The following is a 144,179-nucleotide window of genomic DNA, read 5'->3' as shown; positions in this document are numbered from 1 at the left end:
TGAGCAGAAAGCCAAGCCTTAGGATATAAAACAAGACCAGCAAGCAAGAAAGAAATACTTTTTTCTGGGAGAGAAAGGATCAATAACCAATTGGTCTGGAACTGGAAAGAAAGGGATAATGTGAAATTTTATTTCCCTCTCTTCCCTGGGCTCCAGGAGTAATCCGCTTATAGAAATTTTCAGAATCCTCTCCTGGGTTTAAGAAATTCTTTGTGGCCCTTAGTTCTGCCTTTGAGTAAGATGTGAAAGTTAGGAGAAGAGAATGGCCCATAGCATCAGGTGGTCTTATTTTATAAGCTAACTGTTTAATAGTCTCTTTAGAGTAGAAAGGCAATTCAGACAGAGGGTTAGTAGAATGGATACTCAAATTAAGGATAAAGGGGAGCAGTAGAAATTATGTCAGTCTTATGCCTCTGTCTGTTACAGTTTTTGTTTTAAATACCCTTTATCTTTAATTTTTCATTAGTCTTTTGCATTGAATCTTCAATGAAACTATTTTGGAATTTTGAAGCTTCTAGAGGCTGCTTCATACTATAAGTGCATATCCCATTCTGTTTATTTAATTTGGAAATGCTTGATTTCAAGTGCATTTCTTACGTGTTTTATCTAATTGGAAATTTCCACATAATGGCCATTATATTTCCAAGTTTTCTTCAGTAAGATTTTGCCATTTTACTAGCTATCTGAAATTTCTAGGACTGTAGTGTGTTGTCACTCCCGATCAAATGGAGGCCCCCAAACGTGGGGTAATGGTAGCCTAGAAGCTGATAGTATGGGAGGTAAGAGGATTCACCCAAGGCAGAACAAAGGAGATAGACGTTTATTGAATACACTGCAAGGGAGCAGTGAAGAGGACAGCAAAAAAACCCACAAAAAACAGTCTGCAATGAGGCAATGGGTGAGGGCTGTTTTTAAAGGGGGAAGGTGAGGAAGTATGGGGACTTATGGAATTATCCCCTTTTTGGTAACTGTGCCTGGTTTTGAATAGCCCATTGGTCATTCAGGACTTAGGGATATTTTGAAGTGGGTCACCTGTCTGTATTCAGCCAGGTACCCACTGTGGGCCCCTTTGCCTTGTTCTACATTTCATTGCTCAAGGCTGTTATCTAAAAGTGACCTCTACATGTAATTCTTAGACATAAAATAAGCAGTTGTGCTGGAAGGTGGTGTGCTCAACTCTTTAGGTTCCTATTTGTTTTAGCTAGACCTTTGGGTTTCTTGGAGCCAAACTAATACCTAAGAGGGGCGTGTGGTGAGGTTGGGAATTGTGGGGTGTGTTACAATATACCTTGTTGCACAGAAGTTTTCTTGCTGTTGGCAGGTAACCTAGTGTCATTCTAACACATTCCATGACCAACTTACCCTATTACTTGAAGTGGCAGATGCTCTAACAGCCTTGACTGCTTGCCCCGTTTTTTGTAGCTTTTGGACTTCTCAGTTCCCTCAGAGGAAGTAGCCTTTATCTATATAAAACAAGACAGAAAAACATATTCTCCTTAATAGATCATCAGTGACCAAGAAATGTTACTTTGTCCTGGCCAAGAGAAGGCCCTGTATGCACCACCAGTTCCCATCAAACCTTGGACTGGGGAAGGGATAAATGAGCAAATGCCAAGGAATATGGAGTATGGACTAATTCCAAATAAAATGGAGAACCACAGCTGCCTCTAGCATTTCCCTACATGGAATCTGGGGAAGGATTCCAAACAAATAGAGAATTGCAGACTAAACTGTCAGCAGTTTCCAATGTGGAATCCAATGACAGAACTAAGATTGGGGTTTTCCACCTGGGAAATTGTATTCTGAAAGGCTAGGGGCTTAGCTCTGGCCAGCCCCGTCTGCCAGCTCAGTTGGGCTTCAGGGTGAACCGCCAGCTAAGCTGAGCTCTGGGCAGAGCTATCTGCCAGCTCCATCTGACCTGCCCTATAAAGGAAAGCCAGTTAGATCAGGAACTTGATACAAAGAGAGCAGAGCTCAGAGCTGAGAGGAAAATGGTGAGAAAGATAGTAAATTCAAAATGGTTCACAGTACTACACCCGCGTTTCTCATCCCTGAATGCCATGGGAAGTTTGCTTCAGATCTTGAAGTTGTCACAAAAAATTCAACTGAGTATATTTTAATTATTAGCTTTATTAATTGATTTGTGAATACAGCAGTATCTCACCTAGCATGTAGAGGGATCTTCCCCAAACTTTTTAACAAAGCCTATAAGGCCCAACTTGATGAGGTCCTGCTTCGTTGACTTCACTCATGATCAAACCGCACCATACATTTCTTTGGTTCTCTAGGAACCACAGCTTGACTTCTATAACATCAAACATATGATATATGTATGATCACATTATTTTTACTCCTAACTGATGAGTAGCAAGGGGAATACTCTACACTTTACATTGGCGGTTCTTGTTATCACTGTAAACCTGTGGAAGGACAGGGTGTCAAAACACTTAAAAGTATTTGACTTATAGCCACGTGGGTATTTAGGACACTATTCCAGGAAATGGATATCAACACAATTAGTGATGGGGCCTTAAAATTCCCAACTGTACAAACATAGAAGAAATTCAAATTTGAAATACTTCAAAAAGTTCCTGTTTGCACAGTCTGTTTTTCAACTGGTTCCCTTTTCACCAGTGTTTGTACAGCTCCTGAAACTGTTGAGAAATGGAGTGTCTGTGGCTAACTTGGCAAGCTTCAGCCCTCTCGATTTTCATCAAGCTACATAGAACCTTCCAGTTTCCTGTGAGCAAGCCTGTCTGTAAAAACTGCATGACTGAATTCATCTCCCTACAGAGTCTTAGTGGTTTCTTCTCATAGAAGCAAAGTTTGAAAATGAAAACAATCTATAAAATAAATCTCCTGTTAATGGAAATTCAGGCCAAGGTGTTCATAATGTTTGTTGTGAACATGTTTTATATGCTTGTTATAGTCGATTTATGTGTTAATATAAATGCATTTATATTAACAAGCTGTTTCAGCTTTAATAACATAATAATAAAATAAAATGTCTTTTTTATGGCTTATGGTTGGCCAAAGCTGTTTCTAATGGATTTTTGTGTAACAGGACATGGAAAGATCTTAGTTATTAAACAGTGAAGTTGACTTTTAAACACAATGGTTTTCATTGAGTTGGCCGCTGTTGATTGACCTTGTACTAACTGCATAAGTTTTTTTTTAATTTGCCTAAGTTTTTATAGCTAGAGTTACTTCATAAAAATAAGTAATGTGGACTTGGACAACAAATACTGTTCTCTATATTCATATTTGTTTTATTACACAATAATTCATTTAACTGTACTACTCATGGAAAGAGAATATAAGAATATATTGAGAACATGTTACACCAGAGTGATGACAAGAACTAGATGTTAAGGTTGAATGGCAGGAACCCCAGGATTACTTGTATACAGATTTTCCTTTTATACTATGAAGCTGGCCAAATGGAGTGGTTCAGATTGTGTTTCAAATTCTACTATTCGTTGAGCTGCAGAGTGCTGAGTTCTTTGTCATACTTATCTTCTTAACCACAATGTGTGTCCCTTTACTTTTCCCTGATTTTTAAGATTTCGTTTAAGAAAAGGATTAAAGAACACTTGAAAAATTGTGCTTTAAGTAACGTGATAAAAATGAGATTTTTACTCCATTGTTTCTAGTATGTTTGTCATAAACCAAGCACTGATTTTACTTTGGTTGGTTGTCAAATGTTTGTGTTGGGGAGAGGAAGGGAGTGTTTATGAAATAATATGATCACATGAAACTATGGTACTTTATATTATTTTTAACCATAAATAAATTTTGTTGGCGGGGACACTTATTTTTCAGGTTGAAGCACTCAATAAGTTAAAAACTTTAAATAGCTTAATCAAACTGAATGCAATGAAGCTAAACAGAGCCAAAGGGAAGGAGGCCATGCATACTTGTTTAAAACAGAATGCTTACCGGGAAGCCCTTTCTGACCTGCAGTCGCCTCTGAATCCATGTGTTATCCTCTCAGAACTCTAGTAAGTGACCATCTTTGCTGTGCTCAGTGAATTTTCCATGAAAATAGCAGTGCAGAAAGGATTTCTGAGTGACTGCCTTGCAGGAGCGGTAGGGCTAGCTGTTAGCCTCCATAAGTACAATATATTTAAAGAAGGAAAATCTTAAATTTCTCAAAGGTTATTCTTTTTTTTTTTTTTTTTTTTTTTTTTTTTTTTTTTTTATCTATTTGACAGAGAGAGATCACAAGCAGGCAGAGAGGCAGGCAGAGAGAGAGGAAGGGAAACAGGCTCCCTGCTGAGCAGAGAGCCCGATGCGGGGCTCAATCCCCGGACCCCGGGATCATGACCCGAGCGGAAGGCAGAGGCTTAAACCACTGAGCCACCCAGGTGCCCCTCAAAGGTTATTCTTGTATGCGTTAGGATGTATACCTATTAGCTAAATTTACCTGTGGGGTTCATAAAACTTACGCATGTTACTTTCCTTTCAATTGTATGTGACTAAATTTGTTTTCTATATTACTGGTTTCTAAGAGTTAAAAATCCTGTGTATGCAAAATGTTGGCAACCATCATAGATTATTTACTAATTTGTTTTCCTATTTCAAAATGAGATCTTAAATTAATTTGGAAGATTTTCTTGCTTTTTTATTCCCTTCAAAAGTACTAATAGAAAGGTAATGATAAATACTCTCATATGTCAGTATTCAAAATTGATCTCTTTAAGAAATCAAGAATGAACTCCTAATATTCCTAATTTTAATCCAATGATATGATCTGGTTTTTATTGACTACATATAATAACATAAGGAAGAATAAAGAAAGAAAAGGAGGAATTTTAAATGTAGGTAGTGAGAAGGATGAATCTGGGTTTTCAGTCTAGCCCATCTGGCATCACTACATGCCAGTGAAAACTGTCATCCTAGTTACTTTTTTACCAGGAGGATATGTTCTAGTTCTGACTTCTGCAGAGCTCAATGAAACAGGTGAGGGTTCTCCCCACATCTAATATACAATCTTGCCATTTCTTTAAGTTGAGGTGGGCTAATTTTCCCCTTGTTTGATTTCAGTGTTGAAAAGTGTAAATACATGGATTCCAAAATGAAGCCTTTGTGGCTCGTTTACAACAACAAAGTGTTTGGTGAAGATTCAGTTGGAGTGATTTTTAAAAATGGTGATGGTATGTACTGAGGTTTTTACGGTACCAAATTCCTTAGTATTTTTCATTTGTTGTCAGTTTGCTTTATCTGAAAGGTGATGTGTAAATGTGTAACAGATGCTATCAGTGGTCATAAGGTTGAATTTTACATGTCTTAAATCCCTTTTTTTTCCTCTTAGAAAATAATGTTTACAGCTTACTTATATACATTGTTCTAATAAATCTTTTTTTACCCCCTACAAAATATGGTAAAAAGCTTGTGAAGTACAAGAGAGTATTTTCAGTGGTATATTCATATATTCTGTTTCAGTGGTAACAATTTTGATATTGCTGCCATAATTCTGTATTTTAATTAAAATATTTTACTGACAAGTATTTTCAAAAGGAATGCCTCTGAGGTGATTACACCAATCAGAAGGCAGTTATGACAACCACCACTTGTTATTGTGTGATTATAGACAAGTCACATAAAATTCACTGAGCTTCAGGTTCTTCACGTCCAAAAGGATTATAGTATTGTATGTTGGGTTTATTAAAAGGAATTAAAGGAACATAAGTAAATGTGCTTATGTCTATTTTAAAATGAACTTGTAGTGTTTTGCTAGACATCTAACCCCACTTGACCATGTGAATGTCATTGTGTAGAAGTCAGTACTTTCACAGCCCTCTGTTAGCTAAAAATTATCCTTAGATACAATAAATAAAATTGACTATTAGAGTTCTGTAACCCATTATATAATCACTTAAGTGATTTTTAAGAACTTTCTGTGTATTTTTAAACACAACCAGGAAAGAAAAAAATTAGCAGTGTGAATTGTATGGATGCTGTACACAGCGTGACTGTGTTATATGGTATTACAGTATCCATACAATTAGTATAATAGCTTACAATGAAAATTGTACAATTTTCATGAAAGTGAAACAGTGAGAATTTCCTTAAGTAATCTCTACACCCAACATGGGACTTGAACTCATGACCCTGAGATCAAGAGTCACATGTTCTACTGACTGAGGCAGCCAGCTGCCCCAATTAAAAATACTGTTCAGGGGCACCTGGGTGGCTCAGTGGGTTAAGCCTCTGCCTTTGGCTCAGGTCATGATCCCAGGGTCCTGGGATCGAGCCCCACATCAGGCTCTCTGCCCGGCAGGGAGTCTGCTTCCTCCTCTCTCTCTGCCTGCCTCTCTGCCTACTTGTGATCTCTGTCTGTCAAATAAATAAATAAAATCTTTTAAAAAAATAATAAATAAAATAAAAATATTGTTCAATTTAATTTAGTTACTAGTGTTATGGGCACATGCTAACCAATAAACCTAATATATATTTTTAGATTTTATTTATTTATTAGAGAGAGAGAGTGCATGAGAGCAGAGTGAGGGGCAGAAGAAGCAGCCGACTCCCTGCTGAGTAGGGAGCCCAGTGTGGGGCTGGATCCCAGGACCCTGGGATCATGACCTGAGCTGAAGGCAGCCACTTAACTGAGCGCACAGGTGCCCCAGACTTAACATTTAACAAAATAAATATGGTCAGCATTAAAATTTTGGGAAAGTATTAGCACAATATTTGTCAAGGTTTTAGTTAAGTCTGGCTGAATTAGCTAATCTTGAATTAATGTTATGAGACAAAAATTGAGAAGTATTTATAATAAAGCAGGATTTTTACCCCCCCCCCCCTTAGATTTACGACAAGATATGTTGACACTCCAAATGCTGCGCTTGATGGATTTACTTTGGAAAGAAGCTGGTTTGGATCTTCGGTGAGATTTCTAGTGACTTTATTTTTGTCTCATGTTGTATTCCTCCCACAGCAGAATTTTTAAAACTTCCTTTTTATTCCTTCTCTCCTGCTATTATTAATTGTTGTTCATGGTAATATTTATATAGCATTTTACAGTTTATAGTGTACTGTCAAATACATTGTCTTATTGAAGCCTCATCAGATGTAAAACTATATATGTACAGAGATTCCAGAAAGAAAGAGGCTTGAACTTCCAGTAAACCCTGGACAGACAGCAAGAGTCACGCTCTATCTAACCTATGGTTTTAAAGGTGCTCTCATGAAGGATGCACTGGCTGGTGGTCCTGGGAATGACAAAGCCAAAGAAGGGCCTGCCTGTCTTCTTAGCCTGGTAACATTGATTCCACTACCTTTAGGAAAGGGAAGTGTTTAGGGGTTCTTTTAGGGTTTTCAGCTTGTCACCATTATTAGGGGTAGACAGCAGAACAGCTTTATGGCAACAGAAAAAAGAAAACATAATGGATTTTATTTATTTATTTGACAGAGAGAGAAATCACAAGTAGGCAGAGAGGCAGGCAGAGGGAGGGGGAAGCAGGCTCCCTGTTGAGCAGAGAGCCCCATGTGAGGCTCGATCCCAGGACCCTGAGATCATGACCTGAGCCGAAGGCAGAGGCTTAACCCACTGAGCCATGCAGGTGTCCAACATAATGGATTTTAAAACTTTAATCATTGTAATTAAGATAATTACAAAAAAAATGTTGATTGCATTTGTATAACAATATAGGTTTGAATCTTATAAATCTAAAAAATTAAATCTCAAGCCTTACACTGGGCATAATATTAATAATGAACAGGGTAGAAGTCTGTAATAATCCTAAATATTTTAAAAGCTTATAGAAAGAGATATGGAGAAAAAATGTGAAAAGGCTGTTCATACAAGATATAAAATAAATACACTAAAAATTATGTGAGCACAGTCAATTCCAGCATAGACGTACAAATTACAAGAAGAGTTGGATACCACTGATTTCCTAGCAAAGATTTTGTTAAATGATAAACTTGTCTAAGAGACCAGTGAAGCAACAGAAACACAAATATTTTCATATACCTTTGTAAATTAATATAAACCTGCCTGTATCAAGTTTTTTTTTATATCCTCTATCCAGTATTTCCAGAATTTACTTTAAAATTAGAAATGTGGGGGCGCCTGTGTGGCTCAGTGGGTTGAGTCTCTGCCTTTGGCTCAGGTCATGATCTCAGGGTCCTGGGATTGAGCCCCACATTGGGCTCTCTGCTCGGCAGGGAGCCTGCTCCCCCCCCCCCTCTCTGCCTGCCTCTCTACCTACTTGTGATCTCTCTCTCTGTCAAATAAATAAATAAAATCTTAAAAAAAAAAAAATTAGAAATGCGGAGGGGTGCCTAGGTGGTTCACTTGATTAAGCCTTTGCGTCTTGATTTCAGCTCAGGTCTTAGAATGGTGAGTTCAAACCCTGCATTGGGCTCCATGTTGGGTGCGGAGCCTATTAAAAAAAATTAAAAATGTGGACAGAAATTTATGCACAAGGATATTCATCCTTGCTTTATTTACAAAAAAAAAAAGAAAATTAGACCACTGTGGTTAAGTGTCTGACTTTTGGTTTCGGCGCAGGTCATGATCTCAGGGACCTGGGATCGAGCCCTACATCAGACTCCCCACTCTGCAGGGAGTCTGCTTGTCTCCTCCTTCCTCTGCCCCTCCCCCTGCCCTTCCACCACATCTCTCTCTCCCTTTTTCTCTCTCTCTCTCAAATAAAGAAAGCTTAAAAAAAATAACTAACGTACTCATATGACCAAGTATTTCAGGTATTTTACATTATTGTTCATAGAGAATTGCTTTACAATTTGGAGAAAATGCTTATCTTCAAATGTCAAGTAAAAAAAGTGAAGTGCAGAAGTGTTTTCATAGAATTATTTCAGTTGTATTAAGAGCTCACTGAAAAGTGACATGCTAAAATATTGACAAACTGGGGAGCCTGGGTGGCTCAGTGGTTTAAGCCTCTGCCTTCCGCTCAGGTCATGATCCCAGAATCTTGGGATCGAGTCCCTCATCGGACTCTCTACTCAGCGGTGAGCCTGCTTCCTTCCCCCCCTCTCTCTGCCTGCCTCTCTGCCTACTTGTGATCTTTGTCTGTCAGATAAATAAATAAATAAATAAATAAATAAATTCTTTAAAAAAAAAAAAAAAGTGATGTCATAGGTCATGGGATCAAGACCCATGTCAGGGTCCACACTCAGCAGGGGGTCTGCTGGAGATTCTGTCCCTCTGTTGCTCCCTCTACTCTGCATGTATGCCCTTTCTATCTAAAATAAATAAAGTCTTAAAAAAAATAGGTGTTTTTGGGGCACCTGGGGGGCTCAATGGGTTAAGCCTCTGCATTCGGCTCAGGTCATGGTCTCAGGGTCCTGGAATTGAACCCCGCATTGGACTCTCTGCTCAGCGGGGAGCCTGCTTCCCCCTCTCTCTCTGCCTACTTGTGATCTCTCTTTCTCTGTCAAATAAGTAAATAAAATCTTTAAAAAATAATAAAAAGATAGGAGTTTTAACATTTGTGTCTGAAATGTTCAACATTTGGGCTTCCTTGGGGACATTTTTTATATGGTGCTTTTTTCTTATGTATGGGTAATATTTTCTTGTTTCTTTGTATGTCTCATACATTTTTTTGTTGAAACCGAACACTTTAATTTGGCAGCTCTGAAAATCAGATTCTAATCATTCTTTAGGGTTTTGTGTTGTTGCGGTCTGTTTATTTAATGTTTTATCTAAAGTAATTATATGTAAAGTTTGTATGCTCATACGTGGTTACTGATTTCTCTCCTTGATTAGTTTATTGGTCAACTAGTAATTGACCAAGGCTTCCTTGAGTCCCTGAAATCTGTAAGTTTTCCGTTCTTTACTGAGAGACTCTATGTGTTAGGGTAGTTCCTTCAGCAGCCAGCCAGGTAGTTCAGAATTGTGTCTTAGGCCTAACTTGTGTAATGTCTGAATGTTAGCAAGAGGTGATAACTATGACCATCTAAATTCTTCGCTGCGCTGTACACTCCCCTGTGTATGCATAAAACCCTATTCATGCACACGGCTTTGTAGATTTCTATGATTATGTTGGAGTTTTTTACTGTCCTCTATGGACACCTTACTCCCCAGCTTTTTCCTCTAAGCTTTTTGGTTAGCCTGTTATTTGCCCAGCTGTTACTTACTTCCGCTGTTACTTACCCCTTAGATAGCTGCAGTGTTAGTTGATAGTGATTTTTTTTTTCCCCAAAATATCCCAGTAAACGGCACTTCACAGTAGGTGAGGTCTGATTCAGATCAGAGAAACAAGAGAATTGTGAGTGAGCTCTTCCTGGGAACCACTAGAGAGTTTGAAGAATGTTAGCTCCAGAAATGGGGCCAAAGGACCTCCAACCCCATTTTGCCCCCTCTAATGGCTAGTAGATTACTGTATGCACTGTGATTGTGGACTATTCATTGTCAAGTCTACTCTGGAACTGGGAAGGTGGGAAATTGAACTATGTGATGATATAAAACAGCTGAGATTCAGCTATTTTCTTAATTGAAGAAATTAAGTGTTTCATAAACACTTGCTGATTGCTGCAACTCTTTCTTACATTTCTATATTACTTAAATAGTCAATTCTGACACTTTTTGGCTAGTGTTCTTGTTGCTTTTAATGGAAGACCAGATTTTTAGATGTCCTTAACTTCCTGTTTTTGCAGACATCACCTAGTTATAGAATTTTAAAATCCAAATTTATAGCTGCTTTCCCTAGAAACCTTGAAGATGTTATTCCATGGTATTCTGACCTCTGTTACTTTGTAAAAGACTGCTGTCAGTCTAAATAGTATTTTTTTTTTGCCCATTGTGGAAAACAAATTTCTCTTTGCCTTTGGTTTTTGCAGTTTTTACTGCAATTTGTTGGCATATGGGTTTCTTTTAGTTCCTACAAAATGTATCCATATTTTTCAATATTGCATTGCTTCCACCCTCACAGTCTTCTGCAACTTTGGTAGAGGTGTGTTGGACTTTTCTGTCCTGCATCTCTCTTAACCTGTCTTCCTATTTCCCATCTTTAGGTGACATTCTTTGTAGTTTCTTATATTTGGTCTTCTAGTTCACTAAATTTCTCTTCTACATTGTCCAATTTCATTTTGTTGTGTAGTTGACAACATTTGGTTTTGAATTCCTTTTAGTGTGGATTGTGTTTTCTCTGAGTGTCCTTTGCTCTGTAGGGCGTGAAAGTATCCTCTCAAAATATTTTGAGTTTGAGTTTAATTTGTGCTGTTTCTCAAGGTCTTTACACATGATCAGTCAGTTTTTATTTTAACTTTTTGCCTTCATGCTCTCAGATTTCACAGGTAGTTTATACTTGGATCTCACGAGAATGTAGGAAGTCTTGAGTTTTTGCATTTTCATGAACCCCCCCCCCCCCATCCAGTGCTCAGGGTAGATGGCAGACTTTCATGCTACATCTTCTGATCAGTGATGTTCCTTTTTTTTCTAGTTCCTTTTTCAGACACTTGAAAGCCTTTTCAGATCCTCAGCCTTGTATTAGGATCTCAGGTCCAGATTCTGTCCTTCTGGGCACAACAGTGTATCTCTTTTCTCATGGACATTAAAATGTCAACCAAGTCAGTGACTTCCTCAGCCAGTGCTATGAATAATCTATATTTCTGGGACCCAGAGCTCCTTTTCTTTCATTAACTGTAACTGTTTATGAAACATTTTTGACTTTATCTTTTTTTTTTCTCTAAGATTTTGTCTATTTATCTGACAGAGACATAGCCTGAGAGGGAACACAAGCACGGGGAGTGGGAGAGGGAGAATCAAGCTTCCCGCTGAGCAGGGAGCCCGTTGTGGGGCTCGATCCCAAGACCCTGGGATCACGACCCCAGCCGAAGGCAGATGCTTAACAACTGAGCCACTCAGGCATGCATTTTAGTATCTATAGCAGCTTAGTCTACTAGTTTGCTGTAAACAATTTTACTTGTCATTGACTTTATCCCTTTAAGATTATAAGAGTGTTTTCTGATTAATTTTTGAAACTTGAATTGTTTTCTTCATTACTAAATATATTTTAGGATTTTTTAAACTTAAAATACTTGCTATTCATTGACTGAGCCAGTGTTCTATTAGGTTCTTCACATATGTAATGTCGTGTAACTTAAAAAACTGTGTAAGATTGTGTTACTTCTTTTTAACAGATGAGAAAATTAAGGCTCAAGGGCTTTTAAACAATTTGTCAAAGGTTAAAAAATGTTAAGTGAAGGAGCCTGATTCAAATCTAGGCCTGTCAGCTTGGCTAGCTCAGTCGATAGAGCATGAGACTTTTTTTTTTTTTTTTTAAAGATTTTATTTATTTGATAGGGAGAGAGAGACAAAGCGGAAGAGAGAGACAAAGCGAGTGAGGGAACACAAGCAGGGGGAGTGGGAGAGGGAGAAGCAGGCTTCCTGCTGAGCAGGGAGCCTGATGTGGGGCTCGATCCCAGGACCCCAGATCATGACCTGAGTGGAAGGCAGACACTTAACAACTGAGCCACCCAGGCTCCCTGAGCACGAGACTCTTAATCTAGGTCCATCAGGCTGTATACTTCATGGCACTTTTTCATTTTACTAGTAGAAGCAAGAAAGCAATCATGATGAGATAGCTCTATAACCCTTTGTTTATCAAAGTGTTGTGGTGCCTCAAATACATAACTTTTCATTGATTTGTTTTTTTGTTTCTGTTTTTTTCTTCAAAGGAGTTTTAGTCTTAGATCTTTCCATGCTGTTGAGGTAGAAAGAGCAATTTGCTGTTGGTATTGTTACTTTTGTGGGACTTGTGATTGAAATAAGGAAGTAAGATTATGGTTTATCTGAAGAGGACCCTTTGAGTACCACAAGTGACAGAGTTTTGCTTTTAATTTGGGAGGAATTTCTAATATAGCTATGTAAAAAGTAGAATTATTTTGGAATAGGCAGCAAGTTTTTTTTAGTCAAGCACATACACATAGGAAATACAGTATAGATAAGAGGAATGAGTGATTGTGAACTCTGCCTGAAGGACATAAACCCAGAGGGATCTGGTTTACAGCACCCCCCCCAACCCCCACTGTTTGTATATAAAGTTTTATTGGCACGCAACCACAGCTCATTTGTTTACATACTGTCTGTGACTGCTTTTATGCTGTAACTGCAGAATTGAATAGTCTGCAGTGCCTAAAATATTTACTATCTGGCTTAATCTCCAAAAGTTTGTTGACCCTTCCTATAAAGTAAACTCCTGCAAAAATTATTTTACTTGATTTTTTTAAAAAGATGTTATTTATTTATTTGACAGAGAGTAGGAGAGCACAGGCAGGGGGAGCAGCAGAGGCAGAGGGCAAAACAGGCCCCCCACTGAGCAGGGAGCCCAAGGTGCGGCTGGATTCCAAGACCCTGGGATCATGACCTGAGCTGAAGGCAGTCGCTTAACTGACTGAGCTACATAGATGCCCTGATTTTACTTGATTTATCCCATAAAAATGGGAGACTTTTCAAGCTTAGTCTAGTAATTCATTGGTTCTTCCCAGTTATCATGTAAGCTACAAAGTAGTCTCCTTTGCTAAAAGCAGATTCAGAGCATACGGGGAGTCAATGTTCAGTTATGAAAGGTTGAGGTAAAAATTTTGTTTTTAAGTTTCAGTGTGTACAGGGAGCCTGGGTGGCTCAGTTGGTTAAGCGTCTGACTCTTGAGCTCAGATTACGAGATCAAGCCTCGTGTCAGGCCCCGTGCTAGACATGGAGCCTCAAGATTCTCTCCCCCTCTGCCTGCTGCAAACCCCCCTCCCTCACCCACCCTCTGTCTCTCTCTCAAAAAATTAAATAAAAAAATGTATAAAAAGTAAAGTTCTGATGCCTACAAGCCAGGTCCAAGGGACCCAGGGGGGATCCCACAAGATCCCACAAGACCAAGAGGGTCTTTGGCTTCACGCAGGACAGAAATTTACCAGGAGCCAGCAGGAGGCGAAAGCAGAGTTTATTGAGGATAATAGGGAGAGCAGTTACAGATGGACTGTCCCGGACACTTGGAAAGGAAAGGAGACTGAGTCTTATCTTTGTTTGGGAGCTGGGGGGTTTTATTGAGGATGGTGGTCTGACCTAAGTGTCCTCTCAGGTATCCAGGAACCAGTTAGAATAAGGACAAGGTCCAGGTGTCCATCATAAGTCACTTATTACTTGAGGCCAGGGTCTTGGCTTTAAGATGCCTAGCACAGTGGTTTAGATATTACCTACAGTGTTAGAAGACTCTAAAGATACCATTAACTTTGTCCCTTACAGGGGAGACATGCATTAAGGCATATGTAGGGCAGACGTGCAGGTCCTAGCAAGAATAGAAGCAGGAAAAAAAAGCAAAAGGAACAAAACAGCTTTTGCTTTCATGGGGTCCCTTTGGTTTGCCTGTGTCAGTTCCATCAGCCTAATTAAAAACCCCAATCCTTTTCTTTTCTCTTAGCTTTTTTATTTTACCCATTCTACTCAAATGTAAAGCTCATTTAGCTTCAAATGAAGTTCATTGTGACCTCAGGCAAAGGGAGGAAACCACATGTGGGAGTGCTAGAAACAAACCTAATGTTTCTCTTATGGGAAGCAACAAGTGTCTAAGAAAAAGGAACTCGTCTGTTCAGTGAGATCTTTGCTGACTTCTTGTACTCTGACCCCATGTTTTTAAAATATGTAGAACTATAATTCTTTAGGGTTCATTTCTAAATGAATACCTTTTTCTCACCAAACTTTTTTTTACTGTTTCTATAAATACGTGTTCCAGTATTCCTGTTGTTTGTTTTCTTTTGGCCAGCTGTTGAGGTTAAACTCGGTCACGTAGCACAAACTCTTCTAACTTCAATCTTAAATCTTCAGGTACCTTCTATACTTATTTCTTTGACCAGAATATTTTAGTACTCGTAACAGTACCATGTTAGCATGAATGAAAGTGTGTATTTCTCATTTTCATTTTTCTCTGATGTCTCAAAAATACTCTTGGTATCTGTCATGTCAAATTTTAGAACATTTGTAAGCCATCAGTATGTTAGAACACTCTGACCTCTTTCAGTCAATAAATAATAGATATTCAGCCTTTTCTGTCAAGTTTCACCGGTGGTCTATATATAAATCTATCTGACCTTTGGTAGATTTGACAGCCTTCTTCCACCCCCTGAATTTTGGATGGCTGTCTTCATTGTGACTTTACATCTGAGTTACATTAATGGGATTTAGTTCCCTTTTAAGAGTGCTAATAAACAGTTCTGTAATGACACTGGTATTGGTAATCTTAGAAGGAAGGATTAAGGAAGAAGATGGAAGCAATGCAAACATTAGGTAAAGGAATTATAATTTCCTCCTTTGGAAGCAAGGGACTCCCGGTACCATTCTGATTTGGGTTGATGTGTCAGAGTCAAGGCCGGAGAAAATTTTCTACATACCCACTGAGAGTAGGGTTATGGGGCTGCCATCCTCTCTGCTGTAGAATTTTTATTTTATTTTATTTTATTTATTACTTACTTACTATTTATTTATTTATTTATTTGACACACACACACACACACACACACACACACACACACACACACACAATGAGAGAGAGAGAGAGTGTGCAAGGGAAGGAACACAAGCAGGGGGAGTGGGGAAGGGGAGTAGTAGGCTTCCTGCTGAGCCGGGAGCCTGATGCAGGGCTCAATCCCAGGACCCTGGGATCATGACCTGAGCAGATGCTTAACGACTGAGCCACCCAAGTGCCCCTAGAATTTATATTTTAATTCTTGTTTAGTGGAAAGGCAACAAATTGCTCCTTGGGTCAGAGATAGTGACAAAGAAAAAGAAACATTACCAGTTGTTGTTACAGCCTTTAAAAGAAGTGTGGAAGTTGAGTGCAAATCGGGCCCATGTAAGATGGTCAGGACTCCAGGAATTTGTCCCCAGCTTGACTTCTGTCAAACTGTCTGTCTAACAAGGATGTTTTTTCCTTCCCATTGTGAGAGTTTCATCCTCAAGACACTGAATGCTTTTATTATTGCATGCTTTTGAAGAGGAAGTTGTTGGATTTTTGCCCAGTTTGGCTGCAAGTGAGGTGGGAGGAGAAGCAGGAAAGTGAGCCAAAGTTTAACCATGCACTGTTTACCTCACATGTGTTGTGTCATGAGAAGGACAGGGATGCTGGGAAAGCTTCCATGCTCCAAGCTACTTTTCTTATTGAAGGTAACTTTTTAAAAGGAGAAGAAAAAATTAATAATGCAAATGTAAAGCAGTGTATTGGTATATGAGGCTGCCAACATGTAGTTTGACAATTCTTCTGCCAGACTTCTTTTGTTAAGACTAGGAAAGTGCCTAAAAGAGGCATAAAATAATTGAATTCTTGGTTGTATGGAAACTTAGGGATTATTTAATGAAATATGGCTCTTTTAATTGGGTTGTTACAGTAATACATTTATACATTTTCCCAACACACACACACACACACACACCCCTCTTTCATAAAGTCCTTCAAAGCTTTCTCAGTGCTTTTAGAGAATGACAGAGAAGCCCTTACATGACCTATAGGGCCCTGCATAGTCTTTCTAACACTGTTTCTTGTTCTCACCTTGCTTTTCTATTCCCCTTATATTTTCCTCCAGCCCTGCTGTCCTTCCTCCTCATAGAGATCTTTTTTAACTCTTGACATGTTCTCATGGCAGTTCTCATTCATACAAAGATAATATACGCATTGTGTATGAGTAAGGACTGCCTTTTTTTTTTTTCTTGCTCCTTTCTGTATCACCAACAGCAAACACAATGCTTGGCACATAGCTGTACCCATATATTTATTGAGTTCTAGAATCCCATCCATTGCATTTTCTGTAGTCCCCTTTCATTTGAACTTCCCAAAGTATCACATTCTAATTTGGAGTTGCTGTAAAGATAACGTAGTTTTTACAAAACTGAATAAAGGGGTGAGCGCCTGGGTGACTCAGTTGTTAAACATCTGCATTCAGCTTGGGTCATGATCCCAGGGTCCTGGGATTAAGCCCCGCATCAGGGCTTGCTCAGTGGGAAGCCTGCTTCTCCCTCCCCTACTCCCACTGCTTATATTCCCTCTCTGGCTGTCTCTCTCTCTCTCTCTCTCTCTCTCTCTCTCTCCCTCTCTCTCTCAAATAGATAAATAAATACTCTTTAAATAAAAACAAAAACAAAAAAACTGAAGAAAATATTTATAACCAAAAGAAGAAAAGGATAATGTTAATATATAAAGAAGTCATGTAAGTCACTAAGGAAAATATTTAAAACCCTAATAAATAGGGGAAGAATGTGAATACCTAAGTTGTAAAAGAAAATCTCCTTAAAATGATTAAAAGAGATATGAGAAAATTCTTATTTTCTATAATTGTATAAATGAAATTCAGAGCAGAATGCTCCTTATCAATTAGTAAAAATATTTTACACAAGAGCAGTCTGAGAGGCCTGTTATATAGTCAGTGACTCTAGAGACTCTTGGGTTTAAAAGATAATTTTAGGGACGCCTGGGTGGCTCAGTTGGTTGGATGACTGCCTTCGGCTCAGGTCATGATCCTGGAGTCCCGGGATCGAGTCCCACATCGGGCTCCCGGCTACGCGGGGAGTCTGCTTCTCTCTCTGACCTTCTCCTCGCTCATGCTCTCTCTCACTGTCTCTCTCTCAAATAAATAAATAAAATCTTTAAAAAAAAAAAAAAGATAATTTTAGAGCCACGCAGGCCTAGTTTTAAGTCTTAGATCAATTGCTTAGTTAAATGTATGGCCTTTTGCAAATTGCTTTTGTTTCTCATTTGTAAACTGGGAACTTACCTTACAGGGATTTTGTTACTAAATTTGTCTGTTCATTCAGAAATATTCACTGAGAGTCTGCTTTGTGCCTGGCACATTCTCAGGCACTGAGGATACAGCCGGGAACAAACATCCCTACCGGGTAGAACTTCCATCCAATAATGGAGAGAGGAACAATAAAGAAACAAAGTGTACAAGATGTCTGGATAGTGTTGAGGGCTATAGAGGAAAATTGAAACAGGGAAGAGATAGTAAGTGTTATGTCACAGATAGTTTCATGGTTTTAAATAGGATCAGTAATTTCTCACTGAGACAGAAACATTTCAGCAAAAACTTCAAAGAAATAAGGGAGTAAGTCATATAGAGGTCTTGGGGAAAGATGTTCTAGGCAGAGAAAATGGAATGAGAGAAGGTTGTTCCTGCTGTGGTTAAAGAAAGCAAGGAAGCCAGTGTAGTAGGAATAAAGTGAACAAGGGGAGGAGACAAGAAGAAGTGAAGGGCCTTATGAGCTATGGCAAGCCTGTTAGCTTTCACCCTAGGGTGGGAAGCCAATGCAGAGCTTTTGATGGGGAGGAGTGACATAATATGTGTATTTTTTTATATGGATTATATTGCTGTTGCATTTAAAACAAACCATGGTGTGGGAGAAGGGAGACTAATAAGGAAACTTGAGTAATTAAGGGTTGATGGTGATTTGGTCTAGTAGGAGCTGGAGGAAGAGTGGAGGCAAAGAAGTCTTAAGTACACGTTTTCAAGATAGGTAAATGCTGGTCATAAGAGAATGAGTCAAAGGTGACGTTAAGATTGTCGCCTTGAACAACTGGAAAGATGGAGTTGACATTCATTAACAAAAGTAATGTGTAAAGTGCTTAGCCTGCTTTGTGGCACCTATTGGTGCTCCATAAAGGATGGTTTAGAATAAAAATAAAAGACTTTTCTTTTATCTAATACGCTTCTGTCCATCTACACAAACAAATAGAATATTTCACTAGAATAACTGGATAACAAATTATACATCTAGCTGGTACATTGGAGTTCTAGTAAACTACTTCATCTGTTGGCCAAGAGATTCCCCCCACCAACCGAAAATAGGACTTTTATTTTTCCATATGACAATAATACAGAAACAGCAAGTATTCCAATACTAATAAAGCTTTTTAAAAATCAAAGAAGAAACTTTAAAACTGTTAAAGTTTCATTTTATGAGTAACATATACATGTGACTATGCCCATTTTTTTCCCTTTCAGGATGCTGCCTTATGGCTGCTTAGCGACAGGAGATCGCTCTGGCCTCATTGAAGTTGTGAGCACCTCTGAAACAATTGCTGACATTCAGCTGAACAGTAGCAATGTGGCTGCTGCAGCAGCCTTCAACAAAGATGCCCTTCTGAACTGGCTTAAAGAATACAATTCTGGGTTAGTTTGTTTATCATTTTTCTGAACAAATAGCCAAACAAATAACTGTTCTTTCAAGTAGAATCATCAGTGTCCTAGAGGAAATGTTAGTGTAATTATTGCTTTATTTCAGGTTAGATCAGAATGACAAATAGGCCTTCCTAAAGGCTCACAGATGGTTAGCATTAAATTCTACTTTATCTAGATCAAATTTCAGAGCCTTGTAGTAGTTACAATCTAAATTTATGAATTTTTAAAATTTTTTGAATTTGTCAGCTTCTGTAATTACATGAGTGTATGAACTTAGTAAGTTTTCAGTAGATTTTTACAGTAAAAGTAAGTGAGTTTGTAGACTGTGATTGCTCCAAATTAAAAAAAAAAAAAAAAAACAGGGGTGGGAATTGTGTTATTATTGGTTACTATGTTGGACATAGTATCATAGACAGTTAAGGAATTTCACCTTGAGGGGAAAACACTGCAGGTATTTTTGGCTAAAGACTTAAAAGTCAGATTTATATTTTATTCATTGGCAAAACCAAAGGACTTGAATGTGAGGATTAGTTTTCAAATTTTGATCTTAAGACCTTGTCTGTAAAGGATCTATATTACTAACTTCTAATTTAAGTTAGTGATTTAAAGTGTTGTAACTATAATACTTAACTCTTAAATATGGAGTTCCAGGGTTAGGTCAAAACTGACCAAAAAATGTCCTATAGTCCAGCATTAGCCAAACAAAGCTGATGGTCTCCTCTTGTTATGTATTTGAGCTTACTCCCAACCCCAGTGAAGCTCAGTCCCCAGGACATAGCAGTTTGAATGGCTGAGGTCCAGTTATCTGATGTCTCGGAGACTTCCTGATGACTCCTTTCTGCTCCGGTCCTGCAGTGTTCACCCTCCCTCTCTTGGCTGATCCAGAATGTTCTGCTCGTAGCAGCTCCGTATTGCCTTTCTACTCACTGCAGCTCATGGCAGCTCCGTGTTGCCTTTCTACTCACAATTAAAAAGGAAGCAGAAGTGTGAATTGGATCTCATCCTGTACTTTTGGAGACTGAAAACCTTTGTTGATTCTTTTATTTATTTTTTTCTCTTTTTTCAGGGATGACCTAGACCGAGCCATTGAGGAGTTTACCCTGTCCTGTGCCGGCTACTGTGTAGCTTCTTATGTCCTTGGGATTGGTGATAGACATAGTGACAACATTATGGTCAAAAAAACTGGCCAGGTGAGCTGCTCCCTAGATCTGCTAAGGGCCTCGGTGATGCTATTACTTATATACAGCACAATCTCTTGTGCAATCCAGGCAGATTCTTTAGTGATTCTTGGAGTCATGTCTTCATGCTTTCCTTTTATTTCCCAAACATTGTTTCACATACCATCTGCTTCATATATTTGTTGGTTGTTTGCTTAAAGTAAGGTGATAAACACTTATCTAGTGTTTGAAAAGTTATTGCAGTTATTTAAAATGACATATTCTTTCAGTATAAGATTTGGGGAGAGGGGCACCTGGGTGGTGCAGTTAGTTGAGTGTCTGACTCTTGGTTTCACCTCAAGCCATAGTCTCAGGGTCATGGGATTGAGCCCCACTTCAGGCCCTGTACTCAGTGGGAAGTATGCCTGGGACTCTGTCTCCCTCTCCCTCTTTCCCTCCACCCCAGACTCTCTCTGTCTGTCTCTCAAATGAATAAATAAATCTAAAAAAGTTTTAAAAAATGATTTGGGGAAGAATTATTGAGACGGTCCTAGGACACTAAGCCAAAAAAAGCTTTGTCAAGGAAAAAGATGGGCAAAAAAGGAAATACAGTTGTAGTATACTGTTGCCACACGACTTAGCTTTGAAATGGATTTACATAGCCTGAACAGTATAAACACTGAGTATTGATTTAACCAGAAATTACGAGGCACAGTAGTGCCTCATTGTATAGCATTACATCAGCACAAAGTACTAAGTCTTTACCATCCATAATTTACTTCATTTTTAAAAAATGGAAGAAAAACCCATGAAAGAGTGGGGAGAAGTTACCTCTAAATAGTAGCACGCAGGGTGTTGAGGGGGCTATTAAGGCAAAGCTGTACTTTTTTATTTCCATATGTAGAAATATTGACCAAAATAGTTTGATATGTAGAACTATTTGACTTTTTAAAATCAGACATATTTATTATTTGGATGCATTTTTCTTCTTCTTCTTTCTTTCTTTCTTTCTTTCTTTTTTTTTTTTTACTTTCACTTTTTAAACATTTGTCTTTCCCACAGGGTAAATGCAGTTCAATATCTGGTCAGGGTTATTACTGAGTATAAAAATAGATCTTTGAATGATAGAAACACTCTTCTCAAGTGACCCAATAGCCTTTGAAAAGAGAAGAGGGCTCATGAACATTTTGTAATGTATATAGTTATCAAATCAGTATGTTGTACACCTGAAACTAATGTAATACTGTGTATCAACTATATGTCAATAAAAGGAGTGAAAAAAGGCTCAGTTGAGGATCAGTGTGGTGTTGAGAGTCTAAGACTGCTAAAATACTGCCTTTCTCTTTGGAACTAAAGAAACAATAGAAATTAAGTGCCATTTGTTTTCCAGCTCTTCCACATTGACTTTGGACATATTCTTGGAAATTTCAAGTCTAAATTTGGCATTAAAAGGGAACGGGTGCCTTTTATTCTTACCTATGATTTCATTCATGTGATTCAACAAGGAAAAACAGGAAACACAGAGAAGTTTGGCCGGTGAGTATTGTCCTCAGGTCAAGGATAAACATATCTGACATTTTCTCATCTGACTAGCCGGACTAGCATTTTTTAGCTGAGATATATTTAGATCAGGGAAACAGTCTGCTAACTGGGGGCTTTTGAGGAATTTGCCTGTCAGATCTATGTTCTAGTTCAGAGAGGAGAAACAATCTAGAAATTTGAAATAAGTTATTGTGTCTTATTCCAGTAGTATTTATACCACTTTTTATCTGTCTTAGAAAATTCTCTGAAACTGTTAAGACATTTCATAATGAGATGTTGGGAGGGACAGGCACTTTGCGCTCATTCTAAGGGAGCCAGGGTTCAGAACTTTATAATCTCTAATCTAGTCCTCACTCCTTGTAAGTTTCTAAACACATTACTTGTCTTTTTGTCTTGTTTCTTTGTCTTAAAATAGGGACAAAAATAATTAAATTTTAGAGCTATTTTGGAGCACCTGGTGGCTCAGTCAAGCATCCAACTCTTGATTTTGGCTCAGATCATGATCTCAGTTTCGTGGGATTGAGCCCCATTGTCCGGGCTCTGTGCTTAATGGGGAGTCTGCTCCTTTCCCTCTGCCCCTTTCCAAGCTTGCTTTCTATCTCTCTCTCTCTCAAATAAATAAATATTTTTTAAAAGAATTTAGAGCAATTACGATAATTAGAGTTAAGTAATGTGATGTGACCAACTCATACTATATGCTTGCCACGTGATTGCTATTATCATTTCTAGTTCTGCCTCGAGTTTCTGCAGAATATACCTCTTGGGTGTTCATTTGTTTGGGTTTGTTTGTATTGGGGTTTTTTGGGGGGGCAAAATTAGGGAGATAGTATTGGATGGTCCTCTTTTTTTTTTTTTTAAAGATTTATTTATTTATTTGACAGAGAGAGAGACAGCTAGAGAGGGAACACAAGCGGGGGGTCGGAGAGGGAGAAGCAGGTTTCCCTTTGAGCAGGGTGCCCAATGCGGGGCTTGATCCCAGGACTCTGGGATCATGACCTGAGCCAAAGGCAGATGCTTAATTGACTGAGCCACCTGGGCGCCCCTTGAATAACTGTCTTTAAGAGGAGAGAGAGGGAAAGCAAGATGATGTGGAGGTGCAGTGCAAAAGTATTGATACTAATTGGGGGAAATCAAATAAATTAGTCTCTGTTAGACTACAGATTAGTTAAGACTACAGTGGAATTTGGCTACGAATGTAGAATCTGCAAATATGTTCAGAAATCCTCATGGATTATAAATTACCACTTGTTTTAGAACTAGTTTTGGGGTCTCAATTAAAAAGCACATAGTAGGGACGCCTGGGTGGCTCAGTTGGTTAAGCAGCTGCCTTCGGCTCAGGTCATGATCCCGGCGTCCTGGGATCGAGTCCCACATCGGACTCCTTGCTCGTCAGGGAGCCTGCTTCTCCCTCTGCCTCTGCCTGCCATTCTGTCTGCCTGTGCTCGCTCTCTCTCCCTCTCTCTCTCTGACAAATAATTAAATAAAATCTTTAAAAAAAAAATAAAAAATAAAAAAAATAAAAAGCACACAGTAAGTGTTACGTAGCCTTTTATAAAATTTCAATTTAGTGTGTGTGATTTTAGACAGATTTATTAGTCTCTGTAGATTTTATTCTTGAGACAATTTTCAGAGTTTTAAAAATCAGAAATGAACTGTTAGTTCAGTAGAAATTAAAGTCTAGATATGTCTCTCTTGCTTTCCTTTGTGAAATTTGCTTCCTTCTCTAATATCATGTTGTTGTGATTTGTTGCGTCAACTGAAGCTTCCGCCAGTGTTGTGAGGATGCATATCTGATTTTACGACGGCACGGGAATCTCTTCATCACTCTTTTTGCACTGATGTTGACTGCAGGGCTTCCTGAGCTCACATCAGTCAAGGATATACAGTATCTTAAGGTATGAACCCCTTTTCTTTGTATATGGGAGTTCATAGGCATGAAGCTCAGCTATACCTACCTGTTTCGTTCAGATGTTCAAAGGGAATAGAACAAAGCCATTTCTTGTTAGACTGCTTTTACCCAGCAGCTGAGTAATTGTCGCGCAGTAATCATAAAACGTCATCTTCAAAAACCCTTTGGCAGAGATTATATTATCACCCTACCTTGTGTCATTCTCTATCCTGCAAAAGGGATTTAAATAAGAACATGAGACACACAACTTAATGATGCTAGGGAGATATGACTGAGATTTTGACATTTGCGCGTCGCTATGGAAGATATATGAAATCAGATTTTTTCCCTTTCATTTTTAGGACTCTCTTGCCTTAGGGAAGAGTGAAGAAGAAGCACTCAAGCAATTTAAGCAAAAATTTGATGAGGCACTCAGGGAAAGCTGGACTACTAAAGTGAACTGGATGGCCCACACAGTTCGGAAAGACTACAGATCTTAATGATCAGCCTTTGCTCCTAATATATTTGTTGGTTTTGTTTAGTTTTCAGTTTGCACTTGCACTAAATTGAACATGACCCTGCCAGAGATGTTATAAAGGGAATGAAATCCTGGAACTCAGTTAAATTAAGAACAAGGCATCCCACAGAACCTAATCTGAACAATCCCCGATGACCACCCTCTGCTTCATTGAATGCTTCCAAGATTCATCATAAAAACTCCCAACATAATGGATAATCATTTCCTGCTGACTTTGCACGCCGAAGAATGCTACTAGAGATTGTTTTCTGTCTTCTTCTTCTTCCTCTTCTTCTTCTTCTTCTTCTTCTTCTTTTTTTAAAGTATTTGGTACTTTTCCAGAAAGGTGTAAATACTTCTTTTTGTATTGTGACCAAGTGTTACCACTCAGCCAACTTATCCACACCTGGGGACTGGTAGTTGTTCTTACTTTCCAAATGAGGCTTAAAAGAAAGGTATCTTTCTTCCCTTTTTAAATTATATCAACTATAAATTATAACATAATTTGAAGTTATTGTTATTTTTCAAAAGAAACCTTTAAATCTGTAGAAAGAGTAACTCTTTTGCTGATATTTATCTACCATGACAGCATCATTCCTACCAGACTTGGTGAAAATCTGCTCATGAGGCAAATATAATATATATGCTGCATATATATTTATAAATTTCTAGTGGGAGATCTATATAAAAAGACATTTCTTTTTTTTTTCTGTCTTTTAAAGTTTTACAAAAAGCAGAGCTTTTTCTTGTTACTTTCTTAGTTAACTGTATGAGATCCAGTTCTTCCAGTTGCTTCTGTAATGAGGCACATAGTAATTTCAGTTTTACATGGTATCTATGAAAGAGTTCACTTCATAGAGCATAATACTTGAGCAAATGCATCCAAGACAAAAAGCAAATGAAAAGAAACTATTTATGGAATCATCTCCGGACCTAAAATTCAGTATTTTAGTAAAATGCCAGCTGTTCTTACTGTATTTATTAAAACTTGTAATAATGTGATTTTTCAAGGATATTAGTTCAAATTGAAATGGTTTCATGCCACATGGAATTCTTTAATTTATTTGTTGAGGTACCGTCATTTAGGGTGCTAGATGGCAAATAATGTTAATATGTGCAATAAGAACTACTGGTTTGAATGTGTAAATGGATGCTCTTTCGGAGTACTGGCAATATCCAGCAAAACTACTGCTTTTTCTCCAAAGACTTTTGGGAGCTCTCAATCCTCAGTGACATGAGAAAGAAAACCGAGTATTTACCCTGTGACTGAGTTTTCTATAGGAATTTTATTAAAGATTGTTTAATTTTGTTGTTCTCCTTCATGTTCTCAGTCAAATAAATGGGTGAGCTGGTTTCAGCTGCTCTTGGGACGTGTGGGCTTTTTCTTTATGGATAGCACAGGCCTTTGGGTCTCGGCACTGGGACCCTAAGAGTTTGTCAAGTCAATAAACAAATCAGTCTGAGAAGCATACTGAGGCTCATGGTCTCTTTGACTTCTCTCTCTACTTCTCAGCCCAGTAGGCAGTGTGGGAGGCCTCTTGGACTTTGGTGGGAGGCTGAGGCTTACCAAGTTTTCATATCTTTGCAAGGCACCCCGAGGTTGGGGAGAATGCCCCTTCAGTGACTCAGTGCCCAAGCCAAGGGCAGACTATAGCCACTTTGTAGCTCTCTTCCATGAGGCAGATGTGAGCAAGTCAGTTTCTTAGAAATGTCAGCTAAGGATAGAGATTGACCTCTGAACTGACTATTCCCAGGGCTGGCCCAGACTCAGAACTCCAGGAATAGGACTGTGGAAGGATAGCTTTGTTCAAGGATCTTTGTCCGGTAGCAGTCTACCTTTACATGCACTACGTCTTGCAGGTCAGGGGTTTGGAGACTGGTGAACATTGCCAGCTACAAGTGGGCACCACTGTTCGGGGAATCTCCTCAGCCCACAGGGAGCCTTGGTAAATGTATGCCAAATCAATGAATGTGAATGTCAAGAGTAAGAAAGGGAAATGAAGGGCGCCTGGGTGGCTCAGTGGGTTAAAGCCTCTGCTTTTGGCTCAGGTCATGATCCCAGGGTTCTGGGATTGAGCCCCGCATAGGGCTCTCTGCTCAGCGGGGAGCCTGCTTCCCCCTCTCTCTCTCTGCCTGCCTCTCTGCCTACTTGTGATCTCTGTCTTTCAAATAAATAAATAAAATCTTAAAAAAAAAAAAAAAGAAAACAACAGGGCATCATTAAAAAGAAAGAAAGAAAGAAACAAAGGAAAATGAACCTCCCTGGACAGTGCTGGGCCTGAGCCCAGGATGGCTCTGGAGTCCTCTCTACCCTCTCTGCCATAAGCCCCTCAAAGATAACCAGTACACTGTGACACAGTAGCCTTCTGTAGCTGCTGACCACTCCTAACAGGTGCTCCCCACATACTTACTGAGTTGCATATTTCTGTTTCTCAGGGGCTCTGGCAGAGCCAGAGAAGAAGAGGTAGAAGGCAGAGGGTACCAGCCTAGAGGTCTGGACTGCAGGAGGAGCTTGTTGCTCGGGGCTGGTTATCTAGCACCTTGGTTGTTAAGTGCTCTGGTCAACAATAAATCTTAGCAGAAAACATTTGGCTCCTTGTCTTTTGGTCCTTTCCCAAGTTTATCCAAAACAATGTTTTGGAAACCCTGTGCATTTCAATACTTGAGGGCAGCCTCTGTGTCTGCCTGGGTCTGGGAAGACAAAGGATGGGTATATTGAACAAGTAATTACCGAGTATTAACCTCACATGTCTGTAGGCAGTCCCTGGGCTGCAGAGACCAATATTTGCAATCCAATTCTTTTCTGTGACCCTAGAGTAAGGTATTTTATTTCTCAGGGTCTGAGCTTCCTAGTATATAAAATGGGCCTGATAGTAACTGCCCTACTCATTTTTGTGTGTTGGGGAGACTCTAGGTTAAGATCTTGAATGAGAACCTAGGCTGAGTCCCATAAGCTCATCGGCTCATAGACTCATAGGCTGAGTCCCCTAATAGCCTAGACTATTAGCACCAGACCACTCTGGTACCCTGACTAGGACCAGACTAGGCTATTAACACCAGACAAGTCAGGTACCCTATAATGCAGAGGTCACTTGTATGGAGAAGGTAAAAGACTAGTCCATGGGGTGGAGAGCAGAGAGCGACTATGCCATGTGACCCTGACTTTTGGGAATGGGCAGCTTTTAAAAAAGAGGGGGCAAGTGCTAGGTTTTCTTGGAGCACAGGGCCTCTGGGCTGAGTCTTCAAGGACAGATAGAAGCTAGGTGAAGGGGTGATAGGTAAGACTAAGCAGGAAGGTATAGTATGTTACAAAGGCTTGGAGGGGAGGAAAAACAGGATCCATGGGCACTAATAGGCTCAACAGTTATTTCTTTGCCTCTGCCTCTTCCCCTTTCTCCATTCCAGAATGCTGCACTTCTCAGGGATCCAGACAGAATCTAAACTTTAGTTATGTCATCCTGGAGCCTCTTCCTCTTTCACTGTCTGTTCGCAGTTTTATCCCCTTGTCTGATGATGGGGAAAGGGTCTGGCATCACTTTCTGGGGCTATTCCTGCTCTAAAATATGTAACTAATGGATTTTTGGAACTCAGGGTTCCTTTCCGCTTTTCGTAAAGCCCAGGTTCAACACTCAGAAAAAGTCTGCCCTTTCAAACTCCCAACTTTTTTTTTTTTATTGTGAGAAATGGCACACAAAGTATACAAAACAAAGTCTATAAATAGGCTTAGCAAATATTCTAGAGCAGACATCCAGAGAACCATCGCATGGGTCTAGAACATTACCAACGCTTATAAAGCCCTGCCACTTCCCCTTCCTGGTCAGGACTCCTTCCTCCCTGCCATCGTAATCACTGTCTCTTCTTTGATGGCAATCATCTTATTTTCTTACTTTACAGTTACACTGCCTACTTCTTGGGTCAGGTTTCTTTTGCTCAACATTAGGTCTTTAAGATTCAGCCATGCGGTGGCATCATCTTTATCATCACCACAAAATATTCCATCTTATGGATTTCCTATAATTTAAATATCCTTTCTACTGTGGGAACACATGTAGTTTCTAGTTGGAGGCTGGGACAAATAAATAATGCTGCTATGATGATTATAATTTATCTGCTGATTCACAGATGTATGTATTTCTTTGGATGTATATACTTAAGATTAAAATGAATTGGTCATAGGATTATGCATATCTTTATTTTGACTAAGTAATGCTAAAAGTAAGTGGTTGTGCCAACTTACTCTTCCTCCAGTACTTAATTCTTGTCACTCCATATTCTCACCACTACCCAGTTAACCAACATTTTACAAACTTTTTAGCCATTCTGATGTGTGAGGTGAAAAAATTGCATTCTCTGATTAGTAATGAGATTAAATTGCTTTTTCATATTTTTGTTCATTTCTGTTTTCTCCTTTGTGAAGTGCCTACTTAAGTCCTTTGTGCATTTGTTTATTTGGCTACCTGCCATTTGTTTTTTTGTTGTTGTTGTTGTTCTGGGGAGGGCTTTGTTTTGTTTTGTTTTAAGATTTTATTTATTTATTTGGCAGAGAGCGATCACAAGTAGGCAGAGAGGCAGGCAGAGAGAGAGAGGAGGAAGCAGGCTCCCCGCTGAGCAGAGAGCCCGATGCGGGACTTGATCCTAGGACCCTGAGATCATGACGAGCCAAAGGCAGAGGCTTCTGAGCCTCTGACGGCTCTGACTGAGTCACCCAGGTGCCCCAGAGGGTTTTGTTTTTAATACTGCTTTTTGGTTTTTGTTATGTGAAATTACGTATCTCATGTAGAAGCCTTTTGTCAGTCACATGTTGAAAATATCTTTTCCACTCAGTGTGTGACTTTCTCAGTCTCTTAATGTTTCTTCTCATAACACACAATCTTAATGTAAAATTTATCATTATTTTCCTTGTTAATACCCCTTATGTAGTATTTAAGATATTTTTCTGGATTATTCTCTAAAAGCTCTTTTTTTTTTTTTTTAAGATTTTATTTATTTATTTGTCAGAGAGAGAGAGATCATAAGTAGGCAGAGAGGCAGGCAGAGACAGAGGGAGAAGCAGGTTCCCTGCCGAGCAAGGAACCCGATATGGGACTCGATCCCAGGACGCTGGGATCATGACCTGAGCCAAAGGCAGCCACTTAACCAACTGAGCCACCCAGGCGTCCCTCTCTAAAAGCTCTTAAAAAAAAAAAAAAAAACTATTCTGTTTAGATCTATAATGTACCTGGAATTGCTTTTTATAGATAATGTGAAGTGTTTTTTCCTATGTGGGCACCAAGTATTCCTAGTATCTTTTATTGGGATCCTTTGACCACTGATAGATCCACCTTTGTCATAAACCAGGTGTTCATGTACATAGAAGTCTGCTTCTGGACTCTAGAAGATATCCAGTAGATTTCACCTCCCTATTTTTTTTATTTATTTTTTTAAAAGATTTTATTTATTTACTTGACAGAGATCACAAGTAGGCAGAGAAGCAGGCAGAGAGAGAGAGGAAGGGAAGCAGGCTCCCTGCTGTGCAGAGAGCCCGATGCGGGGCTCGATCCCAGGACCCTGAGACCATGACCTGAGCCAAAGGCAGAGGCTCAACCCACTGAGCCACCCAGGCACCCCCCTATTTTTAAGTTAATTTATCATATTCATATGTAGCATTTAGTGTGTACTAGGCATGCATCTAAACAGTATATATTTAATCTGTATAACAACCTTACATACAGGTGCAAGTGTCCTTCCCCACTTTACAGACAAAAACAGTGAGGCTTAGAGGTTAAATAATTTGTCCATAGTCACAAAGTAAAAGGAAGCATTCAGACTCGGGGACTCTTGTCTTAAGTGTTAACGCTCTTTCCTCACAATTACCAATGATGCCTCAATACACATTTCATAATCTGCTTGTTGAGATCCACGAAAAGAAACCTGAGGAAATTTTGAATGAAATTGCATTATAGATGGGGAAGTAAATTCACATCTTAAGAATAATGACTCTTCCAATCTGTGACAATGGAGTAACCTTCATTTAGGTCTTCATTTTAGGTCCTGTGCATGATGATTTATAGTTTTTTTTTTTTAAGATTTTATTTATTTATTTGACAGAGATCACAAGTAGGCAGAGAGAGAAGGGGGAAGCAGGCTCCCCACTGAGCAGAGAGCCTGATACGGGGCTCAATCCCAGGACCCTGGGATCATGACCTGAGTCAAAGGCAGAGGCTTTAACCCACTGAGCCACCCAGGTGCCCCGATTTAGTTTTCTATGTAGAGTCTTATATATCTTTTGTTAGATTTCTGGGTGATTTTAAGTTTCATTGTTGCTAATCTATAGCAGTGGTTTTCCAAATACAGTCTCCTAAGTAGGATTATTAGCAGCATCTCCTGGGAACTGCTTAGAACTACAAATTCTTGAGGACCTCCCTTCCCCTCTGCAAGACCTACTGAATCAGAACCACTAGAGATGGAATTCAGCAATCTGTATTTTAACAAAGCTTTAACAAGTTTCAGAGCAATTAATAGATATACAGTTGATGTTTGCATTTAGCAGACATGCTAAACATACTAATAATCCTATTTATAGAACTTCTTTTGGTTTTACATGATCTACAAATACAATTTTATTTCTTCCTTTCCATTCCCTTCAACATTTTGTTTCTTCTTTTTGACCTTTGGCTTGCTTAGGAATTGCAATAAAATGTTGAAGAGAAGCAATACTAAATCTTTTATTGATCTCAAAGGGAAAGTTTTCAATATTAAGTATGGTGTATCTCTGGAATCTGAATCTTTTACCAATTAAGGAAGCATGCTTCAATTCTCAAGGGATTTTTATTTTTTAAATCATGAAAGGATGCTGAGTTTATCAAATTATTTTTCTGCATTTTACAAAGGTTTTCCTCCTTTGGTAGGTTATATTGATTAATGTTCAAATTTTAAGCCAATGTTTACATTCCTGGAATGAGCCCAACTTGATTGTGATGTATTTTTTTAAATACACTGAAAGATTAGATTTGCCAATATTTCATTTGGGATTTTCGCATCTATTTTTATCAGTGGGATTTGCCCATACATTTCTTTTTTTTTTTTTTAAGATTTTATTTATTTATTTGACAGAGAGAGAGAGAGGGAATATAAGCAGGGAGAGTGGGAGAGGGAGAAGTCTGTTTCCCGCTGAGCAGGGAGCCTGATTTTGTTCTCAATCCCAGAACTCTGGAATCATGACTTGAGCCGAAGGCAGATGCTTAATGACTGAGCCACCCAGGTGCCCCAAGCCCATAAATTTCTTTTAAGATCTGTGTTAGGTTTTGTTACCAAGATTTTGTGACCTCATAACACGGGTAAGATTGGTATTATCTTATTTAAAAATCTGATGGAATTTTGCCAATGACCTTATATCTGATGTTTTCTTGGAGGTATGAATTTCATTAATAGCTAGAGGAATATTCACATTTTTATCTTACTGTGTCCATTTTAAAGAGTTGTGATTTCTAGGAATTTGTCCATCTACATTTTAAATTTTATTCCTATACAGTAATTGATGTGTTAAGAGTTTATTAATGTTGCAGGATTAATACTGATGTCCTCTTTTCATTCTTGTTGTTGGTTAGTGCTTTCTCTGTTTTCTTAATTAGTCTCAGTAGAGGTTTTTCAGTTATAGTTATCTTTAGAAAGAATTAGTTTTTTGGCTTTTTTGATTCTCTAATATATGTTTGTTTTCGACATTCCTTTCATCCCTATTATTTCCTTCCTTCTGCTTTATTTGGTCTTACTTTACCCTCCCCAGTTTTGTAAGATGGTTGCTTGACCAATCGATTTTAGCCTTTGTAATAAATCTTTATCTGCATCCCCTAAGTTTCAGGATGAAGTCTTTTCATCACCATTCCATAAAAAGTATGTTCTAATCTCCATTTTTCTTTCTGTGACTTGCTGATTATTTATAAATACATTTCCAAATACATGTGAATTTTCTTATTACTATTTTGTTGATTTTTAGATTGATTGCTTAGCATTCAGAGAACATATCTGTATGATTTCAAATCTTTCAAATTTGTGAAGCTTGTTTTTATGACTCAGTATGGTCAACTATTATAAATGTTCAGTGTACATGTGAAAAAATCCATGTGCTATGGTTGCTAAGTGTTCTACATACATTCATTAGATTAGTTCTGTTGAGTTGTCTGTATATCTTTATTGAGTTTCTTGTTGCCTAGTATTTATGAGAGATAAGTTAAAATATTCCACTATGATTTTGGATTTGCTTTTCTAGTTATGTCAGCTTTTATAGTCTGAGGCAATATTATTAGATGCTTACAAATTTAGAGTTGATTTATATCCCTGGTGAATCGAATCATTTAAAAAATTGTTTTAAAGTCTTCTCTGTGTTTCTGGCAATGCTTTTTGCTTTGATGTCTACTTTAATTGATATTAATATAGTTATGCCAGCTTTCATTTGGTTAGTGGTTGTATGGTATGTTTTTTCCTTTAAACCTTTTATAAACCTTATAAATGTTTCTCTTGTAAATAGCATGTAGTTTTTTTAAATCTAGTTAACACTCCTCATCTGTTGATTTAAGTATTCACATTTACCTTTAATGTAATTGCCAATATACTTGGAGTTAAGTGAACCATCTTACTATGTAGTTTTATATTTTTCTAGCTTTTCTTTTTGTGTTGCTTTTTCCATGATTTTCTTTCCAGTTTTAATGGAATTCTAAAATACTTTTTTTATTAATTTGGAAATCACACTCTTACCACTCTTTTATTGATATACTAGGTTACAACTTGCATACTAATCTTTGTCTAATGTTATTGGTACTTTCATCATCTTCCCAGACAATGCAAGTAAATCTTTTTACTTCTCTCCCAACTAGATGCTATTGTTGTTGGATTTTAATTACAGATCATTGTTAAATCCCACAAGAAAGTATTGTTTTATACAGCCACTGTTGATTTAGCTGTACAGATGGACCCTGACTTAACAGTGGTTTGACTTAAAATTTTCCAACTTTACAACAGTGTGAAAGTAATACTCATTCAGTAGAAACTGTACTTTGATTTTGAATTCTGCTCTTTTTCTGGGCTAGTGATAATGTAGTATGATACACTCTTGTGCTGCTCGGCAGTGGCAGCAAGCCATAGCTCCCATTTCAGGCATGCCATCATGGGGGTAAACAACTGAAAAACTTAAAACCATCATTCCGGAAAAAAAAAAAAAAAAAAAAAAAACCATTCTGTACCTATAAGATCATCTTGTTTCTTACTTTCAGTATAGTACTGAATAAATTACATGAGACATTGAACACTTTATTATAAAATAGGCTTTGTGGGGCTCCTGAGTGGCTCAGCTATTAATTATCTGCCTTCAGCTTGGGTCATGATCCCAGGCTCCTGGGATCAAGCCCTGCATCTGGCTTCCTGCTCAGTGGGAAGCCTGCTTCTCCCTCTCCCAGTCATCCTGCTTGTGTTCCCTCTCTTGCTGTCTCTCTCTCTCTCTCTCTCTCTGTCAAATAAGTAGATAAAATCTTTTTTAAAAAATAAATAAATAAAATAGGCTTTGTGTTAGATGATTTTGCCCAGCTTTAAGCTAAAGTAAGTGTTCTGAGCATGTTGAAGGTAGGCTAAACTATGATGTTCAGTCAGTTTTAAATGCATTTTCGACTTTCCAAATTACAATGGGTTTATTGGGACACAACCCCATCATAAGTCAAGGAAGATCTGTACATACATTTTTACCATTCTCATTGCTTTTCTTTTCTTTTTAAGATTTTATTTATTTGGTAGAGATCACAACTAGGCAGAGCAGCAGGCAGACAGAGAGGGAGAAGCAGACTCCCTGCTGAGCAGAGAGCCTGATTCCGGGCTCCATCCCAGGACCCTGGGATCATGACCTGAGCTGAAGGCAGAGGCTTTAACCCACTGAGCCACTAAGGCACCCCATTCTCATTGCTTTTCATCCTTTTTCTTACATTTTCAAGTTTTCATCTGGGGTCATTTTTTTCTTAGACCAAAGAAAACCTTTTCATATTTCTTTTACTTGTTCTACCCTTGATTAAGTTCATCAAACTTTTGTTTGCCTGATAATTAATAGTAGATTTGCTGGATATAAAAATTTAGGTTGGTATTTATTTTAGCACATTGAAGGGATTTTTCCATTGAAAAATCATTTCTTTTCTACTGAAAAGGTAACATTTTAGTGTGTATTTTTTTCTACTAACTACTCTTAAAGATTTTCTGTTTGTCTTTGGTTTTTAGCAGCTTTACTGTGATATCCCTGGGTGTTTTGTTTTGTTTGTTTTTTGTATTCTCCTGTTTGGTGTCTGCAGAACCTCTTGAATCTATAGCTTGTTACGTTTCATCATTTGGAAAATTATCTTCAAATCTGCTTCTGCATAATTCTCCTTTTGGAACTCCATTTATACTTACTTGACCTTTGACTATGCAGTTGATATTTATTACTTTCTCCTCTCTAATCTCTTTGTATTTTTCTTCTAGATATTTCCTTCTTCCCTGTTTTCCAGTTAAGTATTAGTATTTTTCTGATTTTGAGTTACAAATGTCAGTGTATTTTTCAATTCTACAATTTCTATTTGGTTCTTTTTAAGTTCTTTTTTTTCCTGTTGCCTTTGAAATTCTCAGAATTGTCTTTATTATTTTGAACATTTTAAACATAGTTACGTTAAGCTCTGCATCTAGCAAACTCTTAAACTGCAGCCCCTGTGGGTCTGTCTCTATTACTTCATTATTTTTGTTGACACCAATTCATGTTGTAGTGTCTCATTTGTTTGTGTATTTATTTATGCTGCATGCTCACATCCATGGTAAGTCTAATTTCAAAACAAACTATTATTATTTAAGTTGTGCTCTTTGGGCCCCAAATGTGGGAATTTTGTTAGAGTTCTCCAGCATTAGCATTCGTAGACCCCAAGTTATATCCCCTTAGCCCTGCTAAGCTATCAAAACTGCTGTTTAGTCTCTTTACTTCTTGTTGTGGAATCAGTAAACATTCCCAGGGTTAAGTGGTTCCAAATGCCTGGCTCACAACTTTGGGTTTCTGTCTTCTGCTACATCTTGGCACAGAAATTCATCACTGCCTTTTTAGCTCTCTGGTGCCTTCAAGAAGATATGTTTTATATTTTTATCTTTTTTTTTTTTTTTAGTTGTCATTAGCAAGAGAACTGTTAGCATTACCTTTTCCAACTTTATTCTTAGCCCTACTAACTCTCCATCCACTTTAATGTGGCTTCTGCTTCAGTTCATTCACACTGATTTTGTTAATTTTATCACAGACATCCTGGATGTTGCCAATCTAATGCACACTTTCCAGTTCTCATGTTCCTCACTTAAGCAGCAATGTGACATAGTTAACTATTCATGTTTTGTAGTATTTTCTACATCTTAGGCTTTTCTACCATCTCAAAACACTCCTCATTCTATTTTACTAACAATTTCTCCTTTATCCAATTTTTTCTTTGTATACTTTTTAAAAATTTTTACATAAAGCATAAATGTGATAACAAATGCCTAGTTTTTAAAAGTGGAATCTTTTTTAAAAAAATTTTATTTGGTTACCCATTCCCCATCATCAACATCATTCCCTATCCCCCCAGCTCATGCTGCCTGTTTGTATCCTTCCATATAATTGTATACAGAAAAAATCTTTAAAGATACACATATTACAGTAGGGTATCTTTTCCCCCCCCCTCAAAAAATTGCACTGTTATAACTGCTTTTCTGCAACTTGCTTTTCTTTTACTCAAAAGTACCTTATGGAAATCTCTGCAGTTCATTCTGAATGGATGGATTGTAGTGGTGTATTATAATTTATTCAATCATTTCTCTGTAGATGGACATTCCTAATTTCCAGTTTTTTCCCCACTGTGAACAATGCTGCGATAAACATCCTCATGTATATATTGTATATTTATTGTTATTGATGGCTTTGTTTTTATGGATTAGGTTCCCAATAGAAGACTGCATGGTGTGGGGGGAGGGGCAGTGTGTGCACATGCTGTTTTAAAAAACTTTACTGTAAGTACACCTTAAAATCTTTATTGAAATTCAACATTCATAAAGAACACATAGGCAGAAAGGTAAAAATCACATAGTTAAATAACTTCATTAACTTTCAGGGAGTAAATACATCTTTGTAACTAGCACCCACATCAAATAGATTACTATCACCTCAAAAATTCCTCTCATGCTCCTACTTACTAACTCCCTCCTATAGTGAGTATTATATGGACTTCTAAAACTACATATTAGTTTTTGCTTATTTTTGAACTTTATGTAAATGGAATTTTTAAATTTAACAGATGTCAGATTTTTTTCCCTGAGAACTTAAAATACTATATTTTAACCCTCAAAGTGTAAAGGAATAGATACCTTCTACATCTCATCAGTAACGTCACTGATCTTTTGTTTTGTTTTGTTTTCACTGTTAAAATAATTTTCCTAACTACAAATTTGAGAATTTAAAAAACTTATTTGCTAGCTATTTGATTTCATTTTCCATAGCCCATTCATATTCTTTCCATTTTACAATTAGCCTGATTCTTATCACCTTCTAAAAGCTCCTTATATATATCTTTGTCTTTTACATTACAAATTTTCCCCAAACCTTCTGTTTATTAGCTTTGTTTATGGTATTTTTTTACCATATAACATTTAAATATCTGCATAGTCAATATGTCTGTTTTATAGCTTTAGGATTTTCTTACTTAATGAAAATCTTCCTTGTCCTTGGCCAGTCTCAGATACTGTAGCTCTTCAGGGTTTAATTTTAAGCTCCCTTCTTTTTTTTTCTGTACAAACTCCCTAGCTGATATCATCCATTCCCATTGCTTTAACCTTCCCCAAATGCTGATGATGCCCTTATGTATAGCTCCAGCCCAGACCTTTGAGCCGTAGTAACATGAACCTCACTGTTTACTGTCAGTGAGGGGTGTGCTAAATCCTAGGGGATACAATAGTATGTGGTCCCTGCCCTCCAAGCTTGTTCGAGAAAGGAGATACTGTGTTAATTTAGAGGGACGACTGGGAGATTTGTTAATCTCTTGCAAATTTTGGACTGCTATAAGGGAAAGGCTACACCCAAAAGATTAGTTCCAGAATATATACAGAACTACGACAAATCTACTAGAAAATGTCAACTCAATAGGAAAATAGGCTAAAGAAAAGAAAAGGTAGTTCTTGGAAGAGAAAACCTGAGTGGCCAATAAACATATAAGATAATCAACTTCACTAGTCATCAGAGAAAATAAAATGAGATACCATTTTTTTTCGGGGCATCTGGCTGGCTTACCCAGAAGGCTGTGCAACTCTTGATCTCAGGGTTGTGAGTTTAAGCCCCACATCAGATGTAGAGATTACTTTAATAAGTAAATACAAATTTAAAAAATAAAGTAAAAAACGATTATTAAAAAACCATTAGATTGGCAAAATTTTAAAATCCTGACTACTTTAAGTGTTGAAAACATGAGGAAAAGAACTTCTACTGTTGGTCAAAACTTAAAATGGTACAACCACCTTTGAAAGCAATTTGGCAAATACCTAATAATGAAGATACACCCAGTTCTACCTCTGAGTATCCTTAGGGCAGTGCTTCTCAATCTCAAAGAGATCTTCTCAATCTTTGAGATTGAGAAGCGCTCAATCACTACAGGGCCTTGTTAAAACACAGATTCTGGGGGCACCTGGGTGGCTCAGTGGGTTAAAGCCTCTGCCTTTGGCTCAGGTCAGGATCCCAGGGTCCTGGGATCGAGCTCTGCATCGGGCTCTCTGCTCAGTGGGGAGCCTGCTTCCTCCTCTCTCTCTGCCTGCTTCTCAGCCTACTTGTGATCTCTGTCAAATAAATAAATAAAATATTAAAAAAAAAAACAAAACACAGATTCTGATTCAGTAGGCCTGGGGAAGGACCAGAGATTCTTAATTCCTAACAAGCTCCTAGGTGATCTCATTACTGTTAGTCCAGGGACGCACTTTAAACAGCAAGGCCCAAGAGAAACTCTGATGTGTCCCCTCAAGGGACACACATAGAGATGTTCACTAGAGCACTGATGGTATTAATGAGCTTCTGAAAAACTACTGAGGTGAGTGGATGGCTAAATTCGTATGGTTGAAAGCAAGAGTTAAAAGGAACTGGAGTTACACATGTCAACCTAGATAAATCTCAAAAACAATGTTGAGAGGGGAAAAAAGGCAAGTTGCAGGAAAGATACATAGAATAGGATATTTAACATTTTAAATAATACTGTTTATTGTTTAGAGATATATGCCTATATGGTAAAAGAATGTAGACTTGCATGGGAATGATAAACATCCAAATCATGACAGTGATCACTTGGGCAACATAGGGGCCTCGGGATAGGGAAGGCCTATGGCACTTCAGTACTGTAATGCTTTTGTTATTAAACTGAGTGAATGGTACCCCCAGTTAAATAATAATAATACAACTGGGATGCCTGGATGTCTCAGTCACTTAAGCATCTGTCTTGGGCTCAGGTAATGACCCCCCAGGTCCTGGGATCAAGTCCCACATTGGGCTCCTTACTCAGTGGGGAGCCTGCTTTTCTCTCTGCCTGCTCTGCCTGCTGCTCTCCTTGCTTGTGCTCTTTCTCTCTCAGACAAATAAATAAAATCTTAAAAAAATACATAATACAACTATCTGTTACATTTCTATTTTTTGTACATCTGCAGTGTATCATTCAACAACTAAAACAACAAAACAAATAGGCTAGTTTTTTAAGATGAGGAGCCTGAGGCTCAAGAACTGACCCTGTACCAAACTTCAAATCCAGGCCATGTTCCTTTTACATCACCATGCTGCTTTGCACTAACAAAACAAACATGGGTTCACCGAATCTGAAGCAAAACTACATCCCTGGGTTTGGTTTCCACAAAAGCCTGAATCAAACTGTATCCTCAAGTGTTTGCTGTGGGATGCAATGCATAGGTTTTGATCTCTAATAACTAGAATTCAAAACAAAGTGCCTAAAAACATTTGTTTTGCTTTTGGACATGGTCTAAAACATTTTTTTGGTGTCCCAGGTAGAATATGGCCATTAAAAGCAGCCCATTATTCAAGAGAAAACAATACCCAAACACTTGAAAATAAATATGAGTTTAAGGAGCCTCAAAAGAGTGCCTCTTTGTTCATCTCCTGTTTTTCCACAGGCAGTGAAGCAGAGCCGGGGGGTGGACAAGGGAGAGCAGGGGGGCATTTCTGTCAAGGTAGTCTGTGGACCCACCAATTGGGAAGAATTGAAAAAAAATGTTAGAGGAAGCAAGTAGTTACAGGCTAATTTTAATATGCTCTCTCTGCCACCTAGCATGTTGCCTGCCTGGCCCAGGCCTCTTTGAGGCACCTTTCCTCTCTGTTCTCCTCTTAGTTCTTTCCTGGTGCTTGAACCTGGTTGTGCCTCTGTTCTGCCCCACATCTCTTAGAAGTACGTTAGTGGCAGGGAGATAGTAGTAAGGTGGGTGGGTTTCAGTGTCAGAAAAAACCTGGGTTTAAATCCTGCCTGTGCCACTAGTGAGAAGCTCAGTAAACTTGAGAAGGCATATGCAGGCTAGTGCCATCCAACGGAATGTGGGAGGATGATGGAAATGTCTGCGTCCACACTGTCTAATGTGGTTGCTGCCAGTTCCAGGTGATTACCCAGCACTTGAAGTGTGGCTAGTGTGATGGAGGAATTTTTTTAACTGTATTTAATTAATTTAACTGAAATAGCCACATGACTAATGGCTCTCATATTGGACAGAGCAAGTCAAGAAAATGAAGAACCCCTCCTCTTAGAGGATCACGGTGTTGTAACAGACATGAGACACCCTGACAAAAGGCCCTACTGGTAAGCGATATCCTTTCCTGAAAGACTGTCTAAGCAGAGCACTGAGTGCATAATCTCAGGCACTCACCTTCCTGAGGAGGCCAGGCCTGCCTCACGCTGCTGTCACCTCCCAACACCAGATGCAACTCCACTTTTCCAGCACTGCCTGAGGATGCAACTGAGGCAGTCTGGTGTAAAGAAGTTTCCTTCTTCCTCTTGTTCTTTTGTCTTCACTGTGCTGATTAAACAAAATGACTACATTTTCAGAAACCCATTTTTAATTAAATACTTACATGACACTATTTGGTATTTCTTTAAGTTTTCAGACAGAAAATGTTTCTCATTTTCTCCAGGTACACTAATCATATCATTATGTACCAAATGCTTTAAACTAAAGAGACAATCTACCTGTATGGATTAAAAATATATGAAGATAGGGGCCCCTCGTGGTACAGTCGGTTAAGTGTCTAACTCTTGATTTTGTCTCAGGTGATGATCTTTGGGTCATGAAATCGAGCCCTGCATCAGGCTCTGTGCTTCGCACAGATTCTGCTTGAGATTCTCTCTCTCTCTGCCCCTCCCCTGGTTCATGTGCTCTTTCTCTAAAATAAAAAAAATTTTTTTTTCAATGAAGATACAAAAAATACCCATTTTTAGAAACACAGATCAAGCAGCACCAATTTTATTTTATAGCATTTATTATAGTAAAAGTTCCTCTTGTAAAACACGAGTGATTTTAGTCCATATCTTATTTTCCATTTGGCTTTAAAACACTTTACATTATTTACAAAATAAATTGCAATTTTTATGATTGCACATAATTTTTTTGACCCTTGGAATATTACAGTTTCAAGTAACTAAAAAATAAACACCTGGCAGAATAAGTGTACTGAAAAGTACATATTGAACATATTTAATTACCACAGTAATTTAAAAGTGTTGATCTTTACATCTGAAGATTAAAATTCATTATCATGAAGTCATTCAAGAATCTCTGGAATTTCTCTATTATCCACAATGAGACTATGGATAATCCCTTCTTTCCGCTTCCCACTACTGACAGCCTTTATGTAACAGTCATGGTTCCCAACACTGAAGTGAGTTTCAGTCCCGTCATCTACAAACTCACCCTAGGCCAACAAAAGAAGGAGGAATTAGTGTTCCAGAAACATTTATCTTTGTCTAGAGTATCAACACAATCTAAAAAGGGTGGTATAATGAACTATCTATTGGCTAAATGTTAGACTTGGGAAAATTAAAGTCAGAAGCTTGTATTGCTAGATGCTTTTCCATGTCTGCTGTGAACTGAACATTCCTTATTTGTACCCGCTTACTATCTTGAACAATCTTAAGTTTCAGAGGGAAAAAAAAGCCCTTATGTTTTATGGCTGTGTGTCTATAACATGCACTATGAGACAACACTGACTACTAAAGTACAAATGGGAAGCATGATCGCCAGCACTTACTTTGTACTGAGTCACTTCCTCTGTATCAAGAACAGTGGGCAAGCATTACTTCACTGCACCTTCTTCATAACCTGACAGTAGCACTATTACTCTCCTCACCGTACAGACCAGGGCATCGAGGCACGGAGTAGCAAAATAACCATCAGGAAGGGATAGAATGCTCTCAGCCCACTCTGAAAACCCAATTCCTCAGAATGCAAGGTGACTTACAGTAAAACACACAGATAACAAGACCAAGCACTACCCAAGCTCGCCCTGTTCTGTCTGCTGCAGCAGCTACCAGCCGTGTGTGGCAGTCAAGCACTTGAAATGTGCTGAGTCTGAAATGCCATGTGCTGCTTCATTGCAAAACAGACACGGAGTGTGGAAGACTTAGAATGAAACAGGAATGGAAAATAACTCTAAAAACGTTTAATATTGATGTTAAATTATAATATTTTGGATATATATCTATGGCTCATATTATATTTTTACTGAACAGGAGTTAATCTAGAGGAAAAAGATAGGGGCCAGGTAGTGCAGAGAAGAAAGGAAGAACAGGAGGCTTTGAGGATGAAAGTGGAATATGCCAGAAAGCAAAGAAAGCACAACCAGGGTTAAAACTTGGCCACGAGCTTCCTGGCAGCTGGACCTGACCCAGCGAGGCCCCACAGCATTACCCAGCCTGAGAGAGCACAGGCTGCACCAGGAAGAGCTTTTTCTGAGCTGTGGGGAGAACCTGGCCCATAGCTCTTTACCGGAGGAGTACTGACACCACCACAAGACCCTGTGGGTGCAGAATTTGCCAGATACATAATCTTGGTCATGATGCTTTGAGATGGAAAGATAAAGGAGGAGATAAACTGTAGTTCACGGGCAGCAAGAGCAGGTGAGCACCTACTGGGGAAGGCTGCCCACATGCGGAGCTGCAGAAACTACTCTGCGAATTCAGTTTGAGTTATAGTGAGGAGGCAACTGGGTTATAAAGGGCTATTGTCCAAACACCTGTGGTTTCCTGCTAATTACTGAGAAACAAAGACATTGTATAAGAACATGACTTTGAACTTCTTATTTATTTACAACCACATTCTTAATATCACAAAACATCTCTTTACACTTGCACTGGAGAATTCCTTGAGTGGGAGGGAAGAGGATTCAAAACTGCCAATTTGGCATCTAGAGAATTCCAGGGAAGGAAGGAAAGGACAGGAAGGACCAGTAGGTGCCTGATCCATGCTAATGATAACTGAAGCTATTCCATAGGGGCCATAAAACACTGAAGAGCTCTCCAAACCTCTCTGCATAAAAGAAGTCTGGATCAGTAGATTGAACCCAGAGAGCTGTAGATTTAAATCAGTAGATCTAACCCTGCTCAAGCTCTGGCGATGGATTCTGAGTGAGCCCTGATTCAATAACCCTTCAAGAATTCAAACCAGGATTAAGAAAGAGAGAAGTATCTATTTTTGTAGCGTTTGATTTCTGGCATAGGCACTTCTTCAGAAGCAGACAGCCACAAGACCCAGCAGGCAGGTCCGAGATAGCAGCTGAACAAACTCATCCCAGACCTCTTGCCCTCCGCGCACTGCTCCTCACCTTCCTGCACCTACCCCAGATGAAGGAGACAAGGGCAGCACCCACCATGGACAACTAGCTAAACCTGACTAGAGCAGAGTGGGTCCCATTATCTCTAGGCCTGGTGTTCATGTTGGAAGCCAGCATGAAAGGTGGGGACAGAGGATAGTACCTCTGGCTTGCCAGCAGACTCCCCAGCCCTGGCAAATTTCCACCCAGGTACTGCAGCTCCCAGTCCCACACTCCATGCTTCCCTTGATGGTGTCCTCTGCTTCTACTTGCTCCCTGTGCTATGCACACCACTATTTCATTCTCGCTGAAATCACTCCAAAAGTCATCCCACCCATGGCCATAGTGGTGCAAGCAGCTGCCAGCAAAGACCAGACACTGTGGGGCTAGATGTGGATGTCATCATGCTTGGCCACAATGAGTGTTCTACATTGTGTAGAACTGCTGTTCTACACATTCCACCTGCCTTCTGGGGTTGGTGACAGGGCCCTTTTCTATCTGCCTTTGTGTCATCTGACATGTGTATATTCCTCCTTTTTTAAAAATGCCGCTTTTAGAAAAGTCCTATCTGCTTTGAGGGTATGGTATAAAGCCTTCCTATTTCAAGCATGACCCGTGGGGCAACATACAGCATTGGTACCAGGGGAAATGTTAGAATTTGCATTTTAACAAGATCCCACGTGATTCCTACGCATGCAGGTTTGAGGAGCTGTGGAATGAAGCCCAACCTTAACTTGGACAAACACAGGAGGACGCCAACCTCTGTGGGGCAGTTTTTGATGGATGTGTGAATTCCTTTTAGGACAGAGCCTGGTGCAGGAGAGGAAAGGCAGCATGTGAGCTGGGGTCAGCTCTCAACAGAAGGTGTTTCCAACCCCTCCCTGCCCCAGGTGCTCTCCTGGAAAGGTCTCCAGAATTTGGAGTCAGGAGTACTTCATCTCTTTCTTGTTCTTAACCTAGAGGACCTCGGTTAATTATCAATCTCCATCATTAGGAAACGCAGCAACATTTCAGCGGCAACCCTTACCCATGGCACTAAGAGTAATCAAAGGGTCAACTTACTGCTGTCTCCATTCTTTTACCATTGCACCATACATCCATAGTGTCTTTTTCTGTAAAAGTAACAACAACAAAAAAAGTTATAATCTATGACTCAGACATAAAATTAACTCTTTATTATTTTATTTATTTATTTATTTATTTTTAAAGATTTTACTTATTTATTTGACAGAGAAAGATCACAAGTAGGCAGAGAGGCAGGCAGAGAGAGAGGGGGAAGCAGGCTCCCCACTGAGCGGAAAGCCCCATGCGGGGGCTCAATCCCAGGACCCTGGGATCATGACCTGAGCCGAAGGCAGAGGCTTTAACCCAATGAGCCACCCAGGTGCCCCAATTATTTATTATTTTAAAAGAAGTTTGATATACCGGACTTCTAAAACTCCATTAACTTTTCATGGCTTTCCAATTTTTCTAAAATTGAAGAAACTGTTTACTCTTGGTTCACAAAATAAAAATGAAACAAAATAATCTTTTAAGAAATGATCAGGGCCTCAGCACAAATGGATGAAGCCCTATTGAACAAAATAAACACTGCTACACAAACCTCAGGATTAAGGGCGCACAGAAATGAGTGTGAGGAGGGCCCTCACCACAGACTGTTGTCAGTGACCAGATAATCCCCCAACGCCTTGCACACAGAGCCCAGTGGACGACGGTGCAAAGAGGTCACCGAGAAAGGCTGCGACAGGGTTCATGTAGGATGGACAGCATTCAGGCTTAGAAATCTAACCTTAAATTTCCTACTGGAGGGCCCAATAATCTCTATTCATTTTTGCAATGATTTCATTTTGGGGAAAAATTTTTGGATCATAAGGAAAAACACAGGCATCCCTGCTGGACTGTGCGGACTCTGGAGCAAACTGCTACCATGAGCCACCTGAGCATTAGTTTAGGTGTCAGGGCTCGCTTTGGGAGGCATATACATGTATGCAAGTGTGCACAGACACGTGTGCATTTTGGGGGAGGATCCCCAGACCCAAGTGTGAATATCAGTGTTCTGGTGGGTGGCGGGGGAGAAGACTGCACTCATCAAGCAGCCACGAGATGAACTGTGGGCATTATAAGAAGCCTAGAATCGGAACCTGTGTGCATGTGAGAAGCCTGGGGGTCAAAAACTTGCCTGCGGGTCATGGCTGAGGTGCCAGGCAGGGGCTTCATTCTAATAGCCTATCTACTCCAGGAACACAGTCTAGTAGGGACTCTTTTCTCCCCACACCTTGAGATGGAAGCCTCAGAGAACGGAGATAGGCCTTTGAACGGGGTTAAAGGAGAGAGAGGCTGAGGGGCCCAGGAGACGTGGGCCATGGTTGCCCTAGTGGCAGCCTGGGGTGCAGGGGGTGGGGGGGCGGCGCATATTAACAGCAGCAGCTGTAGGAAAACCGAGCTCGTCCCAACACTCGAGCAGAGGATACACTGCTGAAGTAAACCATGATGGTGGTGAAGACTGGAATTTATTTAGTCTGCCTACTGAACTCAGACCTTCTATAAAGCTATTATTAATGTGCCTCTGAAGAAATCTAACCCAGAAGACAAAAGAGAAAATTGAAATACATTTAACTACGTAACAGTAAAAAATATTCCTACCTCATTTAAGAAAACACATACATGCATAAGCAAAGTCATACAATAAATGACAAAGTGGAAAAAAATAAGCAAAGCTCACAGCACAGACAAAAGTCTAATCTTACTAACATAGAGAGACTCTGAGTAATCAACAAGAAAAAGACCAACAACCCAAAAGAAAGTAGGTCAAAGGACATGAAGATGCATTATCAGGAAAGAAAAACAAAAGGACCTCAAATGTGAAAAGATGTTCAACTTCACTTAATTTTGAAAAAGGCAAATAAAAACAACTCTGAAATGTCATTTTTCATGTAGCAGAATATTAAAAAAAAATATAAGATCTGACAACATGCTCAGCTGGAGAACCTGTGAAGAAATGGGTACTGGGAGCACAAAACAGTAAAAACACCAGGAGGGGCAATGTTTGACAAACACCATGTGCCTCTTGATATAATAAAACTATAGTCTTGACAAAAAAAAAAAAAAAAAATTTAAACCTAAATTTGACCACTTCTTCAATCAACTACCAATGTATGGGAAATATTGGAAACAGAGAAGAGGGACACTGCCTGGCTGGCTCAGTTGACAGAGCATGTGACTCTTGACGTAGGGTTGTAAGTTCAAATCCCACTTTGGGTGCAGAAATTACTTAAAATAAAAATTATAAATGATATATATTAAAAAAAAAAAAAAGAAAAAGAAAGAGAAACATCACAGAAGTGCTATCAACAAAATCCAGACCCCAGGAAACTCTTCAAGACAAATTGATCTAGTTTCTTCAATAAATAAGATATACAGGAGTTTCTGGGTTTTTTTTTTTTCCAACTATGTGCATTTAATTACTGGATAAACATTTTTTTTTTAAGTTTATTTAAGTGATTTCTATACCCACTGTGGGACTTGAACTCATGACCCTGAGATTAAGAGTCATGTGCTCCACCAACTGAGCCAGCCAGTTCCCCAAACATTTTTCACTTTTTTAAGAAAATATTTTATTAATTAATTTATTTATTTGAGAGAGAGAGAGAGAGAGGAAACTGAGCAGGAGACAAAGGGAGAAAGAATCTGAAGCAGACTCTGCAATGAGCACAGAGCCCAACACAGGGCTTGATCCTGACCAATGGTGAGATCATGACCTGAGCTGAAATCAAGAGTCAGAGGCTTAACCAACTGAACTACCCAGATGCCCCCACATTTTTCATTCTTAAAAAAATTTTTTTAAAAGTACATGGTAGCATTTGAAAAGACTGTAGACTCCTTAAAGGCATGGACATCTCTTTTTCTACTACATACTATAGTATGCTAACTGGTATTTAGCAGGTACTCAATATTATCTAAATAAATGAACCAGTGAATTACTGAGATAATCCAAATGGTCTTAACTTTAGTGATATGAGAAGCAAGAAATACTGGGAGTACCAGAAGAGAGAAAAGATAGCAACTTGTAAATATTTATTTTATAGGCCCAGTAGAAACAACATAGATGGCAATCTGTAACAACAGAACTTAGCTTAAAGATCAATGGCTTATTACTCTTTATTTTGTAATCTACTTTATCTGGACTTTGACAATTTTGAGGTGTTACAGTACTACACTGCTTGCTACCTAGAGAAAAATTCCCTTGTTACTGATCAATCTTAAATTTCTAACTGTCTCTAAACATCATTTTAAAGAGAAGTATCAATAATGACAATAATAGAAATATCAATAATAAATAATAATACATCATTATTTCTTTTTTTAAACTTGTTGATAATCCTCAAATCTATCACTACAAAATCTGGCTCTCATATAAGTCAGTCATTTAAAATATTTTATTTATTTATTTGACAGACAGAGATCACAAGTAGGCAGAGAGGCAGGCAGAGAGAGAGGAGGAAGCAGGCTCCCCACTGATCAGAGAGCCCAATGCGGGGCTTGATCCCAGGACCCTGGGATCATGACCTGAGCCAAAGGCAGAGGCTTTAACCCACTGAGCCACCCAGGCACCCCTAAATCAGTCATTTAAATGAATACTTCGTTCACATGGTACACATCAGAAATACACCTACACATACTTACACTCTCTCTACTCAAAGCTCCTATAAAGGGTCTGGATAGTTGGGCGAACTAATTAACAACGACCATAAAAAGCCAAAAAATTCTGCAGAAATAGCACTCACTTACCCAAAACAACTCTAAAGTCCTCACCATCCAAACGCAATACCCAAGTATTGGTGGTTTTTGACCTGTTCTCCATATACTTCTTGAGACTTTTCCCATTAATTTCCAGAGTATATTCATATGCAAATCCACTGACAGCATCTATATTTATGGTTGCTTTTGTCTTTGCAGCTCCAACGCAGAAGGTTTCTTTGCCCACTAGTTTGAACATCCATTCTTTTCTTATCTCTTCCTAAGTAACAACATATGAAAGTTAAAAACACACAAACGGAAGAAAACTTAATATTTAGCTTTAGAAATGCTGTAATTAAAGTGAGTAAATAGCAATGTTATTTAGATGTAATTTTATTACTTCATGATTCAAATATTTTAGAAAATAAAAGCACTTGAAGTTTAAATGTTACACTCTATGAACTCTATAACTCTTATTAGTTTTCTTTGTCCAGTAACATGATCCAGGCCCAAATATAAAGATAATCAATGTAAGAAAAAGCCTTGAATTTACATATGAAGAAGCTATGTTAACAAATTCAAGCTTCTATGTATGCCATATTCTACAAAGTAACCTATGTCTTCCTACCTTCCCATCTACATATACAACTCGTTTGCCTGATGTGGTTCCATGTTCAAACTCGATCTTATGGACTCCATCACTTAAAGCGACATCCCAAACGGCTACGAGATCTGTCATTTTTTCCAGGCTATAAGGAGGGCTAAGGGAATAAAATAAAGCAATTACAATAGGCCAAAAGCAGTAAGAATATAACAAATTAATCTTTCCAAGATGAAAATATCGGATTTTTTTAAAGCCCTAAAATTATAAGATATTAAAGTGACGGTACCTAAGAATTTCTACTCACAGTACATCTAACTATCTTCTCCCTCTCCCTCTTACTCTTTAAGATGAAACTACTATATATGGATATATAGTCGGATAATTCCAAACAAAGTCACCTTAATATTAATAGGATTAAGAACCTATCCAGGACAGCATTCTAAGCTGGGCTACAGAATAGTGCTTGGAAAGGTCAGTAAAAAGTCTCTACTTCTTCCCTACATCACCATTTAAAAAGCACAGTATTTAATTCTGCTATTTCTTTTTCAGATCCATTCACTCCAAAACAGGAACTCCCCAAACCTTTCATACTTAAACCAGTTAGGATTCATTTTAACAAAAAGGGTTCTAATTTATTATACTGAGAAGTCATAGAAGAAATGTCCTATAACAAAAGAAATAAAAATGTATGGAAAATGGTAATTCTTGTCTTTACTACAGTAATCTTATTTAGAAAATAAAGAATTTTTGCCATAATGCTTTATCTGGCACAACTTAAATACATATTTTTGATATTAATTAATATAAAATATATAATATTTATATCTGTGCCCAGCATGAGTGCCATATATATATTATGTAATACCTATATACAGAATATGTTTGAGCCTGCTCTCTTAACTACATCTTACTCTTTATTCACTCTAATGTTGTTTGTGTACTCTACATCAGAAATGGTAAGTGGATTTTATATCGTCTCGAAGTGATTGCTGAGAACTTGGGGCTAACACAGATTTGGAGACCTTACATCCAGGCCCCATGGGAAAAGATGTGTGCCATTAGCGGCCACCTCCATTCCAGGTGTTTACTACCCTTGCTCTAAGTCACAGAAAAGCAAAACCATCTTGCAATCTGCAAGTTTAAAAAATGTGTCCTTAACAAAGTAGACTGAATAAATAATACCTGAGTGATTAAAACAACCCTGAAAGTTTCAAGAGGTAATTTTATTGCCACGCAAGACATTTACCTTTCATCATCTTCAAAGATAGGACTGTCATCTCCAGATGCCATGGTTGGCAAAATAGTCTTTAATCCAATTAGCAGGCAGGAAAGAAAAAAGCAGAATTGCAGCAAAGAAAGATTGAGAGCAACAAAGAGGACATCTGCAAAGGGTTTTTTTCTAAGTTTGCAATCCATTTCTCAAATTGCATGCAGTTTCTGATGAAACAGCTTATACATACAATAGAATTGCAATCTCCAGTTGTCAGGAAAAGAAATTAAATCATGCAAATTGGCCAATCATATTTTTCCCTGTTATAAATTTATAACTTCCTAAAACTAGAGAATAGACTCTAGTTTATTTCAAATATGATACCACATCAGAGCTGCAAGAGACCTAGAGTTTATTTCAAACGTGATAACCACATCAGAGCTGCAAGAGACCTAGAAACCCAGTCCTCTGGGTCCCACGCTTCTCAAATTGAGGTATAAGAAGCCCCAAGGGTATGAGGCAGTGGGTCAGGGAATACATAAAACTCCAGGATAAACAGTATACATCTTCGGGAAGCATCGATGTTACACGGTGGTAACAAATTTAAAATGCAATCCTAATATTCAGTTTTAGAAGGCTATATATTATGGTAGAATATATAATTTAAAAAATATTTTAGGAGCACCTGTCTGGCTCAGTTGGTAAAGCACATGACTCTTGATCTTGGGGTTGTGAGTTCAATCCCCATGTTGGGGGTAGAGCTTACTTAACTAAAAAAATAAGTAAAAAATTAAAGAAAAATTTGTAGATACCTTCAAAGAAATTACTGGTTTGCAGGAAGCCGCCAAGGATATGCTAGATCACTTTCCAACAGCAAACTTAATTTACCCATTTACTTAAGCCCACTTACTTTACTAGTGCCAATAATGAATCCACAAAATTATGTGGTTTGCTCAGGTCACTAGTAGGGCCTGAGCCAGACTAAAGCCCAGTACTCCCATGCAATTACCTCAGAATTAACTGGGGTGTAATTTAATTAAATTTTACTAAAATCAGAAGCACACATATATTCATTCACACATGCATAGGAAACCCTCCATGTTTGGAGATTTGGGATTAACAGCTGTATCCTTGCCAAACCTACTGAAAAATAACTTCAACTATTTTTTGCTCCCCAGATCTACTCTAGCCTGGCCTTCTCCCTATAGATGTCCAAGTGTGCTCTCTCCTTGTAAAAAATGGGAGATTGCCAAACTTCTTTAGCTGGAAACAGCCAGAAGCCACAAACTGTTTTTAAAAAGATGTTAAAGAAGGGATTAACATTGATAAAAGCAATCCAGCAGCACAGAAAACATGAAAATTTTAGAATAAAAATTAAAGACTCAAATACTTTGTACCTAAAATAAATCCCTCTGTTTTGGGAGCACTTTACAAATTTGTGAATTTTTCTAATCTTAGGAATCCCTAGGGTATCTCCTGTGAAAGTGGAGGTTATCCTGCAACTATAAAAGCAAAGAGAATACACAGCAATAGAGGAAGCCAAATAGCATAATATAAATTTGGATAAGCCATTTTTTGCAAATCAGAGTGGGTTTAGTGATATCATTCAAATTTTGCTTTATAACTTTTAGAGACCCTAGAAAGTTCAGTAATTCATTATTCAAACTTGAAAGAATTGCTCAGTTTTCCATTATAATGAACTTCAATATTGTCACACTACAATAAGGCATGGTATCATCTTAATTATAATAACTTTTCATATATAATATAAAAGACAACACAACAAATTAGAAGGGAAGTGAGAAATCAAGATCACATTTATTTCTTGAAAATTTTCCCTAAACCATCGACATTCATTCATATATTCATTTATTTATGGAGTATCTATCTAAAGTGCTGAAAAGTTTTAGAAATAGTGATGGTTGCACAAAATTGTGGATGTACTTAATCCCACTGAACTGTACACTTAAAGACAGTTAAAATAGCAAATTTTATGTGATATGTATTTCACAACTTAAAAAAATAATATTATAATATACAAAAAGACATTGAATAATATACTTTAAATGGGTGAATTGTATGTATGTGAACTACACCTCAACAAAGTTGCTTAAAAAAAGGAAAGACCCAAGTGCCCTGCTGGTAGTGTTTCTTGGAATGCGACCATTATCTATAACCAAAAGATGATCACAACTGTCCTTGTCTGCAATATCTACCTCACTCATTTGAAAAATGAGAAATACCTATCACACATCTCCAAGTTACAAACTGGACTGAATAAACACATGTCATACTCTAAATTCATTCACCATGTTAATAGTTATCAGTCACTTACGTGCCAGGCACTGAACTGGACACTAAACTTAGTGAGAGGCCGTAGAGACCAAAAGATGATTATGACACAGCCATGGGACAGTCCTTGTAATGGGAAGCAGTAAAGGACAGAATGGGCCCCCAGAGAAAGGATCCCAGCCCTACCAATAGGTGGGAAGGCCAGAGAAGACTGGTTTAAAACTTGAGAGAAAGGAATTAATCCACTGTCATTTTTTTTTTAAAGATTTTATTTATTTATTTGACAGACAGAGAGGCAGGCAGAGAGAAAGGAGGAAGCAGGCCCCCTGCTGAGCAGAGAGCCCGATGTGGGGCTCGATCCCAGAACCCTGGGATCATGACCTGAGCCAAAGGCAGAGGCTTTAAACCACTGAGCCACCCAGGTGCCCCTCCACTGTCATTCTTAAACTCTTACACATATACTTAATTTTCAGGATCAAGTGACCAAACTGAAAAATGATCATTATAAAGAAAACTCCCTTTATTTTAGTACAAAATTTAAAAAATGTAAATGAAGGGGTGTCTGGGTGGCTCAGTAAGTTAAGCATCCAACTCTTTTTTTTTTTTTTAAGACTTTTATTTTATTTATTTGACAGACAGACATCACAAGTAGGCAGAAAGGCAGGCAGAGAGGAAGGGAAGCAGGCTCCCTGCGGAGCAGAGAGCCCAATGTGGGGCTGGATCCCAGGATCCTGGGATCATGAACTGAGCCAAAGGCGGAGGCTTTAACCCACTGAGTCACCCAGGCGCCCCAAGCATCCAACTCTTGATCTCAGCTCAGGCCTTGATCTCGGGGTGGTGAGTCCAAGTCCTGCTTTGGACTCCATGCTGGGCATGGAAACTACTTTAAAAATAACAATAAAATAAAAATAAAATGAATTTTAAAACAAAAATGTAAATGAAAAGGATGGAAAAACAAATTCCATTTATTTCCACTGATGAGGATGATGTCACTCACTTGAAACTTTTTTACATGTCTTGGAAGAAAGCTTTTTGAGTAACAAGGCATCAGCATAATCTTTTTAAAATCTTTTCCCTAGCAGTTCAACGGTCAGTTTTAGAGTAAGACCTAACTATTAAGACATTTCTACTCTTCATCTAAACCAGCTTGAATTTTGCCCTTAACTTGGGTTTAACCGTCCTGGGGGCTGTTATGGTCTGTCCAAGCTAAACCCAAGTCCGTTTTAAAAATTACTAAGATATGGGGCGCCTGGGTGGCTCAGTGGGTTAAGCCTCTGCCTTCAGCTCAGGTCATGGTCTCAGGGTCCTGGGATCGAGCCCCACATCGGGCTCTCCGCTCAGCGGAGAGCCTGCTTCCCTTCCTCTCTCTCTCTCTCTCTCTCTGCCTGCCTCTCTGCCTACTTGTGATCTCTGTCAAATAACTAAATAAAATCTTTAAAAAAATTATAATTACTTATTAAAAAAAAAGAGAAAAAAAATTACTAAGATATTCATAGTTCCCATTTCAGCAAAAGCTCTAGGTAAGGCCAGCTACAAGGTCAGTCTTCAACAAATAGGTGTTGACTCTGTGCGTCCAGACCCATGGGAAGCATTGGGACCTCCAGCAAAGTGGGTCAGGAAGCTCCAGGAGCCAGGTGTCCCCAAAGGCTACAGGAGGTACAAGAACCGGTAACTTTTCTGAGGAGCATTTTTCCCGTAAACCACAAGCCTTACAACAGATCCACTCTAAACAAATCATGCTCAACACACCAGACGTAACAGTGCTCAACGAATTGCTTTTCGTATTGGCTACCCACTGCAAACCACATTCACCAGCAGGGGGGGGAATCCACGAAGTCGCAGTGCGGTCACTAAACACACTGCACGGCCAGCCCGGGCCAGGCCCTGCGGAGGGACGCTGCACTCAACCTGGCGCACGCGAGCGCAGCCCAGGGAGGCCCAAAGGTCGCACAAAAACACGTGAAGCCACGGAGAGCTGCGCGTGCCGCACGCTTAGGTAAAGGAGCCGAGTTACAGCACCTCACGACCTTAGCTCTGCTCAGGCGTCCAGGAAAAAACGGCTGGAATAGTATTACCTTCAGATCACAGGGCCTGGCCAGGAAGGAGAGACCCGCAGGCTGCCCCCCCCCCACCCCGCCCCAGTTCCCGCCTCCGCCTCCGCCCTGGGCCCGGCCGACAGAAAATGCCCGAACACCCCGGTGCCTCACCCGCCCGGCTCACGGTCCGCGTAGACACCGCCCACCGCTTGCAGCGCCCACCGCCGCCGCCGGGAGATGGCCGCCGCAGCCGCGCTGCAGCGGGGACGCAAGGGCTGGGCGCAGGGGCTTCTGGGGCCCGGCCCGGGGCCTCCCCACCTGCGCCGCGGGGCTTAGCTGGCCGCCGGGCACCACGGCAGGTTCTGCGACACGCAGCGCGCGGGTTCAGGCTCCGCCACCCGGGCCGCGTGGCCTTGCTCCCCTCGCTGAGCACCAGCCGCCTCCTCCTCGGAAGCTGAAAGCTCGGCCGCCGCCAGTTGCGAGCGCGCCGACTCTGTGGCGCTTCAGGTCCCCTGAGGTGCCCAGCGCGGGCCACCACCCGCCTCCGAGCGCCGCGGACGCAACCCCAGCCCGCTGCCTCTGCGGAAGGCTTGGCGCTCTCTGCAGGAGCCCTACCTCGCCCCAAACCCCAAACCTGAAGCCCTGGCTGTTGGGACCCGCTGATAGAAGGCGCGGGGCCGGACGCTGGGGATAAACTGGTGGCAAAAACAGACCCTTTGTCTGCTCTGAAGCCACTGGGCAGGTAAATCTGATTATGGCATTGCCCCTTGAAATCTTTTTATGGGTTCTGGTTACTTCTGTAAAGACTCAAGCTCCTTAAGGCACGCGTGAGGCCCCATGTAGTTCTCGAATGATGCAAGCTTTTTCTCTCCATGGGCCTCTGCAGATGCTCTTCCCTCTGCTGGGCACTCCTCCCTGCCTCTTCCCTTAGTTATCCTCCACTTTGTTGTTGAGCTTGCTGTAGGACATATAATTTTTTAAGGAAAATTATCCAGGCCCTGAACCCTTGGAATTCTCCTTAGCCCTTGTCAGGGTGTGCAGTTATTTCTGTAATTTTTGCTTAGTGGGTAACTTAGTCGTGGACTGAGGTTCTTGAAGGCAGGGGCTGTGGCTGCTTGGCCTTCACTCTTGTATCTCGCACATCTTCATAGAGCAGGCTCATAGTAGGCTCTGATAAATACTTGTTTAAGGAATGAATGTAGAGCATGCCTGGGTAAATTTCAGGTGGTTTCCATTTTCGGGGCCAGCGGAGAGGGAGGAGAGTTGTTGAGTGGACCATTTGAGGAGGTCAGTGAGTGGCCCCGGGGACAATAATATACAGACATTTGATGGTATTCTGGTGGGGACTCTGACGGCCCAGAAGATTGGAGGGGCATGGAAGCATCCATGCCCTATTGTGTAATTTCTTCCTCCTGCTTGAGGTTAATATAAAGGATAGTTTTATCTTTAGGGTTGGTAGAGTTGAAGTCATTTCTAAATGCTGAGCAAGTATGTGAGAGAAGGGGATAGAGACACAAAAAGGAACAACCTATTAAGTTAATCAGTCTGCAAAGTAATAATGACTGAATTCTTAAGCAAATTATGTCATACGGATTCTGCTTTGTGAGCACGGATTTTTTGTTTGCAACACTGTACTGAAAGCTTCTGGAAGACAAAGACTTTTCATATTTGTATTTTCTTCTAAACCAGTGTCTTGAGCAGAGAGTTTTCAATAAATAATTGTTGAAAGAGTGAGGTGGGGGGGAAAGGTAAAAGGCCCCAGAGTGGAAATTTCTAGCGATGGGATAAGGCTAGCTGAATGATATTCCTAGATATTTTTTCTAGTCCTTATTTCTTCTAAGAAACAATGCTGAGTTGTTGGGCTAAGATCAGGAAACCCTGGTTGGGGAGCAGCTCAGTGATACCATTTAATGAAGGATCATATTTTCTTGTAAAACTTCAGGCATCTGGATATCCTTTTTAAGACCAGTAAGATGTCATTTATTGGATGCTTGCTATGTCCTTATATATTGTTGCCTGTATTTTCCACAACAGCCCAGTACTTACATTACAGGGCCCAAAGCCCTTCAGAAGTTACAGGGCCAGCATGTAGAGCCAGACGTGTCATGTTAACAGGGCCCATGATGACAAAATGGTTACATGTGCTTGGAAGAAATATCTGGGCCCTTCCTTAGAGGCCTGGGAACCTCCTTTGCCCACAGAGCACTGAGGTGCACTCATGTTTGCACCAAGAATAGTCAGTGCAATCTGATTCCTCAGGTGGCTTGTTCTGTGTCACTGTTTTCTCTTTGGTATAATTCCTAGGATACCTGAATTGAGGAACATACCAGTTTGAGCTACATTTTCCACCTACTCATTCCCGGGGACCATGACACTGATGGTAGCATTAGTCACTTGTTACTAGACGGAACTGTTACGGAAAGAAAGTCTGAAGAAAATACTGTGAAAGGTAGTGAACTTGAGTATAAAATGTGTTCAGTCAAACTGATCCTGCTTTTGACTTGACTACCCCCCCCACCCCCGCCTCAAGGTTATCTCTGTGCCCAATATGGGGCTCAAACTCACAACCGCAAGATCAGGAGTCACATGCTTTCCTTATGGAGCCAGCCAGGTGACCATGCTTTTTTTACTTTATTCTCATTCACAGATTATTTCCTTGTTTCCCAGGGTACCTAGATGCTGTTCTTCACCTCTTAAACTACCTCTCACCAGTTTGCCCTTTGACATCAGTGACTGATTGATTGATGGACTGCTTTTTAAAAGATTTTATTTTTAAGTAATCTCTACACCCAACATGGGGCTTGAACTTAGAACCCTGAGATCGAGAGTCACATCCTCTACCGACTGAACCAGCCAGACCATCAGTGACATAGTTTAAGAGAGTAACAAAATGGGGCGCCTGGGTGGCTCAGTGGGTTGAAGCCTCTGCCTTCGGCTCAGGTCATGATCCCAGGGTCCTGGGATCGAGCCCCGCATCGGGCTCTCTGCTCAGCGCGGAGCCTGCTTCCTCCTCTCTCTCTGCCTGCCTCTCTGCCTACTTGTGATCTCTGTCTGTCAAATAAATAAAATCTTAAAAAAAAAAAAAAGAGTAACAAAATATTTTCATTCACCATTCTCCGTGCTTTCATTCGGCCTCCTTTTGAAAAAGGAATTGTTAATGCATTGACTGATTTTCTGAACTTACTTTTTAAAGAACGTGAATGGAGATCAAAATAAAAGGGAAAAGTTACATAGTCTGATACCAACAAGACTTAAAATTCTCCACATGCCCTTCCAGTATTGGTTCAGCCTGATGACTGGCGATATGTTTAAAGGAAGAAGAATCGGGGCTTTAGAAACAAGCCCTGGGCTCAGAATTCTGGCCTCAGAGGATTGTGTGTCAGAGCCAAAGCCGGTACGCACAGTCTTCTGCTGCTGGCTGCTTAGACATCTTCCCCTCAGCCCAAGGATGCTGTGGCTCTGCCTACACAAACACAGCAAGTGGGGAAGCAGTGAAACAAGGTGATTTTGCAGAACATCAAACAAGAGAAGCTTGACAATTTCAGGAGAATGTAGGCTTTGGTTGGAGTCATGTGGAGCGTGGGGACTGTAGATACACCCTTAATTAGAGCCAAGAGCCAAAGGAAGGCAGTATAGACTCATGTTCCAGTTGGTTAAGACTTGGTAAAAATTTGTATTGTGTTTATTTAGAGAAATTTAAAAAACAGAAAAGTATAGAAATTAATACCCATATTCCTGCTACCTAGAATCAACTGACCATCATTAAATATTGGCTCATTGAAAAATTTCAATGGAAGAAAACATTGCAGATAAAACACTATTGGATTTGCAAGTCCAGCACTATTACTTGCTTGTCTTCCCCCAAGGCCAATATGAACATGAATTTGATGTTTTTTTCTGAGTCCATTTTCTATAGTTATATAGAAATTATATACATGAATAGCTCATACCTGTTAGAATGGCTGTTATCAAAAATAAATAACAAGTGTTGGCAAGGATACGGAGAAAAGGCAACACTTGTGCACTGTTGGTAGGAATGTAATTTGGTGCTGCTACTATGGAAAACAATGTGGAGGTTCCTCAAAAATAGTAAAAATAAGAGTGCATTGGTGGTTCAGTCCGTTAAGTGTCCTACTCTTGATTTTGGTTCAGGTTATGATATCAAGGTTGTGAGATGGAGCCTGCCACAGGCTCCTTGCTGTGCATGGAGCTTGCTTGAGATTCTTTATCTCCCTCTACCCCATCCTGCCCCTCTAGAAAAAAATTAAAAATGAAACTACCATATGATCCAGCAATTTTACTTTTGGGTATTTCTCTCTCTCTCTCTCTCTCTGTCTCTCTCTCTCACACACACACAGACATGAATACTATTATTAAGCCATAAAAAAGAAGGAAATTCTGCCATTTGTGACAACATGGATGGAGCTTAAGGACACTATTCTAAGTGAAATAAGTAAAAAATGACAATACTGTATATGTCTCGTGTGGGTGGGATCTAAAAACAAAACCAAAAGATTTGGTGATCATTAGAGATTGGTGATCATTAGAGGTTGAGGGGGGAGAAATGGGTGGAGGGGATATAAATTTTTTAAGAAAATAATAATGAAGAAAGGTGTTTTGCACTATCCCACTATATTTAGCTTGTCTCTACTATCTTACCTTTTGCTTTCTATTTGTCCCACCTTTGGTCTGCCTTTTGTTCTCCTTTCTTTCATTCTTAAAAGTAGCCTGAATTTTTTTTTTAAAGATTTTATTTATTTATTTGACAGACAGAGATCACAAGTAGGCAGAGAGGCAGGCAGAGAGAGAGAGAAGGGGAAGCAGGCTCCCCGCTGCCCAGAGAGCCCGATGTGGGGCTCGATCCCAGAACCCTGGGATCATGACCTGAGTTGAAGGCAGAGGCTTTAACCCACTGAGCCACCCAGGCGCCCCAAAAGTAGCCTGAATTTTTGTTTTCATATTCCACTTTTTCCATCCCCTGGTTTGGAATTCATTGACTCTATTCCTGTTCTTAGAGAGGCTACCCTTAAAATTTTACATTGCACGCTTAAGAGAGCCTAACCATCCTGCTTCTCCTTTTAGACAATACAGGTACCTTGGAATACTCTAACTCCAATGCCTGCCCCCTTTCACCGTGTAATCAAGTTTCATTCGAAACTTTTTCCAGCCCACATATTTGCCTTCGTGATCGTTATACTGAATTATACAATATTTGTTTATATTTATCTGCATGTTTATCATTTTTTCTCAACAACCCTTGCATCTCATACTTGTCTTCTTTGATCACTTCTTTCTAAAGTACATACTTAGAACTTCTTTTAATGTAGGTCTTTGGTGATTTTTAAAAAAGATTTATTTATTTTAGAGACTGTTAGCATGAGTCGGGGAAGTGGCAGAGGGAGAGAGAGAATCCTCAAGCAGACTCCCTGCTGAGAGCAAAGCCCCAGTTGGGGCTCGATCCCATGACCCTGAGATCATTACCTGAGCCAAAATCAAGAACCGGCTGCTTAACTGACTGAGCCATCCACGTGCCCCGGTCTACTGGTGATTTAAAAAAAAAAAAACACTTTATTTTGAAATAATTGTATCTGGGAGCTAGGGGGAGTCACTGACCTGGAATCACTTTTACATGCTTCCAGGGTCCTATCCAATGCAAGAATCTTGGACTCAGTTCCCCTAGCTTGCTCCTAGCTCTGCCAGCCCTCCTAATTGTGCTGAGTAGGCATTTACCAATGGGTAACACTCCTCTCTAAATTTGTACCCCTCATAGCTTTGGGTCCAGCTCAAAAATTTTTTTCATCTCCTTTGAGAATTCACTTCCTGAAAAACTGGCAGTGAAATAAAAATTATGGGTTTCTTTAGCAAAAAAAGAAATTATGAATAAAGGTTCTTGGGCATAATAGAGTCTTGCTTTTTTTTTTTTTTTAATTTTTTAAATTTATTTGACAGACAGAGATCACAAGTAGGCAGAGGAAAGCAGGCTCCCCACTGAGCAGAGAACCCAATTCAGGACTCGATCCCAGGACCCTGAGATCATGACCTGAGCCAAAGGCAGAGGCCCAACCCACAGAGCCACCCAGGTGCCCCTAGAGGCTTGCTTTAAAAAAATTATTTGAGCTGTGCCCGGCTGGCTCAGTCAGTGGAGCATGCGACTCTTGATCTCAGGGTTGTGAGTTTGAGCCGCATGTTGGGTGTAGAGATTACTTAAAAATAAAATCTTAAATAAACAAATATTTGAATGCTGCCATGAAAGGCAACTGGAAATCTGTGTGAGAGTAAGGCAGGATTGTTGTAGGGAGCTCATTCTTTGGAATTCATATCATTATCATCATTACATTTATTCAGTATTTATTGACCATCTGTTCTATGGCAAGTCCTGAGAGAATATTACAATGAACAGCACTGATGTTTTTCCCCACTCATGAAGTTTACATTCTAGTGGAGGAGGCACAAAAAATGAGCAAATAGACTGATTAGTTGCTTACAAAATGGCTCCCAAGCATCCCTACTTCCTGGTATTCACATCCTTGTGTAGTCCTCTATTATATTTTACCATAGTTGGTCTGTGTAATTAATATCATATAGCAGAAGTGATGAGATGTCACCACCCGGAGGAGGTTTTAAAAAAGACTTCTGCTGGGGCGCATGGGTGGCTCAGTGGGTTAAGCCGCTGCCTTCGGCTCAGGTCATGATCTCAGGGTCCTGGGATCGAGTCCCGCATTGGGCTCTCTGCTCAACAGGGAGCCTGCTTCCCTCTCACTCTCTCTGCCTGCCTCTCTGCTTACTTGTGATCTCTCTCTGTCAAATAAATAAAAAAAAATAAAATAAAAAAATAAAAAAGACTTCTGCTTATTTCTTAGGTCCTCACACCTTTTCTTGGATCACTCCCTTTGTGGGAAGCTATCATGTTGTGGGTGCTACTCAGGCAGCCTGTAGAGAGGCCTGCTTGCTAAGGAACAAACTGAGCCCTGCCAATAACCACTTGAGTGAGTTTGGAAGTGAATCCGTCAGCCCCAATTGAACCCTGAAATGACTAACTGTGGCTAAACAGGTTGACTGCAACCTCATGAAGGGTTCTGTCCAGACCATCCAGCTAAGCCAATCCTGTATTCTTGATCCACGGACATGTCAAGATGTTAAATGTCCCAATTTTAGGAATAATTTGTTATGTATCAGTAGATGACTAATACACAGGCAGATGAAATAACTGCAAATTGGAATAAATGCCTATACCAATCTTATGGTAGAGCAGTTGCTCATCAAGAGAAGTGATATGGTCAGATGGTTAATGAAATAGGCTTTGGAGCCTGAGTGCTGGTTTCAGATCCTGGCTCTGCCACATACTGGCTGTGTGATCTTAGCTAGTCTTTTTTTTTTTTTAAGATTTTAAATTAATTAACTAATTAATTAATTAATATTAAATATTTTATTTATTTATTTGACAGACAGAGGTCACAAGTAGGCAGAGAGGCAGGCAGAGAGAGAGAGAGAGAGAGAGAGAGAGGAGGAAGCAGGCCTCCTGCTAAGCAGAGAGCCCAATGTAGGGCTTGATCCCAGGACCCTGAGATCATGACCTGAGCTGAAGGCAGAAGCTTTAACCCACTGAGTCACCCAGGCGCCCCTTAGTTTATTTTTGAAAAAGAGAGCAAGCACAGGAGAGAGAGAAGCAGACTCCCTGCTGAGCAGAGAGCTGATGCAAAACTCTATCCCAGGAACTTGAGATCATGACCTGAACTGAAGGCAGATGCTTAACTGACGGAGCCACCCAGGTGCACATTTTTTCTTAAAAACTTGTTTTCTAATTTGATCATTTGTAGAATGAAGATAATAACAGTACTTATGTTAAGGTTGTTCTGAAGAGTCAAAAAGTTAGAAAAAAGTGTGTAGCCCAGAGATGGACACATTTTAAAGGTTCAATTAATATAGCTGTTGTTAATCTGTACTGATTCTTGAACATTTGTTATTAATCTGTTTTTAAAGATTTATTTATTTATTTATTTATTTGAGAGAGTTGGGGGGAGGAGAGGAGACTCCCCACTGAGCAGGGAGCCCAAGACGTGGGGCTTAATCCCAGAATCCTGGGACCATGACCTGAGCTGAAGGCAGCGGCTTAACCAGCTGAGCCACCCAGGCGCCCTATGTTATCAATCTATTTGTTTGAGCTATTTGCCTGTGCTTGTTCATACTGGAAAATGGCTACTGAAGGTGAATGCCTCTGTCTAAATCTGACCCAAAATTAGCAGGGCCACTCCACACTGTATTGCACACCTATGTGCCAGGGACAATGCTCTGTCCTGAAAAAAAGGTAAGATATGATCCATATCCCCAGAATTCAGATTCTCAGATGGGAGGCAGACACAAGGGTTATTAGTGTAATTAAGGATTAATTAAGGATTCTAAGTCTAAAAGACTTGTGAGTTGAAGAATCTTCAAGAATTTATCACCAAATGCCATTTGAGTTTGGTACACTCCTTGTTATGGGGAAAAACTTGATAGGTCTATGCCTAGGAGAAAATTTGAGAATTAGTTTAGAAGTTTAGAAATGAAAAGATCTGTTTTAATTGCTAGCAAAGGCTGTAATTTATACTGGGAAGACAAAGCACAGAGGAAAGCAGTAAACTGAAATGAAGACAGGCTTTGGATCTCAGCTTAAATGTCACTTCCTGAGAGAACCTCCTCCACGTGCTCCTGTTCTCTTCCTTCTCTTCATAGCACTTATCATAATTAATGCTTATTTGTGGGTTTTTTTCACAACCACTGGGAGGGCAGGAATCTCATCTGGTTTACTCACCACTGTGAGTATACTGTGTTTATACACAGTATTTAGTTTGATCCCTGGAACTTAGGTAACAGGTACTTAATGCATTTTTGTAAATGAATGTTAAATGAGTGTTTCGAACCATTGGCACCTTGGTGAGTCATTGAAGACCCATAGAAAACTCTGGGTTCCTGGCTGGCTCAGTCTGTGGAGCATGTGACTCTGAATCTTGGGGATGTGAGTTAGAGCCCCACATTGGGTATAGAGATTAATTAAAAATAAAATCTTAGGGGCGCCTGGGTGGCTCAGTGGGTTAAAGCCTCTGCCTTCAGCTCAGGTCATGATCCCAGGGTCCTGGGATTGAGCCCTGCGTTGGGCTCTCTGCTCAGCGGGGAGCCTGCTTACCCTCCTCTCTCTCTGCCTGCCTCTCTGCCTACTTGTGATCTCTGTATGTCAAATAAATAAATAAAATCTTTTAAAAAAATAAAATCTTAAAAAAAGAAAGGAAAAGAAAACTCAAGACCCATGCAGCAGTATGCTGAGTCAAAGACTGAACTTGTGTGCAGTCTTTTACTTCTCTAGCAAAGAGAGGGGCTGGAAAGGCCTTGATGGTCCATGAGAATGGAATTCCTTTGGAGGACTGTAGAGTGCTATAGAACTTCCTCCCCTCCACTTGATACACACAAAATCCAGGAGTGATGAGGAGGAGGCTCTCTTGTTAGGAAATAGAGAATAGTCAGCCTTCCTGTGCTTTGAACACTGTAAAGAATACTGGTGATCCTACATCTAACATCCATGGTCCTCTCGGCCCTTAGTTTTACTCAAGTAGCCATACCTCTCCCTTGCAACTTATGTGATTCAAGGAGCACCCACCCCATTGCCAATTCCAATTATGGTAACCTCTTTTCCCTTCTGAAACCCAAGGTTAAGTCTTCTTTACATTTGCTAGTCAGTTACTGATTGGGAGGCAGAGTATGTGCCTATGTGACCTAATTGGTAAAACAAAACAAAACAAAACAAAACAACCAACCCACAAAAAAACAAAAACAGAAGGAAAGATTGTAGATGGGAAAGAAAGTATGTGGTCCTGATTGCTCCTGGTAGACCTCTGGAAAATCACTTTAGTATGAATTTGAAACCTACCATGTTTGTAGGAGAGCAGAGAGACTAATAGATGAGGTCCTTGATAACTTGTTGAGCCATTGAATTCACCAACCTAAAAGTGTTTTGCCTGTGGACTTCCTGTTGTGTGAGATAACAAATTTACTTATTGCTTAAGAAGACAGTTTGAATCAGGTTTTCTATTATCTGCAGCCAAAATGGTTCCAATTGACACGTGATATTTGACCTTCTGGCTCAATTAGTGCAGCTATAGTCAGAATAGTGGGCAAGTCACCCTATTGTCTTGGAAAAGGCAAGCAGTTGGACTCTGTGTTTCTAGGGTTGAAAATGAAAATCTACTGGGGCATCCGAATCGTTCAGTTGGTTAAGCTTCTGCCTTCAGCTCAGGTCATGATCCCAGGGTCCTGGCATTGAGCCCTGCATCAGGATTCTTATTGGGGGAGTCTGCTTCTCCCTCTCCCTCTGCTTGCTGCTCTACCTACTTGTGATCCCCCTCTCTCTCTATCAAATAAATAAATTTAAAAAACCTTAAATAAAAAAAGAAAATGAAAATCTGTTTAACTATAAACTACTGCTAGTGTGAATAGCTAGGGATTGGGGGCAGCGTTGGGAACATCTTTGCATGGCGCAGACACAGAGATCAAACTCACAGTGGCCCCAGCTGCCTGGGAAGAAAGCAAAATATGGGCCTGAAAGTATTTACCCTAAAAGCTGTGACCCTGAGACTTCTTGTGAGACCGGGAATGATTGATGCCCTCTGTTGGAGATCTTCCTCAGCCCTTACGGGACCTGCACCACCACAGACCTGGAAAATACGGGTCGTCCAACAGCGACACCATGTGGCTGTAAGATGCAAGAACAATAGTGGGCCAATGAGACGCCAGGACTTCTTTCAGGTGTGTGGAAGTTGTATTTTCTGCTAGCAATTTTTTGATCACTTAACCCCTTATGAGTTTTTGAAAATGGTGGGCAGGGACCCTATTTGTAGGTTCTGACTTTATTAATCTGAGAAATAAAATATTGAGGTGATTTCTTTTTGTGAGGGGAAAAAGCAATGATCGTATTTGTACATGGTGGAGATGTTTTTACAGTTTTTATCTGTATTATCAAGATGCATTAAAATTAGGCTTGAAGTCACCCCAACAAGAAATCTTTCCATTTTATTACTTCCTTTGAAAACTTGTCTATGGTTTCCCATTAAGTCCCAGGTCTTTAGCACACCTCCTAAAGCCTTCTCATTCTGCCTCTCCAGGGATGCAACATATTACTCAGTTTCATCAGGGAGCCCTCGGTAAGTTCCATTATATTTGTAAAGGCTATTGGAGTTGGGTTTTAGGGGAGGGCAGATATGAGCCATATCAAAGGGGCCCAGGTTTAATGACAAAAAATAATAAGGTTTACTGATTACTTGTGATTTAGGCATTATAATAATGTGCTTTGAAACTAATTTGCTCAAGAAGTTCTCTCTAAATATCTTTCCTCCCTGTGTTGCTGGGGAACTCCTACCATTCAGAATCATTCAAGTATTCCTCTAAATTTGCAGTTCTTGAGTTTGGAGGCACATTAGAATCACCTGGGGAGAGAAGGCTGGGGAAGAGACGTTATTGACAAACTATTAACACCTGAGGCCCACCCTGGAGATTCTGATTTAAGTAGCCTGGGGATTGAGTACCAAATTTTCACAGCTCCTGGGGTGATTCTAATATGCAGTCAGGGTTGAGACTCACAGGTCTAAGAAGACTAAAGTGACCCATTTGGGTAATTCTTCTCTTTTCTTTCTGTACCCTGCGCAAACTTCTTTGATTATGCCTATCACACTGTATCTTAATTTCAGAGCGTATATTTAGTCCCTAACTAGACTTTGAGCATTTCCAATCAGCCACCTCTGCATTCCTGGAGCCTCATGTAGGGCCGGACACTTCGTGGAGATTTGAAAATGCTGAACGGAAGGGTAAAATGTCATTAACGAACACATAACTGGGGTCCTCCAAATGCTAGGTGCTGCAGTGCTCAGCAAGGTCTGGAACTTAGAAAACAGGTTGACTAGTCCTGTACAAGGGCTCACAGTCACAGCTTGAATGGGTGTGGAGGGCAGAATGCGTTGGTTACGTTGCCAGGGCCTCATTTCCACCAACGGCCTCAAATATGTATTTCTATGGTCCAGGCAAATGAGTTTCCAGGTGTCTGCTAACAGCACCTGCAAAGCCACGGCTTGTTGACAGTGCGACGGCAGTGCGCAGGCGCAGACCGTAAGCTCGGCGCACTCTCCTCTGACTGTAAGTCCCGCCCCCAACAGCGGAGCCAACCCGACGCGGGGCCGACCTAGACGCTTCTGCCCCGCCCCCCCATTTCCCCGCTCGGTGGGAAGAAACAGGGCCTGCGCTCTGAGGCGGGGCGGAGGCGGGGCTTTTCGCCGCGCTCCCGCTCGATTGGCCGGCCTCCCGCGGCGCAGTAACGGTCGCGGGGGCGGAGCCAGAGGGGGCTGAGTGGGGCCGGGCCGGGCGTGCTGCTGGGGGAGGCCGCGGCGGAGGAAGGTGAGTGTCGCCGGTGTTCTTCCTCCCCGGCGCATCCCGGGGACCGGCCTGGGCCGGTGCGGGAGAATGGTCTCACCGACTCTTGTCTGGCGCCCAGGGAGCGCGCCAGTTACAATCCCAGTGTAAGGATGGCGGTCCTTGACTAGCCCGGCTGGAGTCGTGGCTCCCTGGCCTTTGGCACCTGGGGCTGCTCACCGTAGGCCACAGGGCCTCCGTTTCTTCATTCGCAGCACACAGCTGGTAATTCTTGCGCTGAGGGCTGGTTGAGAAGGTTGAAGAGGCGGTCGTGTGAGGCTTAGAATGACAGCCGGCGCAGACCGCACTGCGGCCGAGTCCTAGGCGATTCCTCAGTGTGCAAGAGCCGACCAGAGCGGACCCGCTTCGCTTTCCAGGGTTAGGGTGTCTGAGAAGTTTGCTGTCTAGAGGAGACTCGGAGCGAAAGGGGGTGGGTACCCGGGGGAGTAGGCGAGTAGCCCTTCCAACGACTCATGAGGCTTATTCCAGGCTCGGAGGACCGCTGGCTTTCGGCGGAGTCTGAGTCTGTGAGGTGGGAATGTCAGAAGGCTGGGATCCGGCCCCTAGAGACGCACAGGAAGGGTTTTTGCTACCATTTATCTTCTAATCATAATAATATTAAGCATTGTGCAGGCATCACCTGCGTTGGTTCCAATCCTCTGCAGGAGTTTGTTTTTACTTTCTTTATTGCCAGGTGGACTCCTGCCTCCCCCGCCACACCTTGAACAGGTGGCTAACTGGGGTTTGGCCCGCAGCTTCTCCCTCAAACGGGGAGAGGCGGGTCTGGCCCTTTGTGTACCCTCTCCTGGGGCCCAGTTACTGGGTGGAGATGACATCGAATCCCAACTCCCATTTCCTTATTTTCAGTAGATTCACTAATAAGAAAATTGAGCAGCATGCTCCTGTGTTTTGGGAGTAGAGCTTTTGTATTTAATTGACAGTAGAGACTTTGAAAGCATTGCGTGTTCCATTTATTGCAGTAATGTGAAATGTATGCTTTTGAGATAGCTAATGACAAATTTTGTTGTGTCTCCATGGAGAAAGAATCACCACATGCCATGGTTTGTTATCTCCAGCTTTTCCCCAAGAAAGTGTTGAAAAATACACATTTTATTGGATGGTGCTTGTTAACTGGGCTTCAGACCTGTGAGGGGAAGTTACCAGAGGACTCTTGGAAACCTGGACAGTGTCAGAAGATACAACATGCTTTACTTCTCTGCATTTGGCTTTTTATGTTATGTGCAAACAAACTTGTCTCCTGCAACCCCTATTCCCACAATCTTACTTTAGGTGTGTTGTGGCACTGATTAAAGGTATAGCGTCTGCTTTGGCCTTGGAAAACATTTGGTCTCTACCTGTGACTCAAAGTTCCAGATCTGTGTCCTGTCACAGCTTATAGTTGGGGGGAAAGGCTGGTGCATACTATCAGCACATTAATTTCACAACATGGACTTCTGGAAAGGAGTTAAAAGTTACTTAAGAACTTTTTAAAAAAAATTATTTATTTGGTCACAGGTGGAATTGAGAAGATAGTTTTTATTCCTGCCTTTGCCGTTTGTGTTTAGTGGTATTTGTGTGAGAGCGTTTCATTTTAGTACCCTTGCAAATGAGAATAATCTACCTTTATGGTCAGAAGTAAGAACAGATAATAGTTTATGATAGATTTGGACTCCCAGCTAAATGTTTCAAAAAGCAGGGAAAGGAATGAATAGAAGGGAGAAAACACAAGGTGATGAGTGTTGAGTCCATCAGTGGTTACTTCAGCTGTTCCCACTTCAGTTCAGTGGTTACCAGTGCCATAGATGCCTGCTCTGGGAATAACACAAGACCATTTTCTTTCTTTCTTTCTTTTTTTTTTTTTAAAGATTTTATTTATTTATTTATTAGACAGACAGAGATCACAAGTAGGCAGAGAGGCAAGCAGAGAGAGAGGAGGAAGCAGGCTCCCTGCTGAGCAGAAAGCCCGATGCGGGGCTCCATCCCAGGACCCTGGAATCATGACCTGAGCCGAAGGCAGAGGCTTTAACCCACTGAGCCACCCAGGCGCCCCAACACAAGACCATTTTCACCAGAAGTTGAACACTTTAAGATTTTTGGTTTATCTTTTGAAATCTAGATGAAGATCCAGTTTCAGACGTGAGACTTACTGGGTGATCATTTCATTGAGATCAACTTGAATGACTAGGTGAAAAGTGCAAGAGGAATGTACTATGACTGAGGTATGTCTAATGTGACTGATAACTCTCTCTGGATGTTGGGAGGCCTAGAAAAAGACCCGTGATTTGTTGAATACTGTAATAGATATTGTATATATTTATATATATAGTATATATAAATATAAATGTCTAATATATATAATAGACATTGTATATATTTCCTTCTGATCTCTTGATAATTGAATTAGGTAGATATTTTAAACTCAGCTAGGAAACTGGAGCCCAGAGAGTTTAAGTAACTACACTAATTCACGTAGCTGGTGGTCACCAACTCTGATCACCAGCTCTGTCAGCTATGAGTCAGGCACTGTTTTATTTTCTTTCTATATTAACTCCTAATTTCCATAACACCCCTATGAGCTACGTATTTTTTACTCTCCTCATTTTATGATAGTGAGATCAAGGCATGGAGTCATTAGTAATTTCCTGGCTGTGTGGCAGAATCCACAATTCAAATCCAGGCAGCCTGGCTACAGAGCTTTACCAGCTTTCTCTTGGTTAGTGTTTTTGGTATTAATAAATTATTAAAATAAGATGATACCCCTCAGATCAGGGTGTAGAATCGTGCTCTCCATGCCAGAGCCCCTCCATTGCTCAGTGCCAGTCTCAGTTACTTCTGTACTCCCATTAGTAGCCATTCTTCTGATTTCTATAGTAATTATTTCCTTATGTTTAAGAGTTTTTTCCATAAATGTATATTTCTAGACACTATAGTGTAGCCTTGCCAGTTAAAAATTACTTAAGAACTTTTTTTAAACAAAATTATTTTAGAGATAAATAAAAAATCTTAAAAAAAAAAAAAAAGGGCGCCTGGGTGGCTCAGTGGGTTAAGCCGCTGCCTTCGGCTCAGGTCATGATCTCAGGGTCCTGGGATCGAGTCCCGCATCGGGCTCTCCGCTCAGCAGGGAGCCTGCTTCCCTTCCTCTCTCTCTGCCTGCCTCTCTGCCTACTTGTGATCTCTGTCTGTCAAATAAATAAATAAAAAATCTTAAAAAAAAAAATTATTTTAGAGAGAACAAGCAGGGAGAGGGGCAGAGAGGGAGGGAAAGGGAAAGAATCTCGAGCAGACTCCCCACTGAGTGTGGAGCCTCATACAGGGCTCCATCTCATGACCCTGAGATTATGACCTGTGCTAAAACCAAGAGTCGGACACTAAACCCACTGGGCTACACAGTTGCCCCTTAAAAACTCTTTAAAATGTCCGTAGGTTTGCAGGGTGCCTGGGTGACACAGTTAGTTGAGCATCTGGCTCTTGGTTTCGACTCAGGTCGTGATCTCAGGGTCATGAGATTGAGGCCCGCGTTCGGCTCCATACTCAGCCTGGATTCTGCTTGAGACTCTCTCTGATAAATAAATAAATATTTTTAAAAAATTCTGTAGGTTTTCTCTCTGTTCCTTCTTTTCCCTTATAATTTATCAGATCCAGAATCTGGATTTGACCTATATATACTGTAGGCTGGATTTTGCTGATTATAGATTCATATACAATTTAGTATGTTCTGCCCTGAATAATTCCTGCACACTTATAGCTGGATCCAGGATGGTTGTTTTAAAGTCTTTGTCTAGTAGATCTGCCATCAAGTCTTGCCCACCCCCCCCACCTTTCTTCCCCATGGATAGTTTCTGTTAATTTTTTTTTTCCTTTCAATGGGCCATACTTTCCTGATGCTTTTCATGTTTGTTACTTTTTTGTTGGAAACCTGACATTTGAATTTAATATGTGGTAATTTCTGAAAATCAGATTCTTCTTCTTCACCAGTGTTTGCTGGATTTTGTTTTTGTTTTTTGATTGTTGTAGTCTGTATCTGTGCCAAGGATCAACCTGAGGTGTAAACTTAAGGTTTTCTCAGGTTTTTTTTAGCCTGTACCCTTCCCTTAGCATGTGCTGTGACTTTATAGTTTCCCAAATGTGCTTTTGCTTTTAAATGTGTAGTCTTCAGTGTCTGACTCCCAAAAAGGGTGAAGACAGAACAATGAAGGGGAAAAGAAAAGGACAATGGCCCTTTAAATTTCCTGGAAGTCACAGCTTCTTTTCTTCTCTGAACTAAGAAGAAGTAATCACTGATCGGATCACAGAACCCTGATATTTGGAGCAAAGCGTTCTTTTTGTTTACCCTACATGACCTGGGGGCAAGCTGCTCCTGGTATGCTGTGCACAGCTGCCAGTTGTGGGAATGGGGGTGGGGCATGGGTATTACTGTGCTAAGAGCTAAAATTGTAATTAACCACAAATTGTCATTCTAGTTTTCCCTGGAATTTGCAAACCTCAGTAGACTCCACAGAGTTCTAAAATACTTATTTGAGATAGAATCTGCCAGTGCAATTGGTGTCTAGGTGCAGAGACAAATTCCTGGTACTCTTTACTTTGTAGTCTTCCCAGAATTCTTTCTTCTTGGACTTTTACAGTGGGACAGAATTCAGGAAAGCCATTCTGATTTCTCAGACTTCCCTCTTCTGTTGCTTCTGTGTAGTGTTAAAAAATACGGCAGTTTGTTTTCTGCGATTTCTTGGGTCTGTTACCCAACCCACTTTGGTCTCAGTTTTCCCTTCCTCTCTCTTGTCCCTGTCTTGCTCAATTTTGGTTCCATTCCCAGAAGTATCTTCTAACTGTGGGCCCTGTCATGGAGTTCTTACATGTCAATTTTGAGCGTTCATAGGACTCTAGCAGCTATAGTCCATATGGCACAAGGGCAAAACCCCTTCCAGATTCATCTGTTTTCATATTAGTGCAATAGTGAATATTAGTGAATACTAATGATTTGGGAATCCTCCTGTTTTTATACTGTTAAATACTGCCTGTTGCTTTTTCTTGTTTTCTTACACAGATGCTGACACCTTGTAGTTCTTGCAGCCTTAGTGATTTGTGTCCACCCACTTCTATTTTAATGTTTGTGGGGGACAATTTATGTCACTATGTTTTGATACAAATACTGTTTTTTGGGTTTTTTCTTTGATACCTAGTTGTTTTGTTTTAATATAAGGATTCAGAGATTTAAAAACTTTGCTGTTACCATGTCATCAATCCTTTCTTTATTCTTTATCTTTATCATTTTGTATGTTCATATTGTATATGGCTTTTACATATTTTAGTTGTCTTTTTTCCTTCAAAAACATATAGTTTGACTTTTTTTTTTTTTTTAAAACCCAGCTTGACAGTCTTTCTCTTTTAACTGGAGCATTTAATCTATTTACATTCAATGTGATTACAGATGTGAGTTTAAATCTGTATTTTTGTTCCATTTGTCCTCTGTTTCTTTCCTTTAGATTTATTTTCATTCATCCTTATGGTTCCTTCCCCCCCCCTTTGTTAATTAGGAATTATACATTTGAGTTCTGTTCTTCAGTGGCTGTTTCAGAAATTCTTAAGCATCCTTAATTTGCAAAATACTGATATTAAAAGATGCCTTTATCTTCCTCCTGAATTATAAGCAAAATTGGAACACTGTTATTCTATTTGCCCTACTCCCAGCTAATACATTTTGTTATTGTTCATTTTAGCTATGTTTTATTTTTATTTATTTTTTAAAGGTTTTTATTTATTTGAGAGAGGGTGAGAGAGAGAGGGAGCACAAGAGGGAGGAGGGGCAGAGGGAGAGAGAGAAGCAGACTCCCTGTCACGTAGGGAGTCTGATGTGGGACTCAATCCCAGAATCCTGGGATCATGACCTGAGCTGAAGGCAGATGCTTAACTGACTGAGCCACCCAGGTGCCCCTTAGGTATATTTTTAAATCTTCTTAAGAGCTTATTTTATGTAGTCAATGTTTCTTTGCAGTATTCATTTCTTTGCTCTTTATTCCTTTCTGCATTTTTTTTTTTTTTAGATTTTTTATTTATTTTACAGACAGAGATCACAAGTAGGCAGAGAGGCAGGCACAGAGAGAGGAGAAAGCAGGCTCCCTGCTGAGCAGAGAGCCCGATGTGGGGCTCGATCCCAGGACCCCGGGATCATGACCTGAGCCGAAGGCAGAGGCTTAACCCACTGAGCCACCCAGGCGCCCCTCCTTTCTGCATTTTTTCAAGCAGTCTTTTGCATGAAGCATTTCCTTCAGAATTTTTTATAGAGTAGTTCTGTCAGATTTGTTTTGTTTGCTTGAAAATGTCCTATGTTATTATTAATGGATATTTTCACTAGATTTAGAATTTTTGATTGGCAATTATTTTCTTTCAACACATCCAATATATTAGTTCACTATTTGCATTACTACTGCTAAGAATTTAGCTGACATTTCAGTTGTCACTCCTTGAAGATGATTTTTTTTTTCTGTAATTCCTTTTGAGCTTTTCTGTCTTTGTTTTTCTGTACTTTAATATTATGTGCCTAGGTGTGATTTTTTTTTTCTCTATTTTGTTTGCAATTTGCTGGGCTTCTATAATTGGTGGATTTATGTCTTTCACTGGCTCTCAAAATTTCTTTGCCATTATATCTTCAAATCCTGCTTCTTCATTTTTTCTCTATTTCTTGGATGCCAATTATTTATGTATCGTCTCCATTTGAAGTAGAATGTCTGCTGTGTTTTCCTGAATGTAGCATAGAGAACTAAAAAAGATGGAGTCTGTTCTACCTTCCTTTCATTTATTTAATTTTCTCTTCTGCTTTCTTATCTACTTTAAGCCTGTGATTTGAGTTCTTACTTTCAGCTATTGTCATTTTTGTTCTAAATTTTTAGTTTATTCTTTTTCAAATCTTTTTCTTTTTTTTTTTTTAAGATTTTATTTACTTCTTTATTCTAGAGAGAGAGAGAGAGAGAGAAAGAGAGAGCGTGAGAGGGGAGAAGGTCAGAGGGAGAAACAGACTCCCCTGCGGAGCTGTGAGCCTGATGTGGGACTTGATCCTGGGACTCCAGGATCATGACCTGAGCCGAAGGCAGTCTCTTAACCAGCTGAGCCACCCAGGTGCCCTGTTTTGTTTCTTTTTCAGTTTACAGTTCTCTAGTAAAAGTTTCAAGCTTTGATTTTTATTCTTGGAACATTGTCAGCATAATTATTTTATTGTCTCTGCCTAATAACTGCAATATCAGAAGTCCTTCTTTCTTAGTTGGTTTCTTTTGGCTGTTGTTTCTGTCTCTTTATGTCTTATTTCCTGTATGCCTTGGTTATCTTTGACTGTTTGCTGGATGTTGTATTTGAAACATTTTCTGGTGGGGATATTTTAATGCCCTTTTCCAGAGAAGATTTCATTTGCTTCTGCCAGGTACATGGAAGCACTTTTTTTCTTTAAAAAAAAATTTTTTTTTTAAGATTTTATGTATTAGAGAGCAAGCATGAGCGGGGGTGGGGGAGCAGAGAAAGGGAGAAGTAGACTCCCTATTGAGCAGGGAGCCCAAAGTGGGGTTTGATCCCAGGAGCCTGAGGTCACAACCTGAGCTGAAAGCAGATGCTAACCAAATGAGGTACCAGGTGCCCCATGAAGGCGTTTTTAATTTGGTACCTTCTTAAGATACTGGAATGACTCAGGAGAGGAACCAGTTTCAGTTCATGGTACAGACAGTTTGCTTCTAGTTAACTATCCTGAACATTGTAGTCTTTACAGTTAACAATTTTAAATGTTTGGGGGATGGAATTTTCACAGCTCTTTCTTTGGATTGCCAAATGCCTTTAGGGAAAAAATGGGTTCCTATCTCCTCGATTTTTTTTTTTTTTGGTCTGGTACTTCCTCATTATTGTGTTAGTTCTTTAATGCTTGTAAGAAAAATAGTTTAATGTTTTTTGTTTGTTTGTTTGTTTGTTTTAAAGTAACCTCTGCCCCCAAGAGGGGGCTCTAACTCATGACCCTGAGATAAAGAGCTGCATGCACTACTGTATGAGCAGCCATGCTGAATTAAATTCAGGCCCTGAATTTAATGTACTTTATTCAACTTTCTTTGTTGCCTTTGGAGACAGAGCTGCCTACTCCACCATTACCAAAAGGAGACTGCTTATTTCATAGAATTTAGTCTTACCTAGACATGTTTATGTAAAACAGATATATGAGGTGATTATCTGTGTAATTTGTAGAAAACATCTAAACTAATATATGATTGTATAATTAAGGTAAGATCCACTTTGTTTAGCATACTTTTTAAAAAATAATTTATTTTTATTTCTTTTCAGCATAACAGCATTCATTGTTTTTGCACCACACCCAGTGCTCCATGCAATACATGCCCTCTCTAATACCCACCACCTGGTTCCCAACCTCCCACCCCTCCGCCCCTTCAAAACCCTCAGATTGTTTTTCAGAGTCCATAGTCTCTCATGGTTCACCTCCCCTTCCAATTTCCCTCAACTCCCTTCTCCTCTCCATCTCCCCTTGTCCTCCATGCTATTATGCTCCACAAATAAGTGAAACCATATGATAATTGACTTTCTCTGCTTGACTTATTTTACTCAGCATAATATCTTCCAGTCCCGTCCATGTTGCTACAAAAGTTGGGTATTCATCCTTTCTGATGGAGGCATAATACTCCATAGTGTATATGGACCACATCTTCCTTATCCATTCGTCCGTTGAAGGGCATCTTGGTTCTTTCCACAGTTTGGCGACCGTGGCCATTGCTGCTATAAACACTGGGGTACAGATGGCCCTTCTTTTCACTACATCTGTATCTTTGGGGTAAATACCCAGTAGTGCAATTGCAGGGTCATACGGAAGCTCTATTTTTAATTTCTTGAGGAATCTCCACACTGTTCAAAGAGGCTGCACCAACTTGCATTCCCACCAACAGTGTAAGAGGGTTCCCCTTTCTCCACATCCTGTCTAAAACATGTTGTTTCCTGTCTTGCTAATTTTGGCCATTCTAACTGGTGTAAGGTGGTATCTCAAGGTGGTTTTAATTTGAATCTCCCTGATGGCTAGTGATGATGAACATTTTTTCCTGTGTCTGATAGCCATTTGTATGTCTTCATTGGAGAAGTGTCTGTTCATATCTTCTGCCCATTTTTTTGATATGAGTATCTGTTTTGTGTGTGTTGAGTTTCAGGAGTTCTACTTTTTATATAGCAATTGCCACTTATCTATAAGTTTCTATATGCCAGGTATCTCATTCTAAGTACTTTCTATATGTTGTCTGACTTAATTTAACCCATGAGATATAAGTATTACTGTGTTCTTTCTTTAGAGATAAAAAAATCAATGCTCAAAATGGTTAATGAGTTTGTCAGTGTCATCTAGTTACATAGTTAAGCTGTTAGTCACTCTGGCCATCTGACACTGAATGCTAAACCTCTATACTTTATTCTTTATAGTGCTACAAGAACATATAACATGAGGACCTGATCTGGTCATGGGATTAGGGAAGTTTTTCCTGAAGAAAGAAATCTGAGTCAGGATCTGAAGGTCAAGTATGAGTTAACTAAGTGAAAAATAGGATAAGAGTGGCCGGGCCTTGAATCTGGAAAGACGGCATTTTGATGATTTGAAAGAGGTCCATTGTGGTAGTTAGGGAGATTGTCAGAATATGTGGCTTCACACTCTTTGGGGGAGTATCTTTCATTGATATCAACCACCATTATGTCTGGTCTACAAGGATGTATTCTTCCCACTTAAAATTCTGGCTGACTCTTGGGACACCTGGGTGGCTCAGTTGGTTAAGCATCTGCCTTTGTCTCAGGTCACGATCCCAGGATCCTTGGATTGAGTTCCGCAACAGGCTCCTGGCTCAGCAGAGAGCCTGCTTCTCCCTCTGCCTACCTCTTTCTCTAACAAAACTAAACAAAACAAAAAATCTTTAAAATTATGGCTGACTTTTGATGGTGTTAAAATGAAATGAACACAGCACCACCTCTGAAGTATTTTTGCCAGAAAATACTGAATCTGAATCTAATAAAGCCTCTAGATGTAACCAGTTTACAAGAAATATAGGGGATGGAGAAATAGGTTAAAAGACAAGGATACAGTAAGCCAAATCTGAAATAAGGGGAGTTTTGCAAAACTGATGACCTATTTTTTCAACAAAAAAGGAGGGGGTAGCATTGCTATAGATTAGAAGAAATTTTAGAGTGCCACATGTGGACATCTGGATCCTGATTTGTAAAAAAAAATAAGACATTTTTAGAACATTTTGGGGAGAATAGAACTTGGGCTAGGTAATAAGTGGTAGTAAGAAATTATTGGTTTTATTTGACGTGATAATGGTATTAAAATTGTGTTTAAAAAGAATTTGTATTTGAAATTATACAGTATACATTAGAAATTATAAAGAGAAGTTAGCATAAAATATACAGTATACATTAGAAATTAGAAATGAGGAAGAAATAAGAATGAAAGAATGTTGGAGCTGTATTCATGGGTTTATTATATTCTTTTTCTCTTTTTGTGTATTTCTGAAAATTTCTCTAATGAAAAGTTAAAACTAGCTGAAAGAGTTGTAAAGCAGGAGGAGGGATTAACATTGTGTGTGACTGAGTTGTTGAAAGAGACCAAAGCTTAAAGGAGAGATAGTATGATATTAAGTACAAAAGTGGCAGAATTTGAGACTTTGTAACATGTTATTAGGTTTATCTGAAAATAAAGTGGAAAGACTACACCCCTTAGGCCAAACTTAAGGGTGACTAGTAAATTGTTTAGTTGGATTTTGCTATCTGAAGCATAAGAGGGTAGAAGGATGCTTTGGAAGAAACACTGACCTGGCAGCCAGGAGGCTGCCTACTTTTCTTACTAATCCTGAGAAGATCATTATCTAGTCAAACAAATAGTTCTCTGTGTGTGTCTGTAAAACCCATAATGTTTTATTTCTGGAGGAGAACTAAGATAGAGTTTATTCTAATCATTCTTAAAATCAGCTTGTTTCTTTTTTTGAAGATTTTATTTATTTATTTGACAGACAGAGATCACAAGTAGGCAGAGAAGCAGACAGAGAGAGAGAGGAGGAAGCAGGCTCCCTGCTGAGCAGAGAGCCCGATTCCATGCGGGGCTCGATGCGGGGCTCGATGCGGGGCTCGATGCGGGGCTCGATGCGGGGCTCGATGCGGGGCTCGATGCGGGGCTCGATGCGGGGCTGATCCCAGGACCCTGGGATCATGACCTGAAGCTGAAGGTAGAGGCTTTAACCCACTGAGCCACCCAGGTGCCCCTTAAAATCAGCTTTCTAAGAAGTCATACAAGTTTTGGCACAGGAGACACAGGAATGGCTTAAATTGCCAAACGGCTAATAGGTTCTTTTAACGACTGAGCTGCCCAGGTGCTCCTAGTTATAGGTTCTTTTAAATATAATTTCCCTTAACACCTATTGCACTTTTTCTTTTTTCATTTAGGCAACGTGAATATTTTTTCTTGCCAAGCTACTTCTTCCAATTTTACAAAAGATACTGTTATCTCCAGCAGCCCCTAAAGCCTAGGAGTCCAGTAAATCATCAAACACACTCATGACGGAAAAACAGGTAAACTTAAAATATTTGAAGCCAGTGTTTCTTGAAGTATGTGCCAAAGAATATTATATCTACATATATGAAAAATCTTTTTTTTTTTTTTTTAATTTATTTATTTGACAGACAGAGATCACAAGTAGGCAGAGAGGCAGGCAGAGAGAGAGAGGAGGAAGCAGGCTCCCTGTGGAGCAGAGAGCCCAATGCGGGGCTCTATCTCAGGACCCTGGGATCATGACCTGAGCCGAAGGCAGAGGCTTTAACCCACTGAGCCACCCAGGCGCCCCTACATATATGAAAAATCTTAAAGGATTCTTTAGTAAAATAATTTTGGGAAATCTTGGATTAAAGATTATCTAATGATTTCATCATTCTCAGACTTCACAAAGAGGCTTTAGCATATAGTATTTCCTATTTATTTAACATTAGTCTCATGAACATTTAATTAGTGTTCTATAACACATACTTTAGAAAATATCATTATTGGCTCTCCAGAATTTTCAAACAGTTACATTATTCTTAAGAGAGTTATCAGAGAACAATATATATTTATATCATTTGATCATTCAAAATGTGTAGCATTATATACAGAGTACTTAGTTTTTATGAGTCATAGTAGACTAACACTGAGATGCCCACACATTTGGCTCCAAAACCAGTTATCTTCAATAATTTTAATTCTGAGTCATGAATCCTTGTGACCAGAAGACCTACAACATAAGTAAGGGAAAAGAGTGTAGGAGGGAGGAGAAGTGTGGAAAAGATAAAGAAGGTGAAGAAAATCAGCAGTCAAAAGGAAAGATTTGGCGCTGTTAGTAATAGTGCTGTGATAAGGGTAATTTGTTTCTTTTTTGTCTTGAGAGATTCTTTGATGTTTAGGGGCATTTGGATGTGGAGAGTAATACTTTTATATGTACTTTGTAACACTTTTATATGTACTTTGTTACCTAAATTATTAATCTTAAAGGTATTACAGTATTTAATACTATAGATCACTAGTGAAAACTTGTGTAAATTTTATTTTTCAAGCACTTTGATTGAAAGTTCACTCAAATTACCTTTTCAAATATACTTTAATAACTTAAAAAGTAAGTCACTTCACACAGTGATTTCAAATTGATCATTAAACAACTTATAAACTATTATCATGGATTTAAATGTCTAATTTTATTTTATTTTTTTTTTTTTTTTGAAGATTTTATTTATTTGTTTGAGAGAGAGACAGAGAGAGCATGAGCGAGGAGAAGGTCAGAGGGAGATACAGACCCCCCATGGAGCTGGGAGCCCGATGTGGGATTTGATCCTGGGTTTCCGGGATCATGACCTGAGCTGAAGGCAGTTGCTCAACCAACTGATCTACCCAGGCGCCCTAAATGTCTAATTTTAAAAAACCATCTCTATTTTTATTCTTATCGGTATTTATGTATAATATTGTGTTTATCTTTTTCTTCTCATTATTATGTTTTTATTTACTTAATCTAGAGAGTTAGGATTCCCCTCTCAGGTTTATGGTGTAACTACTTATTTAGAATCAGAGATGCAAAACTTGGGAGAGTCTCAGAGTGATTCTACTAGAATCAGTTACCTAGATGGACAGACTCCTTTTTATAGTTGGACCTTGTCTGCATCATTGGTTTTGACCATTCAGATGTTTTGATTTTTTTTTTTTTTTTTTTGGTGACACTCATTGATACTTGTTTTTGAGTGACTTGCATTTATTTACTGTTCAGTTAATATGACCTACTATGCAGCTGTTTCTTTCTTTCTTTCTTTTTTTTAAACCTTGGTCAAACTTTTTTTAAGATCTTACTTATTTCAGAGAGAAAATGAGAGTACACACAGGAGCAGGAATAGGGTCAGAGGGAAAGGAGAAGCTCCGTGTGGAGCTCGATCCCATGATTCTGAGATCATGACCTGACCTGAAGTCGGATGCTTAACTGACTGAGCCACCCAGGCACCCTGCAGCTATTTCTTTTGAGTAGGGCTTGGTGTGATTCAGTTAAAAAAAAAAAACTAAGGTCTGTTTGGTTCACTGAAATTACAAGGTGGCTTTTGATTGGTGTTTTTGTTTTAATTTATCCATTAAGACTGTATATATGTATGAGTATGGAATTATGTAATATAATTATTTGTGCTTATTTGCATTCTTTTTGGTCTGCTAATTTTGTTAGAAATTTGTTTTAATAATTATATGTGCATAAAAATTCATATTATAAAACTTTGGGGAAAAATTTCCATTATTCTGAAAACAATGAAATTATATTCAAGAGGGTGTTTCTTCTCTTTACATGTTAAAGTTAATCCTTTTCTTGCTCCTTATAATTACAGCGGGAAGAAGCAGAATGGGAAAGCATAAATATGCTGTTGATGAGGCATGGCTTAGCACCTTTATCTCTAGTCAAAAGAACTGATCTTAAAGGTAACCAGATCCTATTCTTCATATTCCTATTCTCACTAGATCCTATTCTTTCTCATTATGGTAAAAAATCTTTTTCCTTTTAAAACTTTTTATCTTTTCTTTTTTTAAATTAATATATAATGTAGTATTTGCCCCAGGAGTACAGGTCTGTGATTCATCAGTCTTACACAATTCACAGCGCTCACCATAGCACACACCCTCCCTAGTGTCCATCACCCAGCCACCCTATCCCTCTCCCCCATTCCCCAGTAACCCTCAGTTTGTTTCCCGAGTTTAAGAGTCTCTAATGGTTTGTCTTCCTCCTTGGTCCCATCTTGTTTAATTTTTCCCTCCCTTCCCCTATGAACCTCTGCCCTGCCTCTCAAATTCCTCACATCAGAATTGTCTTTCTCTGATTGACTTACTTCGCTTAGCCTAATGCCTTCTAGTTCCATCCATGTTGTTGTAAATGGCAAGATTTCATTAAAGATTTTTAATCTTAAAAATTTTTTGCCTTTTATTTTTACCATCTGTGTTATATTCCAAAAATATAGATCTCATCGTTTTTGACAAACAGTCATCACAAAGGATGAGGCAGAATTTGAAAACATTGGTGGAAGAAACAACACGCCAACAGAACATGATCCAGGAACTCATAGAAACTAATCAGCAGCTTAAGTAAGAAAATAGAAAGAATTCTCTTTTGAATTGCTTATGTATAAGTAGTATGCATTCTAAAATAATTGCCTTGAAAATAATTTTTGATTTTTTTTATCTTAATTTTAAAAATTTTTAAAATTTTTCTATTTTAATTAAATATTAAGTTTAAAAATATTTTTACTAGGTAAATCTTATAGTAATAGCTTAGCTTAGATATGTAATGGTGCCCTATATTTCTCCTGTTGGTTTGTGCTATATGATGGAAATTTTAAGAATACAAAGAAATTTTAGAAATTCAGTGTTGTTAGATGGGTGTGTTTGTTGATGTGACTTACTTTTATTACTAAGGGAAGCATTGTGTGTCTGTTATTAGAAATGAACTTCAGTTAGAACAAAGCCGAGCAGCCGATCATGAACAACGAGCTAATGACTTGGAACAAATTATGGAGAGTGTGAAGTCCAAAATTGATGAACTGGAGGATGAATCCCTAAATAGGGTTTGCCAGCAACAGAATATAATAGAAGATCTTCAAAAGGAGTGTAGAGCTTTACAGGTATTGATTTAAGTGTTTTCATAGATGATAGTACTAAAGCAGCTTATTAAGGTCACAGGTGACTTCTGTGTTGCTTAATTCAGTCGTCTTTATCTTATTGACCTATCAGTGTTGCCTTCTTAAAATTCTTTGGTTTCCAGGGGCGCCTGGGTGGCTCAGGTCATGATCCCAGAGTCTTGGAATCGAGCCCCATGTCGGGCTCTCTGCTCAGCGGGGAGCCTGCTTCCTCCTCTCTCTCTGCCTGCCTCTCTGCCTACTTGTGATCTCTGTCTGTCAAATAAATTTCCCTGATCTTTCTTTAAAAAAAAAAAAAAATTCTTTGGTTTCCAGAATATCCTCTCCTCTGGTTTTCCTCTAACCCCACTGGTCATTCTTTAATTCCTTTGCTGGTTCTTCTTATCTTCCTATCCAGCTAGTGCTGGGATTCCCCAGTACTCATTCCTTAGACTTTTCTCTTTCCTTTATATTCTGACTCTCTTGGTGATGTTCAGTCTAATGCATAACATAAATTCATTCATAATTTTAAATCTGTAGCCCAGGCATCTTCCCTAATTCCAGATTGATAACTTGCACCTATTCGATATCTCTACTGAATGTCTAATGGGTATCTTGAACTTTACATGTAAAATGGAGTTCCTGAATTTCTTCCCCAAACTTCTTTTTTTAGTCTTCACTCCGGTCCAGGTCACTTTCATTTCTCTCCTACCTATGTGTTGGTCTCCCTTTCCACCCTTGCCTTTTTCGCTAAGCTGAAAACATAGTAGCGCAGAAACCTCTAATGGCTTTCCTTCCTCTTTAGAGAAAAATCAAAAAGTCTTATCATGGCCTCTAACGTCCTACATGATTTGGTTTCCTGTTACCTTCTAATTTCATCTAGTTTACTCCTTGCTTATTCTACTCCAGTCACACTGACATTCTTGCTCTTTTTTTTTTTTTTTTTAAAGAGAGAGCGCATGTGTGCATGGGTGTGAGCAGTTGGGAGAGGGGTGGGGGAGTGAGAGAATCTTAAGCAGGCTCCATGCTCGGCATGGAGCCCAATGTAGGGCTCAATCTCACAACCTTGAGATTATGACCTGAGCTGAAATCAAGAGTCGGTCACTTAACCCACTAAGCCACCCAGTTGCCCCATGTTCTTGCTCATCCTTGAATATTTCCCTTGAACAGAATTCTCATCTCAGGACCTTTTGTACATTTTGTTCTTTCTTTTTCCTTTGCACTGCATGCTTTTTTCTACTTAACTGCATGACTTGTTCTCTCCTTTCTTGGATGTCACCATCTCTCAGGGATTCCTTTCTTGAGTACTTTACTTACGGTTAGCAGTTCCATCCCCCACACATCATCGTGCCTTCCCCAATTTAAATTTTACCTATAGTTCTTACCATCATCCAACATCCTAACATACTGTATACTTTGTTTCGTTTATGTATCTCCCTTGTTAGAATGTAAGCTCCATGAAGACAAATATTTTTGTCTATCTTGTTTAGGCTAAGAGAGCCTGTTTTATTATCAATTGTCGATGCTCAAATATTTGGGTTATTGAATTAAATTTACATAACATTTTTATGGAATATCCTTTGTGATTATAAGTTGTTTGGCTACTTTTCTTTTTATATAAATATCAATATGGTAACACTGAATGCTTTGTTTTCTAATTTTAAAAAACTTACTTTACGACATGGGAATTTTTTTAGAAGAAAATAAATGTTTTGTAGTGGTAATGAATGTTTAGTTGTATGAGTTATTACAGATCCTTACAAATATTATATCTTAATGAACATCAAATCCTTAAAGCTGTTTTGTTGGCACAACAGTGTATTTACCTACAGCACACAGGGATTTAGGCTGCCTAAAAGGAACCAGTAGTCATCAGGCCTGGTCTAGATGTCTGTTCAGTTTATGCTGGCAACATTGAAAGGATCAGATGAGTAATATCAAGTCCAGGGGTCAGAGAGAATCAGTCAGAGACCACAGGGAGTGCTGGTATGAGGACAGAGGCAGTTGCTGTTCTGCCCTCATTTAGGCTGCCAGCTTGGGGTACACAGTGCTAGAGCTGCTGGTGTTGATCATAACTCTAGAGAAGACAGCCAAATCTGTTTTTATTACTTATCAGTCAACAAAATCCTCAACCATTAAGATACTATGTTTTTAGGTTGGCTTTGTTAGGTAGTTTTCCTCATCAGTGGAACATTGTAAAATTATAAAGTCTATCTAAAGGAGGGGGGATTTTGGAAATATTTATATATGCATTTGATTTTGACCTTTCTCTCAGATAGAGGGCATGTGGAAATCCAAGACCATTTAACACATCAACTTATTGATGTGAGAAGGCAGCCATCAGGAGCTGTAAAGGTGCTAGGTCCTTGGTTGACAGAGGGAATTGAGGTAGAGGATACAAGTGCTATTTTTCTAGGAAGATATCTATTTATCTCTTCAAGGAGGTTGATATATAAATAATTACAAAGGTAAGTTATTGAAACATAAGATGTATGAATTTACCAGTGTGACAGGCATTGCAAAGAACTGATACTTGAAGGTTCATTGGTAAGGAAGGACTTGTATTTTTCTATCAAGTAGTTCCATGTGTCATAAATGACTTTTGGTATTATTAGCTTTCTATTTCAGATCCTAGAGATTTTTTTATTATAGCTAATAAATTGAGGTCTCATATTCCAACGTGCCCTGGAAGGGGACAGAGAGAATTGGGACTAGGGTGTGGACACCTGGTGTTGGGGGAAGACTGTCTATGCTGAATTGATCAATTGAAATTAGTTTGTTTTTTAAGTCCCGCAAGGATACTTTAGAGTATGAAAAGAGATTGGTCAACGCAAGGAATTTCGGTCCCTACAGTGTTGTTCGATTGTCCCATTACCATTACAGACTAGTCATACATTCTGTTTTATACTAGTCAATTTGTGCTTTTTGGGAAGGATGGAAAGTACTCCGGGAAAACACTTATTTCACCATTTATGACATTCTTCTTATTTTGGCATACAGCTTCCAATTTAAAATGCTTTAATGTTCCTTGTTTTGCAATTGAGAAAAAGAAAATGTCGATCTTGTATGTATGTGGCAGAGAAGTCAAGGAAATCAACAGATGTTTGACAATAGTATATTGAAAGATTGCTAGGGAAATGCAGAAACCAAAAGATAATCTTATATTTGCAATTTTTATGTTCTGCCTTGTAGTTTCTCTTTTTCTGTACTTAGACCAGTGTGTTGACTTCTTTGGATATAGTTTTATAAACTCTTAGGTTCTCTAAATTTCTAAACAGATAATTTTTTAGTTTTAAGTCAGTGTGATCTGTATCAGGATATAATTCTCCCTATTTGCAAAAATGATGGTGCTATTCATAGGAAGTATATTGATTAATAAACTGATTTTTACTGCTTTTTAGTGGTTATCTCAAAGATTAAAATATGTATTCTTTTCTCAAAGTCTAATGTTACTTTGCCACTGGAAGTCCTAGCTACATCAGTCAGACAAGAAAAATAAATAAAAGGTGTCCATATTGATAAGCAAGAAGTTAAACTGTCACTATTTGCAGATACATGATACTATACATGGAAAATGTATAAAGACTATCAAAGTGTCCCTGGGTGGCTCAGTCGGTTAAATGTCCAGCTCTTGATTTCAGTGCAGGTCATGATCTCAGGATCATGAAATCGATCCTTGCATTGGGCTCTGCACTGGGCATGGAGCCTGCTTAAGGTTCTCTCTCTCTCCCCCTCCTTCCCCCCACCACACACTTGCTCTTTTTTTCTCAGAAAGAGACTATCGGGGTGCCTGAGCAGCTCAGTGGGTTAAGCTTTTGCTTTCAGCTTAGGACATGATCTCGGGATCCTGATATTGAGCTGCGCATTGGGCTCTCTACTCAGCGGGGAGCCTGCTTCTGCCTCTCCCTCTGCCTGCCTCTCTGCCTACTTGTGATGTGTCTCTCTCTCTCTCTCTGCCAAACAGAGAAATAAAAAAATTTTAAAAAGAGACTATCAAAGGGGCACCTGGATGGCTCAGTCGATTAAAGCCTCTGCCTTCGGCTCGGGTCATGATCCCGGGGTCCTGGGATCGAGTCCTGCATCGGGCTCTCTGCTCAGTGGCGGGCCTGCTTCCCCCTCTCTCTCTGCTTGCCTCTCTGCCTACTTGTGATCTCTCTCTGCCAAATAAGTAAATAAAATCTTTAAAAAAAAAAGACTATCAAAAAACTGTTAGAAATAAATGATTTCAGTAAAGTTGTAAGATACAAAATTAATTCACAGAAATGGGTTATGTTTCTAACACTAATAATGAAGTAGCAGAAAGAAAATTAAGAATTCCATTTATAATTACACCAAAATGATTAAAATACCCAGGAATAAACTTAACCAAGGAGATAAAAGACCTATATTCTGAAAACCATAAAACACTGATGAAAGAAATAGAAGACAACACAAACAAGTGGAAAGATATTCCATGCTTATGGATTGGAAGAATTAAAATGTTAAAATGTCCATACTACCCAAAGCAATCTACAGATTTATTGTAGTCTCTTTCAGAATACCAGTAACATTTTGACAGAACTAGGACAGATAATACTGAAATTGGTGTGGAACCACAAAACACCTCAAGTAGCCAAAGCAATCTTGAGAAAGAACAACAAAGCTGGAGGTATCATTATTCCAGATATTAAGATATTCCAGATATTCCAGATATTAAGATAGACTACAAAGCTGCAGTGATCATAATAGTATGGTATGGATTGATTGAATTCCATGGGCATGGGAGCCTCTCCAGAGAGAGAGTGTGAGAGATGGACATGAACAAATGGATTTATTTAGAGCTGTGGAGCAGGTCGCCCTCTGATATGAAGAACTTGTCCTGGAAAACTGCCAGTTGATTGAAGGCAAAATCAAAGGCCTCACAGATGAATTTGAAGAACTGGAGTCCTTAAGTACAATCAGTGGAGGCCTCACCTCTGTCACGAACTTAACCAAATTTAAACAAACTTTAGAAGCTTAAACTAAGTGATAACAATCTCAGGGAGCCTGGTAGTAAGTATTAGCAGAAACGTGTCCAAACCTCATACATGTAAATTTAAGTGGCAACAAAATTAAAGTCCTCAGCACAATAGAGCCACTGAAAAAACCTCAAGAGCTCAGACCTTTTCAGTTGTGAGGTAACCAAATTGAGGTTCCTCTTGCAGCTCATGTATCTTGGTGGCTACAACTGGCATGACAAGGAGGCCCCTGACTCAGATGTTGAGGGCTATGTGGAAGACCTAGATGATGATGAGGAGGATGAAGATAAGAATATGATGAAGATGCTCAGGTAGTGTAAGATGAAGAGGAAGGAGAAGAGTAGGATGAAAAGGGTTATAATGACTAGGAAGTAGATGATGAGGAAAATGAAGACAAAGTTGGTGAAGAAGAAGGGGTCAGAAGTGAAAACGGCAACCTGAAGATGAAGGAGAAGATGATGACTAAGTGGAATAACCTATTTCGAAAAATTCCTATTGTGATTTGACCCTTTAACTACCCCCCCAATCCCATCCCTCAAAACTTATTTTTTTTCTGATTGTAATGTTGCTGTAAGAATGAAAGGGGAAAAGTATACTCTGGGTGGTGGGGGGAGGGAGGGCAGGAGGGAGTAGAATAAAATGCTAGAAAAAAAGAAAAAAAGAAAAAAAAAAAAAGACACAGAGATGAAAGGAACTGAACAGAGAGCCCAGGAATAAACCCACAATTATATGGTCAATCTATGACAAAGGTATATTTTTGCATATTGCAAAAACACAATGCGAAAAGTCTGATAAGTGATGCTGGGAAAACTGGACCTCTACATGCAGAAGAATGAAACTAGGCCAGTTTTGTACACCATGCACAAAAATAAATTCAAAATGGATTGAAGACCTAAATGTGAGACCTGAAGCATAAAACTCCTGGAAGAAAACATAAGCACTAATTTATTGACATTGGCCTTAGTAACATTTTCCTAGATATGTCTCCTCAGGTAAAGGAAACAAAGTAAAAATGAACTATTGGGACTATATCAAAATAAGAAGCTTTTATATAGCAAAGGGATCCATCAACAAAATGAAAAGACAACCTGCATGGAAGAAGATATTTGCAAATGATATATCCATCAAGGGGTTAATATCCAAAATGTATAAAGAACTTACACAACTCAACAACAAAAAAACCCCCAAACAGTCTGATCAAAATCTGGGCAGGGGACCTGAATAGACATTTTTCCAAAACAACATATAGATGGTCAACAAACACATGAAAAGATGCTCAACATCATTAATCATCAGGGAAATGCACATAGAAACCATAAGAAGATACTACCTTATACTTGTCAGAATGGCCAGAATCAAAACAAAATGAAACAAAAACAAAAACAAAAAAACCCCCCAAAAACATAAGTGTTGGTGAGAATGTGGAGAAAAAGGAACTTTCTTGCACTGTTCGTGGGAATGTAATTTGGTGTAACCACTGTACAAACTAAAATGGGGATTCCTCAAAAAACTAAAAATAGAAATACCATGTGACCCCGTGATTCCACTACTGGGTATTTTCCTGAAGAAAAGGAAAACACTAATAGGAAAAGATACCTTCACTCCTATGTTTATTGCAGCATTATTTATAATAGCTAAGATATGGAAGCAACCCAAGCCTCTATTGGTAAATGAATGGATAAAGAAGATGTGGTATATATTACTCAGTCATAAGAAAGAATGAGATCTTGCCTTTTGTGGTAATATGGATGGACCTAGAGGGTATTATGCTAAGTGAATTAAGTCAGGTGGAAAAAGACAAATACCATATGATTTCACTTACATGTGTGGAATCTAAAAGACAAAAGGATAAATAAAAAGTAGAAACAGACCCATAAATACAAAGGACAAACTGATGGTTGCCAGAAGAGGGTGATAAGGGAATGGTCAAAATGGGTGAAGAGGAGTGGGAGATACTTGCTTCTAGTTATGGAATGAGTAAGTCATGGGGTTAAAAGTTACAGCATAGGGAATATACTCAATGGTATTGTAGTAGCATTCTAGGCTGACAAATGGTAGCTACACTTGTGAGTATGGCATGAAGTATAGAATGGTTGAATTACTATGTCGTATACCTGAAACTAATGTAACATTGCATATAAACTCTACTTCATTTAAAAAGAAATTTAGTATTACTTTGTAATTTTTACCTTAGTCCATGCCAGTGCAACACCCAAAACAATTTTGCTACTCCCCAACTTATATTGTTGTATATTCAATTCTCTATTTTTATTGACTCTGTACTTTGTTACCACTGAAAATTGAAATAACAAAATATTTCTTATTATTTAAATTTTTACAAAGCAAGCAAAGAAATCTAATTACATACTCTGCCCTAATTGTTATTTATTATTCAAACCACTCAAGGTAAAGCCACCAAGCTCTTTTTTTTTTTGTTTTAAGATTTTATTTATTTATTTGACACAGAGAGAGAGAGAGAGAGACACCACAAGCAGAGGGAGTGGCAGGCAGAGGGAGAAGCAGATTCCTGCAGAGCAGGAAGCCCAATGCAGGACTCGATCCCAGGACCCCCAGGTCATGACCTGAGCTGAAAGCAGTCGCTTAACCAACTAAGCCACCCAGGCACTCCACCAAGCTCTTTTATATACCTTTTCCCTAAGTTCTTTAGCTTCAATTTTTTACTTTATGTTGGATTCATCTTTTGAGTTTAGCTTTCTGAAATAATACACCAAACCATAAGACAATGTTTCTTGGGGCCAAATGAAAAAATAGACCTAAAATTTTTTAAAGTCAGCAAGACATCCAGAATATATGACTGCCTTATAAGTACTGAAAGTAAGGAGGAAAGAGAGATACGGGAAGGAAAAGGACAATTTATTTGGCACTGGCTATTGTTACTGTATTATGTGGAGATTCTGTATTATGTGAATGGAGGTCTTGGTTCTTGAATTCCCCATGAAAGATTTATATGAGAATCCACACTCCAATAAAAAAGGAAAGTAGCAAGCACAAAGCAGTTTATTAAGGACAGTACACTCTCAAGATGGGTGAGTGGGCAGGCCCAGAGTTGGCGACTACACTGGAGTTAGGGGTGTCTTTTCTTTTTACGTTTGCATAGGTTATGGGTCGATCATCGCTACAGTGGTCTCTGAGGTTGTTTCCAGTCATCTAAGGGACTCCTGCTGGTAGAGAGGGGGAGTTTTTGGTCTTACAAGGTTCTGGCCAGAACTGTCATGGCCATCTTTCCCCACGGGAAGGGAGGAGTCGAAACCACAGTGTAAATATAATGAAGATGATATGATGTAGGTTATTGTAGGACACAGGCTGGAAAGGAGAACACATGCTCTGCGCCTGCTGTTCTTGATCTGATAGCCCTGGGAGGTGGGGAACTATTTAACTATTGCTCACCACCATCCTTGCCTCCAGTTCTTATCTAGCTAACTGCCTACTCTTTCAAAATCAGTATCTAGTCCTCTTTCACTCAGCATAATTATTTCAAGATTCATTCATATTGCTGGATGTATCATTGGTTAATACTGTTTTATTACTGATAAGTATTCCATTGTATTGATATACCATAGTATATTTACCTCTTAGTGTACTCTTGAGTTGTTTCCAGTTTTTGACTATTACATATAAAACTTATTAACGTCTATGTTCTACTCTTTCTGTGGACATATGCTTTCATTTCTCCTCAGTAGATACCTAAGGCTGTAATTGCTGAATGTATGATAAATATATATTTAACTTTTTAAGAAACTGCCTGTGACTTGTCTTCATTTTTTCAGTGTTCTTCAAGGAGCTTAATTAAATTTGATGAAGTTCAGTCTATCAATTTTTTTTAATAGATCATGGTTTTGGTTTGTATCTAAAAAAGTGGTGCCTAGCCCAAGGTCACAGTATCCAGTTGTCCTACCACCATTTGTTAAAAAGAGTATCCTTTCTCTACCAGATTGCTTTGTACTTTTGGTGAAAATCAGTTTTTGTATGTGTGGGTCTATTTCCGGACTCGGTTCTGTTTCACTGATAATTGTATCTGTCTTTATGGAAGTACCACACTGTTTTGATTACTGTTAACCTTGTAAGCAGGCACTGTAAGTCTTTTACATTTTTCTTTGTCAATGTTGTTTTGGCTCTTTTAGGTCTTTTACATTTCTGTGTCAATTTTCTAATTAGCTTGTTGATTTCTACAAAAAAAGCCTGCTGGGATTTTATTGAGTACATAGACCCATTTGGGAGAATGGCATTTTAACAATATTGAATGTTGTGATCCATAAACATGATATTTCTATTTGTTTAGGCCTTTAATTTCTCTCAGCAGTGTTTTTTGTTTGTTTGTTTTATTGTTGTTGTTGTTGTTTTAAGCCCTACACAGGGTTTAACCTTAGGACCCTGAGATCAAGACCTGGGCTGAGATCAAGAGTCAGATGCTTAACAGACTGAGCCACCCAGGTGCCCCCTCTTAGTAGTGTTTTGTAATTTGGAGTACACTGGTCTTTCACATGCTTTAACAGATTTATCTTTAAGTATTCAGTATTTTAATAGTATTGTAAATGATTATACTTTCTATTTAATTTTTAAAGATTTTTAAAAAATATTTATTTGAGAGAGAGGGAGAGTGAGAGAGCACAAGCAAGGGGAGTGGCAGAGGGAGAGGGAGAGGCAGAATCCTCCGCAGGGACCCCAAATGGGGCTTGACCCCAGGATCTTGGGATCATGACTTGAGTTGAAGGCAGATGCTTAACCGACAGAACCACCTAGGTGCCTCTAAAGATTTTTACTTTATTTTAGTTAGTTAATTTTTTTAAAGATTTTATTTGAGACAGAGATCATGAGCAGTGGGGAGGGGTAGAGGGAGAAGCAGACTCCCCAGTGATCAGGAGCCTGATGCAGTATTCAGTCCCTGGATCCTGGGATCATGACCTGAGCTGAAGGTAGACACGTAACTGACTGAGCTACCCAGGCACCCTAAAGACTTTTTTTTTTTTTTTTAAAGATTTTATTTATTTATTTGACAGAGAGAGAGATCACAAGTAGGCAGAGAGGCAGGCAGAGAGAGAGGGGGAAGCAAGCTCCCCATGGAGCAGAGAGCCCAATGCGGGGCTCGATCCCAGGACCCTGAGATCATGACCTGAGCCGAAGGCAGTGGCTTAATCCACTGAGCCACCCAGGCGCCCCAAAGATTTTATTTTTAAGTAATTGCTACACTCATTGTGGGGTTCAAACTCACGACCCCTAGATCAAGAGTCACACGCTCTTCCACCTGAAGCCAGATATTTTAATTTTGTTTAATTTCTTACTGTTCATTGCTAGTATGTACAGAGAAATTGAATTTCCTCCTTTTTCTATTGTAAATTATACATAACATAAACTTTACCATTTAAAAAGTGTATACTTTTTGAAGTGTATACTTCAGTGGCATTAAGTGCATTCATGTTGTGCATCTGTCCTTACCATCCATCAACAGAACTTTTTTCATCTTCCCAAACTGAAACTCCATCCTCTTTAAACAGTAACTGTTCATTCTTTGCTCTCTGCAACTCTTGGCAACTACCATTCTACTTTCTGTCTTGTTATTTGACTATTGTAGATACCTTGTCTCAGATAAGTGGAATCATACAATATTTGTCCTCCTGTGCTGACTTATTTCATTTTAGCAAAATGTCTTCAATATTTATCCATGTTGTAGTGTGTGTTGGAATATCCTTTCTTTTTAAAGCCAAATAACATTATTTTGTGTACATATACCACATCTCGTTTATCCATTCATCCATCAATAGACACTTAGATTGTTTTCACCTTTGGCTATTGTGAATAAAACTGCTATGAACATGGGTATACAAATGGCTATTCAAGTCCCTGGTTTCAGTTCTTTTGGGTATATATCCAGAAGTGGAATTTGTTGGTCATATGGTAATTTTATGTTTAATTTTTTTGAGGAACTGCAGTATATTCTCTGGAGTTGCTGCACCATTTGACATTTCCACTAGCAATGTACTAAAGTTTCAGTTACTCCACATTCTTACCGACACTTGTTATTTTTTATTTTGTTGTGTTTTCAATAGTAATAGTCCTAATGGGCATGAAGAGTTATTTCATTCTGGTGTGGTTTTTTTTTGAAGATTTTATTTATTTATTTATTTGACAGACGGAGATCACAAGTAGGCAGAGAGGCAGGCAGAGAGAGAGGAGGAAGCAGGTTCCCTGCTGAGCAGAGAGCCCGATGCAGGGCTCAATCCCAGGACCCTGGAATCATGACCTGAGCCGGAGGCAGAGGCTTTAACCCACTGAGCTGCCCAGGCACCCCTCATTCTGGTTTTGATTTGCATCTTTCTAATAGTCAGTGATGTTGAGCATTCTTTTAAGGTGCTTATTGGTCATTTGTGTATGTTCTTTAGAGAAATGTCTATGCAAGTCCTTTCCTTGTTTTTTAATTGGATTTTGTTTTAGAGTTCTTTATTCTGTATACTGACTCCTTATCATATATATTATTTGAAAATAGTTTCTTTCTTACTGTGGGTTGTCCTTTTACTCTGTTGATAGTGTCCTTTGATGCACAAATGTTTTAAATTTGGATGAAGTCCAATTTGTCTATTTTTTCCCTCTTGCTTATGCTTTTTGTGTCCTATCCAAGAAATGATTGCTAAATACAGTGTCATGAAGCTTTTGTCTTATGCTTTCTTCTAAGAGTTTTCAAGTTTTATTTCATATATTTAGATCTTTGATCCATTTTATTTTATTTTTTTTAAAGATTTTATTTATTTATTTGACAGACAGAGATCACAAGTAAGGAGAGAGGCAGGCAGAGAGAAAGAGGAGGAAGCAGGCTCCCCATGGAGCAGAGAGCCCGATGTGGGGCTTGATCCCAGGACCCTGGGATCATGACCTGAGTCGAAGGCAGAGGCTTTATTTAACCCAGTGAGCCACCCAGGTGCCCCAGATCTTTGATCCATTTTAAATTAATTTTTTGTAATATGGTGTTAGATAAGGGTCCAACTTAATCCTTTTGCATGTAGATACCCGGTTTTCCCAACATTATTTGTTGAACAAAGCCTGTTCTTTTCCTATTGAATGGGCTTCGTTCCCTTGATGAAAATAGTGTGATCATATATCCACAGGATTATTTTTGGCTCTCTGTTCTACTCCATTAGTATATACATCTGTCTATTTCAGTATCACACTGTTTTGATTACTGTAGTTTTGTAGTAAGCTTTGAAGTCAGAAAGTGTGAGAGCTTTAACTTTGTTCCTTTTCAAGACTGTTTTTAGGACAGATTTTTCTGTGTCTGCAAAAAAAAGTCATTAGGATTTTGGTAGGAGTCTCATTGAATCTGTAGATCACTTTGGGTAATATTGACCTCTTAACAATATTAAGTCTTCCTGCCTGTGAACACAGAGTCTTTCCATTCATTTGTGCCTTATTTACTTTCCTTCAGCAGCCTTTTGTAATTTTCAGTGTGTAAGTCTCTTGACTTCTTGGTTTATTTCTATTCTTTTTGATGCTTTGTAAACGCAATTTAAAAAAAAAGATTTATTTACTTACTTTGAGAGAGATAGAGAGTGAAGGGGGTAGGGGCAGAGGGAGAGAGAGAATCTCAAGCAGACTCCTGTTGAGCATGGAGCCCAACATGGGGTTTGATCCCATAACCCTGAGGTCATGACCTGAGCTAAAATCAAGAGTTGGACGTTTAACTGCTTGAGCCACCCAGGCATCCCTGGAATCGTTTTCTTAATTTCCCTTTTGGATTGTTCATTGTTAGTGTATAGAAATGCAATTCATTTTTCTGTGTTGGCTTCATATCCTGCTACTTTGCTGAATTCATTCATTAGTTCTCACAGTTTTTTTGTTGATTTTTTTTGTTTTCATTTTTTGTTTTGCTTTGTTTTTTGTTTGTGGACATTTTAGCTTTTCTGCATATAAGACCATATCATCTGCAAACATAATTTTACTTCTTTCCAAAATGGATGCCTTTTATTTCTTTTTCTTGGCTGATTAGTCTGACTAGGACTTCCAGTACTATGTGGAATAGCAAGTGCAAGCATCTTTACCTTGTTTCTGATCTTAGAGGAAAAGCTTTCAGTCTTTCTCTACTGAGTATGAGGTTCACTGTGGGTTTTTTGTAAATGGCTTTTATTATGTTTAGATTGTTTCCTTTTATTCCTAGTTTGTTGAGCATTTTTTCATGAAAGGTATTGGATTTTGTCAAATGCTTTTTCTGTATCAATTGAAATGATCATGTGCTTTTTCTTCATTCTGTTAATGTGTACTACATTGATTTTTCATAGTTTTTTTTTAAAAAGATTTTATTTATTCATTTGAAAGAGAGAATGAGCAGGGGGAGAAGGAGAGGGAGAAGCAGACTCCTGGCTGAGCTGGGAGCCCGACATGAGGCTTGATCCCAGGACCTAGAAATCATGACTTGAGCCAGAGGCAAATGCTTAACCATCTGAGCCACCCAGGCACCCCTGTTTTTCATATGTTGAGTCATTCTTGCATTCCAAGAATAAATCTCACTTGGTCCTGGTGTACAGTCCTTTTAATATGCTGCTGGATTTGGTTTGCTAGTATTTTGTTAGGGATTATCTGCATTAGAGTTTATAAGGGATATTGTTTTGTGGTTCTTTTGTATTGCGTTGTCTGGCTTGGTATCAGGGTAATGTTGGCTTCATAGAATAACTTAGGAGAGATACAGTTGATTCTTGTATATTGCTCTTATACCTGCAACCTTGAAAAACTAAATTATTCTGGCTTTATGGCTAATGTATAGTTACAGGTGGAACAGGAACCCACATCACTTGGCTATACAGCAAATACCTGGCTTCCAAGTTGGGGCTGAGGCAGATGATCACTGGTTACTGGGAATTGTTATGATATTGGAAGCTGAGTCCCCTTTTCCCCTTGAGGTTATCTAAGTCTCAGTAACTTGACACTATGGGCAGGTGAACATGTGCTTAGACAAGGCATTCTCTTCTAAAAATAGTATGTCTTAGTTATATGGAGATTAGTTGGGGATGGGGTTTCTCACTGAACTTAATAAAAAGTGTATCAATAACAATGATGGTGCTCTTGATAATGAGCTTTCAAGGGACATTGAAGGATTAAAGCTAGGGAATAAAGGAAAAACCAGGCCAGTGATAATTTCACTGAAGACCAGAGAGTGTCCAAGATTTATATTCCTTATATTTATATAAGGAATATAAATTTATATGTAAATTTATATATGTATATTTAGAATATAATGTAATTTATTTATTCCTTATAAATCTTGGGGTATATATTATTTCTTAATAATAAATCCTCATTAGGGAGTTACTCTGAGTTTACTGTCTTCCATATTGCATGATTGCCTAAGTTGATCAAGCCATCTGAAATCCTGAATTATCATTGATCATTTAAGAATCTGAATTTTAGGGGCGCCTGGGTGGCTCAGTGGGTTAAATCCTCTGCCTTTGGCTCAGGTCATGATCCCAGAGTCCTGGGATGGAGCCCCGCATCGGACTCTCTGCTCAGCAGGGAGCCTGCTTCCCTTCCTCTCTCTCTGCCTGCCTCTCTGCCTACTTGTGATCTCTTCTGTCAAATAAAAATAAATAAATAAATAATTAATAATAATTAAAAAAGAATCTGAATTTTAGGGGCACCTGGGTGGCTCAGTTGTTGAGCGTCTGCCTTCGGCTCAGGTCATGATCCCAGGGTTCTGGGATCGAGCTCCTCAGTGGGCTCCCTGCTTGGCCAGAAGTCTCCTTTTCCCTCTCCCACTCCCCCTGCTTGTGTTACTTCTCTTGCTGTGTCTCTCTCTCTCAAATAAATAAATAAATAAAATCTAAAAAAAAAGAATCTGAATTTTAAATCAGATTTCTTTTTTTCTTCTCTTTTATGTTATACTTATTTTTTTAAAAATTATGTTCCGTTAGCCAGCATATAGTACATCATTAGTTTTTGATGTACTGTTCAGCGATTCATTAGTTGCGTATAATACCCAGTGCTCCTCACCACATGTGCCCTTCTTAATGCCCATCATCCGGTTTCCCCATTCCCCAACCCCTCTCCCCTCTGAAACCCTCAGTTTGTTTCTAAATCTTGTTTCTTTTTAACATTCTTAAAATCCCTTCCTGATTATTATTTTGATCTAAACCTATACACGAAATTATATCAGTTTTATGGAGTTCCTTTACTTATTATAAAAACTTGAATGCATGTGATTAATTATAAACTAATTTTTCCTATTTTACATTGTATTTTTTGTGTTCATGGCTTATTAATGTTCTTGGAGCTTGCACCCATTTAAAAACGGTTCTTGGGGCGCCTGGGTGGCTCAGTGGGTTAAAGCCTCTGCCATCGGCTCAGGTCATGATCTCAGGGTCCTGGGATCAGGCCCTGCGTAGGGATCTCTGCTCCGCAGGGAGCCTGCTTCCCCCTCTCTCTGCCTGCCTCTCTGCCTACTTGTGATCTCTGTCTGTCAAATAAATAAAATCTTTAAAAAAATAAAAATAAAAACAAAATAAAAACAGTTCTTGAAGTTCTTGACTGAAGCATCCCAATAGAAACTGTGAAGACAGCTTTTTGTATATTGTTAGGACACCATGTCCTAGATGTACATATCATAATTATATTTTTTTGAAAAATTTCTTACAGGCGAAATGTCAACATTATAGGAAAAAACGAATGGAACAACAAGAGACTATTGCTTCTTTGCAAAAGGATATCTATAGATTAACAAAGGAGGAGGAAGAGCGCATTGTCACTCAAAACAGAGTGTTTGCTTATCTCTGCAAGAGAGTTCCTCATACCATCTTGGATCGACAGTAATGTTTCCTACATAAATTGATATATAGATTCATTATCAGTTTTTAAAACAGATTTTTTATTGGGAATGGTTATATCTCTTAAAAACTGGATGAGTCTTCCTCCCCCTCTTCTCTGCTTTCCCACCTCCATGCCCCCCCAAGGAAGAAACTGGTCATTTGGCCTGGAGAAGTTCATGCTATATTTTGCTTCCTTATTTTGTCATTTAGTTTATTCTTTTGTCTCCTCTATCTGTCTAAACTGGAAGTTAGGACTAAATTCAGATACAAATATTTTTGGCAAAATACTTTATATGTGGTAATGAAGGCTTCTAATTGTAACATGTCAGGAGACACATATTGTCCAGTTGACTTACTCTTAAGGATGCTAAGATTGTTCAGGGGGTTAAATCCTTGATCCTTGATCCTTCCACTATAGAATTCCCCATCGTTCCTTCATCTAAAGGTTTTACCCAACTTATGATTTTGCAAGATGGTGATTTTTTAGTTCTTTTGTTTCTCCCATTCCCCCATGGAATTCTTCCATAAAAAGCACCTTTCCTGTTGACTAGGGGCTATTTGGTTGCCTTGTGTGGTTTGTTACAGGGAAGGTAGAATTACTGCTTAGTTTTTTCATTTTAATTCCCACTTTGGAGTAAGGAGTTGATGCCCTTATGATTTCCAGTGATAAGCAATACAATTTTTTGTTTGTTTGTGACTATCCTCTCTTTTTTCAAGTGTTGTTATTAACTCCTAGGACTTCTTTATGCTAGTATTCTTCTTCATGCTAGTATTATACACTTTTGACCCAACCTCATTGATATTAGATTTCTTTTAGACAGAAGGCACATTCTGTGCTTTTTCTTTTTTCTTTTTTTTTTCTGTCCCAGAGCTCTTTTGGGGGATGAATTCAGATATTTGTTAAAGCTAACACTAAACATTTAGAATTAAAATTAACTAAATTAAATATAAGATTAATTAATTATATATTTTTTTAGTCAGGAGTGGTTTTTAGAGACCATAGTTTGGTGTTGGGGTTGCTTGTCATGCATATAATGTTTATTATTTTGTCATTGATTTAGGACTTTTTAGAAGAGTACAAGGAATTATGTATATTTCTGGGAAAAAACAAATCATTAATTTTTTTCCAGCTGAAGTTAATATTACAGGATTTTTGTTTAAACTCTGATTCTACATTTGTAACTTTCCTTTTATACTAGAAATCCTTACTCCTAAGAACAATATCCTGTAACTATTTATTTGCTTTATTATATAATATATAAAAATAGTTGACCAGAATTACTGCTAATAATAAGTCTACTTTGTGAAATTTAAATCTCTTTGCAATTACCTTTGACATTAATAATATTTTCTAGAATGCAGATAGTGTTCTAAAATATCTTGAAATATTCCTTTGTATGTTTGTGTCACCAAATTAATGTTCAGTTAAGTTGGTTTTGATTTGTTTTCAATATTTAGGGATTGCTTTTTTATTTTCCATTTACTTTTGAGTATGTAAGACATTGATACAATTCCAAAGTTGAAACTAATTATATTCAGAAAAGTTGTGTTTTCATTTCTGTCCCCTTGGCTCTATTCCTTACCTTCCATTACAGGTAATTTTAAATGTTTAGTTTTATTTTTATCAAATACAAGCAGTATGGATATTATATTCATATTTTCCCTTTTTGTATAAAAAGTAGCACCATGTTTTTTTCACTTAATAGTATAAGCTAATTATATTCTAACTAAGTATTTACATAGTAGGACTGGGGACCTTTACTAACTAGGTATTTCTGTTTTATTATAAAAATAAATGAGGTCTCATAGAAACTAAAAACAAGATTATAGATTTTGATAATTATTTAAGAAAGAATACACACACTTAATTTTCATCTTTTTTTTTTTAAAGATTTTATTTATTTATTTGACAGAGATCACAAGTAGACAGAGAGGCAGGCAGAGAGAGAGAGGAAGGGAAGCAGGCTCCCTGCTGAGCAGAGAGCCCAATGCGGGGCTCGATCCCAGGACCCTGAGACCATGACCTCAGCCGAAGGCAGAGGCCCAACGCACTGAGCCACCCAGGCGCCCCAATTTTCATCTTTTTGAAGGAAAGAACAAGGACAAAAATCTAAAAATTACAATTAAAATACCATAAAAATAGAGATAGGTGTGAATAAATTTCAAAAAGAGAGAAGCAGAGGGGAAAATATAAGAGTAAAGAAGAACAAAAAGAAGAAAAAGGAGAGACAATTACAGGGGGATAAATAGGAGAGTAAGAGAGATGGAGGAAGGGGAATGAAAACAAGTATAAAAACCAGCCAATCTGAGTGAGTCAGTCCGTAAAAGAGAAGCATTGAGAGAACTTATCATGTACCATATGAAGTCAAGCTAATTTAGGTGTGAATTCGTCTGATGACCTAGAGATTCTCCATTTGATTTTTTTTTTTTTTTAGAGTTTATTTATTTATTTGACAGACGGAGATCACAAGTAGGCAGAGAGGCAGGCAGAGTAGGGGGGGAAGCAGGCTCCCTACGGAGCAGAGAGCCCAATGCGGGCCTCAATCCCAGGATCCCGGGATCATGATCTGAGCCCAAGGCAGAGGCCTTAACCCACTGAGCCACCCAGGCGCCCCTCTCTATTCGATTTTTAATAAAGCTAATTTTCAGTTTGAGACACAGAACTTAAAAATTGTGAATTAACATTATTAGAAATACATGAGTTGTAACCACTGCAGCTATTGTTAAAAGTTACAAAGGCACTGGGAAAAACAATATAAAACATACACAGATGAGTAAAACCATGTTTCCTGCCATATATGGATCTGATAGTCTAACTGGGTAGATAGACACACACTGAGGCAAGTAAAATACAAGGCAGATAGTGGTATGTGCTATAATAATGGGGCAAATAGGATACTAAGTGGGCATGACAGAAGGGGAGATTCATTTCCTTTGAGGGATGTGGGGATGACCAAAAAGTCTTCATGAAGGAGATAACTTATAAACTAGATTATTAGGAACTATAGAATTTTAATAGGCAGAGGTGAGGGAAAGGTATTTTAGTTAGAGAAGTATAGTGGCAGGAAAACTGAATATATTTGAGAATAGTCCAAGTAGTGAAAGAGTTTTGGAACATAGGGTGCACATGATGATGATGGTAAGTGTTTTAGGAGACGATATGGAAAGAAAGGTGTGTTGGAACTTTGAAGGGCTTAACCTACAGGCTGAAGAGTTTGGGTTCTGCTTACTATATACCAGGAACCCCTCCCCGCCACTGAATTTCTTTCTTTCTTTTTTTTTTTTTAAAGATTTTATTTATTTATTTGACACACAGAGAAAGATCATAAGTAGGCAGAGAGGCGGGTGGGGGGGGGGTGGGAAGCAGGCTCCCCGCTGAGCAGAGAGCCCAACTTGGGACTCAATCCCAGGACCCCGAGATCATAACCCTAACTGAAGGCAGAGGCCTAACCCACTGAGCCACCCAGACGATTTCTGATCGAAGAAAAAAACCCAGAGACAGAAAGACAAGTTAATAATCACTTGTAATAGCCAAGATTGGAGATTGCAAAGGCCTGCATTAGGTAGGGCCAAAAGAAAGGAGAGCTATTGGAAAGATAGACAGGAATTGTTGAGACTAACTGGCTGTAGATCCTAAAAGAAGGACAGAAGTCAAAGATAGCCAGATTTCAAGCTAGGTTTGGGGAACAGGGTTGGAAGATGATTAATTCATTTACAGACATGTGCTTAGGCACCTTTGTCAGCCATGTAGAGATATCAGGCCAGCAGTTAGAAGGGCCAAACTCCAGAGAACTTCCAAATTTCAGATAAAGGAAGAAAGTAGGCAGAAGAGAAGTTAATGTTTGGATGTCAGGATAACTAAGGAACAAAAGTATTTCAAGAAGGAGGTGATAAGAAATGTTACATGCTTCCTCATCAGTGTTTGCCTTCTCACTGTCTTGCTCAGAATTCCCAGCGTGACACATAATTACGTCATCTCTAAAAGTTTATTGAAGGTATCCAGTAACAGAATGAAGTTTGCTGTGAAGGAAAAGATAGAGATGAAATGGTAGTGTAAGGTGGTGGGGAGTAAGGGGGGAGGGTTTGTGAAGGATATAAAGGAAATTAAAGGATTTTAATTTAATATAAAGGAAATTAAAGCATTTTTACAGGATAATATGAGAGCTTGTATGTGTTGAGATGAAGAAAGAATAATCCAGAAAGTTGATATATTTAAAGCACAATTGGTTGAATTAGTTCTGAAAAAAAGAATTAAGTTTCTCAAGATGGGGAAATAGTATAAATTCTTGCTTTAAGAAGAATAACATGTGGGGCGCCTGGGTGGCTCAGTGGGTTAAAGCCTCTGCCTTTGGCTCACGTCATGATCTCAGTTCCCCATCGAGCTCCGCATCAGGGGAGCCTGCTTCCTGCTCTCTCTCTGCCTGCCTCTCTGCCTACTTGTGATCTCTCTATGTCAAATAAATAAATAAAATCTTTAAAAAAAAAAAAAAAGAAGAACATATGAAAACATAGTGTTATTTTTTCCTTTGAGGATTTTTTAAAATTACAAAAGCAGTACCTGTTTATAAAAGTTCAAACAATACAAAAATGTGTTAAGTAAAATATATCTGCTTACCCTTCCTAATTTCCGTACTCCAGAGATAATCACTTTTAATAGTTTGGTTTATATCTTTCCTAGTGTTGAACAACAGGAGTGCCATTGGCATTTTGGGTGGGATGGTTCATTGTGTCAGTTTGTTGACAAATTTTTAGTATCCTGCGCCCTCCCCAACCAGTCAATGTGACAACTAAGATTTTCCCTTAGGTTATGTTACTGTTCCCCAGTTAGGAACTCACGGAGTTTTTATTCAATACAAATACAACTTCACATACAATTATTTCTTTTCAAAACAAAAATGGAGAGGCACCTGGGTGGCTCAGTTGGTTAAGCAATGCCTTTGGCTTGGGTCGGGATCCCAGGGTCTTAGGCTCGAGCCCCACATTGAGCCCCAGGGAGCCTGCTTCTCTCTCTCTCTCTCTCTCTCTGCAGGTCCCCCTGCTTGTGCTCACTCACTCTGTCAAATAAATACATAAAATCTTAAAAAAAAAAATGGAGTAATACTCTACATTTGGCTATGCAACATTACTTTTCTTATTTTTATTAGGACGTACAAATTTACATACATTATTACTTCTATGCTTCATTGTTTTCCAGAGAGTGGATGTGTCCTTATTTATTTTACTTTACTCTTATTGAATAACATTTAGAATGTTTCTGGGTTTTCACTCTTATAAATAATGGTGCAGTGAACAACTTTGTTCATTTTGAGTTACAAGTTTGAGAAAATATTTCTGTGGAAGCAGTTGCTAGAGATAGAACTGCTGGGACAAAGGAGATATTCATTTAATATATTGATAAAATGTTAGTGATTATTTTAAAATCTATACTTCAAAATTTAAAAATATATGGCTTAGTATAATACTTCTGAAAAAAATCACTTAAATTTTTTTATAAACTTACTAAATAACGTTTATCCTTTGTTGCTGTAATTTGAAAGTATGTAAAGAGAACAGTATAGTAAATGATCCAATATCACATTTTAAAAATTTAGTTTATCTTCTGTTTTCTAGGTTGCTTTGCCTAATTGATTACTATGAATGTAAAATTAGGAAATTGCATAAACAAAGGTAAGACTAATCCTCTTTACAATTTTTAAAGTTAATTACCCACTCATGAATCACACCAAAAGTTTTTATAGTCCTTTGAAACTTTAACTATGCTTTGGAAATCTACCTAGTACATAACTATGAATTTCTTTTTTTATAACGATTTTGAAGACTGTTTTACTTTTTATGTTTAAATGTATTGTTGCATTTATTTTAAAATATTTGTCACAGCATTATAATTTGTTCTACTGTTGTCATTTAGCTACTGGACAGTTACTAAGTATATCCACGGAGTGCATAGGATTATACTAGCTGCCTACTGAAGTGCAACATAATTAAAGATAATGGTCTTTGACTAATCTAAAATAACTGAGGGATATCTAAGGCCAAATAACCTAAACTACTTTCAGGTCATTAAAACAGCTATTTTGTTTCATTGTTTATAGATGGGATAATTCTTTTAACAAATATTTTTGAGCACCTACCTCATGCCATGTTGTTTTAGGTACTTAGGATACCATAATAAACAATGCAGATAAATTGCCCACTTTTGTCAGGTGTACATTCTTGTATTCTCTCCCCTAGAATAATGACTTTCCAGAAACACAGCAGGACCAGTGGCAGAGCTGTGCTCATTGCTGATCCCTTGTAGCACCCTGGGGACCCTAAAAACAAAACAAAACAAAACAAAAAAACCAACCAACCAACAAAAAATCAGAATGTTGGGGAGAAAGAAGTGAAAAAGGGAGAAGGGAAGACAAGAAGAGAACAACTATTGATAGAGCAATTCCTTGTTTCATTCTGTTCAGAAAGTAGCATTCTATCAAGTAACTTCAGAGACCTCCTGATTTCCAAACGAAACTATGTCTTTTAGATGATAGGCATGGTGTTAGATTCTATAGAGATAAGACAAAGTTTTGGATATGGTTCTTCCCTTCTAAGATTTTACAATCTAGTAAGGGAGGTAAAATGTAAACACATTAATAATTAAGAAAAATAATAGATTAAAAACACTAATACACATAATGTCATTATAGTGTAATTATTAAAAATTGTGCAGACAGTATAGGTAGGAGTTTGGAACAAGAACAAACAGTTTGGATGGAGTGAACAGAGAAGCCTTTACAAAGCAGATGAGGGTTTGCTTGAGCTTGAAAGGTAAGTAAAATTTGGGAAAGTAGGAAGGCAAAAAAGGTAGTCATTTTAGTCATTGGATGCTATGAGCAAAAGTGCATAGATATAAAAGTATAGAATTTTTTTATGGCACTGTTATTAAACCAGTTTGGCTGGAGTTCAGGGGATTTGTTGGTATGTTATAGATAGATGTAATCTATAGAGAGCAGTCTTTCATATACTTGACCAAGTAGGCTGTAAATGAATGGGAAGGCAATCATTTGCCTTGGAAAGAAGAAGGCACTTTTTCCTTCAATACAGAAAAACTGGGTGATGAGGTTATAGATATGTAGATTAGTCAGCATTCTTAAGAGAAACAGAACCAATAGGATATACATTTCTATAGATAGGAAAAAATTTAATATAAAGGAATTGGTTCATGTGATTGTGGGGTAGGCCTGCAGGCTAGAGAACCAGGGAAGAGTTCCTTTTTGTGGGTCTCAGTGTTTGTTCTTAAGGCCTTTATTGCATGAGGCCTACTCACATTAGGAAAGGTTCTCCTTTACTTAAAGTCTATTGATTTAAATGTTAATCATGTCTAAAAAATACCTCATAGCAATAATTAGACTGGTGTTTGAACAGCTAGGCACCATAGCCTAGCCAACTTGACACTAAAACGGATAGTCATAGTGTGTAAGAGTAAAGAGAAGGAAAATGAAGAATTTAATGGCTTGAGAGGTTGCAAACTTAAGCTTACACAATCAAGAAAATAATGAAAGTGAGTGAAGCAGGCTAGGTGAGGACTGTGGCAAATTGGACAGCTGTATACCATCTGTCTGAAGTGGTCCATTATTACACATTCTAGCCAGTCGATACCTTGTAAGAATGTGAGTTCAGTGTGGCTAGATTTGCTTGTTTTTCGAGATTTATAAATAAGATTTTTAATATTCACAATTAACTTAATGATTTTAAAAATATTGTATGGTCCACAGGGAACAAACTGTTGGTTGTCAGAGAGAAGGGGAGTGGTAGATGGCCATAATGGGTAAGGAGAGAGGGAGATGAGACTTCCAGTTATGGAATGAGTAAGTCATGTGAATAATAGGGAAGGCATAGGGAATATAGTCAATGACATTTTAATAGTGTGTGATGATAGACGGTAGCTACACTTGTGAGCATAAATTTACAGAGAAGCTGAATCACTGTGTTATACACCTGAAACTAATATAAAACTGTATTGTCAACTGTAGTCTTTAAAATTTAAAAAAAGAAAAAGCAAAAATATTATATGGTCCAAACTGAATATCAGTTGCAACCTTTGGGCCATGTCTGTAGTAGATTCTAATCTAGATTTAGATGTTTGCAAACTATTCTGTAATGGGCCAGACGGTGAATATTATAGACATTTTAGGCTGTATAGTCTCACAACTCTTCAGCCCTCCTCTTGTAGCACAAAGTCAGCCACAGATGATATGTAAATGAATTGGCAGGGCTGTATTCTGTAAAAATCTAATTACAAAAATCCACAGCCTGCATGTAGCCCACAGGCAGCAGCTTGCTGATTGCTGACTTAATACATGATGAGAGTTTGGGATTTTTAGTAAGAGAAGATTTAGCATAGCCATCATTTGAAATCTGTCATGTGGGATATAGTATGAGAAGTTGCTTCTGAGGTGCAAACTGGGGTTCTCTGACTAGAAATGATAGGATTGAGTCCATTTTGGGGAGTGTTGAATTTGGTTATCAAGAATTTGTAGTAAAAATCCAGGGTTGAGGGGCGCCTGGGTGGCTCAGTGGGTTAAAGCCTCTGCCTTCAGCTCAGGTCATGAACCCAGGGTCCTGGGATCAAGCCCCACATCAGGCTCTTTGCTCAGCGGGGAGCCTGCTTCCCTTCCTCTCTCTGCCTGCCTCTCTGCCTGCTTGTGATCTCTGTCAAATAAATAAATAAAATCTTAAAAAAAAAAAAAATCCGGGGTTGAGTAATGAGAAGCTTGGTGGAAAGGAATTCCCTTTTCACTTAGCAATCCTGTCATCACTGAGCTGAAGTGAGATAGTTTGGCTTATAAAAACCTTGCTCAGGCCAGATATTTGGCTTGAATGTCTCTCATTAAGGGAGAAGGAGATAGGAAGAAAATTGGAGCTATAGTATAAATAATCCTACAGATGGAAAAAATTAGAAGTCATTTATACTTTGCTGCGATGAAAATTCTCCAAAGGAGAGGGTTTTTCAGGGTTCATTGACTTTATAGACTCCAATAGTCTCCTTTTTAAGAGTATGAACTTGATAAATTGTAGCCAACTTCAAGGTGGATTTTGAGATCTATAAATAGGGTATTATTATCACCTGAAGGAGTGAGAGTAGTGTAAAAAAGAAGAAATAATTGTTAAGTATTACATTACTGAAGAAAAGGAGAGGAAAGAGTTGAGAGATGAAAGAGCTGAAACAGAGAAAATGAGGGATTTGCCTACTTAGGATTCAGAGGAAACACAGGAGAAGGAGGTATGTATCTGTAGAGCGAGGGGAACAAGACCAAGGGAAGAAGACAGGTGGGACAGGGCCTCTTGCAGAGGCAAAAGCCCCTGCTTAACATTTATTTATCAAGCACAGTGTTGTCTGAAGTTTTTCTCACTATGAAACACAAATATTGCTGTTTGTATACCACATTGTGGTATATATACAGAGCTGCAATTGGAAGCACCTGGTTCAAGAACTCTGACCACCCTAAGCCCTGCCCAGTTGTCCTGAGGCCTGAGGAGGATAAATATCTTGCCATAGCTATTTTGCACAGCACACCTATGGTACCCTATTTGGGGGCTCTAATTTAGGGCACAGGTTTGGGGAAACTTCCAAAGGGACTTGTGAAGGGAGTTTCTGCATACTACAAACTGGTATTATTTTCTGTCTCTACATATGAGCAAACTCAGAAAGGAAAGGAAGCAGCAATCAAGGCACTAGAAATGTGAATACATGGGTTAACCAATTGGAAGTCTTAGAAAACAGCAAATGTGCTATAATCTCTGAAAAAGAGGGGAAGTACCTTTTCATATGATGGGTTTCAGCTATGTAACTTTACTTTTTTTTTTTTTTTTTACCCAGTATTACTACATTAATATAGATTACATGAAATATATTGCTCGTTATTTCTGTTAGTATTTCCCTGACTTGGTGGATATGATTGAAGAGCCAAGGAAAGTAACATAGGAATGAAACCTCACATTTTCTTCTGAGATGTCAGAGACACTTGAAAAATTAACACAGGGAAAATGGTTCTGTAGTGAATTAGTAGTTAGGTGAAGCTCCCTTGTTTAATTCCATCTTTCTCTTTAGGTAGAAATTTTAAAAATGGTCTTGGATAATGGAAACAGGTGATTTTTGAAGTTCACCTCTGACTTCCTAGACATGAGTGCTTTAATATTTTTTATTTACTTTTAACACCAGTCCTTTGAGGTAGATGTGATAGATACTTCTCTGACAGAAGACAAATTCAGAGAGATTGACCTATTCAAATAGCATCGGGTTAATTGTGTCAAGTCTTGAATTGGGACTATTAAATCTGTTGCCTCATACTCTCTCTATATATTTTTTGTATAGGTTTTTTGGTGAGCTAAAAGTACTAGAAAGTAAAAACAGTATGCTTTGTTTCTTTATTCATTCAAGAAGTGTTTTTTTCACCCCCTTTATACCCTATACTCTTCTAGGCAGTGAGATGCAATGGTAAACAAAATAAAGTTTTGGTCCACATGGATCTTATGTTTTAATTAAAGGTGATAGTGAACTGTACTGTACTGTGAAATGTACTGTAATACTGGGTAGTAGTATGTTCTAATACCATTCTCTCTGAGAACAAGTAAGAAATTTGGCTTAAATTTTAATTCATGTTTAGGTTATCAAACACTTATTGGGTTGATTTTTGTTAGCTGTATTTTTTCCTTTGAAGATGGATTTTTCGTAAGTACACATTGTATATCTTTTCACAGGCAATATAAAGAAAATGAAAGTCTGTCAGAAGAAGAAAAAGACTACAGAAGTTTGGATGCCTCACCAACTTATAAAGGCCTTCTAATGGTATGGGGACTACTTGACTAATAATTACTTTTTTATATAAAGTAAAATAATAATCTAGGAAAGTTAACTATTTTTCTATGAAATGTGTTGAAGTCATTACAGAATCAACTCAAGGAATCGAAATCCAAGATTGATGCACTTTTAAGCGAAAAGCTGAATCTCCAAAAAGATTTAGAAACCAGGTCAGAGAAACTTAAGTAATTTTTATTTAACTTTTGGAAAGCAAACACATACTAGAATTTGGGGTGTTAAATGAATCTTTCCAGCTCCTTTACCATGAAACTAATCTTAGAAATGTCACACTTTTTTACATTCATTTAGTTAGTTGTATCTTATATGATGGAAGGAACAAGAACACATGTAGGTAGGCAAGGGAATTGAGAGTATAGGACCCCACATGGAAAAGATAAAACTGGGTAGGAACACAGGATAGATTCAGATTTATATCAGCAGGTTTCCTATTCCCAAATTTCTTTAGAATGTCTTAATATCTTACCTCTGTGTCATGAGAGGAAAAGAAAACTAAAAAGTTTAAATGTCCTACAAAAAGGTATATTTATATATAGCATGCCACCACAAAAGGATGATGTTCTGCATGTTGGCAGAGAATAACAAGGGATGAACATTGTTAAGATTTTCTTCATTTGACAAGTGTTTGTTGAATACCTCTTACAAGTTAGACACTGTCCTATGCTCGGTTATAATATAATGACCAAAATAAATAACTTGTTCTCATAAGGATTATATTTAAATGGAGAGGAAACTGATACCTAAAGTAGAAGCCATTTATATAAATTTTTAAATAATGTGTAAGTTTATGTCTATATAAATACATAGCAAAAATTTTAAACCATGCATGGGAATAATGAACAGTGAATTTGGGATAGTGGTTACCTGAATGGGGACACACGTGGAGTTTTAACTATATGTATAATGTTTCAGTTAAAATTTGAAACAGATCTGTCAACATTTAACTTTGGTGAAGCTGAGTAGTGGGTACACCCTTATTTATTTTACTATTCTCTCTTTCTTGTCTGTACATTTGAAATATTTCACTATAAAAACAAGTAACAAATTAACAACAAACAAAATGGGTAAAAAGTTTTGAACAGGAAATACATGGAAGGAGAAATTCAATGGCCAATAAACACCTCACTGGCAGTCATAGAATATTTTAAGATTTTTAATGAGCATATTTGTGACAAATAACATGGTATACCTTATTTATTAAATATATTTGTGGTTTTATTCAATAAACTGAATGTGTTCAATGTGATTTATTTTCTACAGGCCCACACAGCATGAATTAAGACTTTATAAACAACAGGTGAAGAAACTGGAGAAAGCCCTTAGGAAAAACATCAAGTAATTATATTTTACCAAAGTTACAGATTCATTATGGTTTAGTATCTTAGTATTTTTATTACCTGTAAGTTTACTTCATGCTTTCCTCATAGTGGCCTTTGTTTGAAATTACCAGACTGATGGGAAATGACATAAAAGGTATTTCTGGTTCTAGAGTTTAAAAACAGTTTCTACTGTGTTGGATTTGCTATATATTTATCTTAAGAACAAAAAAAAGGCATTTATCTGATGTAATAAGGGCAAAGATTTTAACTAGAAAATTGTCTTTGGAAACCATAGTGGAATTGCAAGTGAATCATTGAAATTAGACATGCCAAGCCCCCAATTTTTCTTCGTGCTAGTTGTGACCTGAATAATACACAGCCTCATCACACTTTAAAAGTACTAGAATGAATGCAGTGAGCCATTCACAGCCATTCACAATCACATAAAAGTACTTACTTGTACTTTTCTTGATTTTGAAAGGCACAGTCTCAGAGGAGTTTGAAAAAGTTGGTCCTAAATAGTGGTAGTATTTTCTGAAGATTATCCAGGTGTACTCTTTCATTTAAGGGAGTGGGACCAGAAGAGGTAGTGTAGGGAGCACTGGGAAGAAATATTTTGAAAACTATGTTAGTTAATATATGCATTAGATGTATTAAGTCAGTTATATTAGCGTAAGTTGTTTCAATTTTCATTGACAACTATGTTTCTTCCTTCCCATGGCAATACATGCCACAGTGAAAGGCAAATATTCTGGACATCCAAGGATTAACATACTGAGTTAAATTAAGATAGTATAGAAAGAGAACTAAAAAAGAAAAGAGAAATGGAAGGTTCGGAAAGGTTGCATTCATTAGTTCACTTAATATTTTTCCCTTCCTACTTATTCCTTAATATTTTGGGTACCTTTAGTACTTCCTACTATTTGCTTGGCATTTTGGGTACTGAAATTGCGTGATAAGCCAAATAGAAATGGTCCCTGCCTTCATGGAGATTACATGAGGGGAGAAGGACAATGAAAAAAATAAGACCATTCCAATGTAGTGTAAGTACTAAGTGTGAAATAGTATGAGAGTTGTTAATTGTGTGAGTTTGGACAAGAGGTGACATGGTCACAAGGGGCAGTAGTGGCAGAGGTGAGAAGTCTTTGGAATATTGGAGGTAGAGCTGATAGGACTTGGTGATGGATTGGATATAGCAGCTCAGGGGGGGAAAAATCAGGATTCCTCTAAGTTTTAAGCCTGAATAACTAGATAGTTCTTCATGTCTAAATGAGATAGGAAAATTGGTTGAGAAGCAATTGGGAAAAGGAGGATGTAGGGAGGTAAAAAGAGGAGGTGTAGATAAATGTTATATATGACTATATGAAGGTATTCATAAGGAAATGAAGGCCTAAAGAAACAGTTAAGCCTAGTTAAGCCTGAACCTTACACTACTTTTGTTGAAGAGTGGGAAGTTGTAGATAAACATGATAGGACAAAAGGGCATGAGCTAATATACTGGGGGGAACTCAGATTCTTTCTTGGAGTTCCTCTGTCTGCAGAGATAAAAATGCTACTTTGGCTGTATTGGAGGGCCCCTGTTACATGAGGGTCTTAAGATCAAAGCTTCAGGAGAGGAGGAGGTGAGAGAGTCTCTCCTGCACCTGCCATGTCTCAAAGTCCTTAGAGTCCTTTTAAAACATTTCATATGTCAAACGGCATATTGTGGAGTGGCATGTCCTGATCCTCTTCAGAGGAATTTTACTCACTTCAAGGCAAATATATTAGCGAAGACACACACACACACACACACACACACACACATATGTATGTGCACCTATGTATACATAGAGATAGGTAGTCAGTCTTCTTTAGTCATAGATTTCATATTTGTGAACTTGCCTACGTGCTAAAATTTATTTTTAACCCTCAAATCAGTTGTTGTAGCACTTTTATGATCATGAGAGGACATGCGCAAATGTACATTTCCTGCTGTTGAACAAGGTGATGCTCTGTCCTCTTGTTTCAGTTCTTTTAACTCTGAACAAGCATCCTTGTTGTTGTCATAGTGCCACTTTTTTGCTTGTTTCTTTGCATTTTTGCACTTTTTTTGGTGATTTCTTCATGATGGCCACTAAGCATAGTGTTGATGTGCTGTCTAGTGTCCTTTCCTGGCTGGGAAGAAGGCTGTGATGTGGCTTATAGAGAAAATACATGTGCTAGATAAACGTCATTTAGGCATGAGTTATAGTGCTGTTAGTTTTGAGTTCAATGTTAATGAATAACAATATCAAATAAGGTGTTTTTAAACATGGACACACATAAAACAAGTTTATATATTGATCAGTTGAGGGAAGTGTCACCAGCTGCATGTAGGAAACCAACTCAGTATTAACCCTGGGAGCAATGGCTCAGTCTTTGCTAATTCAGTGTTTATGGTGACTTTATAGAACATAACTACCACAAATAACAAGAATGGACTGTATATGTCTTTGTTGTTCATTTTGGGTTGTCTTTAGATTGACTTTTCACGATTAGCCTTTAAAATTATGATTTAGAATTAATCCCTGCTGTATTTTTCTATTGAATTTTGAAGAAATTAATTGTGCTTTAGAAATTTAAATTTGGAATTTAAAAAATTAACAATTTTTTTTTTTTTAGGTTTGGAAGTTTTGTAGAATCTAGATGTGAAACAGGGAATTAGGAATGTTAGATAAATTGCCTACATCATACAGATGGTATGTGGAAGAACTTGGAAAGAAATTAGATCTGTACCCAGTCATTCTGACTCCAAAGCTCACTAGTCATCATACTAATTAGAACCAACAAAACACCTGATGAAAAACATTTTTTTAAGGTAAAATTTCTCAAATTTTTATTTTCTGCAATGGCAGAGAAAATATTTTTTTAAAGAACTACTGTGTTCTCTTTAAAGAATGTAAATGTTAGAGAATTCAAGAACTAAATGTTGGGCAAATAACTAAAAATAAAATATCCTGTCAGTCCAGTGAATCCTCTCCATATATATAGAGAAAAAGTTTTATTACTGATTAACATCCAGCCAGACTGTGATGTACATTATAGGCAGTCTGCTGAAGAGATTACAAAGCCAGAAAGAAATCTCATTCTTTTATATAGCCAGGCATGTACAATCGATTACATATATTTTACGTGAATTTTGTCTTTATCCTATCCTAAGGAAAAATAAAGCTTCCCATGTTTTTTATGATAAGCAGCAAGGTACAACCTAGAGCCAGGAGCCTAGACTAAACTGCCGCAGAGACAGGGAGATATCTACATTTCAAAAAAATGGTTCAAAGGCTCCTACAAAGAAAGACATTCCTGGGATGTAAACTTGGCAAGAGGCTTATTTATTTATTTATTTATTTATTTATTTATTTAAAAAGATTTTATTTATTTATTTGACAGAGAGAGATCACAAGTAGACAGAGAGGCAGGCAGAGAGAGAGAGAGAGAGGGAAGCAGGCTCCCTGCTGAGCAGAGAGCCCGATGCGGGACTCGATCCCAGGACCCTGAGATCATGACCGGAGCCGAAGGCAGCGGCTCAACCCACTGAGCCACCCAGGCACCCAAGAGGCTTATTTAAATCTTAGAATGATTTACATACTTCTCAAAGACATAGAGAAAGGATTTACAACTGCAAGTTTTCCAAAGAAAATGCTACAAGAAGAGGAGGGAAAAGGCTCTCTCTCTCCCATTTAGAACCCGAGAGAATTCAATTTTTTTTCTTAGGTTTGTTGCCTTTCCACCAACCACCTTCACTATCAAATGAGTCTATTTGACATGGAAAAAATGGACTTTCATGTTTGAATTAATATACAAACAGGTTGATTATAAAATTCAGTTATTAGGAGGTGATCAAATAGGTCTGCCAGTTAAAGATAAAGGTACTACACTAATCTCATTTAATTTCAGTGATATTTATATTTGGTAGGCAAAAACAGAATCATAATCCTGTCACTCTGGTGTTGAGTTGATGTATGGTGAGGTGGTTAGGACAGTGAACCCAAACTGAAATGAACAATCAAGGCTTTATTCACTTACTACAACAGTATAAGCAGTATTCGATTTTTCTCTGTGGAATGGCACCAGGGAAGGGTCAGTGAATGACATGCAGCACTGGTAGGAGGAAACATCTCACTGCCTAGGAGCCCTGCACAAAAGACTCCTGCTGTTTCATGGGCCTAGTGTGGGCCTGGGAGTGGAAAATACTGAGTCAGAGTGGAGAAAAGTAGGTTAGTTAAGACTGCCCCCACCCCATAAGGAGAAGTGGCAAGTACCTCAGTCAGGGTCACCCCAATAAAGAGGCCTCAGGATGGAGGCACCTGGACTAGTAATGCTGGCCTGGGTGTTGCAAGGAAAGGGAAGGATAAGGGGGGCTGAGTTCTTGACAGCAACTCCCTCCAGAGAGTGCAGTGCATAGACTGTATTCCAAGTCTGATGTAGGAAAGCAACTTTCCCCCATGAGGCTTTCTAGGCAAAGCCTTTCTAATCATCTGGTTTGGGCCTGAAAGGTAATGTGTGGGATTTTGGCCTGGAGCTAGACTGCTTTTCTAAAGAAGCAGTTGCCTTCAGAGTTGTAGCATTGGAGTTGATAGATTGAAAGGAACCACCCTTCTTTTCATCCTAATCATATAAAAAGTCCTAGAAATGTGGAGAAAAAGATTCAAGGAATGTACAACTTTGAGAGGCTCACATTGGTGGATATATATGTGTTTTGTATCTTTGTGGCAAAATAAGTGGTGTTTTTAAAAGATTTTTTTATTTATTTGGCAGAGAGAGCAAGAGAGCACAAGCATGGGGGTGGGCAGCAGAGGGGGAGAGAGAAGCAGGCTTCGCACTGAGCAGGGAGCCTTATGCAGGCAATGTGGGACCTGACCCCAGGACCCTGGGATTATGACCTGAGCCGAAGGCAGAGGCCAAACCCACTGAGCCACCCAGGCGCCCCGACCCTAGCAGGATTTTTAAAAACAAAATTGGCATTCCATCTTTCAACTTGTTCCTCATCTCCAGAATGGAGTCATCATGAATCATGGAAAGGCTTCATCAGACACAGTTAAAAGCTATAAAATATCTGCACATAGAAATATCTTATAGAGTTGTCTATAGAAAACAGGAGACTGGGGTGCCTGGGTGGCTCAGTGGGTTAAAGCCTCTGCCTTTGGTCTTGGGATCAAGCCCCACATCAGGCTCTCTGCTCCGCAGGGAGCCTGCTTCATCCTCTCTCTCTCTGCCTGCCTCTCTGCCTACTAGTGATCTCTGTCTGTCAAATAAACAAATAAAATCTTTAAAAAAAAAAAAAAAAGAAAGAAAACAGGAGACTGCACGGCGTATTTTAAGCTGAAATTGCAATTTGCTGGGTCTCCCAGACTTCACAGAGAAACACAGCTATTGCTCCTGGCTACATGGAATAAATATCGATTAAGTATGTAAAGAATCCTTTAGCTACTCTTAGGGGATTTTTTTTTTTAAGATTTTATTTATTTATTTGACAGAGAGAGATCACAAGCAGGCAGAGAGGCAGGCAGAGAGAGAAGGAAGCAGGCTCCCCACTGGGCAGAGAGCCCAATGCGGGGCTTGATCCCAGAACCCTGGGATCATGACCTGAGCCAAAGGGAGGCTTTAACCCACTGAGCCACCCAGGCACCCCTACTCTTAGGGGATTTTTATGGCCTTTAGGCCCTGCTCACTGCTCTGGAGACAACAGAACAACCCTAACATATTTCTGAGTACAAACTATACTGCTAAAACACATTTCCAAAACATCAATGAAATCATATGCAATTGAGAAATTAGGGAATGATTAGTAATGTAAAATAGACATTACATTGTTCACATGATTTTTCCTAGGTACAAGGAATTAGAATAGCAGTAGTATTACAGCTTTCAGCAAGGGGAAAACCTTTGTTAGTACATAGGCAACTGCCCTTTCAGTTCTATTTTAAGGAAGTTTAAAATGAGAGGCTGCACCCAGGGGTCCCTCCTCGACCCTCACCATTAGACTCCAGGCTGGAGGCAAGTTGCCCTTCTTCCCTTACCTGTTTTAACCTCAGCTTCTTCAGCCTGGAGTTGGATCCATTTCCATCTTCGTAGTCTTGGCATTCTCAAGCCAATATTTCTGCTCTGTGGTCTGTGCATTTTTAATATCCCCTGAGGCAACCTATAGACATACTAGGGCTGTCTAACTTACCTCCTGAGGGACTGCCTGGTGGTTGTTCTCTGGTTACAAGCTGCACCAATTTTATGTAGACTGGTTTTAACACTGCTTTTCTCCTGAGCTCTGTTATTTTTACCTGTGTGGTTTTGCAGAATACAAAGTTTTCAGGAATATTGGGCTTTGGCTGATATTTATTGTGAGACCAAGCAAACCAAAGGTCAATATCCCATGAGTCCCTAGCTTTCACTAATCCTCATCTTCTGTAAACTTAGAAAAAAAATGAGATTAAATGTATACATGTTGTCAACCAAGAAGGAATTGACTGAAAATTTAAACACACAGATACTAATCTGGGCAATTAGAATTGCAATCTGGGAGACAGATTCAGGTAGAAATCTGAATTGTGTTTTGAGGGAGACAGAGAGGAGGCAGAATTATAAAGGTAAAAGGTAATGAGTACCATTCTCATTTAGGTCCTCTGTGCAGAACTGATTGAAACTAGGTTAACTGGGTTGAGTTAATTTAATATGCATATGAAGTATTGAAACTTGCCAAAATACAAATCTCATTGGTTCCTTTTGAAGTATAGAATGTGAACAATTTAGGTGTCGTGGTGAGGAGGAAGTTAGATCCAGACACAGCTGGCTGAAAAAAATTTTTTTTCTAATTATTTTATTTTATTAACATATAATGTATTATTTGCCGCAGGGGTATAGGTCTGTGAATCATCAGGCTTACGCACTTCACAGCACTCACCATGGCACATACCCTCCCCAATGTCCATAACCCAACCACCCTCTCCATACCTCCACCCCCCGGCAATCCTCAGTTTGTTTTGTGAGATTAAGAGTCTCTTATGGTTTGTCTCCCTCCCGATCCCATCTTGTTTCATTTTTTCCTCCCCTACCCCCCAAACCCCCACTCTGCCTCTCCAATTCCTCATATCAGGGAGATCATATGATAATTGTCTTTCTCTGATTGACTTATTTCGCTCAGCATAATACCCTCTAGTTCCATCCACATCATTGCAAATGGCAAGATTTCTTTTGATGGCTGCATAGTATTCCATTGTATATATATACACCACATCTTCTTTATCCATTCATCTGTTGATGGATATCTAGGTTCTTTCCATAGTTTGGCTATTGTGGACATTGCTGCTATAAACATTTGGGTGCATGTGCCCCTTCAGATCACTACATTTGTATCTTTAGGGTAAATACCCAGTAGTGTGATTGCTGGGTCATAGGGTAGCTCTATTTTCAACTTTTTGAGGAACCTCCGTGCTGTTTTCCAGAGTGGCTGCGTCAACTTGCATTCCCACCAAGAGTATAGGAGGGTTCCCCTTTCTCCGCATCCTCGCCAGCATCTTTCGTTTCTTGACTTGTTAATTTCAGCCATTCTGACTGGAGTGAGGTGGTATCTCATTGTGGTTTTGATTTGTATTTCCATGATGCCGAGTGATGTGGAGCACTTTTTCATGTGTCTGTTGGCCATCTGGATGTCTTCTTTGCAGAAATGTCTGTTCATGTCCTCTGCCCATCTCTTGATTGGATGACTTGTTCTTTGGGTGTTGAGTTTGATAAGTTCTTTATAGATTTTGGATACTAGCCCTTTATCTGATATGTCATTTGCAAATATCTTCTCCCATTCTGTCAGTTGAGGCTGAAAATTTTTTAAAATTTAGTTTCTTCCTATGAGGATATGCATAAAATCCTCCTCCTGAATGGCCTCCTTATCTTATTTTAAGAGACTCTTAGCTAGGTTTGCTCACTCCATTTTGAAATCTTCTTTTACAGTGTAAAGTGCTTAAAAGAGTTCTTCATAGAGAATGTTCTCAATAAATACAATTATCTTCATCATCAGTTTCCTAATATAAGTTGATTATTGTCATTATTAAATGAGGGTATGTCTTTATTCATCTAGTTAATTGAATCACATATCATTTCCCAGAGTGACTGTAAGTTGTACATGCAATTTTATATTTAGGTTACTATACTGATAGGTAAATGTTGTATATCAATAGCATAATATTTATTAATCAGATTTGCAAACAGTTCAATCATAAGTTAACTGATTGAAAGTTTAACTGAGTTGAAAGTTTTCCTGAGTGAAAGTTTAACACTTAAGTTCAGGTATATCAGTTTACTTGTATTCCCATTAGAGAGCATATTGGCTTTTCTGTCTCCTGTTTGTATTCTAGATAATATGCTCCTGGCACTGCCTTCATCCAAACTGTAAAGTATATGAATTTGGTAAAGAGATGGGAAGTGAGGTGGAAATGGATTATGAGGGGCACCTGGGTGGCTCAGTTGGTTAAGCAACTGCCTTTGGCTAAGGTCATGATCCCAGGGTCCAGGGATCAAGCCCCCCGTTGGGCTCCCACTGAGTGGGGAGCCTGCTTCTGCTGCTCCCTCTGCAGCTCCCCTTGATTGTGCTCCCTCTTGCATGCTCTCTGTCAAATAAATAAATATTAAAAAAAGAAAAAAGGAAAATGGATTGTGAGGTCTTTATATCTACTGGGTGAAGGAGATTGACTTTTTACCTAGAACTAATTCCACTTACTAATATTAATTTGTTTTTGACATATGCTCATCAGAGAGCAGAAAAAAGCAATAGAGTGAAGATCAAAGGTAATACATATGACTGGTGTAGATAATTGTAGGGTAATAGTAAGAGATGAAGTAAGAAAGGAGTCAGGAGGAATATTAGGTAACAGCTACTGGCCCTGAGTTGTTCAAATGCTGACCTAAGGAGATTAGATTTAGTTTACAGAGCAGTGGGAAGCTGTTGATTGTTGTTGGTTTTTCTTAAGATTTATTTATTTGAGAGAGAAACAGGGAGAGGGAGAGAAGCAGACTCCCCGCTGGACACAGAGCCCATGCGGGGATTGATCTCAAGACCCTGAGATCAAGACCTGAGCTGAAACCAAGAGTCCAACGCTTAACCAACTGAGCCACTCAGGTGCCCCGCCATTGATTTGTTTTTTTAGCAGGCAAAGGACATGATGGACTATTGCTTTTTTTTTTTTTTTTAAAGACGGCTCTATGAGGAGTGTGGAGTCCAGCTCAAGGCTTAAACTCACAGCCCCGAGATCAAGACCTGAGCTGAGATCAAGAGTTTGACACTTAACTGACCACAAGTGCCTGGAATATTGCTATTCTGTTTTAGAAACAGCAGGTCAAACTCATTAATCAGTCATGGAATGGATTTAATGAGTCTGGGTTCTGCAGGAAACTGATAGGCATATTCAAATTTAATGTGGTTAACTTGAAGTAGGTTTTAATAAAAGACTACTTTTTCCCAAAGGCATGGTGGGTGGGAGGAGAATGTTTAGTACAGCCTGACTTAGTACAGCCTACTAGGTAGATACACTCATACATAGGTTTCTAGGCAAAGAAACTCCCTCAGATTTCTGGTAGCCACCTGGGACAGTGGTCTCTTGGGTTTCCATGCCCTCTTGACTAGCCCAGGCGTAACTGTTGTTTGATCTTTGGTACAAATGGAGTATGAAGAAGGAAGGACCATACTGTCTAGTTCTTGCTGCTACAGTGAACAAAAAAATTGCCCTGACCATTGCTCCTTGCTCCCTTTACCTATAGCCTCCAATCTCAGTACCTTGGAAGTTTCTTTCATCTTTTGCTGCTGTTCTTTCCTATTCTACTTTTTGCAAGTGTTGGGGAGTGATTAGAACTTACTTCTTCACTCTGATCCCTTTTGTTTTCAGTGATTTCTTCTAATTTGTGGCCTATTGAGAGGATATTCTCGTTTTCCAGTGACCATATGACTTACAGAATTAAATTTTAAAAAATGTGTGTGTGTGTGTATGTACACATAAATATATATGTAAAATGACACAAAACTTTTGGAGGGTTAGGGGTGCCTGGGTGGCTCAGTGAGTTGAGCGTCTGACTCTTGATTTTGGCTTGGGTCATGATCTTGGGATCATGGGATCAAGTTCTGTGTCAGCTCTGCCTTTATTGGGGAAGTCTGCTTGAGATTTTCTCCACCCCCTATCCTGCCCATTCCCTCACCCCACACCCTGCTCATGTGCACTCTGTCTCTCAAATAAATCTTTAAAAAATTAATTTAAAGATGTTGGAGGGTAGCTGAATCATTGACTCATTTGTTGTCTTAATCCAGTGTCTAGGAAAATATTTTATATTGTCTTGATTTATTTTTTTCCCCTTCAGATTACAGGATCTTATCAGTCAAAAAAAGGCAGAGGAGCCAGAGAAACCGGATGAACCCAGCAAAGATAACCAGCAGCAGGCCCTAATTGACCAGAGATACTTCCAGGTATTGAACAACTGGCAGAGACTGGTTATTTGTAGTGAACTTTAGTTAGTTTCTTTCTTTCTTTCTTTTAACTTTTTATTTAAATTCCAGTTAGTTAACATACAGTGTAGTATTAGTTTCAGGTGTACACTATAGTGATTCAGCACTTCCATGCAATCAACACCTGGTACCCATCACAATAAGTGCACTCCTTAATCCCCATCACCTATTTCACCCATTCCCCCCCACCTCCCTTCTGGTAACCATCAATTTGTTCTTTGTAGTTTTCCCCCCCTCTTTTGTTTTCTTTTTCTTTATTATTATTTTTTAAGATTTTGTTTATTTATTTGACAGAGATCACAAGTAGACAGAGGCAGGCAGAGAGGGGGGGGGGGGAAGAAGGCTCCCCACTGAGCAGAGAGCCCGATGCGGGGCTCGATCCCAGGACCCTGGGATCATGACCTGAGCTGAAGCAGAGGCTTTAACCCACTGAGCCACCCAGGTGCCCCTGTTTTCTTTTTCTTTATTTAAAAAAAAATTTTTTTTACATTTTTAAGTAATCTTTACTTGCTACCCTGAGATCAACTGTCACATGCTCCACTGACTGAACCAGCCAGGTGCCCCTGTTTTGTTTCTTGAATTTCATATATGAGTGAAATTGTGTGGTGTTTGTCTTTCTCTGACTTAGTTCACTTAGCATAATACTTTCTAGCTCCATTTGTATCATTGCAAATGACAAAATTTTGTTCTTTTTTATGGTTGAGTAATATTCCATTGTGTGTGTGTGTGTGTATGTGTGTACACATGTATATCTGTATATACATACATATATATACATACATACCACATCTTTATCCATTCGTAGGCTGTTTCTGTAATTTGGCTATTGTAAATAATGCTGCTATAAACATCAAGATGCATGTATCCCTTTGAATTAGTATTTTTGTATTCTTTGGGTAAATACCCAGTAGCGTAATCATTGGATCATAGGGTACTTCTATTTTTAACTTCTTGGGCAATCTCCATACTGTCTTCCAGAGTGGCTATACCAGTTTGCATTCCCATCAACAGTGCACGAGAGTTTCTTTTTCTCCACATCCTTGCCTACACCTTTTGTTTCTTGTGTGGTTGCTTTTAGCCATTCTGACAGGTGTGAGGTGATATCTCTTTGTAGTTTTGACTTGCATTTCCCTGATGGTAAGTGACGTTGAGCATCTTTTCATGTGTATGTTAGCTATCTGTATGTCTTCTTTGGAAAAATGTCTATTCATGTCTTCTGCACCACCCCCCCCCACTATTTTTTTAAAGAAAGGCAGACTGCCACATGCCGGGCCACATCTGGATGTGGTCTAGAGTCTTGAAAGCTTTACTACCTTATATTTGCCTACAAATGGACTTTGAGAGCTTGTTTGGAGGTTCTAGTAGGGGAACACAGCTACTTGTATACCCTTTACTGAAGAATAGTCCTCCTCTATTCGGGCAGGTTGCCCTCTTTGATTTAACCTGCAGCTTCGGGAGGGATGCACAAGGAGTGGTGTGGTGAGGGAGGAAGGGGACATTTGCCTAGCCAGCCAGATCAGCTGAATCAACCCCAGTGATCAGTGGGGTGACAGATGTCACAGCCAAATTGCCCCCACATCCTGCCCACTTTTTAATTAGGTTGTTTTTTGGGTGTTGAGTTATATAAGGTCTTTATATATTTTGGATATATCCCTTTATCAGATACGTCATTTGCAAATATCTTCTCCCATTCTCTAGGTTGCCTTTTAGTTTTGTTGATTGTTTCCTTCACTGTGCAGAAGCTTTTTATTTTGATGTAGTCCCAATAGTTTATTTTTGCTTTGGTTTCTCTTACCTCAGGAGACGTATCTAGGAAGAAGTTGCTACAGCTAATGTCAGAGAAGTTATTGCCTGTATTCTTTTCTAGGATTTTTATGGTTTGAGGTCTCACATTTAGGTCTTTAATCCATTTTGGGAATTTACTTTTGTGTATTGCATAACAGTATTTGTTCTAACAGTCCATTAGTATGGAATGTCTTTCTATTTCTTGGTGTCATCTTCAGTTTCTTTCATCAGTATTTTATAGTTTTCAGAGTATGGGTCTTAAACCTCTTTGGATAGGTTCATTCCTAGGTATCTTAATTGTTTTGATGCAGTTTTAAATGGAATTATCCCTCCCTCGCTCCATCCTTTCCTTTCTTCCTTCCTTCCCTCCCTCCCTCCCTTTTTTTTTTTTTAATTTTTATTTATTTGAGAGAGAGACTATGAGCAGGGAGGAAGGACAGAGGGAGAAGCAGACACCCCACTGATCAGGGAGTCCTATGTGGGGCTCAGTTCCAGGACCCTGAGTTCATGACCTGAGCTTAAGACAGCCACATAACCAATTGAGCTACCCAAGGTGCCCCTGCAAATGGGATTGTTTTCTTAATTTCTCCTTCGGGGCTGCTTTGTTGTTAGTATACAGAAATGTAATAGATTTCTGCATGTTGATTTTGTATCCTGAGACTCTCCTGAATTCATTTATTAGTTCCAGCAGTTTTTGGAGGATTCTCCCAGGTTTTCTATGTATAGGATCATGCCATCTGCAAATAGTGAAAATTTCACTTCTTCCTTGCTGATTTGAATGGCTTTTATTTCTTTTGTTATCTGACTGCTATGGCTAGGACTTCAGTACTATGTTAAATGAAAGTGGTAGGAGTGAACATCTCTCTCTTGTTTGTGCCTATAGAGGAAAAGCTCTCAGTTTTTCCCCATTTAGGTATTAGCTGTGGGATTTTCATATATGGCCTTTACTGTGTTGCAATATTTTCCTTCTAAACCTACTTTGTTGGGGCTTTTTATCATGGATGGATGTTGTACTTTGTCAAATGCTTTTTTTGCCTCTGTTGAAATGATCATATGGTTCTTATCCTTTCTTCTTATTAATGGGATGTATCATGTTGATTGATTTGCAAATAATGAACCACCCTTGCAACCCAGGAATAAATCCCACTTGATTGTGGTGAATGATTTTTAAATTGTATTGTTGGATTCTGTATGCTAGTATTTTTTTTGAGAATTTTTGCTTCTATGTTCGTCAGAGATATCGGTCTGTTCTCTTTTTTCGTGTGGTATCTTTTTTTTTTTTTTTTAAAGATTTTATTTTTATTTATTTGACAGAGAGAGAGATCACAAGGAGGCAGAGAGGCAGGCAGAGAGAGAGAGGAGGAAGCAGGCTCCCTGCTGAGCAGAGATCCCGATGCGGGGCTCGATCCCAGGACCCTGAGATCATGACCTGAGCCGAAGGCAGAGGCTTTAACCCACTGAGCCACCCAGGCGCCCCTTCGTGTGGTATCTTTATCTGGTTTTGCTATCAGGGTAATACTGGCCTAATAAAATGAATTTGGAAGTTTCCCGTCCTTTTCAATTTTTTGGAAAAGTTTGAGAAAAACACGTATTAACTCTTCTTTGAATGTTTGGTAGCATTCACCTATGAAGCCACCTGGTCCTAGACTTTGGATTTTTGGGAGTTTTTGATTACTAATTCATTTTATTTGCTGGCTATCTATCTGTTAAAGTTTTCTATTTCTTCTTGTTTCAGTTTTGGTAATGTTTTTGGGAATCCATTTCTTCTAGGTTGTCTAATTTATTGGCTTATAGTTTTTCATAATATTCTCTTATAATTGTGTTTCTGTGGTGTTGGTTGTTACTTTTCTCTCATTTGTGATTTTATTTATTTGGGTCCTTTCTCTTTTCTTTTTGATAAGCCTGACTAGAGGTTTACCAATTTTGTTGAACTTTTCAAAGAACCAGCTCCTGGTTTCATTATCTGTGCTAGTTTCATTGATCTGTGCTATTGTTTATTTAGTTTCTATATCATTTATTTCTGCTCTAATCTTTATTATTTCCTTCCTTTTCCAGGCTGCAGTGTTCATTTGTTCTTTTTCTAGCTCCTTTACATGTAAAGTGTTTGAGATTTTTCTTGCTTCTTGAGGTAGGCCTGTATTGCTATATACTTCCCTCTTAGATTGCTTTTGCTCCATCCCAGATTTTGGACCATTGGGTTTTCATTTTCATTTGTTTCCATGTATTTTTAAAAATCTCTTCTTTTATTTCCTGGTTTAGTAATATGCTTAGTAGTATGTTTAACTCATTCATTGTTTAGTAGTATGTTTAACCTCTATGTATTTGTGCCCTTCCCAGATTTTTCCTTGCAGTTGACTTCTAGTTTCATTAATTTGTAGTCAGAAAAGGTGCATGGTATGATTTTAGTCTTTTTGTATTTGTTAAGGCCCATTTTGTGACCTAATATGTGATTTATTCTGGAGAATGTTCATGTGCACTTGAAAAGAATGTGTATTCTGCTGTTTTAGGATGGAATGTTTTGTATATATCTGTTAAGTCCATCTGGTCCAGTGTATCATTCAAAGCCTTTGTTTTCTTGTTTATTTTGTTTAGATGATCTGTCCATTGATGTAAGTAGAGTGCTAAAATTTCCTATTTCCTTCTATTGTTGTATGTGAAGCTTGGTTTCCAACTCAGTTTAATAAATTGTCAGGTGGTATGGAATATTTGTATTTGTGTGTGCTTATCCTGTCTTGCCATGATATATCTTCTTGACCAAATACATTGTAGGTAGCTTGACTTAGAATTTATCTTACTCCTTGAAAGACTTTAGCCTAACTCAAAGCAGGATAGTAAAAAGCTGATAAATTTTTAAGATTTTTAAGATTTTTAAGATTTTGGGGCACCTGGGTGGCTCAGTTAGTTAAGTGTCTGTCTTCTGCCCAGGTCATGGTCCCAGAGTCCTGGGTCAGGGTCCCTGCTCAGTGGGTAGTCTTTTTCTCCCCTGCTTGTGCTCTCTTTCTCTCTCATGCTCTCTCTCTCTCTCTCTCTCTCTCTGAGAATAAATAAATAAATTTTTTAAAGATTTTTAAGATTTTGTATTCCTTTTTCCTATTCTCCTCCCTTAAGCCATTTCCCTTTTTATTATTTGTGTTGTTGCTGTTGTTGGTATAATTATTATTATTATTGCTGTTATTATTATATATGTAAATCTATTTTCTTAAGGCCCTTACATGGTTTGTTTTTATTTTTTTTACTTAAAAATTTTTTTTTAAAAGATTTTATTTATTTATTTGACAGACAGAGATCACAAGTAGGCAAAGAGGCAGGCAGAGAGAGAGGAAGGGAAGCAGGCTCCCTGCTGAGCAGAGAGCCCAATGCGGGGCTCGATCCCAGGACCCTGGAATCATGACCTGAGCCAAAGGCAGAGGCTTTAACCCACTGAGCCACCCAGGTGCCCCATGGTTTATTTTTATTTAGATATTTAGTCCATCTGAACTTTAATTTTCTATGTGGCATGTTGTAGAGATCTAACCTTACTGATTTTATAGACCATTTATTGGATAGATGAGTGATTAAGCCTGGCTATTTACTGACTAACCTAGTCCTATGCTCATATTTTATTGGACCCACACAGGGCTTTTTATACTTTGAATTAATTACCAATATTTTAAAAATTAAGATTTTGGGGGGTACCTGGATGGCTCAGTGGGTTAAGCCTCTGCCTTTGGCTCGGGTCATGATCTCAGGGTCCTGGGATTGAGCCCCACATCGGGCTCTCTGCTCAGTGGGGAGCCTGCTTCCCCCTCTTTCTCTCTGCCTGCCTCTCTGCCTACTTGTGATCTCTGTCTGTCAAATTAAAAAAAAAATCTTGAAAAAAATTAAGATTTTTATTAAGTTCTTAATTCTAAGCTTATTTCTTTTTTTTTTTTAATTTATTTATTTGACAGATCACAAGTAGGCAGAGAGGCAGGCAGAGAGAGACAGGAGGAGGAGGCAGGCTCCCTGCCGAGCAGAGAGCCCGATGCGGGACTGGATCCCAGGACCCTGAGATCATGACCTGAGCCGAAGGCAGAGGCTTTAACCACTGAGCCACCCAGGTGCCCCAATTCTAAGCTTATTTCTAAGCTTCTCTTAAAAAGCTACAGAATCGGGGCGCCTGGGTGGCTCAGTGGGTTAAGCCGCTGCCTTCCGCTCAGGTCATGATCTCAGGGTCCTGAGATCGAGTCCCGCATCGGGCTCTCTGCTCAGCCAAGAGCCTGCTTCTCTCTCTCTCTCTCTCTCTCTCTGTCTGCCTCTCTGCCTACTTGTGATCTCTGTCAAATAAATAAATAAAATATTAAAAAAAAAAAAAAAGCTACAGAATCTGGGCGCCTGGGTGGCTCAGTGGGTTAAGCCACTGCCTTCAGCTCAGGTCATGATCTCAGGGTCCTGGGATCGAATCCCACATCGGGCTCTCTGCTCGACAGGGAGCCGCTTCCCTCTCTCTATCTGCCTGCCTCTCTGTCTACTTGTGATCTCTCTCTGTCAAATAAATAATAGATAAAATCTTTAAAAAAAAAAAAAGCTACAGAATCTGACAACAAATCCTGCATAGTCATTATCAGGGCAGAATTATGCCTCTCCCCTGTCACATAGAGGCCTGTATTCTTCAGTTAGCTAAAGCCCCTGGCCATCATCCTTGCTTTACTCAGTAATGGTCTTATCTTGCTTCTAGAGGCATTTGAGTTTACAGTTTCTCATAGACCATTCTTTCTCCTCTTTATTGAAATGAAACGTCTATCCTTTCTACTCATATACATATGTTTGTGTCTAGACTATCTGGTCTGTTCCATTTTTTATACTGTTTCCATATTCTTTTTTTTTTTAAGATTTTATTTATTTATTTGACAGAGAGAGATCACAAGTAGGCAGAGAGGCAGGCAGAGAGAGAGAGAGGAGGAAGCAGGCTCCCTGCCAAGCAGAGAGCCCGATGCGGGGCTCGATCCCAGGACCCTGGGATCATGACCTGAGCCGAAGGCAGAGGCTTTAACCCACTGAGCCACCCAGGCGCCCCTCCATATTCTTTTAACTTTGTCATTTTGTAGTAGGTTTTGATACCCTTTAGGGTAAGCATCTTGTCATTGTTCTTGTAAATATTTTTCCTTTGCTATTTATTCTTCTGGATGAACAATTTTTCAAAATCAAAAACAGATCCTACTGAGATGAACTATAATTGGATTGATTTTTTAGATTAATATTTGGAAAGGTGACACCTTTGTAGTTTTGAATCATCTCACTCAGAAATATGTCCCTAATTTTATGTGGCCCTTCCTTTATAGCCTTAGTAAAGTTTTATATATTTTTAAGTTTAGCTCTTGAGTATTTTTGTTAGGTTTATTTCCTAGGTATTTTATAATTTTTATTTCTATTGAGAATAGCATCATTTTTTCCATTACATTTTCTAACGAATTGTTGCTGGTTCTTCATGTATATCTGAGTTGATTTTATTTCCAGGCACTTTTCTGTAAACTGATTTTTTGTTTTGTTTTGGTAACTCTCTTGTACCTAGCATATAACTGAATTTCTTTTATTTCATCTTGTTTCTTAGATTAAATTTGAGAGGCTTTAACCTTTAACAAGGCAATTAAACCATTCATGGATATTGAGACCAACTCATATATCTGCTTTTATCCCTAACATTTTTCTGTTTGCTATATATGGTTTTTAGTTCTGTTCTTTACTTGGCATTTGCTAGGTTGAGATTTGTCTTTTTTTCTCTTCAAGTAGTTAGGACATTTGTCATCTTAATTCTTTCCTATTTGTCTAATGATTACTCTTAAGATACAGTTTTTATCCATAGCAAGAGTTTATCAGTATCTACAAACTGTTTCTGAATAGATAAGACCTATTTTTGAGTTGTTGTTTTTTTTTAATTCCCATCTCTCTTGTAATTGTCATTTTACTGTTTCCTCACTGTTAATATATATTTTGCTGCCAGTCATCTGATTGTGGTCAAGTCATAAGAATATGCTCTGCTGTCATTAATAATTCTGTGGAGGAGAATTGATTTTTCCATTAAAATATGTTTAAGTACAAGAAAAGAAAATGTTGAAATATTCTTTTGAACTCAAAACAAGCTCCTCAGTAAACATCTGATATCTTAGTACCAGGAAACCTGTGAGTTATAGCTTGAAGTATGAGTAGGGACAAAGATTTGAGATCAATATAGTGTCTTGTTTTTATACTTAAATAGCTGTTTATTAAATGGTCTGGGCTTGATCGTGGTAAATAAGGAAATTACTCTTCTTTGTTTATACTTGCTGTTTTGGGTGTTTGTTTCCTCTCCTTGGTAGAACTCATAGCTTTTGGCAGAGGGGTTATAGTCACATATTAAACATATTAAGATACTTAAGTTTTACTCCAGGCATTGATGATATTAGGGAATTACTGTTAAATTTCTTTTTTTTTTTTTTTTTAAGATTTTGTTTATTTGAGAGAGAAAGTGAGAGAGCACAAGCAGGGGGAGTGGCAGAGGGAGAGGGAGAATTGGGCTCCCCGTTGAGCTGGGAGCCCCATGCAGGGCTCGATCCCAGAACCCTGGGATCGTGACCTGAGCCAAAGGCAGATGCTTAATTGACTGAGCCACCTAGGAACCCTCAATTACTGTTAAATTTCTTATGTATAATAATGGTTTTAGAATTTTGTAGGAGAATATGCTTACTTTTAAGAAGTGCATACTTAAGTATTTGAGGATAAAGTTTTATCATGTCTTTTCTTTAGAAGGTTGAGCTAAGTGAGCAAATATGGGAAAATGTTAACAATTGTTAAATCTAGGTAGAGATTATGTGGGTATTTATGATGGTTCATTTTATGTATCATCTTGACTGGGCCACAGGGTGCCCAGGTACTTGGTCAAACATTATTCTGAATATGTCTGTGAGGGTATTTACGGATGAGATTTACATTTGATTTGGCAGACTGGGTAAAGCAGATTGCCTTCCCTAATGTGAACGATTCTCACTCAATCATTTGAAGACCTGACTAAAACAGGATGAGTAAGAGGGAGCTCCACTTGCCTGACTGACTTCCTTTGACCTGGGACATCTGCTTTTTTCTGCCTTCATACTTGAGCTGAAGCACTGACTCTTCCTGCGTCTCAAGCCTGTGGGCATTCAGGCTAGAACTGCTCCATTGGCTTGCTTAGATCTCCAGCTTGCCTGTTGCAGACATTGGGACTTACCTGCTTCCATAATTGTGTGAGCTAATTCCTTATAATAAATCTTTTTAGATATATTTATATACATACACATTGCTCCTGTTTCTCTGTAGAACCTTGATAATACAGATTTTGATACGGAGAGTGGTTGTAGAGGAACAGCATTTTATGGATTAGTTCTCTGAATTGGGTCTGGGGTTTCCAGAATTGGCATGATGTTTCCAGGATTTCTGTATATAATGTGTTGGACTTTATTTTTCATTGTCCTTGAACTTTAACTGAGGTTATGAAACAATAGGAAATGCCCCCTTTCACCATCTGATTTAGCTTAAATATGAGGAGATAGAATTAGAGAAATGTCAGACTCTAGCTAAGGATGTACTGATGATTATTTTTCCCTGTGTGGATTATAATAGGTCATGCATAATCTACTTTAAAGTCAAAATCATTTGAAAATGCATTTTAGCTTTTCTTTGAAGTCTCTGGTTCTCATTAGAACTTATATGTTTAATTTTGTTGATAAAACTGCTATATTTCCAAAACATTACAAGTGTCAGTCTTATTGAAGAGCCTCTTAATGCCTAAAGTTAATTCTGAAAATGATGATACATTGACATATAAAGCACTCCCTTAACCTAAATCACTTTGATAAGACTGTGATAAACATTTCAACCTAAAACCATGGTCTTTTTTTTTTTTTTTTTTTAGGTTCTGAATAGCATCAATTCAATTGTTCACAATCCAAGAGCTCCAGTAATAATTTATAAACAGAGCAAAGGAGGAACCCAACATTTTAATAAAGATCTTGTTCAGGATTGTGGATTTGAGCATCTTATTCCTATAATAGAAATGTGGGCAGATCAACTGACTTCCCTAAAGGTAAGGGGTTGAATATTTTTTACATGATTTAAAAATCTATTGGAGTGTCTGGGCTTTATTAATAGGACTAGGCTCCATTTTTTTGTTTGTTTTAGCTGTAAAGCTTAGCTTATTTAAAACTTAAAACTTGCTACTTAACATATCAGTTTTAAGTATGACCTATTTGATATTGTCATTACTATAAGCTTTACCTCCTATAAAGTTCTACCAAAGACTCAGGCCTGTTGCCATGTTGAAAATCTGTAGTGGTTCTGTTTTGCACTTCCGGGTCCTTCCCTGTTCTACCTTCATCTTCCTCTTTTTGGTATCTCCATGCTACAGATTTTCCTGGCCCTTATTCCTCTTGAGATGTGATGTTTTATCCTTCATTCCATTTTAATTGGGGATTTTTTTTTTCCTCTTCATATTTGAAATCATTTTCATTCTCTCAAAACTGTCCACATCTGTCTATTCTGTAGAGAAGTGAATAGTACAGTAGCAGCCATACTACTTTTACTTATTCTCTCTATCCATAGAAGATAAAAATTTCTTTACTTTCTAGAGTTTGTGCATTTCTTATCATACATCTACAGGTTTTTCAGTTTTTATTGAGTAGTACACTGAAAGGTGAATTGCTGAAGTCATTAATATTTAGTTTCTGTTCCCTTTAATCTATCTTTCTTTCTTTCTTTCTTTCTAGAGAAAGAGGGGAGAGGCAGGGGGGAGAGCGAGAGAAAGAATCCTAAGCAGGCTCCATGGAGGCACAGAGCCTGACACAGGGCTCAATCTCATGATCCTGGAATCATGACCTAAGCTGAAATCAAGAGTCAGATACTTAACCGACTGAGCCACCCAGGCACCCCTGATCTTTAGATTTTTTTCAGTAACTAATATATATATGACTACCTCTGTTCATGAAGATGTGATACAGTAACAGTATTTGTCAACAGAAGCCTTATTGCATGAAGTATAAATGATACAGAAGATATCTGTAAGAATATATAAGGTTTATGAATTGTACCTTTTTAAATTCTCTCATATGTCCCAAGGAACCTCCTAATACATAATGAGTGCTCAATATTTGTCAAAAGAATGAAGCAAAATAACAAATTCCAAGACAGCAAAATGAAGATGATGATACTGAATTTTAAAAAAATAATAAAGGGGCGCCTGGGTGGCTCAGTGGCTTAAGCCTCGGCCTTCGGCCCAGGTCATGATCTCAGGGTCCTGGGATCAAGCCCCGCATCAGGCTCTCTGCTCAGCAGGGAGCCTGCTTCCCCCTCTCTCTCTGCCTGCCTCCCTGCCTACTTGTGATCTCTCTCTCTCTCTCTCTCAAATAAATAAATTTAAAAAAAAATAATAATAAAAACATACCTGTAATTGATGAAAGAATCTTCTCATTCGCCTAATTTCTTCTTCCCTTTTTATATAGGGATCAGATAGAGCTATAAAATAGAAAACATTTTAATTGAGTGATAGTGTTAGATTAATATACCTATCGTATAGACCTGAGTCTCTTCAGTTTATATCTTAGCAGAAGGTAAATAATTAGTAGTTAATTATGTAAACCATGGTTAATTATGTAAATCCAGTCACCGCTTGCCAGGGGGTTCTCCCAGTAGGAGGAAATGGTGCTAACCCCACTTTAAAAAGATTTATTTATTTATCTTAGAAAGCACAAGTGAGCAAGTTGGGGGAGGAGCAGAGGAAAAGAATCCTGGAGCAGACTCCCTGCTGAGCGCGGAGCCCAGTATGGGGCTTGATCCCATGATCCATTAAATCATGACCTGAGCCGAAACTGAGAATCACGCACCTAACTGACTGAGCCACCCAGGTGCCCCATCATGCTAATCCCGCTTCAATTCCTCTCAAAGAAGATGGGCTAGAACATGCCCAGCCTTCCCAAGAGAAGGTGAAAGACTAGAAGAGAAAGGAGACAAAAGAAAGAATCAAATGAATGGATAGTTACTGATGATTTACTATGTTCAAGGCATTGGGGAGGTAATCAGAAAAGACGAACATGGGGCGCCTGGGTGGCTTAGTCAGTTAAGCATCCAGCTCCTGGTTTGGCTCAGCTCAGGTCATGATCTCGTAGTTGTGGGATCAAGTCCCTCATTGGGCTCTGCACTCAGCATGGAGTCTGCTTCACATTCTCTCTCCCTCCCCCTCTGGTTCTAACCCTGCTCATACTCTCTCTGTCAAATAAATGAAGTCTTTTTAAAAAAGGAACACAAGATTAAGACTAATTGTAGAGACAAAACTTACTAAAAAATACGAGATAAAATTTAATCATTCAAGATCTCATTAGAAGAAATGAATGCTATAAAAACAGCCCACGAAAGGGGGCACCTGGGTGGCTCAGTCTGTTAAGTGTCTACCTTTGGCTCAGGTCATGATCCCAGGGTCCTGGGATTGAGCCCCCTATCTTGCTCCTTGCTCGGCGGAGAGCCTGCTTCTCCCTCTCCTTTGTTGGCGGAGAGCCTGCGTCTCCCTCTCCTTTGCCCCTACCCCTGCTTTCACTCTCTCACTCTCAAATAAATAAATAAACTCTTAAAAACAAAAACAAAAACAAAATGGCCCATGATGAAGAGCCAAGTGAATGAGGTAGATGACTTGTGCTCCACATTCTGGACAAGAAAAGCTTTACTAGTGGTGGTAAGTTCTTGCTACTGTATAGTAGCAAGACTCTAGAAGACGACAAAGAGAGTAAACTCTGTAATTAGAATATTCTGAGGACCCCTGAGAGGAATTTAGTGGCTCTGCCACTGAAGTAACTCATCAATTTTAGGCAGTGATTCAGATATTTATTATTGCACAATCAGGATCCAAACTGAGAAACTACGTAAGTTCTTTGTGGCCTCATATGGAAGGTTATCTATATTGTAGTAGCCTTTAAGGTTGGGACAGCCATCTTCTTAGATTAGTTTTTTTCTCAGGTTAGAGTTGGCTTAAAAGAGAAGGATGGGAAAAGCAGAAAGAGCTGTCTGCTTTCTTCCTTCGGTCTTCCCAGGAAGTTGAGCTAGATATTGCTTTCCCAACCCAGTATGCTGTTGTACCTTGTGGCTTTCCCATTCCGCAGTGCTCCAGGGGCCTGCTGTAAAAAGACAGGACATTGGTTGTACATCTACATCCCCACAGCTGAGCAATGTGGAGAACATAGGAGACCCTTTTTTAGATTTTTCAGGGCTTGATGGACTATGCTACAACCATCCTGTCACTGCCAAGTAGACCAGAACAGTTCTTTATCTTAACTATCTAATACTTTATTCCCAAGAAAAATTTATATTTGGTGTGCTTTTCACTGAAGACCATTTCTTTATAATTGTACCTTGTTGATGGTGCATTGGTCAGTTAAAGTATTTATGCTGCAACTTCCTGACTTTTTCAAATTCTAATGGCACTTATTGTTTAAAACATTCATTTGATACTGATGTATTGCCTAGAATTGCTGAAATAGTAATTGCCTTCTTAACAAATGAGAGGTAACAGATATCAGTATGTAAGGTTTGGGCATTCACTGGAGAATGATAAATAAGTTGAGGACAAAAATAAGGAGTTGGAAAAAGAATTTCCTGTACTTCTTTCTGTATTTTAGGATTGCACTATTACAGTAACCACTAGCCACATTTAGCTTTTGATCACCTAAAATACACTAGTCTCAATTGAGATGTACCATAAATTTAAAATACCTACCAGGTTTAAAAGACTTAGTATAGAAAAAAATAAAATATTGATTATGTATTAAAATGATAATATTTGGATATAGTGGATTAAACCAAATATATTATTAAAGTTAATGCTACCTATTTCTTTTTGCTTTAATTGTGGGTACTCAACAATTTAAAATTACCATGACTATAGTGGTACTTTAATAAGCAATGTAATGGGACAGATGGTAGCTATACTTGTGATGAACATAGCATAATGTATAAACTTGTCAAATCACTAAGTCATATATCTGAAACTAATGTAACATTGTCAACTATAGTATTAAAAACATAAGTAAATAGAATTACTCTGACTTACATTTCTTTTGGACAGCGGTGTTCTAAAGGGCCAAGCACTGTGCCATGCACATAGCAGATGCTCGGTAAATGTTTATCAGTTGACCAGTTTTAAACTTCCAGTAGCTTTGTCCTTTGTGCACAGCTTAAAATTAATTAGGAGAACCTGTCTAGGTCAAAAGGATTAAATAGGCTGTCACAAAGATTAAGTAAAATTAATTTAATTTAGAATCTTTTTAACTAATTATTTTTTCAAATTAAAACCTGCCTAGAAATAAATGCTATAATAGATGAATATTGAAAACATTATCCTAAGTGAAGGAAAGTCAGTTACAAAAGGCCACTTACTGTATAATTCCACCTTATGTGAAATGCCTAGAATAGGCAAATCCATAGAAACAGAAAGTATGTTAGTAGTGACCCAGGTGCTGGAGATAGGAAAGAATGGGGAATGGCAGTAAATGTATATGGGATTTCTTTTTGTGGTGATGAAAATGTTCTGAAATTAGATAATAGTGATGGTTGTACATCTCTCTGTAAACTGAATAAAGTTACTGAATTGTGCACTTATAGAGAATGAATTTTATGTGAATTATATCTCAATAAATCTGTTATAGAATTATTCAAGGCCAAAATATAAAGGATAAGCTTATTTTTTATCCATCAACAGTCCAAAAATAATTACTTAAATAACATAAACTACTAATAAATAATATCATTACTTTAAATATCCAGATTTGAGATAATCAATATATCATGTTTTTTGAAGCCCTATATTTACCTGGAGAAAACAAATTTAATAGACTCTTTCTAAACTGGCAATGGTAGTCAAAAAAATACTGATGATGGTTTATATATATTAAGCCTGCCTGAATAATTATATTTTATTAGCATTGTTACAGAAACTTTTTTAAGGTCAATAATACCATGTTGTTTCTTTTGTTATAAAGGATTTGTATAAGTCCTTGAAAATACTATCTGCAGAACTGGTGCCTTGGCATAATTTAAAAAAGCAGGATGAAAATGAAGGTATCAGAATTGAAGATCTGTTGTTTATAGTAGATACCATGTTAGAAGAAGTTGAAAATAAGGAGAAGGTAATGCTTAATACTTATGTAAATGTTCACTAAAATTTTAATGTAATCTTATCTTAAAAACTGATAGTGAAATAGATATTGACTTTATTCTACTAAGATTCTTTTTCTCTTTTTAAAGTTTTTATTAAAGTCTTGGGATATTTTAACATGTGAATGGTTTCTCCCTCTCTTTTGGACAGGACAGCAATGTGCCAAACTTAAAAACTTTGCAAGCTATTGTTTCTCACTTCCAAAAGCTATTTGATGTGCCTTCTTTAAATGGAGTCTATCCTCGAATGAATGAAGTTTATACTAGGCTTGGAGAAATGAACAATGCTGTGAGAAACCTCCAAGAACTCTTAGAATTAGGTGATGACTTTTGTCCTTTCTGGCCCCTGTTTAAGAATAATTCCTAGAGGCGCCTTGGTGGCTCAGTGGGTTAAAGCCTCTGCCTTTAGCTCAGGTCATGATCCCAGAGTCCTGGGATTGAGACCCGCATTGGGCTCTCTGCTCAGCAGGGAGCCTACTTCCCCCCTCTCTCTCTGCCTGCCTCTCTGCCTACTTGTGATCTCTGTCTGTCAAATAAATAAATAAAATCTTAAAAAAAAAAAAAAAGAAGAAGAAGAATTATTCCTGGGTTGCCTGGGTGGCTCAGTGGGTTAAAGCCTCTGCCTTTGGCTCGGGTCATGATCCCAGCGTCCTGGGATCTGCCTGCCTCTCTGCCTACTTGTGATCTCTATCTGTCAAATAAATAAATAAAATCTTTAAAAAAAATTTAAAAAAAGAATTATTCCTACTAAATAAACAAAAAGTAGGTTAAAAAATTGAAAAGTAAAAAAACTGAGGATAATTAAAGCATAAAATATTTGATTTAATGATGATGAAATTCTCTTTTAAAATATCCTTTTAGGGACACTTGGGTGGTTCAGTCATTAAGCATCTGCCCTTGACTCAGGTCATGATCCCAGCGTCTTCCCTGTTTGGTGGGAAGCTTGCTTCTCCCTCTCCCACTCCCCCTGTTTGTATTCCCTCTCTTGCTATGTCTCTGTCTCTCTTCAAATAAATAAATAAAATCTTTTTTTTTTTTTTTAAAGATTTTATTTATTTGACAGAGATCACAAGTAGGCAGAGAGAGAGAGGAGGAAGCAGGCTCCCCAAGGAGCAGAGAGCCCGATATGGGGCTCGATCCCAAAACCCTGGGGTCATGACCTGAGCTGAAGGCAGAGGCTTTAACCCATGAGCCACCCAGGCGTCCCAATAAATAAAATCTTAAAAAAAATAAAATATCCTTTTCTTTCTGTCTTTCAGATAGTTCATCCTCATTGTGTGTGTTGGTGAATACAGTTGGAAAATTGTGTAAACTGATTAATGAGGATGTGAATGAACAGGTTATGCAGGTATTGGGACCTGAAGACCTCCAAAGGTATTTATTTTAAAAAGTATCTTCCACAATGCTTGGATTGGTGAAATTAAAGACTTTCAGAACTTCATAAGTTATTTACCTTTCCTGTTTGGGATAGCATCTTTTAAATAATTTGACAATCTAAAATAGTCTCACACCTTACTGATGGAGAGAATGCCAAGCATTTTCAAGATAAAAAGAGATTATAGGGCCTGTAAATTTATATAGGGTGAGTCAGGACTCCAGCATTATTGCTATAAGCCTGTACCCAAGGGAAAGTATATATGGAGAAAGTCATACCTCGTTAGCAATTTCATGTTAGTGTTCAGAATATATAAACAAGTCCTATTTTTAGTACACTACCATAGATCACTTAGTAATTGCTAACAGTGTATTATTTGATTAGAAGATAAATGTTAAGGAGTTTTTTTTTTTTTTTAAAAGCTAGTCATCTCTAAAATAAAACCTGATTTTTAAAAAAATATGGAAACATAGTTATACCTAAAGCAACTCTTCCACCCCCCCCCAATTTTATATTGTAACATATATACATATACCACCTATTCCACATATTCTGCAGGTTCTCTAGGAAGATCTGGCACTTGAGTTTTCTGATACTTGATGCTTTTAAAAGGAACATATATCTCACTATCGGTCTTTTTCCCCTTCCCACATTTACACTGATGACTGATACTTAATGTTTAATAGAATACGGGATATAAAAAACAATTTTTAGAAAATGTTAAAAAGCAAGGTCTCTTGGGGCGTGTGGGTGGCTCAGTCAGTTGTGTCTGCCTTCCGCTCAGGTCATGATCCCAGAGTCCTGGGATCGAGCCCCACATTGGGCTCCCTGCTCAGCAGAGAGCCTGCTTCTTCCTCTCCCTCTGCCTGCTGCTCTGTCTACTTGTGCTCTCTATCTCCCTGTCAAATAAATAAATAAAAATATTTAAAAAATAAAGGAAGGTCTCTTAAAAATTCTCAAGCTTTCCACATTAGGAATGTTAAATAAATATAACTTTGGAACACATGTTTACACTGATAATAAGAATTTTTTTTTAAAGAAAAGTGGTATTAGATGAACAAAGACCTTTTTAAAAGGAAGGATTGCAGTAAATGATTATTAAATTTATATTGAAATTAGGAAATTTCTTTCCATTTTGAAAATATTTTATTTCAATCAGATATAAGAACCTTAAGTTGGAAATTCAGTGTCAACTGTGCATTTTTCTTTAAAAGCATTATCAACAAACTGGAAGAACATGAGGAATTTTTCCCAGCATTTCAGGCATTTACTAATGATCTACTTGAAATCTTAGGTAAGATCTTTGTTGGTAGTGGTTAAATTTCGAGTCTTAAGATGTCAGTGGGTTTGAGAGATGAGTGTTCCTTAGTCGCTGTATTAGTGCTTTTACCTAGAGTGTTTTGGTAGAAGGGGTCTAAAAACCACTAAAAGTTCTGGAAGTATACTGCTAACTTGTAATTAGAGTTGGTTGGGGTTGGTCTATAAAAAAGAGAAGCACATAGCCTTGAAAGAGCATAGGGCTGCCTTTATTTTGAAACTGTAAAATGAGAAATGGTATTACTCTGGCTAGGTCCAGTTAACCCTGACTCTGGCATGGCCTAATGAGAAATCTTTGTAGGATTTATGATTTTGAAGGTGTTTAGTTTGGTTTTTTTTTCTTCCCTTTTTTTAAAGATAGAACTTACCTACTGTGTTTTTTTAAATATACAAATTAAATTTCTTAGGTGATAAGAAGTAATCTAAAGTAAACATCTGTAGAAAAAAAGAAATTAATAAATCTGTAGAAGGGAGAAGATACATTTGTATTCTTGGTCAGATTGAGGGTTTTATTATTAGTATTATCTTTTAAAAGGGAAAAAATGTAATTTGCTTAGGAATCATAGGCAAAATAGTGACCCAAGGCTCTTATTATAAGTGTGATTATATATGGCTATAAAAGTAATTTATCTTACTATTAAGAACACTTTAAGGTTTAAAGTGATTTATTCACTGATGAATTGTTTTTTCTAAATAATTCAATTGAAAGATTTTTTTTTTTTTTTTTTTTTTTTTTTAAGAATGCCTCCTTGACATAGGAAATTAAATTAGAAGAGGAGGGGTGCCTGGCTGGCTTAGTGGGAAGAGCGTGCAGCTCTTGATCTTGGGGTTGTGAGTTCAAACCCCACATTGGGTAGAGAGCTTACATAAAAATAATAATAAAATTAAATTAGAAGAGGAAATGAGGTTTAGTAGAAGATAAGGGAATGAGTAAATTAAAATTTGGTAAGAAGACGAATAAATGAAAAGAAGCCTCTGACTAGAATACCTGCCCTGGTAAACATAAAGGAAGTTTTGTGGCCAGTTTTATGTAAACTGTGGAAGCAAGGGGGGCAGTGACTGTGCATTAGGCATGTGCATATGTTTGAAAAGATCATAGCAAGGGGAAATGTAATTTGAAAGCTAAACTTAAAATGAGACATGAAATTATAGAAATGTGTTGCCTCATATCCCTAAGACCCTCATTTCATAAAATAATATGATTTTACATGCTTTGGGATAGCAGTTAAACAGGGAGGTTCTTCTCATTAATAAACATTTTTAATAGGTGCTCAGGTAACACTTATTTTAGAATCCTTCTACAGAAACTTCCTCTCAGATATTGACACTCAGCATGGTTCATGGGGGATCATTTAGTTCAAGAAGCCATGTCTCCCTGCATATGAGCTCTGTATTTATGTCACAGTTGAAATTCTGGAATTAAAAATAATACTTAACATTGGGAAAGTTAAATCTGTCTGGCAAACATAACTATGTTTATTATTACTAGATGTCATTTTAAGCATCAACTACAGAGTGTTGTACTGAATACTAGATGTGGAGAAGGACTTTGTTGTTCTCATATAAGGGGTGTGATTAGCTGAGAATATTCTCATATTAGCCCAGATCCTTTTCAAGTTTCATTTATAAGGCAGATACCTCATTTAGTGAGAATACAGGTGTGATTTCAGAATGGGGTTCAGGGAATAACTTGATCTTATTATGATGCAAGGTGTGAATCAAATTTTCTGTTGTAGATTTGCTTATATTTTTTTCTGATATCTTGACACTTTGTAAGGCTCTAGATAAGTATTCTGACTGAAGTCAGGAGCTTGAGTAGCATGGGCTATATGTTTAGGTTAAAGGAAAAGCAACCAAAATTCAGCTAAACCTGGAAGAAGAGAGGTGGAATCTAAGGAAGCATGTTTTATATAGAGGAAAATGAGTTTATAAACTGTGGCCTCTCAGAATAAGGTAGAAAACAATGGTAAGAATCTAGAGAACTTGCCGCTCTCACTTGTAGGGTTGGAGCCTAGATAATGAGAGAAAAGGACCTTGTTTCTCCAGTGTCCAAAAGCTTACAGACAGTGAATTTAACAGGCTGAGTGTAAGAAGGCAGTTTCAGAAAGAGAAATCAAATTCACAAATAATCTGGCAGAGAAGAACCTGAACTAGTTGATCTGGTAAACTGGACCAGCCTAAGCTCTACAACACGTTGCATCCGAGATTTGTACTTTGCCTCACACTTTTTACTAGGTAGATGTCTTTCCTCCTAAAAAGGTAGACCTATGAATGATCCTGCTAATGAGAAATTTTTCCAGTAGAATTAAGGAGAGGACTACCTTCTGTGAGAAGAAATCGTTAAGTGCTCAGATGGGACCCAGAAGAGAGACAGCTTTTACCCAGGATTTCACCACGGAGGCTCACCCATGTAATTACATAGATTTAAAGCGGCAATAACATCACAAACGTGGCCAGTAGGATTGCTTAATAAGAGCACACTGCTAATGAGATTAATATCAGAGTCAGAGGATACTTGAAGGTATATGGTAGCTTTACAAACAGATGTCCTGTGAAGCATCTGTGTCTGAATCAGTGACACTCTTATCATCACTATTAGAGAAAAATTTCACGTGCATTAAAGTGCTAGTGTTTTCTTTGCATTTGAGATTTGCTTTGCTTAGAAATTCTCATTTCATCTGAGCCTATCACTAGATAAAGCTACTCTTTCCTTATTCTTGTTTTTCTGTTACAGAAATTGATGACTTGGATGCCATTGTACCTGCAGTAAAGAAATTAAAAATACTTTCATACTGAAAACAAATCAAATCATTTTTACTGTGTAAATTGCATTCTTAATATTCTGAGTATTTTGTAGGATCTTGCTTTGAGACAAAGGTTATAAATGTATTTACTCTCAGAATTCATCCCCTTCTTAGTATTGGGTCCTTCCCATCTATATTTTTATTAACTTTGAGATTCTTATATAGAAAACATTATAAGCTAAAGTGGTAAGCATTTCTTCAGTGCTTTAAGACTTTTAAAGTGTAGTGTATGAGTAAAACAGAAACTCAGGTTGCAGATAATAAAAAGGTTGTGTTTAGGTTGAGGGTTTAGTGACCTTTTTGATTCTGGGAACAAGGATTGCCAGTGGCTCTCTTGAATTCAGCCAATAAGAACCTCTTGCTTTCCTGGCAAGGAAATGGCACATTCTATTAAGATATCCCTCAGGGCACTGCCTTTTCAAAGCAGGAGGAAGAAAAGGATGAAGGAAAAAATGTTTTATCATTGTGTTAGGATAGGAAATGAATTATGAGGTAATATAAATAAACAGATAGTAGTCTCTCATTTAAAATATCTTTTTACAATCTTGATGTAATATACTTTTTATAAGGACATGAAATCTTAAATAAAGTTTTTGTGAAGAATTTCCAAATATAAGTGTCCTCAGTGACTTATTTATATTATGCACAAATAATGAATCATATTTTCTTACAAGGCTGAGCCTTGCTGCATTTTATTTTATGTAAGAATACTTTCCTTGCTGCTTTCTGCTGCTTCTCTGTTCTCAATATTCAGTCTGATTTTTTAAGGGACCAATGTTACTACACCACCCCCCCCGCCATTCTTTTATAAGTAGCAGGCCTAGGCTTTTTCTAGATTTAAAATTCTTTAAATTGTTTTGCTAGGCTGCAGTTATATTTCTAAACTCTAGCCCAGAATTTGTGAAAGAATCTGTGTCTTTGAGGGTTAAGTAGAAAAAGTAATTGGATACTCAATAATGTAAATACTCTGAGTTGATTAGATTACTCCAAGAAATTGCTATGAGGCAGTTGGTAAATCTAACATTATATGAAAGGAAGAAATGTAATTTAAAAATTATGTTAATTTAAATTTTGTTAGCTAGTTTAAGAGCCCCTGCTTAGCTCTTAGTTTAAACCAGGTTTTCAGACTCTTCCTCAGAGGCCTCAGAGTTTTTTTGGAGGGTCACTGGAGGAAGAACTGCAGATTCTGTCAGATATACTTTTATCCAGTTTTAATTATTGAAAATATAAGTACTGCAGTTATTGTTTAGCTCTTTTTTAAACATTTTAATTGATAAATAATTGACTAATAAGCTGTATGTATTTAAACTATACAATTTAATAAATTCTAATACACACACATACATACCTATGAAACCATCACCACAATCAAAATACTAAACATACCTTATCTCTCCAAAAGTTATCTCTTTGCCCTTGGTAATCCAACCCAGCACCCTCCTACTCCTAAGCAACAACTGATCTGCTCTCCGTCACTATAGACTCATTTGCATTTTATGGGATTTCATGTAAATGGAATCATACAATTGATTTTAAAAAGCTATTTTCTTTTTTGGTCTGGCCTCTTTCCCTCAGCATAATTATTTTGAGATTTTTGCATGTTGTTGCATTTATTAACAGTTCATTTCTTTTTATTATTATATAGTAGTCCATTGTATGAGTATACCACAGTTTGTCTATCCATTCACTTACTGATGGAAATTTTAGGTATTTTGAGTTTTTTACTACTACAGGTAAAATTGCCATAAAGATTCATGTTGTTCAGATCTTTGTATGGACATATACCTGATATCCAGTGTCTTGAAAATTGTTTCATATACTTTGTTCTTTGTTTTGTTTGGGTTCTGGTTGGTACGGGTAGAAGGGTAAATTTGGTTTCTTTTACTACATCCTGGGAGTGGGAGTTTGGAAATATTAAGTCTGAAAATATATAGTTTCTTGGATGGTCTCTTCATTATTTTTTTCTAATTTTATTGCTTCGTAGTCAGAGTTTTGGTTTTGGGTTTGTTTGGTTTTTTTCTTTTTTTTGCATCAAGTCTTTGGAATGTGCTGAGACTTTCTTTGTTATTTTCTATGTGAAGAAATTTATACATATTCTACATGTTGCTTTTAAAAAAAAGCCTCATCTCTATTTGATATATACTGCTAGTAAATTGTTTAAATCTACTTCATTTCTGTCAATTTTTTTGTCTTCTTGATTTGTTAGTTTATTGGAGATACTGAAATTTCTCTGGATTTGTCAAATTTGTTTTATGTATTTCAAACCTATTTACATATACATATAAATTCATAGTTGATAATATCTTATCAATAACTCTTGCTACTCATGCATTTCACTTTGCAGGTTTGTCCTTTTAATTAATAGCTATTGGATATTTATTTTCCTTTTTTATTTATTTACTAATTTTTTAATTGTAAAACATAACACATGCTAAAAATGGTATAAACCACAAATGTCAAGTATGATGAATGATTATACGTGAGTACCCATGCAACAATCAAAAAAATAGAACATCACCAGCACTCCAAAATACAACCACCATGTCCCTTCCCCCAAAGGGTAACTATTAGCTTGACTTAAGTTTAGTCTCTTCCTTTTTTTTTTTTTTTAAATATATAAATAGCTTTACCATTTTTGTGTATGCCTATACCAGGATAGTTGAGTTTTACCTGCTTTTGAACTGTATAAAAACAGTGAATCATGTTCTTTTTAATGTTTGTTCTTTGGTTCAATATTATTTTTATACTATTGATCCATGTTATTGTCTGTTGGTCCAGGTTATTTTCATTGGTGTCTAGTATTCCTCTATGAATATTACACAGTCCATTTGTCTGTTCTGCTGGCAATTGATATTTGGGTTGTTTCTTGTTCCTGTCTGTTGTGAGCTGCTGCTGTTATGTATATGCATCCTTGTACACTTGTGTGCAAGTCTTCTGGAATCAATATCCAAGAAGTATAATTGCTGAGCCCTAGAGGAAGACACTTAGTGTATACTGCCACAGAGGCTATGGTAGCTTGGGGGTTGTACATTGTGGCAGTTTTGATAGGGAATGCTTACCTTCAACTTAAGAAAATGCCAAACTATTTTCCAAAGTGATTGTACCAATTTATACTTCCACCATCAGTGTGGTGGTGGAAGTATAAATTTTTTCCACATCCTGACCAATTGTTGGTAAGTCAGATTTTTAATTTTTGCCATTGTAGTGTATAGAGTTATTATTATGGTTGTAATGTTTATTTCTGTGATTGCTAATGAAGTTAAGCATCTTTTCCTTTGTTGGCCATTTGTATTTCTTTTTTGAAGTGCTTAGATATGTCCTTTGTTCATTTTTCTGTTGGACTGTCTTTATATTGATTTGTAAGAGTTATATATTTTGGACATGAGCCATTTGACAGTTAAATGTATAGCAAATGGTTATTGCAATTCTGTGTCCTCTTTCCATTTTCCTATATAGTTGACTGTTGAACAACATGGGGGTTGGGGATACCCCCCTGCCCCCCATGTGGTCAAAAATCTGTGTAGAAGTTTTGATTCCTCAAAAACATAACTACTAATAGCCTACTGTTGACCAGAAGGAAGCCTTTACTGATAATGTAAGCAGTCAGTTAACACATATTTAATATGTTGTATATATTCTATACTGTACTCTTATAAGAAAGTAACCTAGCGAAAAAAATGTTAAGAAAATCATGAGGCTCCTGGGTGGCTCAGTGGGTTAAGCCTCTGCCTTTGGCTC

General features: G+C 38.4%; 3 protein-coding genes and 1 pseudogene across 6 annotated transcripts in view; 3 read left to right on the top strand and 1 right to left on the bottom strand.

The window, feature by feature from the left end:
* Positions 1 to 25,678, top strand: part of LOC111155003 (phosphatidylinositol-4,5-bisphosphate 3-kinase catalytic subunit beta) — a 110,718-nt gene extending 85,040 nt beyond the window's left edge. The window contains 8 exon segments of the mRNA XM_022514995.1: positions 3,823 to 4,001; positions 5,047 to 5,156; positions 6,811 to 6,889; positions 18,946 to 19,113; positions 20,189 to 20,312; positions 21,670 to 21,815; positions 23,584 to 23,716; positions 24,072 to 25,678. Coding sequence (XP_022370703.1) covers positions 3,823 to 4,001; positions 5,047 to 5,156; positions 6,811 to 6,889; positions 18,946 to 19,113; positions 20,189 to 20,312; positions 21,670 to 21,815; positions 23,584 to 23,716; positions 24,072 to 24,209 — 1,077 coding nt within the window. The 3' untranslated portion in view covers positions 24,210 to 25,678.
* A 15,031-nt stretch (positions 25,679 to 40,709) lies between these two features.
* Positions 40,710 to 54,155, bottom strand: LOC111155062 (Fas apoptotic inhibitory molecule). Of its 3 annotated transcripts, XM_022515089.1 has the most exons (6): positions 53,974 to 54,020; positions 49,643 to 49,701; positions 48,421 to 48,553; positions 47,844 to 48,072; positions 44,118 to 44,167; positions 40,710 to 41,159 (listed from the first exon to the last, which is right to left on the bottom strand). In XM_022515089.1, exons 2-6 carry the CDS (start codon positions 49,684 to 49,686, stop codon positions 41,010 to 41,012), a joined length of 606 nt encoding a protein of 201 aa, XP_022370797.1. In that variant the 5' UTR covers positions 49,687 to 49,701; positions 53,974 to 54,020; the 3' UTR covers positions 40,710 to 41,009. The 3 variants fall into 3 exon arrangements, with proteins under 3 accessions (XP_022370797.1, XP_022370799.1, XP_022370798.1); XM_022515091.1 differs by lacking the exons at positions 49,643 to 49,701; positions 53,974 to 54,020 and adding an exon at positions 54,106 to 54,155; XM_022515090.1 differs by lacking the exons at positions 49,643 to 49,701; positions 53,974 to 54,020 and adding an exon at positions 48,701 to 48,753.
* Positions 54,156 to 66,282: 12,127 nt separating this feature from the next.
* On the top strand, positions 66,283 to 141,041 carry LOC111155088 (centrosomal protein 70). 2 transcript variants are annotated; one of them, XM_022515136.1, is made up of 18 exons: positions 66,283 to 66,348; positions 68,480 to 68,582; positions 77,812 to 77,937; positions 80,251 to 80,341; positions 80,875 to 80,998; positions 81,354 to 81,534; positions 97,158 to 97,327; positions 102,938 to 102,994; positions 108,065 to 108,152; positions 108,246 to 108,334; positions 109,443 to 109,517; positions 119,852 to 119,957; positions 129,667 to 129,837; positions 134,771 to 134,917; positions 135,097 to 135,265; positions 136,205 to 136,319; positions 137,535 to 137,614; positions 140,372 to 141,041. In XM_022515136.1, exons 3-18 carry the CDS (start codon positions 77,923 to 77,925, stop codon positions 140,431 to 140,433), a joined length of 1,740 nt encoding a protein of 579 aa, XP_022370844.1. In that variant the 5' UTR covers positions 66,283 to 66,348; positions 68,480 to 68,582; positions 77,812 to 77,922; the 3' UTR covers positions 140,434 to 141,041. The 2 variants fall into 2 exon arrangements, with proteins under 2 accessions (XP_022370844.1, XP_022370845.1); XM_022515137.1 differs by lacking the exon at positions 66,283 to 66,348 and adding an exon at positions 75,805 to 75,895 and having other exon boundaries at positions 68,478 to 68,582.
* On the top strand, positions 86,319 to 86,991 carry LOC111155089 (annotated as a pseudogene).
* Positions 141,042 to 144,179: the final 3,138 nt, after the last annotated feature.

This window comes from Enhydra lutris, unplaced genomic scaffold (genome assembly GCF_002288905.1).
Source record: "Enhydra lutris kenyoni isolate GAN:26980312 unplaced genomic scaffold, ASM228890v2 scaffoldscaffold39, whole genome shotgun sequence".
In the NCBI taxonomy this organism is placed as follows: Eukaryota; Metazoa; Chordata; class Mammalia; order Carnivora; family Mustelidae; genus Enhydra; species Enhydra lutris.
This window is presented reverse-complemented; position numbering and strand designations above follow the sequence as displayed.

Bases quoted from the DNA above. Each gene is read 5' to 3' on its own strand.
- LOC111155062 (XM_022515089.1), bottom strand. From the start codon at position 49,686: ATGGCATCTGGAGATGACAGTCCTATCTTTGAAGATGATGAAAG. The intron at 48,073-48,420 runs GTAGGAAGACAT...GTTGTTACTTAG, and splicing joins TTGTATATGTAGATGGGAAG to GAAGAGATAAGAAAAGAATG. The intron at 44,168-47,843 runs GTAAGTGAGTGC...TTACTTTTACAG, and splicing joins GGACTTTAGAGTTGTTTTGG to AAAAAGACACTATGGATGTA.
- LOC111155088 (XM_022515136.1), top strand. The intron at 119,958-129,666 runs GTATTGAACAAC...TTTTTTTTTTAG, and splicing joins TTGACCAGAGATACTTCCAG to GTTCTGAATAGCATCAATTC. The intron at 134,918-135,096 runs GTAATGCTTAAT...TCTTTTGGACAG, and splicing joins AAGTTGAAAATAAGGAGAAG to GACAGCAATGTGCCAAACTT.